The sequence below is a fragment of the Abrus precatorius genome, unplaced genomic scaffold (genome assembly GCF_003935025.1).
Source record: "Abrus precatorius isolate BTA unplaced genomic scaffold, Abrus_2018 Scaffold3, whole genome shotgun sequence".
In the NCBI taxonomy this organism is placed as follows: Eukaryota; Viridiplantae; Streptophyta; class Magnoliopsida; order Fabales; family Fabaceae; genus Abrus; species Abrus precatorius.
The window spans coordinates 29,380,284-29,524,462 of NW_020874373.1; the positions used below are offsets into that span (position 1 = coordinate 29,380,284).

The 144,179-nt window shown below is 29.5% G+C and overlaps 14 protein-coding genes and 3 pseudogenes across 19 annotated transcripts; 12 read left to right on the plus strand and 5 right to left on the minus strand.

The window, feature by feature from the left end:
• Positions 1 to 896: 896 nt before the first annotated feature.
• On the plus strand, positions 897 to 4,650 carry LOC113863035 (dnaJ protein ERDJ3A). 2 transcript variants are annotated; one of them, XM_027496410.1, is made up of 7 exons: positions 897 to 1,084; positions 1,622 to 1,677; positions 1,780 to 1,853; positions 2,430 to 2,947; positions 3,039 to 3,377; positions 3,508 to 3,861; positions 3,961 to 4,650. In XM_027496410.1, the coding sequence occupies exons 1-7, from the start codon at positions 983 to 985 to the stop codon at positions 4,249 to 4,251; spliced, it is 1,734 nt and encodes a 577-aa protein (XP_027352211.1). In that variant the 5' UTR covers positions 897 to 982; the 3' UTR covers positions 4,252 to 4,650. The 2 variants fall into 2 exon arrangements, with proteins under 2 accessions (XP_027352211.1, XP_027352212.1); XM_027496411.1 differs by having other exon boundaries at positions 1,066 to 1,182; positions 3,961 to 4,368.
• A 3,789-nt stretch (positions 4,651 to 8,439) lies between these two features.
• LOC113861002 (ataxin-10-like) lies at positions 8,440 to 12,336 on the plus strand. The gene is made up of 3 exons (XM_027493598.1): positions 8,440 to 9,299; positions 9,613 to 11,627; positions 11,891 to 12,336. The coding sequence occupies exons 1-2, from the start codon at positions 8,672 to 8,674 to the stop codon at positions 10,479 to 10,481; spliced, it is 1,497 nt and encodes a 498-aa protein (XP_027349399.1). The 5' UTR covers positions 8,440 to 8,671; the 3' UTR covers positions 10,482 to 11,627; positions 11,891 to 12,336.
• Positions 12,337 to 16,264: 3,928 nt separating this feature from the next.
• LOC113861001 (pyruvate decarboxylase 2) lies at positions 16,265 to 19,542 on the plus strand. Its single transcript, XM_027493597.1, has 6 exons — positions 16,265 to 17,309; positions 17,630 to 17,793; positions 17,886 to 18,536; positions 18,623 to 18,740; positions 18,882 to 19,070; positions 19,177 to 19,542. Exons 1-6 carry the CDS (start codon positions 16,785 to 16,787, stop codon positions 19,345 to 19,347), a joined length of 1,818 nt encoding a protein of 605 aa, XP_027349398.1. The 5' UTR covers positions 16,265 to 16,784; the 3' UTR covers positions 19,348 to 19,542.
• A 1,932-nt stretch (positions 19,543 to 21,474) lies between these two features.
• Positions 21,475 to 24,617, plus strand: LOC113862440 (annotated as a pseudogene).
• A 9,879-nt stretch (positions 24,618 to 34,496) lies between these two features.
• On the plus strand, positions 34,497 to 40,723 carry LOC113862441 (receptor-like protein 6). Its single transcript, XM_027495527.1, has 3 exons — positions 34,497 to 37,672; positions 40,325 to 40,469; positions 40,511 to 40,723. The coding sequence occupies exons 1-3, from the start codon at positions 34,497 to 34,499 to the stop codon at positions 40,721 to 40,723; spliced, it is 3,534 nt and encodes a 1,177-aa protein (XP_027351328.1).
• Positions 40,724 to 45,300: 4,577 nt separating this feature from the next.
• Positions 45,301 to 48,981, plus strand: LOC113863622 (receptor-like protein 32). The gene is made up of 3 exons (XM_027497266.1): positions 45,301 to 47,825; positions 47,916 to 48,053; positions 48,159 to 48,981. The coding sequence occupies exons 1-3, from the start codon at positions 45,482 to 45,484 to the stop codon at positions 48,896 to 48,898; spliced, it is 3,222 nt and encodes a 1,073-aa protein (XP_027353067.1). The 5' UTR covers positions 45,301 to 45,481; the 3' UTR covers positions 48,899 to 48,981.
• A 2,723-nt stretch (positions 48,982 to 51,704) lies between these two features.
• LOC113862442 (transcription factor LAX PANICLE 1) lies at positions 51,705 to 52,181 on the minus strand. Its single transcript, XM_027495529.1, has one exon. It carries the CDS (start codon positions 52,179 to 52,181, stop codon positions 51,705 to 51,707), a length of 477 nt encoding a protein of 158 aa, XP_027351330.1.
• Positions 52,182 to 57,131: 4,950 nt separating this feature from the next.
• On the plus strand, positions 57,132 to 58,469 carry LOC113862443 (annotated as a pseudogene).
• A 2,435-nt stretch (positions 58,470 to 60,904) lies between these two features.
• LOC113863647 (BAG family molecular chaperone regulator 4-like) lies at positions 60,905 to 65,900 on the plus strand. Its single transcript, XM_027497293.1, has 4 exons — positions 60,905 to 61,189; positions 62,124 to 62,380; positions 62,472 to 62,618; positions 65,591 to 65,900. The coding sequence occupies exons 1-4, from the start codon at positions 61,015 to 61,017 to the stop codon at positions 65,657 to 65,659; spliced, it is 648 nt and encodes a 215-aa protein (XP_027353094.1). The 5' UTR covers positions 60,905 to 61,014; the 3' UTR covers positions 65,660 to 65,900.
• Positions 65,901 to 66,935: 1,035 nt separating this feature from the next.
• On the plus strand, positions 66,936 to 72,448 carry LOC113862700 (BAG family molecular chaperone regulator 4-like). Of its 3 annotated transcripts, none has more exons than XM_027495830.1 (4): positions 66,936 to 67,226; positions 68,289 to 68,545; positions 68,617 to 68,763; positions 72,044 to 72,390. In XM_027495830.1, exons 1-4 carry the CDS (start codon positions 67,073 to 67,075, stop codon positions 72,239 to 72,241), a joined length of 756 nt encoding a protein of 251 aa, XP_027351631.1. In that variant the 5' UTR covers positions 66,936 to 67,072; the 3' UTR covers positions 72,242 to 72,390. The 3 variants fall into 3 exon arrangements, with proteins under 3 accessions (XP_027351631.1, XP_027351632.1, XP_027351630.1); XM_027495829.1 differs by having other exon boundaries at positions 66,988 to 67,226; positions 68,274 to 68,545; positions 72,044 to 72,361; XM_027495831.1 differs by having other exon boundaries at positions 66,936 to 68,545; positions 72,044 to 72,448.
• A 1,617-nt stretch (positions 72,449 to 74,065) lies between these two features.
• On the minus strand, positions 74,066 to 78,221 carry LOC113862745 (ammonium transporter 2-like). Its single transcript, XM_027495916.1, has 4 exons — positions 77,321 to 78,221; positions 76,567 to 76,852; positions 75,887 to 75,990; positions 74,066 to 74,712 (listed from the first exon to the last, which is right to left on the minus strand). Exons 1-4 carry the CDS (start codon positions 77,960 to 77,962, stop codon positions 74,284 to 74,286), a joined length of 1,461 nt encoding a protein of 486 aa, XP_027351717.1. The 5' UTR covers positions 77,963 to 78,221; the 3' UTR covers positions 74,066 to 74,283.
• Positions 78,222 to 82,134: 3,913 nt separating this feature from the next.
• On the minus strand, positions 82,135 to 84,120 carry LOC113863349. Its single transcript, XM_027496905.1, has 5 exons — positions 83,449 to 84,120; positions 83,205 to 83,281; positions 83,049 to 83,085; positions 82,842 to 82,950; positions 82,135 to 82,755 (listed from the first exon to the last, which is right to left on the minus strand). Exons 1-5 carry the CDS (start codon positions 83,714 to 83,716, stop codon positions 82,152 to 82,154), a joined length of 1,095 nt encoding a protein of 364 aa, XP_027352706.1. The 5' UTR covers positions 83,717 to 84,120; the 3' UTR covers positions 82,135 to 82,151.
• Positions 84,121 to 95,911: 11,791 nt separating this feature from the next.
• On the minus strand, positions 95,912 to 98,087 carry LOC113863642 (lectin-domain containing receptor kinase VI.3-like). Its single transcript, XM_027497287.1, has one exon. It carries the CDS (start codon positions 98,039 to 98,041, stop codon positions 95,978 to 95,980), a length of 2,064 nt encoding a protein of 687 aa, XP_027353088.1. The 5' UTR covers positions 98,042 to 98,087; the 3' UTR covers positions 95,912 to 95,977.
• A 20,175-nt stretch (positions 98,088 to 118,262) lies between these two features.
• LOC113862444 (nodulation-signaling pathway 2 protein-like) lies at positions 118,263 to 119,900 on the plus strand. The gene has a single exon (XM_027495530.1). It carries the CDS (start codon positions 118,263 to 118,265, stop codon positions 119,898 to 119,900), a length of 1,638 nt encoding a protein of 545 aa, XP_027351331.1.
• An 896-nt stretch (positions 119,901 to 120,796) lies between these two features.
• On the plus strand, positions 120,797 to 123,037 carry LOC113863609 (kinetochore protein SPC24 homolog). 2 transcript variants are annotated; one of them, XM_027497253.1, is made up of 5 exons: positions 120,797 to 121,073; positions 121,879 to 122,020; positions 122,104 to 122,205; positions 122,423 to 122,496; positions 122,629 to 123,037. In XM_027497253.1, exons 1-5 carry the CDS (start codon positions 120,896 to 120,898, stop codon positions 122,733 to 122,735), a joined length of 603 nt encoding a protein of 200 aa, XP_027353054.1. In that variant the 5' UTR covers positions 120,797 to 120,895; the 3' UTR covers positions 122,736 to 123,037. The 2 variants fall into 2 exon arrangements, with proteins under 2 accessions (XP_027353054.1, XP_027353053.1); XM_027497252.1 differs by having other exon boundaries at positions 120,818 to 121,073; positions 122,423 to 122,713.
• A 2,775-nt stretch (positions 123,038 to 125,812) lies between these two features.
• On the minus strand, positions 125,813 to 128,262 carry LOC113862445 (annotated as a pseudogene).
• A 7,644-nt stretch (positions 128,263 to 135,906) lies between these two features.
• On the plus strand, positions 135,907 to 138,719 carry LOC113861410 (40S ribosomal protein S4-3-like). Of its 2 annotated transcripts, none has more exons than XM_027494212.1 (5): positions 135,907 to 136,017; positions 136,887 to 136,964; positions 137,094 to 137,274; positions 137,494 to 137,591; positions 137,956 to 138,719. In XM_027494212.1, exons 1-5 carry the CDS (start codon positions 136,015 to 136,017, stop codon positions 138,388 to 138,390), a joined length of 795 nt encoding a protein of 264 aa, XP_027350013.1. In that variant the 5' UTR covers positions 135,907 to 136,014; the 3' UTR covers positions 138,391 to 138,719. The 2 variants fall into 2 exon arrangements, with proteins under 2 accessions (XP_027350013.1, XP_027350014.1); XM_027494213.1 differs by lacking the exon at positions 135,907 to 136,017 and adding an exon at positions 136,039 to 136,546 and having other exon boundaries at positions 137,956 to 138,647.
• The last annotated feature ends 5,460 nt before the right edge of the window (positions 138,720 to 144,179 follow it).

The window sequence follows — 144,179 nt, forward strand, 5'->3', positions numbered from 1 at the left end:
CTATATAATTAAAGTATTATTTTAAAATTATTTAATATTTATTATTTTAATGCATATTACTCAATTATAAAAAATTAAAATAATTTTTTAAGAAAATTATTATTTAAAATATTTTATTATATATAATTATTTAATATTTATTTTAAAAATACATATATCGCACAAACTGTTAAATTAATAAAATAATAAAATTTGAATGTAAATCAATAATGTTAAATCACATTAAAGTTTTTTTTATGTGAATACATCTAGTAGTAGAGAAATATTTCTTTTCCAACACTAATCTATTGCTTATTTCAGAGATAAAATAAAAAGAAAATAATTTATATCAAAAACAAAAATATTAAGCTAATAATACAATTTTTTATATAATATTTAAAAAAAATATATCAAAATATAATATTTTAAAAAATATAAATTTTTAAATCATTATCATTAATTTAAAAAAACAAAAAATCCTTCTTCTTTCTTTTTAACCTTTATATTCATTTTTTTTAACTTTTATATTCAACTATATTATTTTTTTTATACCAAACTTTTTTCTTTCTCTTTCCATTCTCTCTACTTTTTTCTTTCTCTCTCCAATCCTCTCTTCCCTTACACTTAAATTTTTAAGCGATTCTGCAAAATTTATTTAAGTTAAAAAATTCACTTAAATTAATTTTATATAAAAAAAAAATTTAAGTCCATTTTCACTTCAACAAAAATAAAATTAGATGTGAAATTTATGCAATATATCACATCCCATAAAAAGAGATGACATCATATGCCAGAAATTCTGAAATCTCGTTGGCTAACATTCGTGGTGACGCACCAAAATGCCACGTGTACCTAACGGCCTAAACCTCGAAGCATCTCGACTCTCCCGCAAACCTTATTTACATAACAAAATCGCTTTTCCGTGGTCACTGTTACCTCAGAAAAACCAACGCTTCCGATTTCCGATTTCAAACTATCTACGGCGACCTATTCGGATTCGGGTATGAGGACCCGTCCATCCATCACATGGGTCATCGTCGTGGCCATGTTCTATTTTCTCGCAAGCTTATCGCAATTGCAAGCCAAAACCATCGACCCTTACAAGGTTGGTTAGTCTCAGAGCAATACTTTTATGTTTCTTTTTTAGTGAGATTTGTCTGGGGTCTCAGAATTTGGGAAACTTGAGGTGGAAATTCTGGAAAGGTATTGATTTTAGTGGGTTATTTCGGGATTTCAAATGGGTGATTGGTGGGTTAACTGCATATCATTTTTAGGAATTTGGTACATTTGGCGTAATTGTTGATTGTTACATGGAATGCTCAATCTGGGTTCTTTTAAAAGTTGTCAAGTTTGAGTGTTCATTCTACTGCCTAATCTGATATTGACTTTTGTAAATCACATTACCACAGTTTGGTTTTTCCTTCTTGGTTTAGTTGTATCAATCGTACTCTGAGAATGTGCTTGTTTGTTTAAGTTGAAGAATATTCACTTGCAAGTTCTTAACTTAACTTGGGTCGTAAGTTTAAAACCTGAATGAGAAAAGGGCACTATTTTTTATGAAGAAAGAAAACGGAAATTTTTATGTATTTATTAGTTTATTCTTGTGAGCGTGAGCTGATTGTACATGCCTCAATTTTCTCAGGTTCTTGGGATAGATAAAAATGCAAGTCAGCGGGAAATTCAGAAGGCTTTCCACAAGTATGTCTACTTTGTATTATTGTTGTTTGTCACAAGTTATCATTTAAATCCAGTTTGATAACTGCTTTTCCTTATTAACCTGCCTCATATTTTGTTTTTTAGGCTCTCTCTGCAGTATCACCCTGACAAGAATAAAGCTAAGGGTGCTCAAGAGAAGTTTGCTCAGATCAATGATGGTAAGTTGCTTTCTCTCTCTCTCTCTCTCTCTCTCTCTTCATACATTATAATATATACGTGTGTACTTATCGCTCAGACATACACGTGCACCGTCCTTTCACAGAAACAAGCTCATACTTCCTGGAACAAAGAGTTGATACTAAAGTCAATTATTGAAAGTAGATTTTGGAATTAAACACCTAATTGAATAGATAATTACAGATTGAAGCTGTCCTAGAGTTTTAACAACTCCTACAGAGAATAACTCTGTTCAAAGAACTTGCGCATACATGCCAAAACTGTTTATTTTCCTACAGTGCATATCATATACGAAAATTACATATTTTTCCTACAAATCCTAATAACAGTCTACAATAAGACCGTTGATAAAATAACTGCTCCTACAGATCAGCCAACATGACAATTAATATTACACTTATGCTTAATAATACATGACTCCTAACAGTAATTATTAATTACTAATAGTAATTATCAATTCCCATCAATTATAGAAGTAGTGGCATGCTGTTTTGACTGCTTATTTTCTACCTTTATCTTGTTTGAAGAAGTTCATTTTGTGTATATTTTTTAAACAGCATATGAAATTTTATCGGATGAAGAAAAGAGGAAGAATTACGACATGTTTGGAGATGAGAAAGGAAATCCTGGATTTCACGCTGGCCATCCTGGAGGTCAGAGTGGATATACTTATGTTAGGACTGGTGGTCCTGCACAAAGCCATTTTACCTTCAAACCAGGGGAATGGCAGAATATGGGTGGGCAGGGAGGGTCTAAGCGATTTTCCTTTTCCTTTGGTAGTTCTGGAAATTCAGATCCTTTTGGATTTGATTTTAGTGATGTTTTTGACAATGTTTTTGCTGATGGAGGTGGTGGCAGATTTGGTAATGGTTTTGGCAGTTCAAAAAGTTCTCAATCTGGATCCAAGAGTTCTCCCAAAAGTTTTAGAGCCATAAATTCACACATCTACAAGCAAGAAATAGAAAATGAAGGGATGACTTGGCTTTTGTTATCTTATACACCCTCATTGAAAGGGACCCAGTACTTTGAATACACTGTAGAGGAGGTTGTCAGTTCATTGCAAGGAGCTTTGAAGGTCCTTATTTATTTTTAATCTTGTTCATTTTCATTGATTGTTTTGAAGTTGGAATGACTTATATATATATATGTGTGTGTGTGTGTGACAGGTTGGAAGCATTAACTGTGAAAAAGAAGTTTCATTCTGTAAGGAGCTTGGTGTATATCCGCACAAAGGTCCAAGGCTTTTTATTTTCTCTTACAAGGAGAATGAAAAGGGTTCTTTGGTGGAGTACAGTGGTGACTTGACTGTTAAGAATTTGAAGGCTTTCTGTGTAGAACACTGCCCAAGGTTCTCTAAACGGATCGACTTGAACCATCTTGATCAATTGAGCACTTCTGGAAAGTTGCCTAGGGTGTTGCTTCTCACCACCAAAAAGGACACTCCTGTAATTTGGCGTGTTCTTAGTGGCGTGTATCACAAACGCATTGCTTTCAGTGATGCAGAGGTATGAAAGTGCTGGTTGTGGTTGTAAATATAACTTTTTTCTCTCGTTAATTTCTTTCTTTAGACCTATAGGAAAAGTCTTAAACTTTGTTTGAAGGTAAGGTTTACTGTGTATCTTGAATCATTTGTAGGTTCATGATTTTTCTGATCCAATATTGAAAAGGCTAGGAGTTGATGCACTTCCAGCTATTGTAGGTTGGCTACCCAATGGAGAGAAGCGTATTCTGAAAACTGGGATTTCAGTAAAAGATTTAGAATCTCCAATTCTTGATCTTACTAACATACTTGACAATTTTGAAAAAGTAAGCAAAAAGGAAGGATCAGGTCAGGCCAAGAAGGCACAAACTGATTCAGATGAGCGACACATACAGTTGCTTTCTAAGTCAAACACTGATGTTCTTTGTGGTGAGAAAACTCCAGTCTGCATAATTGGTGCCTTTAGATCTTCTAAAGCTAGAGAAAAACTAGAATCAATCCTCTCTTTGGTAAGTGTACATTTCATTTACTCACGGGTTTGATGTGTATATTACTATATTATTATTATTTTCTTTAGCAATGTCTCAAAAGAAACACTATGATTTCAGGTCTCTCAAAAATCTTTGTCAAGGAGACCAAATCATGGAGCCAGCAGCTCTAAGGACTCCATTTCCTATGCTCTATTGGATGCTTCAAAGCAACAGTCATTTCTAACTGCATTTGACAAAAAAGGTTTTAAATCATCAGATAAGTTGTTGATTGCATACAAACCTAAGAGAGGGAAGTACAGTGTATTTATGAGTGAAATGACAATAGAAGAGGTAGAGAATTTTATCAGCTCCGTTCTCAGTGGAGATATACCCTTCAGGGAAACACGTGGGAAGCCTCTACTCAAGTAGAACATTGGGTCCTAAAACTGGGTTTTGCAGTGTTTTGGCTATAAGTTCATGTACATATTCAAAGATAGAGAGACTTTTGTTTTTTTAATACTAACAAGAATACATATTATCCGAGTAAGACAAAAGCAAAGTGGAAATGGATCCATCAAGGATGATTCCTCTAGCTTTCACTGTCATTGGCAATCGGCGTTGAGGAAAAAAATAATAGTAGATATATTTGTAAAATTGATCTATTGACTATGTTGGTTGAGTAAAAACACAATCTAATGTCGCCTCAGTCATACATAAATTCTTTTTCCTATAGATTTATATTTCCTCGTTACAATGTCTCATCAACTAAATAAAATTAAATTTATATATTTTTATTTTAAAAATTAAATTAAATTCAAATTTAATTATAGATAGTTTGATTTTGTGTATATTGTAATATTCTCCTAACTGTGACCTTGTATTTGCATGGTAGAATTGCTTTTTATTTTTAATAATTATAAGTAATATAGTTAACATTATTACTATTGTTATTCATGTATTATTATGGTAAGTAATGATATTTATTTTAATTATTAGAATACAGAATTATATTTGTTTATCAAGTTACATTTTTAAAAAAAATATTTATTCTATTTTTTTTATTAGAAAGGTGTCTTACAATTAATTTGGATGGATCTATCATTAAAATTCAGTGTTCAATTAGTTGCAGTAAAAATTAAATTGTTAATATTAATGTCTAAGATAATCTGAAAATTTGAAATTTAGGGGGATGTATTGGTTTTTAAGTAAAAAAATATGTTGGTATTTAATTAAGATTTTATGACACTTAAAAACAATCTAGTGGTATTTAATCTAGATTTTTAAGATTTTTTAAAGAGTCCATTATAGGATGTATCTACTATTTAGATGTGTTTTAAAAGTTATGTGCAATTCTTGGAAAAAAAAAAATACCTTTATAAGATACATAACATATTTGTATTGAAGAAATACTTGCATCATTCTTACAAATTGTTTTTGAAAATACTCGATATTGTATAATTTATAACACATTTGACCAATTACAATTTGTTATAATTGAAAATTTTCAGAAGATTTTGAAGGCTTTGAATTTGATGGTTAAATTAGGATCAACTGTGTCAGTTAAAATTAGAGAAAGCATAAGGTTCTTCCCTTTTTTTAAAGTGTGTACTAATTATCTTACAATAAAAATTATTATTAAATTTTACACTACTATATCTATATTTTACATACGATGAAGTGTTATATATGCTAAATTTTAGGATTGCATTGGAGCTATTGACGGAATACATATTCTAGCAATGGTGAGGGGACGAGATGTAATTGTCATGGAAAGATATTACAAAATGTATTAGCCGCTTGTAATTTTGATTTAGAGTTGGAAGGGTTCGGCTCATGATTCTGAGCTACTAAATGATGTTACAACAAGGAAGAATGGATTTAAAGTGTTTCAAGGTGAAAGTATTTATTTTTTAAATAATAATAATAATAATTTATAATTATATATATAATTAGATAAATATTTATTGGTGGATTGTGAATTTCCTAACCGAAGCCAAAATAACCTTGAAAATGAGAAAAAATTGTTTAATCTTCGTCATACGTCTTTAAAGAATGTGATCGAGAGAATATTTAGTATTTTTAAATCAATGTTTACAATTTTTAAGTCAGCACTTCCATTTTTATTTAAGACATAAGTAGAACTTGTGTTAGCATGTGCAACACTACATAACTTTCTTCGCAAATAATGTTCTTTTGATGAATTTCTAATTGAACCGATGGATGAACCTTCATCTTCAACATTACCAGTTAATAAATATCATAATTTTAAGCCTATTATTCAATCTCATAAGCAAGAGTGAGAAGACATTATTAATATTTGGAGGACTAGTATAACTATGAATATGTGTGTGAATGTCATTTAGAAGGATATGATATTACAGAGAATTATTATTATTATTATTATTTATCCATACATTATTATTTTTTATTATTTTTGTTTTTGACTCTTTTTAAATTTAAATATATGAAAAAAAATTTGAACTCTTTATGTCAAAAATCCATGAAATTCTGCAAAGTTCTGCAAAATTCATTAAAATCTTGACTTAAAAGTCTTGTAAAATCCATTAAAATCCTGATTTTAAAGTCTTGCAAAATTTTACAAAGTTTTAAAAATTATGAAAATTCTACAAAGTCTTTTAAGATTGGCATGACTTTTTTCAACTAAAAAAGTCCTTTAAAATCCTAATACAATACACTCTCATAAATTTTTTATTTAACTTACATATAACAGGCAATAACATAGGAGTTTTGTTGTCATTTTGATTGTTTCAAAAATATTTTTTTAATGTATTTTACAAGCGACTTGGATGTTTTTCTACAACTCATTGTACTTCAAATTTTTTTATTCATTATATTAAAAAATAATTGTTTATTTAGATTTTAGATCTACAATATTATTTGTTTCTACTTTATAATTATGCCAGAATTATACATGCTGAAAATGTAATTAAAAAAATTACTTTGACTAAAAGCATAAAGTTCTTGATATGCAATATGATCTTTGTTAGCGTAATACACGGTAAAGTTAATGCAATTATATACATTTAATATACTCATTACTGAAAATTTGAAATTTTTTTAAAAAAAATTTTCATAAATAAGTTATGTAATAAATTTTAATCAACTAAACAATCATTAAATCAAATTATTTAACCGATTAATTAAATTTAATATATTCATTTATTGATTATTATATGATATGCCAAAGTAATCAAAGTTATATAATTTTTATTATTTTCGAGTAAGGTACTCATACGATGCACCGGCTTTTTATAATACTTTTTTTAAAAATAATTTAATAAACGTACGAATGATATTTTTTAGTTAAACTAATGATTTTTGCATGTACCACGCGTACTATTAAATTAAATTTTAAAATATATTATATGACTATTTTGAAATTCTATAAATATTGGAATTATTAATAATAAATAATATATATTATTAAATGAATTTCATAAATAAACAATTTAAATTCAAAATAAAATCATAAAATATAAATTAATATTAAATTAAAAAATAACTATTTAATGTTAAAATATCATATAAAAAAGAAAACTATACTTCGAGACGATAATGCATTTCTTTGTTCATAATAAAAATATAAATAAAGATTCAAAATTTTAATAATCATTTTATCATATGATTATAATGTACACAAGTAGGGTTGATTTACCCAACATAATATATTTTTAAAACAAATTACATATCATCAAAATAGAAAAATTTTAGTAATTTTTAACAGTTTTGAAATGTCTCAAATAACTTCAGCCAGAAAATAATCTTAATCAGATGATATATTTTAATAATTTATTTTTAATAATATTATTTTAACCAAACTTCGGACAAGCAGGGTCAAACTAAAAAAAAAAACATTTAAAAAAAATTACAATAAAATATTTTATATAAAATGCATTTCATATGATTTAATGTACAGTGTCTGTTTAATAAAATTAGTTAATAAGTTAATTGAAAGTTACAGATTCAGTCAAGAAATAAAAATATTTAATAAAATTAATTGATGAAATTAACCAGTAAATAAAAAATAACATATAAAAATATTATTAATTTTTACTTTAGATTTTAAAATTTAATAATTATATAGTTTTAGATAAATATAATTTTTTATTTTTATCCGATAAAATAAAATAATACAAATTAATTTATATTATTATTTAGTAATTTAGGTATATTTTAATAAATTAATTTAAAATTTTTTAATTAAAAATAATTTTAATAAATTTAAAAAAATGAGCTATAAATAAAAAATCACTTTTATTCTAATAAAAAATTATATTTATAAAAATGTTAACATAGTATTTTAAAATTATATATGTCAAAAACAATGAAAATTTTAAAAAATATTACAGAAATATAAAAATTCAAAAATAGTTAATAATAATTGTTAAAAAATAAAATAAAAATACTAATAATATTTTTTAAGTTAAATTTATTAATTTATTGAAATTAAAAAAATATCAATTACAATTTTTGAATTAATTTATTATTTTAAAATATCACTATCTACAATAGTTTTATATTTCTATAATTTTCTTCATCATTTCACTAATATTTAGCGTTTCTTATATATTTCTTTCTCCGATTAAACCATTATTTGTGGTAAACAATTATTTTCAGTAAATAAAATAGGTTTTGCATGTTTAAGTTAAGGTAAGACAGCATCAAGGAACATATCCATTGGCTTCGCCGCCATTGTTTTCCGTCAATTTCTTCCATTTTTGCGTCTATTTCTATTACAATCTTACCCAATTAGATTGTGGGGGGTTCAAATTCTTCGTCAAAATTCAATTTTTATTTTGAGATTTCACATTTTTCTTTCAATCAAGCAATGGGTTGTGATGAACAATTTTTGGAGCACCTCATATCAGAAGATACCCTTCAGTTACTTTTTGAAGTTTCAAACTCTTCTAACTTGGAAGAATCCTTAGAGATTCTCATTCAGAATGCAAAATCTGATTCTGGGCGTTTGGACTTAGCTTCCAAAAGGGTTCTCCCTGCAGTGCTGAACATAGTTCACTCGCTCACTCATGCTTCACACAATCATCATCATCATAATAGTGTTCTTTCTCTGTGTTTCAAGCTCCTTAGAAACTTGTGTGCTGGTGAACCTGCAAACCAGGGTTCATTTCTTGAGCTTAATGGGGTGGTTCTTGTTTGCAGTGTTTTGAAGTCAGAGGTTGGTTCTTCTGGCCCTAATCATGGGTTGCTTCGTTGGGGTTTGCAGGTTCTAGCAAATGTTTCTTTGGCTGGGAAACAGCATCAGCATGCTATTTGGGAAGAGCTATATTCGGTTGGATTTGTGTCTCTTGCAAGACTTGGCTCTAAGGAGATTTGTGACCCTTTGTGTATGGTGATTTATACATGTTGTGATGGAAACCCTCACTGGTCTAGAAAGTTGTCTAGCGATGATGATGGCTGGCTTATTATTGCAGATATTGTGAGGACTGCCTCTCCTGGTCAGTTACAAGTTTTATGTATTTGCTTGTGCAGTGTACTTTGCTGTTTTTTCCTATTTGTTTGTGATTCTTTTATTTTGTTTAATGGCCTTTTTAATTATTTGGTTTTTGACAAAACACAATGACATTGGGTGATTCATTTGTTGAACGTCAACTAGTGGGATAATGCTTACTTGTGTTGTGGTTTTGCTGCTTATTGCTTGTATACTTGCTGTTTCTCTATGGTGTCATGATGAGTATTATATGGGATTATGATAGTTTTTAAGCTATAACACTGATTTTTTTTTTTCATTGGTTTCTTCTACTAAACCAGCTGGTTTTGACGAGGATTGGTTAAAGTTGCTTCTTTCAAGAATATGCCTGGAAGAATCTCAATTGCCTGTATTGTTTCCTAAATTACGGTTTGTGCATGTCCCTGAGGGTGAAGTTACTGAGTCAACAAATGATCAGTTTTCATCTGATCAAGCATGTCTTTTGCGAATCATATCAGAAATCTTGAATGAGCAGCTAAGAAATGTCACTGTTTCAAATGATGTTACACTGTTTGTTTTTGGAATATTCAAGAAGTCTATTGGAGTTCTTGAACATGCAACTAGAGGGAAGTCTGGTCTTCCTAGTGGCTCTGCTGAAGTTGATATTCTTGGCTACTCTCTTACCATATTGAGGGACATTTGTGCTCAAGATAGTGTGAGAGGTAATATGGTGGATGCAAAGGATGTTGTTGATTTGCTATTGCCATATGGCCTCATAGAGTTGCTTTTGTCTTTGCTTTGGGACCTTGAACCTCCAGCGATAATCAGGAAAGGAATCAAACAATATGAGAATCAAGACGGTACTAGTTGTTCCTCAAAACCATGCCCATACAAGGGTTTTAGGCGAGATGTAGTTGCACTTATTGGCAATTGTGTGTATAGAAGGAAGCTTGCACAGGATGAAATCCGGAAGAGGAATGGAATTTTATTGCTATTGCAACAGTGTGTTACTGATGAAGATAATCCTTTTCTGAGAGAATGGGGCATATGGTGTGTGAGGAATATGTTGGAGGGCAATGAGGAGAACCAAAAGGTAGTTGCTGAATTGGAGCTTCAGGGATCTGCTGATGTGCCTGAAATTGCTGCACTTGGTCTCCGGGTGGAAGTTGATCAGAGAACTAGACGTGCAAAGCTTGTAAACATCCCATGAAATATCATTATAACTCGGCTGTATCCATACATTTTTACTAGGTTTTTACCTGTATCGTGTCTTAAGAAAAGTGCAGACATTTCTTAGAAGGTTAACAACAAAGGCAATACACCTTGTATGGTTCATGCAATTTGAACATACTTGGTTAAGTTCTTGATCAGTTAAAAGCATTTAAGATCAATTGATTATATAAGTTTAGGTGGACAACCTTTTGCAGAGGAAACAACGATCCTGTTTAGGGACTGTAAATAAATTTACTACTGTCGGTTAAGTTTTGAATTTTGCTCTACCAAACGGATGCTTGGTTAGTTTTTAGGTTGAAATTTTTATTTTTTTTCTTTCAAACAAGGCTTGGGAATACTCCCTAAAGAGATTGACAACACATCAACCCCATCAGAAACGGCTTGGTCCATGGCAGCTAATACATCAGAATTAGCACAACCAGAAGGCCAGCATACTTTATAAGCTGCAATTCTTGAGGTATACCTCATTCCACTTGCTGAACCTCTAGCCACTCCAAAAAGGCTTGCATTTTTCACTATATCACCAGCTGCAGTTGAGACAGTGTGTTCCATGCCCTTGGGAATCTCTTGGGGAATGATAATCCACTGTTTCATTGATTTGTCCAACATATTTTCCATACTCCTTGAAATAGGCTCTTGCACCAATAAGCTTCTTGTTACAATTTGAGGCAGAGAACATGGTGCCTTGTTTCACAAACACTTATCCAATGATAAGGTACTGAGGACAAACCTTAGTCTTGGAAACTGATGTGTTCAGGCCATATACCTGAATCAAGGACACCAATAATTCATTAGGTATGGCAGAAAGGAAATCGTCCCCTTGATTCAAATATTTAGGTTGTCTCTTGGAAAGTTGGGCAGCAAAACCACACATGCTGTTTTTGTAGGCGTAAAGGAGCTGAGGAGCTAAAATCTCTTCTTCTTCCATTGAAGCTTCAGAAATGAAATCAATGATTGATTCAAACCAAGGCTTTGAGCTATCTTGAGAGTGAATTGAGGCTCTGATCTTGGTCTTGTCTATGTGTACAACGTATGTCTGTTGGTCCAAGAGAGCTATTGAATTTGTCACCATGAAGGCCAGGACTAGGTAATATGCTCTTGGCGGTACACCTGTTGATACTAGGTAATTTGTTTATGTCTTTTAAATTTTTTCTGCATGCAAATCATAGCATATGGTTAATTCATATATCTGATAAACAGTTTTTCAAATTGTTTGAAATTGTTGTGGAAGTATTCCTCAAGAAAAGTTCTTCTTGTGTTTCATTTTCTGTTTCCTCCACCCCCTTGAAAAGAAAAAGAAAAACAAATTGGGATGTGGGAATATGCCTATTTCAATGTTAATGCTCAAATGTTGTACTCTGCTCAAGCATTTTTGTTTTTTTGCAGTGAACTGGACCTTAAACCCCGGGGAAGGTTAAGAGTGAATGTATTGGAAGCGAATGATATAAAGAATATGGAAATGTTTGGGAAGTCTGATCCTTATGTGGTTGTGTATAGTCGACAACTGTTTAAGGTTAAAACGAAGGTTGTTGACAACTTGAATCCTGTTTGGAATGAGGTGTTTGACTTGATTCATAGAACAAGGAGACCAGTCGCTCATTCTCGAGGTATTTCACTGATGGAAGAAAATTGAGAACTTTATGAGTAGTTTATTTTTCGAATAAGGTCAATAAATGAGCATGAGGTGCCCAAAATTAGTCTGTTCAAGTGTGTTATTGATTTCGACGAGTTGAGATAAGATTTTCAAAACTACCATTCAAATATTAATATTATTATCATATTATCGTGGCTAGGGCGCGTGGCATGAAGTTAAATAAAATATTTTATTGACTTCAACGTTTTAGACTAAATTTAAACATATATAAATATAATTTTTTTTTAAAAATAAAATACTCTATAAGAGATATAAAAGTATAATAAATAATTTCAATAAAAATTAGTATTGTTAATAGGGATGAGCAAAATTGGGAACTAAGTATCCTCTGTAGTAATTGTACTTCGCAGTTGTAAAAATGATAAAATACAATAACTATAGGTTGCAGTTGTTACCAAAATTACAGAGCAAATCCAAGTCCTAAAATATGTAAACATGACCAAAACTCAGTTAAAAATGAGAAAAGGTAAAGCAGGTAAGCTTATGTCATACTTCAGTTAAGACAGACCATCAGTAACAATTCGACCGACTAACCTTCTCTCAGACTTTTCTGCTTTGCTATTTGCAAAACCAAAGTCAAGAAATAGAAAATCTAGTTTGCTCTCTGGTTTGTTCAAAACCAGAGGCACAAAACATAAATCTTGCTATAGTAAATGACAACTTCACCATTACACGTGCTGTTATTGCACAATTTGATGATAACGACTAAGGAGGATTGGAATGGCTCAACCTGCAACTAGCCACCCGAGTCATCTGACTAGCACGAAGCTTAAATCAGTTGAAAGTGGGCCAAAATTATTGCATTTGATTTTCACTAGATTCACTATTTTGGGCTCAAATTTATAGCTATCCTAAATTAACTTGGCCCACACATTTCTTTGTTTTTAAGAGAGTTGATACCTTATATAAAAAAAATTTAAAATGCTTAAATAACTGTGGGATTTTAGTCTCTACTTTTTATAAATTCTTATTTTTAATTTTTATTATTAATTTATTCCATTAAGATGTTATCAAGTATCCGTTTTTATTAAACAACATTAATTAAAAGAACTAAAATAGTAGTTCATGGAAAGATAGGGACTAACAAAAATCATTTGAATGAATTAAAACAAACAAAAAAATCGTTAAAATGTGAAGACAAAAAGTTATGTTTAGGCCTTTAAAAAATGTTCAACAAATTTTTTTGTGTAAAGTGTAGAATGGACAAGCTAAATTAAGGTAAAATATTCCGCCTTACTTTGATTTATATTCTCATTTTTAATGTAAAAGTTTTTTTTTTCTATGCTTTTCTATCCATATTTAGTTGTTGAATCAATTTTCTTAATATGTAAAGAAAAAAAGGTATAATTTTAAGAAATAAATACTTTATTTTAGCTTGAATAAATAACTTGGCCAGCACAAATTTTTTTTTTTCAAAATAAAGAATTTTCAAATACCTGCATCAAATTTTGCATAAAGTTAACATTTAAATTGTGCATGATAAATATTTTTATACAAAAATATTACATAAAACTACATCAATATTAAAATTATAAAAAAATATTAGAATAAATTACGGTTATATCTTCTAAATTTTAACAAAATCTTATTTGATTTCTTTTTTGCTAATTTATTTGATATTTTTTTGTATATTATTAAACATTCTTCAATATATATATATATATATTACATGGTAATAAAATTGTTACACATAAACATTAATATTGAAATTATAATTATATTAATTTAATACTACTTATAAGTCATATATAATTATCATCAATTACACGAGAATCCATGCCAGTATGATTTACATATGTTGGCATTATATTTAAAAGAAAATATATATATATATATATGTTATGTTATGCGTGATTTAGATTTTTTTAAAAATAAAACACCAGTCATTATAATTACAAAAATAATTCGAAACTTACATAAACGTGTAATTATGATACAAAATTACATTAATTACGTAAAAATGCGACGATTCTATGTCGGCATTGGAGAAACAACCCTCACGAGTGGATCGTGTTTCCATCTGACATGCCACTGTTGTTTCGGATGTTTGTCTACAACTCCTTGTACTTTAGAAAATCTTATTTTTATTTATTATAAAAAATATTATTTTATTTTTATTTGGATCATTTAAACAATTATTATTTTTATAAAAGAGTTATTTAAGATAAATAAAATTTTAGAGTTTATATTAAAAGTCATTAATTTTTATCCTAGCAATTAATTTTTTAAAATACAAAACAAACTATCGTATATAATTTTATAAATCCAAACATGATAAATTATTTTAAAATCGCTTTTCAACAACAACAAAAAGAACATACTGGTCACGAATAGATGTATTTATTAATTGAATGAACAATTTTACTTGTGTTCCTTTTTTGGACACTTGACACGTGATAGGGAGTGATGCTCATGAGAAAGCGACACGTGAGAGTCCCAACGAACGAAAATATATTGCAAATTGCTTCAAAACCTGTTTAGGTTTGGTTGGATTCGATTACCAGCGACTTCGCTGGTTCTTTATCTCATTGAACCAATGGATTATCAACACCCTTTCAATTTCACAATATAATATAAAAATACCTTTTATCTCGTTTTAAAATAAAAGAAGAAAAATATTATTACATATATCATACTAATGAAAAATATATTAAAATTTGCAGGTACTTTACCACATCTTCATTTGCGTTAATATTCATCACTCACGGGAATTTTGTGTTGATAGATTATACACAAAAAGATAATCTTAATATTTCAAACAAAGATAATGCATATTGTTAAACGTATTAGTAAGGTTACACCTTAATATGAGAATTGGATATATCATAAATCTTATTCTTACAAAATTATCTATTGTTATTTGTCATTAGTAAAGCTTAATTAGTATTTAGATAATTTCAATTTTTATGGTTTAATTAACAATAGAAAAATTTTATTTAACTATAAAAATTGAATACAAATTTATTAATAAAATTTTTTATTCAGTTGTGTTGCAATTACATTCTACTATTATTAATTTGGCATAGTTTTTAACTTATTTTTCAATAAAAATGTAAAATATAAAATATTGTGAATTTTAAAAACAATTTACAGAAATTGATTTGTTTTAAAATTTTTGCTAAAAATCGTGTATTGAATCTAAATTAAATTAAATCGTAAATTTATACATATGGCATAGGTTAAAGTTATTATTTTATTTTAGTTAAATGAAATAATAGAAAATAAAGTTTATTAAGTATAACAGTAAACAAGAACAATAACTCATTTTAAATTTATATTATATAACCACAACTTTCACTCAAATTTTAATATTATTTTATTTAACTCGATTAATAAGTTGTTCATTATAAATATTAAATTTATTTTTTAATATATAAAATTTAAAAATTTATAGAAATACAAAATTCTAAAATCCAATTGTGTAAATATTGGTGGAACAACAAAAAGTGTGAAAATTTCAAAATTGTTAATAATAAATTTTAAAAATATTAAAAAATTGTAAAAAAAATTTTTAATAATAATTTTTTAAAAATTAATAAAAATTTAAAGATAATAAATTGCCAACGGTGATTTTTAATAAAATAATAAAATTTTTAAAATACTAAAAAAATACTAGCATTTTTTGTCAAAAATTGAAAAGTTTCTATATTTTAATAATTTTTTTAAGACACCACATTTTAGTAATTTTTTATTTGTTTCATATAAAAAGTCTAAATATTACCTCACTTTAAAATTAATAAAAATAAACATATCTTAAATCTTGTTGAGTTCATACTTTAACTAAATACGGAAGGTTAATTAATATTAAGTCGTATTTAATATTTACAACTTTAGAAAAAAATATTAAAAATGATTACTAAAAAGTTATTATTAATACTTATGATTATTTATTTTCTACGCCATATTAAGAATTTATTTTGAATTATACTGATGAACTGATTAATTGAAAGGATAAAAAGGAACAAAATTAAACAAAAGAGAAAAACATTTTATTTCTTTGAAAACAATTGAAAGTAAAATAATTCATCCTTCATTTAATGCTAAGTAAATTAATAACAATGAGAGAGAAAATAGTATTAAAAAAAAAGTGGCTGCCTTGAATTGACGATTGACCTTGTCTGTGTTATTGGATACGATTTTGCCTTGGGTTTTGTCGTCCATTGCTTTACTTGGGACCAATCTATGGAACCAAGCTGGCTCAGAAGGGAAGCAGAGACCTGGTTCGTGTAGATTCCAGAACACCAACGGAAAAGAAAACAAAGAACACTACAAAGTTCATTAATTTTTCAGAAAAACCAAATCAGAATTAAGACAGCAAATAGAGAAACAGTATACCGCCCGTGGTATGAGCAAAACCAAAACAGAGTCTCCTTTTTCCTTTTCCAACTAACTCCCACAGTGTTTCCTTTACCACATCTCAAAGCCACACTCACTAACCAAAATTGTCTTATGCTATATAAGTACACAACATCTCTTCCTGTTTCTACGCTCATCTCTTCCTCAATACTACACTCTCTGTTCTGTTTTTGTCTCTCTCACTAATTCAAAATACTGTCACTTTCTATAACCTTAAAGTTCTCACTCAAACTAAACCCATTCCAACACCCCACATCACAACCTCTCACAATGGACACAAAGATAGGCTCGTTAGACGCCCCCAAGCCCCCCAGCAACGACATCGTGTCGTGCACCCCAAACAACACCGCCGCCATCCAACCTTGCGTTCCCTCAACGGCTGTCGCCTGCGGCGATTCCACCATGGGTCGCCACCTGGCACGCCGGCTTGTTCAAATTGGCGTCACCGACGTCTTCTCCGTTCCCGGCGACTTCAACCTCACTTTGCTCGACCATCTCATTGCCGAGCCGGCGCTCAACGTCATCGGCTGCTGCAACGAACTCAACACTGGCTACGCCGCCGACGGCTATGCCCGCGCGCGCGGCGTCGGCGCCTGCGTTGTTACCTTCAGCGTCGGCGGCCTCAGCGTGCTGAACGCTATCGCTGGAGCTTACAGTGAGAACTTGCCTCTCATTTGTATCGTTGGAGGGCCTAACAGCAACGACTATGGCACCAACCGGATCCTCCATCACACTATCGGGTTACCCGATTTCAGCCAAGAGCTGCGGTGCTTTCAAACCGTTACTTGTTTCCAGGTCCCAGTTCTCTCTCACTCTATTTTTTAATCCACGTTTGGAAGTGGTTATGTAAATGATTTATGATATTCCTGAATTATTTTTAGTTTATTTATGATTAAATTTATATCCCATGAAGAGAGCTTAGAGTTTAAGCAAGTATTTAGTGAAACTGATTATCCAAATACACTGGTCTTTCATTTTATCTTAGTGTTAATGTTTGTTGAATTTTGGTATGCTTGTGGATGTATTTGACTGTAGTGGATTTATGATTTATCTGTTTGTGTTGCGTGAAGTTGTTTTAAAGGTGAATGTGTTAATGTGATTTGGTTTGTTGATAGGCTGTGGTGAATAACTTGGAAGATGCTCATGAGCTGATTGACACAGCAATCTCAACCTCATTGAAAGAAAGCAAGCCTGTGTATATAAGCATTAGTTGTAACTTGCCTGGGATTCCTCACCCCACTTTCAGCCGTGATCCTGTTCCTTTTTCATTGTCTCCCAAGTAAGCCCTTTTTCTGGAAAAAAAGAGAGGTATTTTTTGTGTGTGCTTAGATTAGTTTATATTTATATTTGTTTATTTATTTTGTTTTGTAGATTGAGTAACCAGATGGGGTTGGAGGCAGCGGTGGAGGCAGTCGCAGAATTCCTTAACAAGGCAGTGAAACCAGTGCTAGTGGGTGGTCCTAAACTGAGGGTGGCAGCAGCATCTGATGCCTTTGTTGAACTTGCTGATGCATGTGGTTATGCACTTGCTGTGATGCCATCGGCTAAAGGGCTAGTTCCGGAGCACCATCCCCATTTCATTGGAACATATTGGGGTGCTGTGAGTACTGCATTTTGTGCTGAGATTGTGGAGTCTGCGGATGCATACTTGTTTGCTGGTCCTATTTTTAATGACTACAGCTCTGTGGGGTATTCACTTCTTCTCAAGAAAGAAAAGGCGATCATTGTGCAGCCTGATCGGGTTGTGGTTGCGAATGGACCTTCGTTTGGGTGTGTGCTGATGAAGGATTTCCTCAAGGCACTTGCAAAGCGTCTCAAGTACAATAGCACTTCATATGAGAATTACCACAGGATATTTGTCCCTGAAGGGCATCCTCCGAAGGCTGCACCTAAAGAACCTTTGAGGGTTAATGTTCTGTTCCAACATATACAAAAGATGCTGTCTGGTGAAAGTGCTGTAATTGCTGATACAGGGGACTCATGGTTTAACTGCCAAAAACTGAAATTGCCAAAGGGATGTGGGTAAGTATATAAGAGAATGTGATTTGTTGCAGTTCTCAACTTGTTTTCCATAATGTTTACAGTGTTGATAAAAATCTTGTTTACAGGTACGAGTTCCAAATGCAATATGGTTCAATTGGATGGTCTGTGGGTGCAACTCTTGGTTATGCACAAGCTGTACCTGAGAAACGAGTGATTGCCTGCATTGGTGATGGAAGCTTTCAGGTTTGTTTTGCATAACTTCTTAAAAGCATGATTTCAATTAGAATGTAATTTATTTTTCCTCAAGTTTTTCAAAATTTTCTCCCAATTCTTCACTCAGAAACAATTCTTGAACTGAATTGTGGTGTTTTTAATACTTTGCAGGTGAGTGCCCAGGAGGTAAGCTCAATGCTGAGATGCGGGCAAAATACCATCATATTCCTGATAAACAACGGTGGATACACAATTGAGGTTGAAATTCACGACGGACCATACAACGTGATTAAGAACTGGGACTACACTGGGTTGGTTGATGCAATCCACAATGGTGAAGGGAAATGCTGGACTACCAAGGTGAGATTGTTGTTGATATTGAACAATGCATTATCCTTCAAACATCATTAGCCTTAACATTGTGAGATGCTAATATTGTAATGATCCATGCATGCTTTCATTTCAGGTCTTCTGTGAAGAGGAGCTAGTTGAAGCAATTGCCACCGCTACAGGACCCAAGAAAAACTCCTTTTGCTTCATTGAGGTAATTGTTCACAAAGATGACACAAGCAAAGAGTTGCTTGAATGGGGCTCCAGGGTCTCTGCTGCCAATAGCCGTCCTCCCAATCCTCAGTAAACTAAACTTTACAATTAGCCTATTACTAAATTGTTGTAGTTGCTCTTCAGCTTCTACCAAATTGAGATTTCCTTGTACCGAATTTACTTTTGTTAATCACTTTGCAGTGTTTATGCATCTGGGTCCACTTGTTTGTGTAAATTCTGTCAATTGAGATAAAAAAAAAATAAAAATCCACCACCTTTGTTCATTGTGCAAAGCTTCGCTGTTTCATGATTCTTATTTAGATTAAACATCGTTTTTGACGATTCTTAGGTTGCAAATGGCATATAAATCTAATTGAGTTTTGCTGGGTTACACTATTTTACTATTATCAGTGCGAGCGCAAGTCACATATTTGGACACTAGCTAAACGACGAAACTTCTTTCCCATAAAATAAAATTTTATATTATTTGGTCATATAGAACATCCTCGTAGTAACTACATTTACAGGTAGCCGTTGGATTAAGATATACATACACACGTAAAACTGTGTCGTGTTGCATTTATGAGGTGCCACTGCCAGGTGTGAGGGTGCCACTTGAAAAGCATAAGCAGGTGCAAGAAGAATCCACATGCTAAGTACAGGGAGTGAATATTCGTAGCTAGTACACTTTTAGGATCCTGATGGATATTTAAAATATAATAAAAATACAAAAATTATATATACATCTGTGTATATATATATAAAATTTGTTTACATAGTTAAGTTTTCATTCATTTTTAAATTATTTTATATTTATAAAACCGAGTATTAATTATTTTTCGTAGTTTTACTTTTAAAGATACATTTTATTATTATTTTAATATTTTTGTATGCCTATTCACTTTATATTAATTTAAAGATAAATTTTGGGTGTATCATATTTTTTTATATAAACTTTATAACTTATGTAAAACATAAATTTTAATTAAAAATAGCGTAAAAGAGACAATTCAATCAAAACCGGTTTCAAGAAGACTGAATTGAATATAAAGTTTTATTTAGGTTAATTGAAATTGAACTACAATATATTTTTATAATATGATCAGATGAATATTTATGTGTGAATGGATCTATAGTCTATTTCAATGTACAAGCACACCTTAAGTGTGACGTTTGGTGAAATGGGAAGTTCGATGTATGTCATTCCATGTAAATGGTTCTTTGTTTAAATTTGTTATAGTTTTCTATGTAAAATAACAATACAAATTGAAAGTACAACCTTGAGGTAAAAATAATATTATATTTTTTAATAAAATAAGGTCTGTTTAATTTCATTTTTTTGAATATTCCATATAAATATTAACAATTATATTAATAAATTATGTATGATTTTACATTTTAAAAAAATTATAATATATATAATTGTTAAAAATTATTTAAGGAGGGGACGTCAGGCCCACCTTTGTCCCCCTTGGATCTATCATTGATTGCCTATTAGTATCCCCAGGTGTGGAGTGTTTAATCTGGCTATTTAAATTTATTAAAATATATTATTTAATAAAGCTTTTTATCATATTATAATAATATATATTTAATGATTGATATTTAATACAATAATAACGTCAATGCTAGAGGATCTCTTTCCATGTCTGATCACACTCGGAACAAATCTGTATTGTGTATTATTTGTATAAATTGCTCCCACAGTTTACTATATTACATTTAATATAACGTAATTAGTTCAGTGATTATTGACTATAATCGTACACATTACTTTTGTATGTTCATTTCTCCCAATTTTTCTGGTTTGTGATTATTGTTAGTTCCACATTTTTTTTTTATGTTTACATAGATGTTGGCAGTGGCATGGTCAAAAATAGTTTTGAGATACAATAATTGAACTGTAAAATACATTTCCCAGTTCACACTGATTTACAGTAATTGCTTGGAGTTTAACATTACGCGCGCCAAAAAGAACGGTTTCTTTTGACCAAATTAAAGTGCATAGTGCATTTGCCACTGCTTGAACTTTGAACCACGCGATTCAAAGATGATTTACGAGTCCACTCATGAAATGACCTTGAATAATTAGCAAAGAAACTATACCGTAACAACCATTAAGATTGATATTTACTATATATTAAAGATTAACTTAACGTGGTCCTGCAGGTGACAACAGAAAACATTTTCAATGAAAATCCAAACATTCATTTGCTTTTCAATGAAACCATTCTACTTTTTGTGCCTATTAGACCTTATTTTTGTGGTTTCTAGCCTTTGTTTGGAGGATCAACAATCTTTGCTGCTAAAACTTAAGAACAACCCCAAATTCCAGCCCCGAAATTCCAGCAAACTTGTGTCGTGGCATCATAGCATAGCTTGCTGTGAGTGGAGTGGTGTAACCTGTGACAAGGAGGGGCATGTTATTGGCCTTGATCTGAGTGGAGAATCAATCTGTGGTGCACTTGGCAATTCAACTAGTCTCTTCAGTCTCCAAAATCTTCAGGTTTTGAATATGGCTAACAATAATTTCAGATACCATCTGGATTCAGCAAATTGAAGAACTTGACTTATCTGAATTTGTCACATGCTGGCTTTGTGGGGCACATTCCACTAGACTTTTCTCACATGACAAAGTTGGTTACTCTTGATATCTCTTCTTTGTCCTATTTAACAGGTCAATCCTTGAAACTTGAGAGCTTATATTTACAAAATTTTTTCCTAAACTTCACCAAGATTAGGCAACTGTATATGGATGGTGTAAGCATAACAGCACAGGGACAGGAATGGGGCAATGCATTGCTGCCACTGCTTAGTCTTGAGGAACTGAGCATGTCAAACTGCAATCTCTCTGGACCCCTTGATTCTTCACTGACCAGACTTAAGAATCTGTCCGTCATTCGTCTTGATCATAACATTTTATCATCCACAGTGCCTGAAACCTTTGCTAATTTTCCAAATCTGACAACACTGAACCTTAGTTCTTGTGGGTTGACAGGAATATTTCCCAAAAGCATCTTTCAGGTAGCAACTTTGGTTGATGTAGACATATCATTCAATAATGATCTTTATGGTTCTTTGCCAGAATTTCCGATGAATGGACCTCTTCAGACCTTGATTGTGAGTCGCACAAGGTTCTCAGGAGCAATACCAGCTTCTGTAAGGAATCTGAGGCAGTTATCCATCTTGGATCTTTCGAATTGCCATTTTAATACAACTCTACCCAGTTCAATTTCAAGACTCAGTGAACTCACACATCTGCTCTTATCCCTTAACAACTTCACTGGTCCAATTCCACTCTTGAATATGTCCAAGAGTCTCGTATGTTTAGACCTCTCTCACAATCACTTAACAGGTTCAATTACTTCTGTTCACTTTGAAGGCCTAAGAAAACTGGTCCAAATCAATTTGCAGGACAACTTTCTTTGTGGAAGTATTCCTTCTTCTCTTTTTGCACTCCCAGTGCTTCGAAGTATTCAACTTTCCAACAACAGTTTTCAGAGTCTGCCGCATGAATTTTCAAATATATCTTTCTCCATGTTAGAGTTCCTTGATTTAAGCAGGAATAATTTACAAGGTCCCATTCCTCTATCTATTTTTCATCTTAGATCACTTAATGTCCTCCAACTGTCTTCAAACAAGTTAAGTGGCACATTAAAGCTTGATGTGATTCAGAGTCTTGCAAATCTAACTACCCTTGATCTTTCATACAATCACTTGTCAATAGACACAACTGTTACAAACGCAAGCCTATATTCCTTCCCAATGATGAGGAGTGTGAAGTTGGCTTCTTGCAACTTGATAGAATTCCCTAGTTTCTTGAGAAACCAATCCCAAATAGGAATTTTAGACCTCTCTAGCAACCATATTAAGGGATCTATACCAACATGGATTTGGAAACTTGACTCTCTTGTCCAATTAAATCTTTCTCGAAATTTGCTCATAAATTTAGAAGGACCTGTGTATAACACTAGTTCCACTTTGAAGGTCCTTGATCTCCACTCTAACCAACTCCAAGAGAAGCTTCCAATATTTCCACTACATGCCTCTTATTTGGACTATTCAAGCAATAATCTAAGTTCTACTATTCCATCAGATGTTTTCACTAACCTTTCTTCCATAGTTTTCTTGTCTCTTTCCAAAAATAGTTTATCCGGGAGCATTCCTCAATCCTTGTGCAATAACCCAAACTTGTTAGTTCTTGATGTTTCCACAAATTACTTAAATGGGACAATTCCAGAGTGCTTAACACAGAGCAAGACTCTTGTGGTATTAAATCTGAAAAACAACAAGCTCAATTTCAACATTCCAGATGCATTTCCAGCATCTTGTGCTCTAAGGACTCTTGATCTCAATGGGAATTCACTGGAGGGGCCAGTTCCCAACTCTCTCAGCAATTGCGCTTCATTAGAAGTGTTGGATCTCGGAAACAACCACCTCAATGATACATTTCCATGTTTCTTAAAGAAGTTATCAAGACTCAGTATCATGGTTCTGAGGGGAAACAAATTCCATGGTCCTATTGGATGTCCTCACATCAATGGTACTTGGCATATGCTTCAAATAATTGATCTAGCTCTCAACAATTTCAGTGGTTTACTCCCAGGAAAATGCTTTAAAACCATGGAAGCAATCATGCATGTTGATGGTCAAAATGTATCAAAGTCCAACCACATTGGAAACGCAATTAATGATATACATTATGAGGATTCAGTGACCCTTACATGTAAAGGTATACAGATGGAGTTTTTCAAAATCTTACCTGTGTACACATCTATTGACTTCTCATCCAACAAGTTTGAGGGGCCAATACCAGAAGAGCTTGTGAATTTTACAGGACTTCATGTTCTCAACTTGTCACATAATGCTTTCACAGGTCAAATCCCATCATCTATAGGGAAATTAAAACAACTTGAGTCATTGGACTTATCTAGCAATCATTTTGATGGAGAAATTCCTAAAGGGCTTGCTAGTTTAAGTTTCCTCTCATACCTGAATCTCTCCTGTAATTATTTGGTGGGGAAGATTCCCACAGGTACTCAACTTCAGTCATTTGATGCAAGGTTCTTTGAAGGCAATGATGGATTATATGGATCACCATTAGCTGAAAATCCGGGGGGTGGAGTGCATGGTGTGTCATTGTCACCACATGCAAAGGTGCATGCAGTTGATATTGTGAGTGCTGAATCGGGACTAGTTTTTGGTCTTGGTCTTGTTATTGGTCCTCTTTTGTTTTGTAAGCGATGGAGGCAATGGTATTGGAAGCATGTGGACTTCATTTTGTGTTGTGTTTTCCCTCAGTTGGATCTTGAATATGAAAGCCGTGGAGGACATAGCTATCAAGTGTTAAGGTGGAGGTATTAGTCATTAGGGTGGAAAAATGCTAATAGTAAATCAGCCAGGTAAGAGCACTCGCGAAGGTGTATTCTTCAACCTGCATTGCTCTTTGGGTTGATTTTATATTTTATATTTTATATTAGTTCAGCAAATAAAATAGTGTGTTCTGGTGTGGAAGTACAGATGTAAATAGGGATGATTGTGTTGTCAATTTCATTTCATAGTTCATACACATCTAAATAGGAATGAAATGGTGCTGAGAAAACATAGCCTTTTCAAATCTTCTTATTTGAGGAAATATTATTTGGAGCAACAAGATATATCTTACGGGTTTTGCCAACCAGGGATTTTAAGACAGTGATTAAAGAATTAAAAATGGTAAGTTTTTCTTGAAAATTGCGTTGGAACGTTGAAAATTACAAGAGAAAGTTTATTTACTAGGTTTTTTAACAATTTTTTTCTTAACCAGTGCCTTATTGGTCATCTTTTATTTAACCAAGTATTTATAAAGGCGTAAAAGAAGAATTAAATGAAGAATATAAGAGGAAAAAATGTGTATGAGGCAAGAGTGACTTACTTCATTGAATTATAACAATAAATTATGAAGTTAAAATCATAGATAATAACCTCAGATTGGACCCATCTATTTGGATTAGGATAGTTAACAAACTAGAAAGAGTCATTTTCACTCTACGTTTTTATTTATTACGGAACAAGTGCCTCAACAAGTTGTATATAAATGGGTGATTGAGTGGTGTCTTAAATTGCAATTGCAATTATGTTACGTTCCTTGATATTAGGAAAGATTCCAGATAAATGCAGCAACCATATTTAATTGTAGGCATGGTCAGGTTATTAAAATATTCATTTTCTATAATTAATTATTTTCTTTTAATTTTACTTTTAAGTAATTATTATTTAAAATTTCATAATATTTTTAATAAAAAATAATTAAATGTGTTTTTTAATTCTTGTACTGCATTAATTTTTAGAGACGAAAGAAATGAACATTTTTTATGTTGCAACTACTGTTACTGTTGGAGATAATCACAGTTTAAAATAGCAGGTGACTCATGATTATGATCATTAGGGAATAATCCGTATCAGCTTCGTAAGAGGGGCTTTTCACTGCCAGCCATTCATGTGCCTCACCATCATCGTCGCAAGTTGTTGGTGTATTTAATCTGTAAGCTAATTATGTATTGACCTTAATTATATATGTATCATGCTATTTATGTTAAAAGAATTACTAAATATATTTTTTAACATATCCATAGCTATTAATTAAAATTTATTAAAAATTATAAAAGTATGAAAGAGAATTATTAAATTAAGAATAAAAATGTTATATTAATTAGTGAGAGTCAAATTATTTTTTTTGATTTAAATGAATTTAAATTTAATAAGTAAAAATATGTTAAAAGGAATGCTTGGTAGATTTTTCTTATGTTAACACTTTATTATATTAATATTCTAATAATGAAACTAATATAATAAAGTTCTTAAAAGACATGGTCGTTGCTGTATGGCATTGAATATGACTTGGGTTAAACCCGATTAACAAGTTCAGAACCTTTTTCTTAAAGCATTCCTAGTCGAGTATTGCTGCAGACAACGATGGCAATATCACGTAAAGACTAGTTTATGTCCATATTGATGACAACATGTCAATGGTCATAGGTTATGTCATATTAAGTCTATCACATGAATCAAGATGCATTTGACTGGCTTGCCATTGTTATGTAAATGTTATAAGGAGTCTAACAATAATAATGGTGGGTAATCTTTCAACTTAATATTGTACTGTTCCAAACATGAGGAATTGTATATGCTTTGAGTCATGCTCAACTTAGCAATTGTAAAATTAGGCAATGGTGGACATGAATTGAAACGAAAATTAATCTTGTGTTGTTTTAGGAACATCTTATAATTTCTAACTTTACTAAAACAAAGATGGTTATTGAATACATTATAAATTCTGTGAAGAAATAGAAGTGACTAAGTGAAATTTGTCCCTCCTAAACCGTAAGAGGTATATTTTAGTATATTGATTGAGTTAGATTATGAAGTGTATAATAGTATTCGAATAATATTAATATAGAATTATATATTACTATTATTTTTGGACATTGAATCAACTAAAAGTTCAAGAAATTCAAATTAAACTATCTAAAGATGACATATTCCATACCTTATGTTCAATCTAGATGTTTGAACAAAGGGGCTAAACTAAAAAAATTTATCATTGACATTTTCATCAATTGGTTAGTAGCAATGCCTTGTTAGAGGCTCTTCATTACTTGTATTATTAAAATTATAATTTTAATTATTACCGATAGATAATAAACAATTGTAGTATCACACCCTAAAATGGATTAAGTTGACACTAAAACCATGCTTTTAATTAGACTTCTAAATATTAGAAAGCTTAATTGTATAATATGAACACTTAATTAGATTAAATGGGCCACCCACTAATTTTGGCTTGTACATTGATTTTGGTAGAACATCATTATGGTTAGTTATTCCTGACTAAGGGTTACTCATCACTATGTATAAGAGACAAAACGCATTAGATATATTAGAATTCTAAGAGTAAAAAATCCCAGTGAACAGGGAGATGACATAATTATTCATATCTGAGGATATTTGTTAAAAATTCATTAGGAGTAAAAATATATTGTTCTTTATCTTCTTATAAACGAAGCAAGCATACATTAAAATTATTTGTAGCTATTTTTATATATAAAATTATTAAAATATATTTATGTATAATTCAAGTAAACATGTTCTAAACTTTGTATTTTATGGTAATTTGGTTGTCCTGAAATTAATATCGTGTTATTGGTACTATAATAAAATATTACACTATTTTTATACTTCAATTAATTTAATTTTTAATTATATACATATAATTTAAAATTTTAAATATTTTTTACTTAATGCCTAATTGTGAAAGAGAATTCAAAGGGTATAAATACTGCTAATCGATGACAATATTTATTGAATGGAGCAAAGCCTGCATTGCACTCTATCATTCAGCATCTTTGCCAACACTTACTAAGGCTTGACCGAATGAGAGGTGAAATAAAACAAAAAAGAAATAAAAGAATTAAAAATAAAGTAAAAAATATTTGATCTTAGATGAGTAAAAATAAGACAAAAAAAATATGTTTACTTGTTAAATAAATAAAATTGTAAATGAAAACAAACAACAAAATTATGTTACAATACTTTTCTTAATAATTTTTATATTATGTAAATACTTTTTAATTATTTAATTATTAAAAAGGAAAGAAAAATCAAAATTTAACCCTTTCCCTTTCTCTCTCCCCCCAAAATGGAGGATAGAAAAAGGAAGGATGGAATTGTGGTTGGACCTTTTCATGTTATTCAAATAGAGGAATTAATATTTTTCTCTATTTTCTTTTCTTCCTATCTTCATTGCATCTAACTATAAGTGTGGATGTCTTTTCTCACATGTTTTAAATAAATTTTTCATTTATATTAAATATATACTAATTAATTGATTGAACTATTGCCTCGCCACTTGCTTGTTTTCTTGAGAAAACTGAATTTCACATATCTCAGTCACGTTAAAACTTGAGTTGTGCAGTTGCGACTGATTTTTAATGCAAAAAAACTTCGTTTCAAAAATATGAGCTAAACAATCTGTTCCTCACTAATTTAATACCTTAAATGAGTCAAATACCAATCTAAGTTGATTAGAATTGTATTAATAATGAATGATAATAGATTTTAAATGGTAAATCAAATACCGAATTCAAAATACCATTTATAAATGAATTCTTCACATTTCCAATTCCAACAAGCACACGACCTTCTGCAAACTATTGAATAATTTGACTATAGTTAGTTCTACATTGTTTCCTAAAGCATACATGAGGTGAAGTCAAGTAAGAAAATGCCAAGCATTATCCGAAACGATATTACTATATTACATTGACTTAATAGTCAACCAACTACCCAAAATTTGTAGGAAAAAAAAAACTGAAAACTTGTTATGAAAATAACTTCATCACGGCAATGTTTCTTTCAATTTTCTACACTATTTTCCAAATCATTAATAACACAGAAAGTTACATCAAATATTAAGACATAAATATTTGTTTCAATTTGATGGTAAAATGATAAAACCAATAAACACTGGTCACCGTTGTCATTTGATCTTAACTCACAGAGTCACAGTGAAATAAGTATTGTAACCTCACTCAGTGACCATTGGATTTACAACACACATACATACAGACGCAAACATCAATGACATTCAAAAGTCATTATCTGGCACAATTAATGGATGGATGGATAGTTAATCCAATTCTCGGAGACTTGTAGCAGGACATTATATGGATGTGTTGTTAGCATCAGAGTACCAGTATAATAACACACAACTAAAATAAAAATAAAAATAAAAAAGAGCCAATAAAGACAATATTAAATTATCACAGAAGAAAAAAAAAATTACACTATATAAGGATCGACATCATGTAAACTTATCATTGTTCACTGGCTTTGTCATTATGTCTGCTATGTTGTCTTTGGTGTGAATCTTTTGCATATCCACTCTACCTTCCTCTACTACTTCACGAATAAAGTGGTATTGTATACCTATGTGCTTTGTTCTGGAATGAAAGGCTGGATTCTTTGCAATATGCAAAGCACTTTGACTGTCACAATACACAGTAGTAGTCTGCTGTTTGTGCCAAGTTCCTCCAATAGCCTTTGAATCCAGATTGCTTCCTTGCATGCCTCAGTAGCTGCCATGTATTCAGCTTCTGTAGTAGACAAAGCCACAACAGTCTGCAACTTAGATAACCAACTTACTGCCCCTCCAACAAGTGTAAACACATAACCAGTAGTAGATTTCCTTTTATCCAGATCTCCTGCAAAATCTGAATTAACATAGCCTTTCACAATAAATTCTGATCCTTCAAAACATAATGCAACATTAGAGGTTCCTTTTATGTATCTAAGGATCCTCTTTGCAATATTCCAATGCTCTCTACCAGGATCTGCCATAAACCTACTGACTGCTCCCACTGCTTGTGCAATGTCTGGTCTAGTACAAATCATGGCATACATAAGACTTCCCACTGCTGATGCATACGGCACTCGAGACATTTCCATCCTCTCTGCTTCATTACTAGGCTTGATACTTGAGGATAATTTGCAATTGACAGGAAGTGGGGTAGAAATTGGCTTACATTCTTGCATGTTGAAGCGTCGCAAGACTTTCAGTAAATAATTCTTCTGAGAAAGCCAAATCTTCCTATCTTTTTTGTCTCGGTGAATTTGCATCCCTAAGATCTTGTTTGCTGATCCCAAGTCCTTCATATCAAACTCCCTAGCTAATTGTGCCTTCAATTCTTGGATTCGATCTTTGTTGGGGCCTACCACCAGCATGTCATCCACATACAACAACAAAATGATGAAATCATTATCACCAAACCTCTTGTAATACGTACAATGGTCTGAACTCAGTCTGTTGTATCTGAGGCTAATAATGAAGGAATCAAATCTCTTGTACCAACACCTTGGCGCCTGTTTTAAACCGTACAGAGATTTGGTCAACCTGCAAACCAAGTCTTCCTTTCCTTGTTCTTCAAAACCTTCTGGTTGGAGCATATATATTTCTTCTTCAAGTTCATCAAGAAGAAAAGCAGTCTTTACATCTAATTGTTCAAGATGTAAATCAAACGCTGCACACATAGTCAACACTATTCTGATAGTGGTAAGTCTAATCACTGGAGAAAATATTTCATTAAAATCAATGCCTTCTTTCTGAGCAAATCCTTTAATCACCAGTCTTGCACGATATCGCTCCACTTGATCATTGACATCACGTTTGATCTTGTAAACCCATTTGTTTCCAATGGCTTTTCGACCTTCTGAAAGTGTTACAAGTTTCCATGTCTTATTTCTATGTAAGGCTTCCATTTCTTCTTGTATTGCTACCATCCACAGAGAAGCATCTAAACTGCTCACAGCCTCTTGAAAGGTTGATGGTTCTCCTTCATCTGTTAGAAGACAATATGCATCGTGGCTTGCCATCACATAGTCTGAGTGCCAAGATGGTCTCCTTATCTCACGTCTTATTTGTTGAGCTTCTCCATCATTGGCATCATTTGGTTCTTGTTCCCTGTGCTCTTGTTCTGCTTCAGAGGTGTCATCTTCTTTAGCCTTCCTTTCTATCACTACTGAAGTAGTGTCTTTGGTAGTACTGTCATCTTTCTGCTCCTTTTGCAGTTCATTTTCTGCAAAGACTACATCTCTACTAACAACAACCTTGCGGGCAATGGGATCCCATAAGTGATACCCCTTAGCATTGTCAGCATAACCAAAGAATATACACTTCCTGGATTTTGGATCCAGTTTTGTTCTTTCTTAGGAATTGTACATCACGTACACAGGACATTCAAACACATGTAATGAAGAATAATTAGGTGGCTTTCCATTCCATATCTTCATTGGTGTCTTCTATTAGGACCAGAGTACCAGTATAATAACACACAACTAAAATAAAGATTAAAAAAAAATTACACTACTCCTCACTCTAAAATTTACTCCTCAAAATAAGAGACTATTACTACCGAGTACAAGATCTCAGTGTAATACAAAAGGTGAGAGGGAGAGAAGATTTTTTTGGGATGATGTTAAGGGAGGACCACAAGCCTTTTTATAAGCAAAGGAGGGGTCCTAACCCCTTTACTCCCACCGATGTGGGACTTACAATTCTCCCACTTGAAGATTATGATTAAGTTAATCATATCTTCACACATTCCTAATATATTACAATTATATGTTGCTTATATTCCTAATATTTTCAAACCAATTGTTGTTGATGGTGATCGGTTTATTACATAACAGGCAGTTTTCACTGCTTCTGCCCAGAAAGATTTAGCCACTCCTGCTGTTCTTAGCATAGCTCTTGTTCTTTCTAGAAGAGTTTTGTTCATCCGCTCTGCTACACCATTCTGCTGAGGTGTATAAGGCACTGTGAATTGCCTTGAAATACCCTCTTGCTTGCAAAATGCCAGGAAATCACCATCTACATATTCTCCTCCATTGTCTGTCCTTAAGCACTTAATTCTTTTTCCAGTTTCAAGTTCTACTAGTGCTTTGAATTCCTTGAACACTGGAAACACATCTGACTTCTTCTTGATTGGGTACATCCATAATCTCCTTGAGTGATCATTAATGAATGATACAAAATATTTTTCTCCTCCATTAGATACTTCCGATGATCCCCATACATCAGAATAAATCAAGTCTAATATGTGTCTGCTTCTTGTAGTTACTTTGACAAACTTCAATCTATGCTGCTTACTTGTCACACAGTGCTCACAAAATGGTAAAGTTACCATTTTGAGCCCTGGTAAGAGATTACGTTCTGCTAGAATTTTCAGGCCTCGTTCTGACATATGACCAAGTCTACGGTGTCACATCATTGTTTCTTCTTCTTAACTAATTGCAACTGATGCATCTGCTTCTTGCAACGTATCTCCCAAAAGCATGTATAAATTGGTTGTGATCTTTTCTGCTTTCATCACCACCAAATTGCCTTTAACTACCTTCAAGATTCCATCTTCAATGTGGATCTTACAATTGAGGTCATCCAATTGCCCAATGGACAATAAATTCTTTTTCAAGCCCTTCACATGTCGTACCCCTTGAATTGTACGAACAGTACTATCATGCATTTTCAATTTAACAGTACCAATTCCAGCAATTTCTAGGGCATGATCATTTCCCATGAACACGGATCCTCCCGAGATAGTTTCATAATTGTAAAACCAATCTCGACATGGAGTCATGTGCCAGGTTGCACCTGAATCCAATATCCAACATTCATGAAGTTGTCTTTCATCTCTAGAATTTACTGCTTCACTATATAAGATTTCACCATCATTTGAGGTACTTGCAACACAACCTTGAGAGGTTGATGCTTCAATATTCTTCCCTCCTCCACTCTTCTTGTTCCAACAATCTTTCTTCACGTGCCCTCTCTTGCCACAGTTGTAGCATTTGAGGTTCTTCCTTCTCTGAGATTCTGATCTACCATGATTCTGCCTCTCACTGGAACCACGTTCCATTGATCTTCCTCTCATCATCGTCAATGATTTTGCCTGTTTAGAATTTTCCAGTCTATCTTCCTTATTCTTTCGCCTGGATTCTTCTTCAAGAACTGCTCCAACAACATCATCAAAGGATAGACGACCGATAATGTTGTTGTTTGTTATATTGATGATGAGTTGATCATATGAATCTGGTAAACTCTAGAGTAGAAGCTCCGCACGTTCATTTTCTACTATGTTGAAATCTGCGGCTATAAGCTGATCAAACAGCGTATTCAGATTGTTGATGTGGTCCGTTACTGATTTGGACTCACTCATTCGAAGAGTGTAGAGTTTTCTCTTCAAGAATATTCTAGTGTGAAGTGACTTGACCTCGTACAACTTGATCATTGTGTCCCAAATCTCCTTTGCAGTCTTCTTCTCTGCAACACTGGATAACACTAAATCTGCCAATGCCAAGTGCAAATTGGTAACAACATTGTTATCCATTTCTCTCCATTTTTCTTCTGAAATATCTGCGAGTCTGCCTTCAATTGTATCAAGACAATTGTCTTTCTTCAAAATTGCTCCTATCTTCAATTTCCACAAGGAGAAATTACTCCCATGAAATTTCTCTATCTCATTTTACTGCCATAATTTCTCTCTTAATTATACTGACTTATGTAACTTTCACTGTGAATAATACTACCTACTGGAACAATAATAATGGTAGACTATGAATAAGTACACACTATATATGCACTTTTACACTACCAAAAATTGTATACCCAGTAACAAGAATAATTCTTTTCTAATGTGGTAGATCAGACAATACTGCAACCATAGAGCATACTAAGAATTTCCTCTAGCACTATACCAATGTACACTACAGTAGAATAATATAAACAACCTAGAAGCTCTGATACCACTGTTAGGACCAGAGTACCAGTATAATAACACATAACTAAAATAAAGATAAAAAAAAATTATACTACTCCTCACTCTAAAATTTACTCCTCAAAATATGAGACTATTATTACCGAGTACAAGATCTCAGTGTAATACAAAAGGTGAGAGGGAGAGAAGATTTTTTTGGGATGATGTTAAGGGAGAACCACAAGCCTTTTTATAAGCAAAGGAGGGGTCCTAACTCCTTTACTCCCCCCGATGTGGGACTTACAATTCTCCCACTTGAAAATATGATTAACTTAATCATAATCTTCAAGTGGGAGAATTGTAAGTCCCACATCGATGGGAGTAAACGGGTTAGGACCATTCCTTTGCTTATAAAAAGGCTTGTGGTCCCCTCTTAATATCATCCCAAAAAAATTTTCTCTCCCTCTCACCTTTTGTATTACATTGAGATCTTGTACTCAGTAGTAATAGTCTCCTATTTTGAGAAAAAAATTTTAGAGTGAAGAGTAGTGTAATTTTTTTTGGGATGATGTTAAGGGAGGACCACAAGCCTTTTTATAAGCAAAGGAGGGGTCCTAACCCCTTTACTGCCACCGATGTGGGACTTACATATGTGACATGATGATTGATGAAGATTTATAGGAAACTAATATTTCTTCAATAATTAAAGTGACATTTTAAAAAATAGTATTCGGTTGCCAAAATTTAATTGTATGCTAGTGAACCTTGCCATCTAGACCTGACTCCAGAGTCCACTCATGTCATGAAATTGACTTTCAGTGTTGTGCAAAGATTACCACAAACCAGTTTTATGAAACTATACACTTCTTCCTCTGGTAACCATAAATTAGGATTGTTCTCATAAGTTAAGTTGCACCTGCACATGTCAAAGCTCATAAGAAAAAAATCAGCTAAGATGAAAATTCAAACATTATGGTGGCTTTCAGTGATAATACTTTATTGGTTGTGCCTCTGCAACAATGTCTCGGTGGTTTCTACCTATTGGCACGAGGATCAACGATATTTGCTGCTCAAACTGAAGAGTGAACTCAAATTTAAGTTGGAAAATTCTGCCAAGCTTGTGTCCTGGCATCAAGGCACTGGTTACTGCGAGTGGAATGGTGTAACCTGTGATAAGGAGGGACACGTTACTGGTCTTGACCTGAGTGGAGAATCAATCTATGGTGGATTTGACAATTCAAGCAGTATTTTAAGTTTGCAAAATCTTCAGAGTTTGAATTTGGCTGCTAATAACATCAATTCGACAATTCCATCTGGATTCAACAAGTTGAAGAACTTAACTTATCTGAATTTGTCATATGCTGGCTTTGTGGGACAGATTCCAATTGAGATTTCTCACTTGACAAGGTTGGTTACTCTTGATATCTCTTCTCTTTCATATTTATATGGGCAACCACTGAAACTTGAGAATCTAGATCTAGGAAAGCTTGTCCAGAACCTCACCAGGATTAGGCAACTCTATCTGGATGGTGTGAGTGTAACAGCTCAGGGACATGACTGGTGCAATGCTTTATTACCACTACATAGCCTGATGGAACTGAGCATGTCAAACTGCAAACTCTCCGGACCCCTTGATCCTTCCTTGATAAAACTTAAGAATCTTTCAGTCATTCGTCTTGATCAGAACAAATTGTCATCACCAGTGCCAGAAACCTTTGCTCAATTTCCTAATCTGACAACCCTTTATCTTAGTTCTTGTGGATTGACTGGAGTATTTCCGGAGAAGATCTTTAAGGTAGCAACATTGTCTGATATAGACATATCATTCAATTATGATCTTGATGGTTCTTTTCCCAAATTCCCATTGCATGGATCTCTTCGGTCATTGGTTGTAAGTTCCACATATTTCTCGGGAGCAATACCAGCTTCTATAAGTAATCTGAAGCAGTTATCCATCTTAGATCTTTCTAATTGCCTGTTTAATGGAACACTTCCCGGTTCAATGTCAAGACTCTCGGAGCTTACTTATGTGGACTTGTCATCTAACTACTTCACTGGTCCAATTCCATCCTTGAATATGTCCAAGAATCTCTTCCATTTAGCCCTCTCACACAATGATTTAACGGGTTCAATTGCATCTCTTGGATTGGAAGGCCTAAGAAAACTGGTCCAAATTGATTTACAGTACAATTTACTCAATGGAAGCATTCCTTCCTATCTTTTTACACTTCCATTGCTAAGAAGTATTCGGCTTTCAACCAACAATTTTGGAGGCCATCTGGATGAATATTCAAATATCTCTTCCTCCATGTTAGGGATCCTTGATTTAAGCAGCAACAATTTAGAAGGGACCATTCCTAAATCTATTTTTCATCTCAGGTCGCTTATTGTTCTCCAATTGTCTTCAAACAAGTTAAATGGCACTGTCAAGCTAGATGAGATTCAGAGTCTAGAGAATCTAACTACAATAGATCTTTCGTACAATAACCTGTCAATAGATACAAAAGTTACTGAGGCAAGCCTATATTTATATTCTTTCCCTACGATGAGCACTGTGAAGTTAGCTTCTTGCAACTTGATAAAATTTCCCGGTTTCTTGAAAAACCAATCGAAGCTAACCAATTTAGACCTCTCAAACAACCTTATTCCAGGATTTATACCGACATGGGTTTGGCAACTTGACTCTCTTGTTCAATTAAATCTCTCTCAAAATTGGCTTACCCATTTAGATGGACCTGTACAGAACACTAGCTCTACTTTGAAGGTGCTTGATCTTCACTTCAACCAACTCCAAGGGAAGCTTCCAGTTTTTCCAGGGCAAGTCGCTTATTTGGACTATTCAAGAAATAACTTCAGCTTCACTCTTCCATCAGATTCTGGTACTAATCTCTCTTCCATAATATTCCTGTCTCTTTCCAGAAACTATTTAACTGGGAGTATTCCTCAATCCCTGTGCAATCGTTCAAATATGCTAGTTCTGGACGTTTCCTATAATCACTTTGAAGGGAAAATTCCAGAGTGCTTAACACAGAGTGAGACGCTTATGGTATTAAATCTACAACATAACAATTTCAGTGGCAGCATTCCAGATACATTTCCTGTATCTTGCGGTTTAAGGACTCTGGATCTCAATAGTAATCTATTGAGAGGCACAATTCCCAACTCTCTTGCAAATTGCACATTATTAGAAGTGTTAGATCTTGGAAACAATCAGGTGGATGACAGATTTCCGTGCTTCTTACAGAAGTTACACACATTCCGTGTCATGGTTTTGAGGGGCAACAAATTTCACGGTACAATTGGATGTCTTCGTACTAATAGTACTTGGCATATGCTTCAAATTGTTGATTTGGCTTTGAACAATTTCAGTGGTTCACTTCCAGGAAAATGCTTCAGGACATGGGAGGCAATGGTGCTTCATGAGGGTGATGATGTAACAAATTTCAATCGCATTGGATCTCCGGTCCTTAAATTTGGCAGAGGCATATATTATCAGGATTCAGTGACACTTACCAGCAAAGGTATTCAGATGGAGTTTGTTAAAATCCTAATTATCTTCACATCTGTTGACTTCTCATCCAACAATTTTGAAGGGCCGATACCAGAAGAGCTTCTTAATTTTACCGGACTTTATGCTCTCAACTTGTCACACAATGCTTTGAAAGGCCCAATCTCATCATCTATAGGGAATTTAAAACAGCTTGAGTCATTGGACCTGTCAAGCAACCATTTTGATGGAAAAATTCCCACACAGCTTGCAAGTTTAGGCTTCCTTGCCTACCTGAACCTTTCATTTAATCGTCTGGAGGGAGAAATCCCTTTAGGTACTCAACTTCAGACATTTGAAGCTGCTTCCTTTGCTGGTAATGTAGAATTATGTGGAGCTCCTTTGACTAAAAATTGTAGTCATGCAGTGCACAGCCTGTCAATGTCACCATACACCTGGCGGCATGCAATTGATTGGAAAATGTTGAGCGCTGAATTGGGATTTATTTTGGGTCTTGGGGTTTTTATTGGTCCCCTTCTGTTTTGGAAAAGATGGAGGCAATGGTACTGGAAGCGTGTGGACTTGATTCTGTGCCGTGTCTTCCCCCAGCTGAGTCTTGAATACGAAAGGCATGGAAGGCGAAGGTATAAAGTTTTAAGGTGGAGACCTTAGTCACTGGCGAGTGTACTAATAACAAATCAGTGCCACAACATCAATGGCAGCCATGCCTTCTTCAACCTGCATTCCACAGTTGCATTGCTTTTTGGGTTGATCTTTATTTTTTAGAATAAATTACACGAATTTGTCTTTTATTTTACACTTTTACATAAAACTTGTACTAGTTTTAAAATATTCACAAAACTATTTGTATGTGTTACAGGTGTTTTTGACAAAAGTAGTTGATTATCAAGCCTGAAATTTTAAAATCAAATTGAAAGCGCTTGAAAGTGTTGACTAAAACTTATTAAACTAGTTTGATAAATACATAATTAATTATTGAATCATTCACAACTTGAAATTTGGTAATTATTATATTTTTAAATACTTCAATTTTTATATTTCTATTTAAATTTATTTATCATTAAAAAATAAAGATAATAAATTTTATAATTTTACATATTTATAAATATATTTCTATTAAATGAAATAAGATAATGCGAATGCATTTATATTATAAAGAACTGAATATATTAGCAATAAATGTAATGAATATAGCCACATTTATTTATTATTTGTTATTTGTGACACCTTTCTTTCCTTTTCAACAAAAAAAAATATTAAAATTAATTAAATAAATTTTTATTTGTTTAAAAATAAGAATATTTATTTTACTTTTTGTATAAATAAAATTTTAAATAACATTTTAAGGAATAAAAGAGAATATTTTTTTTCTTTATACTCTTTGTATAAATAAAGAGAAAATATTAAAGGTTTAGAGTAAAATGGTGGAGGAGAATTATGAAAAATGTAAGTGACAAAAGTAAAAGTGCTTTTAACTGTGAGCTGAAAATTTGAGACACTGCTTAAATAATGTTTTAAAGATGCTAGTTATTATTAATTTAAACTACTTTTACTTTATCAAATAAGATTATTAAGAGAGAGATGACTTTATTGCCCATAATTGTCTCTTGGAAGAATATAGGCAGTCTAGAAAAAAAAAGAGATTATTTTGGTTAAACAAGCAATTTAGCTAACAAAATAGGGTTTAGGTTGGTTAAAAAACTTCATCAAACACACTTAAAGCTTAAACTAAAATCCTTTATTTTGTGTAAAACTAATTAGCTTAATCAAAATAATCTTTAATGATAATAATAATAATAATAATAATAAATACCAAAGAAAACTTTGATTGTTTAATTTGTAATTTTATTCTTTATGAATTAAGAATAAAACTTGATTATTTGAAATTTGTTTAAAATTCATTTGCTAAAATGATACATGTTTAAATGAAATTGACAATTAAACTTACATTAGTTTGCGAGTATTATGAATTAACTTTTAGAAGTACATTCTCACAAATAAACGCATCTAATTAATAATGCGTGCAATTCATAAGTAAAATTATGTATATAGGTTAGGTTATTATTTAAAAAGTATAATTTTGATGTACCGTGATTATTAAAAAAAATGATATTATTAATTAATAAAAATACATATTAAATATGACTTTTAAATCAAGTATTATAAAAATATTAGTTTTTACTAATATGATAATTTATTATTAAATTAATAATTAAATGACTGTAAATTTTTTTTTTACACTATTAGCTTAGCTAATTAAATTTAAATTTTTAAAAAAATAATTGAACTACAATGATAATGTAAACGCCTTTTGCATTACCATTAAATATAAGATGTCATGTCATTAAAAATGATTAATTTTTATAATATTCCCTTTAAAATCATGTTTATAGATTTCTTTAATTAATTGATAGTGTAAAATTCTTTAAAAGTCAATGACTGACTAGGATAAAGATATATCCTTAATTCTAAAGCATATCGTCATCTTTTTTCTTCACTCATATAATTAGTTAGTGATTGATCCTATCCGATCAAGTCATATATTAGGCCAGACATTAATAATCGGCAACCTCAACTCACCAAATTATATATATTTGGTGTCTTGCCTTAAGTGACAAACTCAACCCACCAAGTTATAGGGTCAGGCCTTAATTGGCATGCTCAAGATAGGTAAATTTTATAAGAATCAACTCATCTTAAGATAAATAAATTTCAAATTATAGCATTAAAATTGAAAACCTTACCAAATTAGTCCTCTGTTATGCGTCAAAGTTTGCTATATTCTTCTCACAATTAGAAATTATAATACAACATATCTGATAAATGGAAATGAACTAGTGCCTTTAGACTCAACAAAACACTTCTATCATAATCCAATCTAAGATAGCAAATTAGAGATTATTAATGCATTGCTAGAAAGAAACTAACTGAACCATCTTTAGCTATTATTAGAAATACATAATAAACTGCTCCTAGCACTCAATCTTCCCTCAGCATAACTACCAAATTATAAAAACATCTCAAACATCAGGGAAAAAAAAAATATAGAACGGTGTTTGCAAAATCAAGCTTGCAATAATAGGCAAAAGTAAATGCTCTACCTTAGAATTTCTTCAACCTAAAGTAACAAGCATTGCGGCATGCTCGAAACCAAAACTGGTATAGATGTCAATCATCGTTATTGCCTGCAACTGCACATCTTTAATATGATTATGTTATTAAATTAGTAAAAGATATTTTAGTGTGAAAACCTCATTTTCTGCCTCTTGCTAAAGATATTTAAGAGTCCTCACTCAAGAATGTTGTTTCTGTAATTATTTGGTGGGGAAGATTCCCACAGGTACTCAACTTCAGTCATCTGATGCAAGGTTCTTTGAAGGCAATGATGGATTATATGGATCACCATTAGCTGAAAATCCGGTGGTGGAGTGCATGGTGTGTCATTGTCACCACATGCAAAGGTGCATGCAGTTGCTTGGAATATTGTGAGTGCTGAATTGGGACTAGTTTTTGGTCTTGGTCTTGTTATTGGTCCTCTTTTGTTTTGTAAGCGATGGAGGCAATGGTATTGGAAGCATGTGGACTTCATTTTGTGTTGTGTTTTCCCTCAGTTGGATCTTGAATATGAAAGCCGTGGAGGACATAGCTATCAAGTTTTAAGGTGGAGGTATTAGTCATTAGGGTGGAAAAATGCTAATAGTAAATCAGCCAGGTGAGAGCACTCGTGAAGGTGTACTCTTCAACCTGCATTGCTCTTTGGGTTGATTTTATATTTTATATTAGTTCAGCAAATAAAATAGTGTGTGTTCTGGTGTGGAAGTACAGATGTAAATAGGGATGATTGTGTTTTCAATTTCATTTCATAGTTCATACACATCTAAATAGGAATGAAATGGTGCTGAGAAAACATAGCCTTTTCAAATCTTCTTATTTGAGGAAATATTATTTGGAGCAACAAGATACATCTTATGGGTTTTGCCAATCAGTGATTTTAAGACAGTGATTAAGGAATTAAAAATGGTAAGTTTTTCTTGAAAATTGCGTTGGAATGTTGAAAATTACAAGAGAAAGTATATTTACTACGTTTTTTAACAATTTTTGTCTTAACCAGTGCCTTATTTGTCATCTTTTATTTAACCGAGTATTTACAAAGACGTAAAAGAAGAATCAAACGAAGAATATAAGAGAAAAAAATGTGTATGAGGCAAGAGTGACTTACTTCATTGAATTATAACAATACATTATGAAGTTAAAATCATAGATAATAACCTCAGATTGGACACATCTATTTGGATTAGGATTGTTAACAAACTAGAAAGAGTCATTTTCACTCTACGTTTTTATTTATTACAGAACAAGTGCCTCAACAAGTTGTATATAAATGAGGGATTGAGTGGTGTCTTAAATTGCAATTGCAATTATGTGACGTTCCTTGATATTACGAAAGATTCCAGGCAAATGCAGCAACCATATTTAATTGTAGTCATGGTCAGGTTATTAAAATATTCATTTTCTATAATTAATTTTGGAGATAATCAATGCGAGCAATTTTGGAGATAAGCACCGCCCTCATCAGAGCTATCTGCATTTAAAAATTGACAGGAATTAGAAGGAGTAAATATGTACAGCTTATTAAAATTCACAAGCATAGTCAATAAAAATAAAATAAAATGCTAAAAGCCTTCAATATGCAAGCAGGGGTGAAGAACAACTATCATTCGCCATGAAGTCCAACCATTACCGTGACAAACTAACTAAATCAGAAATTGATAAGGCTCATTACAATGAAAAGAGAACAAAAAAGTACAATGCAAACTTCCTCGCCAGGGCCACGTAGGCGGTGATCGGCGCTCATTGAATTCGCGAGCAGGGAGTACATCGCCGCCACGTCGGAGGCTGAAACCGCCATCGGCGAGGATGGTCGGTGTAAGGGAGGGTTGAGAGCATTGGGCAGAGAAGGAAAAGAGAGCGTAGACTTCAGATTCAGACCCAGCAAGCATCGCTGCGCCACTCCCCTCCAACTCAGATTGCTTACTCTTTCTTTCTTCTTCTTTTCTGTTTTCTCCACAACAGTGATGGCCTCGAGATGGACTGTGGAGGTGTCAGGTTTGAGCTTCTTTTATTTGCGGGTCATCTTGTTCCTTTCTCTCGATGCCTCATTCTTTTAGTTTTTGTTAAGTGTTATTATTAACTTGTGACAAAGGTGATGAATTAAATAATGACAATGTGTATATTAAGTAATTTTATGCGTGTGCATACATTAGGAAGGATTTGTTCACTAAGCAATCGATATCCCCGTGTAAAATAAAATAAAAATTGTATTTGAGATTACAATCAAAGTTGTTAAAAGAGAAAAAGAAAAGAAAAGAGAAAATAATAAAAATAATAAAAGTATATGTTTGCTTTTAATTATGAGTTTTAATATATATTTTAATAATTAAAAAAATTAGTCAATAACTGATATTTTAAATAAATAAACTTTTTTTCTTTTTCATTACTAATTTAACCATATTTTATTAGGAGTTAATTTTGAAATAATGAATAAAATTATAAAAAAAATTAATTAGAATAAAATTAAAATTAAAAATTTTTATTTAAAAGTAAAATTTAAAGATATGTTTAAGATGAATTTAAAAATATTAATAGTATAAATTATTTATTATTAATAATTACATAATTTATTCTTTCTTAAATTTATAAAATTTTAAAATAGTCATATAATATATCTAGATTTTTAATTTTAATTTATTAGTACTCGTGCAACATGCAAAATCATTAGTTTAACAAAAAAATATATCATTTGCATGTTTATTAAATTATTTTTTAAAAGAATTATTATAAGAAACCGTGGAAACAAATGTATATCAATTGGTTTTAGCAAGAAATATATGAAAAACATTGTTATTGCAATTTGATATGCAATAGTCGTCTAGGGAGTGTAGAGCCTAATGCAATGAATATAGCCACATTAATTTATTTGTTATTTGTGACACGTTTCTTTCCTTTTCAACAAAAATATATTTAAATTAATTAAATATTTGTTATTTATTTAAAAAATAAGAATATTTATTTTAATTTTTGTATAAACAAAATTTATAACATTTTAAGAGAAAAATCTAACTGTTTTTCTTTATAGTTTAAAATTGTTATAAATAAAGACAAAATATTAAAGGTTTAGAGTAAAAAGGTGGGGGAGAATTATGAAAAATGTCAGGTACAAAAGTAAAAGTACATTTAACTCAGAGCTGAAAATTTGAGACACTGCTTGAAAAATGTTTTAAATATGATATTTATTATTGATTTCAACTAATTTTACTTTATCGAATAAGATTATTAAGAGAAAGAGAGGACTAATTGCCCATAATTGTCTCTTGGAAGAATATAGACAGTGTAGAAAGAAAAAAAAAAGATTTAGGTTAAACAAGCAATTTAGCTAAAAAAATAGGGTTTCGGTTGGTTAACACTTTAAGGTTAAACTAAAATCCTTGATTTTGTATAAAACTAATTAGCTTAAAGAAAAACATTTTCTGTTGATCTTTTGTATTGGGATAAAACAATTACTATGTATTTTATGCAAAATCAAAATGAAACTAAAGAGACGTAGGGAAGAGTTTGTGAAATAGTTTAATAACGATTAATGAAGATACCAACAGAAGCAGAGTGAAAAATGAAGTGCCATCAACATAAGAGGAACGCAAAGCATTGCATGATTAATCAATAGCAGGAAAAGACGGCAATTGCTGATCCATTCACATTGGTTAAAATTGTAGGTCCAACCTGCACAACTTCAAGAGATGTAAACGTCAAAGCCGAAACTATGGTGAAGAGCATAGATGGAAAATTCAATTGATAACAAATGAAAGCAACGACAGAAAATAGTACACACCATAAGGTTCTCTTCGTGTTCCTTTCCAACTCTATTTGTGATGAATGCTAACTCGATTGGGATTAGGTTTCTTCTTTCTCCATAAACTGTTTTGGACAAATCAGCGAGTTTGAAGGTTAACTGAAAACGTCAAAATAAAATGTTTTGAAAAATGTAAAAAGTTGTTTGGGATTAGAGCAAGATTTTTTGACAATTTTATATCAAATTAAATTTATTTATAATTTAAGTTTAAATTAATGTGATGAATTATAATTTTATATTAAATTAAAAACTTTATTAATTTTTTTAAAAATAATTTTTAATATAAAATATTATTTTAAACTAAATTATTTTTTTATAAAATCTAAGTCTATCTAAACTCAATTTTACAAAAAATTAACCCAAACATATACTTTAATTGGAGTGCACCAAGAGGGGATAAACGATTTCAATCAATTATTAAAATATGCAGTTAAAAAGATACTAAATTTTTATACTCATATTTTTTTAATATTTATTTTACATTTTTCTATCACATCATTTGTTATAAGATATTTATTTATTTATTCTTCCATTAAACATTTATCGTTTTAGGCATATCACAAGTAATCTTCATCCACTCATTAAAACAGAAGGGAATGTACAATACTTTTGTGCATTAATCTGTTAATGGAATAATATTAAAAGCTTTTTATAATATTATAGAGAGACAGAAACTTTTAATCGAAAAAATATAATTTAAGTTAGATATAATCCAAAAGTATTTTCATAAATTAATGAAATTTATTAAAATGCTAATTTTGATGGACAAGAGAGGGATTTCAACTTTCAGGACAAACTCGAACCACATCCATGGCTCTTGGATTCAAATTCAGAGATTGAGGGCTCAGATGATTGTCCAATTAATAAAACGGATGAAATATGTAGCTAAAAATATTTTATCACAAAAAATAAACTAATAAAAGAAATTTTTACTTTTACATATTTATTGACTTTTGAATGGAAAAAAAATGACAATTGTAATTTTTTTTATCTAATTCAACAATTTTCAATAATTTCATCGGAATTTTATTAAAATCATAAATATTTTTTTTAACCATGGAATGCTAAAATTGTTTCATGTTACCTATTTATCTAACATTGCCAATAGGCGAGTCACATTTTAGAAGGTAAGCTACGAAAAAAGCGTTGAGATTAACTGACATGGAAAATGAACGCAATAATGACAACATTGTTTTTCTTTATTTTCTGGCGAGGATGGTTAATTACGAAGAAAAAGAGGAAACAAAATAAAACTAGCACCTTAGGACACGGTTTAATTTGACTTCACCTTTGACTCTGACTCTGTGACCATCTTACACTCTCTCTGCGGCTAAGCCAACTTCTATGCCACTCATCTTTTCCTCAGCATATTTTGCTACACTTTTGGTAACATTTCCAAGCCAAATTCATGTGACTTTTGGCAACATAGTCACTGGAAAACAAAGGGTCTGTAACCCATCATTAGTTTGTTTACTTCTGCCTTTGTTTTGGTTCATTTGGGTGGTGTCTCTCTCAATAGATTCCAATGAGAATTCCACATGTTCAATGGCTTTCCATCATATTCTGCTACTGCTTTTGGAGATACCAGAGTGTTGACTTCTTTGTGGTCTCTGCCCAAATAGTTGAGGACCAACAACAATCACTGCTCAAACTGAAGAGCGAGCTCAAATTCAAGCATGAAAATTCCAGCAAACTTGTATCCTGGAATCTAAGCATTGGTTGCAGTCAGTGGATAGGTGTGAAGTGCAACAAGGAGGGGCAAGTTATTGGCCTTGACCTGAGTGGAGAATCAATCTATGGTGGATTTGACAATTCAAGTAGTATTTTCAGTCTGCAAAATCTTCAGAGTTTGAATTTGGCTACTAATAACTTCAGTTCCGTCATTCCATCTGGACTCAACAAGTTGAAGAACTTAACTTATCTGAATTTGTCATATGCTGGCTTTAGGGGACAGATTCCAATTGAGATTTCTCACTTGACAAGGTTGGTTACTCTTGATATCTCTTCTCTTTCATATTTATATGGGCAACCACTGAAACTTGAGGATCTAGATCTAGGAAAGCTTGTCCAAAACCTCACCTGGATTAGGAAACTGTATATGGATGGTGTAAGTGTAACAGCTCAGGGACAGGAATGGTGCAAAGCACTGCTGCCACTGCTTAGCCTTGAAGAACTGAGCATGTCAAACTGCAATCTCTCTGGACCCCTTGATCATTCCTTGATAACACTTAAGAATCTTTCAGTCATTCGTCTTGATCAGAACAATTTATCATCACAAGTGCCAGAAACGTTTGCTCAATTTCCTAATCTGACAACCCTTTATCTTAGTTCTTGTGGATTGACTGGAGTATTTCCGGAGAAGATCTTTGAGGTAGCAACATTGTCTGATATAGACATATCATTCAATTATGATCTTGATGGTTCTTTTCCCAAATTCCCATTGCATGGATCTCTTCGGTCATTGGTTGTAAGATCCACATATTTCTCAGGAGCAATACCAGCTTCTATAAGTAATCTGAAGCAGTTATCCATCTTAGATCTTTCTAATTGCCTGTTTAATGGAACACTTCCCGGTTCAATGTCAAGACTCTCGGAGCTTACTTATGTGGACTTGTCATCTAACTACTTCACTGGTCCAATTCCATCCTTGAATATGTCCAAGAATCTCTTCCATTTAGCCCTCTCACACAATGATTTAACGGGTTCAATTGCATCTCTTGGATTGGAAGGCCTAAGAAAACTGGTCCAAATTGATTTACAGTACAATTTACTCAATGGAAGCATTCCTTCCTATCTTTTTACACTTCCATTGCTAAGAAGTATTCGGCTTTCAACCAACAATTTTGGAGGCCATCTGGATGAATATTCAAATATCTCTTCCTCCATGTTAGGGATCCTTGATTTAAGCAGCAACAATTTAGAAGGGACCATTCCTAAATCTATTTTTCATCTCAGGTCGCTTATTGTTCTCCAATTGTCTTCAAACAAGTTAAATGGCACTGTCAAGCTAGATGAGATTCAGAGTCTAGAGAATCTAACTACAATAGATCTTTCGTACAATAACCTGTCAATAGATACAAAAGTTACTGAGGCAAGCCTATATTTATATTCTTTCCCTACGATGAGCACTGTGAAGTTAGCTTCTTGCAACTTGATAAAATTTCCCGGTTTCTTGAAAAACCAATCGAAGCTAACCAATTTAGACCTCTCAAACAACCTTATTCCAGGATTTATACCGACATGGGTTTGGCAACTTGACTCTCTTGTTCAATTAAATCTCTCTCAAAATTTTCTTACCTATTTGGATGGATCTGTACAGAACACTAGCTCTACTTTGAAGGTGCTTGATCTTCACTTCAACCAACTCCAAGGGAAGCTCCCAGTTTTTCCAGGGCAAGTCGCTTATTTGGACTATTCAGGAAATAACTTCAGCTTCAGTATTCCATCAGATTTTGGTACTAATCTCTCTTCCATAATATTCCTGTCTCTTTCCAGAAACTATTTAACTGGGAGTATACCTAAATCCTTGTGCAATCGTTCAAATATGCTAGTTCTGGACGTTTCCTATAATCACTTTGAAGGGAAAATTCCAGAGTGCTTAACACAGAGTGAGACGCTTATGGTATTAAATCTACAACATAACAATTTCAGTGGCAGCATTCCAGATACATTTCCTGTATCTTGCGGTTTAAGGACTCTGGATCTCAATAGTAATCTATTGAGAGGCACAATTCCCAACTCTCTTGCAAATTGCACATTATTAGAAGTGTTAGATCTTGGAAACAATCAGGTGGATGACAGATTTCCGTGCTTCTTACAGAAGTTACACACATTCCGTGTCATGGTTTTGAGGGGCAACAAATTTCACGGTACAATTGGATGTCTTCGTACTAATAGTACTTGGCATATGCTTCAAATTGTTGATTTGGCTTTGAACAATTTCAGTGGTTCACTTCCAGGAAAATGCTTCAGGACATGGGAGGCAATGATGCTTCATGAGGGTGATGATGTAACAAATTTCAATCGCATTGGATCTCCGGTCCTTAAATTTGGCAGAGGCATATATTATCAGGATTCAGTGACACTTACCAGTAAAGGTATTCAGATGGAGTTTGTTAAAATCCTAATTATCTTCACATCTGTTGACTTCTCATCCAACAATTTTGAAGGGCCGATACCAGAAGAGCTTCTTAATTTTACAGGACTTTATGCTCTCAACTTGTCACACAATGATTTGACCGGCCCAATCCCATCATCCATAGGGAATTTAAAGCAGCTTGAGTCATTGGACCTGTCAAGCAATCATTTTGATGGAAAAATTCCCACACAGCTTGCAAGTTTAAGCTTCCTTGCATACCTGAACCTTTCCTTTAATCGTCTGGTGGGAAAAATCCCTTTAGGTACTCAACTTCAGACATTTGAAGCAGCTTCCTTTGCTGGTAATGTAGAATTATGTGGAGCTCCTTTGACTAAAAAGTGTTCTGAATCGAGCAATTCGAAAGATGTACATACAGATTTAGGAGTTAAATTTGACTGGTCTTTTATATCAATTGGAGTGGGTTTTGGGGTTGGAGCAGGATTTGTTGTTGCTCCATTATTGTTTTGGGAGAGAGCGAAAAATTGGAGCAACCATAAGATTGATAAAATTCTCCTAGTCATTCTTCCAATGGTTGGTTTGTCGTATACACTCATTGATGATGATGAAGCAGATGAGGATACTAAAGAAAACAGCCCAGATATGGAAGAGGAGAGTGATTATGACAATGAAGAAGACAATTTGGGCTATCAAAGGTTTCAAGGGAGGTATTGTGTTTTATGTTCCAAGCTTAATATGAGAAAGAAGAAGGCCATTCATGACCCAAGGTGTACCTGTTACACCAAACCAACAATTTCAGCATCAACTTATCCAGAGTCATATTCTTCTCAGTCACATATAGGATGAAAACATACTCATCTATTTCTGTTTTGTTTCCCCTTCATTCTTTGTTGATATTACATATATGATATATGTATATTTTTATATGCACCTACACACACAAAATCAACCCAAGGGTGGAAAAATACAATGAGAGAAAGCAATCATGTCCCTCTGATTTTTGAGTTGGTTTTGTATGTATTCTGTTATCAGGAAACTAGTTGAATAATGGAATGCCAATGCCCAATGCTCTCATTCAGGATTTTCATCAAACATTGGAGATTCAATGTTCCCCGCGCATTAGTGGGAGTTCCATGTGCATGTCAATAATTGCATGCTCTTGTACCAGCATTTTCCTTTGGTGGGAAAAAATAGGTATCAAATTGAAGAACACAAAAATACATGTATCAAAGTATAGTTGGAGCCAAAAGCATAGTTACATTTCGAGATTGTAGAGGCTTTAGAGGGATCAAGTGTGTGGTGAGGCGAGTTAAACATATGGATGGTGGTAAGCCAAAAATTTAACTAAAACTAGAACACGAAATCAGAATCTCACCATCTTCCCTTCAATACATGATATGTTGGAGATATTCATATCAAATATTTCACACCGCTTGATAATCGATTCAGGGTGTAAAAAGCTTTTCTCAGGGTATAAATTTACCCTTGACCAAAGTTTTCTCTTTAATTACAAGCACTTCTTTGTTTCTACTGTTTAAAAAAATTGTATAATTGCATAATTGACTCTTACCATGAAAGTCGTTTTACATTTTCATATTTTACACTATTTTGATATCTTTGATTTGAGATGAATAGACTATTTGAAAAAACTATTAAAAACCTTACTGTTAGGAAAAATAAACTTACAATGCTACCATAGAATAAAATATAAAAGTTTGATAAAAATCTGATAGAAAAAGAATAAGATAACTTTTAATTTATTTTACACTTAATACATACTAAAATAGAAAATTAAATATATTATATTATCATAATCTCCCATCATTTTTAATAAACCAAATCCTTATCGTGGTATAAGATCTATGTAATTAAAACAACACATTTAAGGTGGCTTATGTATTATTAATTTTAATATTTAGGTGCTTTTAAATTAAGACTTTAATTAAATGCCTATTCAATAAACTTTTATTAAATGAAAATTTGTGACACAAATTTGATAAAAAATTTATTAAAATAAAATTTAGTTTTTTATAAAAATTGTGAATTATTTCTGTGCACTCTTTCAAATGTATACTTACAAAGGTAATAAATTTAACACGACTTTCGAATTATTTCTTGGGTCAAGTATGTGTTATTTTTTGAATGCTTTAGGAGTTGTGTGGGAAGAAGAATTTTAGAAGAGAATAAAGAAGACAAATTTTTTATTTTAAATAAATATATTTAAAATTAATAATTTTTATAATAAAATATATAAATTAATATATTTATATAAATTTAATATATTAATTATATATTATCATTATAAATGAAATATGATTTTTTAATTTAAAACTAAAAATTATATCCCCTCCTCCCTTTCCCGCAATATTAAATATATAAATAGACCTTGTTAAAAGTGTCTTGTATTTTTTTTTTTCTTCTACATAACCAAAAGTGCCTTGCATTGGACTAAGCATTTTTGCAAATATGTAGCATAGGTCTATTAAATAACAAAGCTCATCCTTTCCTTTTTAATGTATTTACTTCTGGTACTAAATATTCGTTTTGTTTTTACCTTGAGATAGCTAGTTGCAAATTCACTAGGTACTAAGTTGCAATCTTGGAATGGTGCATATAAATATGAAGTACTTCAATGGATGGCTTATTTATTGATATAATATTTTGATCACGGTCCAACTTAAGAAAATATGATCAAAACCTATTGATTTAATATTAATACAAACCAACATATCCTAATCCTTATTTTCAAATTTGCAACCAATCTTAGCTCAGTTAGCTGGCCTTCAAGCACCTCTCTTACACGTATTTGAACAGGTTGATCAACATATTAGAAAAAAATTACGTGAGCCTTTTCTCCTAAACATAGGCAAACTAAAAATATAATCAAGGTCGATATTATTAATTTTTTTATATTAGTTCAGATATACATCTTTTCAGTTTGACTATGTAATCAAAACTAGGACAAACACCTCTTAAAGAAAAGAAATCATTGGACAAGATTACTGCTGAGAAATTAGTCTTGAAAAGGAGCATTAAGAATTGACGAACGTCAAATTGACTTTGAAAGATGGAAAAATCAGCCATAACTGAACCACGAAACATACGTTAACTTAAATACAACTGTATAAGTAAAACATTGTGGTGGAATTTGACGAGTTTAAGAATTCCCGTAAGCACCAGTTCCACTTTTACTAGGTTCAAAGATTCTCATATTTTTAAATTCACTATATGTATATGACATGTAAGACATAATAGTAGTCCAAAAATAATGAAGAAGACAAATAAAGAACGTGGTCCTGGCTTGCTACTTTCGCAATATTGACCTTATACGAACGCTCTAATCAAATGTGCTACAAGAACAAAAAACAAGAAGAATTTAACTTGTCTCTTTCAAAAGCTTCCCACAACGCAAATAACCAAGACCACGTTGCATAAAGGCACTAAGAATAAAGGGTGCTTGTAATGATAAAGAAAGACATTAGTATGCAACAAGTACATCACATGCATGATTGATCTACACATTAAATACTACTCACTGAGACTCAGAGAAGAATATATATAGCAGTTTAACCATTACAAGTTCACGCCTAATATATATTATCATTATATCACTACAAAGGGAACTGAAGCATATACGTAAATTAACAAGACACTAAGCAGGCCAGTATGTCATATTGGCATCGAAAGTGTTATACTCTTCACCTTGGAAGCAACACTGAGGTGGCAGTGGTAAACTATGCTGAGAATATACTGAAACTGATGGGTTTTGCTGAAGGGAAATGGATTGTTCATCAGAAAAATTATACACTGAAGGGAGGAACAAGGAAGGGTCATCAATATCTACATGGTTTATCATGGTTTGGTGAAGCCAAATCTGGGTCTTGAGGAACTTCACGTAGTGAATGGCCTCTTCCAACATAGAAACTGTGTCCATCTTACTACCACCAGGAACCATGCTCTGAAGGATCTTGAACCTGTCACTGATTCTGTGCCTTCTTTCTCTTGCTGCCACGCTTTGTGGGTCAGTGGAAAGCTTCACTCCCTTGCTTTTCTTCACAGTCCTTTTCTCTCTGCTCTTGTTGGACTTTGAAGATGATCCTGCAGAAGGGGTAGGGTTAACGCACTCCATGTGCTAACTTAGAAAAAATTGAACTAGTACTATTGTAAAAGAGGCTAATGAAAGGTGTCACTAGCTTTGAATTTAGTAGGGGACGTAGTTCCTTTTATGTTGTAACACATTTATATAGCATGAAGGATATGTGAGTGACATTGGTTCAATGATTTTGAATGAAGGGATGAGAAGTGGTGTCGTCATGTGAATCAGCCATCTTTGGCGCAGGATACGGCAGTTTTAGGTAGGGACCCGGGGTTAAGATCCAGCATGAGCTCATTTTCTTTTCCTTTTCTCTTTGTGCTCTTTTGATTGTGTTGGCTCTGTTCACTAACTGGCTTCTATGATTTCTTAACATTGAATTATGTCATAAACATAGTTAAGAAGTAATTATATTATAATACTTTGGGAACTTTTTTTGTGGTGAAAATAACTTATAAAATTTTTTAATTAGGGTACTTTTGAATTTTGATTTTTAATTTTAAACTTCAACTATACTATACATGCATTTATATTATTTAATAATATTACAGACGATAGAATTAATAAAACTTCATACTTATAAAAGTTATTAGACGTTTTATATAAATAAGAGGTCGTTTAGAAAATTTTATAAGTAGTTTATAAAATTAAAACTTTGGTAATTTTTTTTAAATTTATTTTAGTACTCTTTTATAGGATAGAAAATATAATGCAAGTACTTAAACTAGGTACTAAACACACCTTCATTTGTGTGAGGATATATATGCACTCTCATTTTCACCCTAACTAATGTTTAACTTAATGGTTCTTTGACTACTTAATTTCGAACCTTAAATCAACAACTAAGTTCATACTTAATTTCAATTAAAGTAAAAGTTGGACAGATAAAATCTGCTGTGACATTATGACCCACCACAGAAAGAGGGCTAAAACACTAGCATCTTCACCCATTGGTAAGTGACAGAGATTAGGCCCTCCATTTGTCTTTTGATTACAATGGTCAGAGAAGTGATCAGAGAGAGAAAGTAAGGAAGTGTAGGGGGGTCCTTCCCCTGAAATCGAAGCAAATGTTTTACAGTTGCAGGGGGTGTCTAAATCCAAGGACGAAATAGACCATTAGTTGCCTGGCTTTATTATGTACGGTTTGTGCTTTTCATCCTAAGGTTATACACTGTTTATTGAAAGAGAGAATAACTATGCATGTTTTTTTTATTATGTGGGGTTTTATTTTTTTATTTTTTACTTTTTTTCATTTCACTTGGTTGTTGTTGCTTTCAAAGGAGGAAAGAAAAGAGCTTAAAGTTCAATCAACCATTTAGCTCTTCTTTTCAAGAAAAAATGTTACACCAAAGATTACTTGAAGCACTAGCTTGTATTAAAGTTTTGTTTTCATAGAAAAGATATTAATCAAATATTACTTTACCTGTTAAAAGGCTTTGTTAACTATTGAATTTTTACAGAAATTTACATGTAAAATCCAAAAACCCCACAAAAACACAAAAATCAAAGTTTTAAAATTTTCTTGCCCAGTGTCTTTGTTGAGGGTATCTTACTATCTTAATCAAGAAAGCATTGCTTTTTATGCCACAAGTTTAATTTTCTTGAAACCCTTTTGCAATCTCAAAGGGACCCCATGCATGGTGGTGGATTTGGACAAAGTGACAACATCTAAAATTGCTCTTTTTTTCAAATTGATTGAAACCCTCTATCTGTTGGGTCACACGGGCATACTCAGAATCTGTATAGTAGCTTACTGTAAAGTGGTTTAGTAGTTCCATCCTTGGTATGTGACACTACAATGCTGCAGGATCAGTATTTTTTCTGATTCAAAAAGAATGATTGATGACATAAAAATATCATCGAAATATAAAAAGCAAGTTAAAAGCTGAAAAATAGTCCTAGTAATTTACAGAAAAATGAGAAATTTTTTGTAGTCAGAGACAAAGAGACATAGGGAGAGCACATACACATGTGGCTCCGGCTTTCGCGATGTGAGGGTGGGTGGGTAGAACCCTAATTATTCTTACTTGTGCATATGAAAATCCCCAGCTTTACTTGTCCACTCAGCTTTGTTGCTCATCTCATCAAACACACATCAATCTCTGTACCAAAATCATTTTTTAATATCTATTAAAGATTTGTATAAAGGAATAAAGTGAAAGGCCAATTACCCTACCATTTCTCATTGAGATGGACTAATTTGGGTGAATTGGTTGTTGAAAAAATATATAGTTGCACAAGGTATGTTAATACATTCATAATATGAAGTTTTTTAAAAATTCAAAATTCAATTACTTGCATTGTAATATGAAAGGAAGAGTGTAAACATGTGAAAGCATGATTGCACTCTTGGTGGGAGAAATTAATGGAAATAGAAAGAACAAAATAACATGAAGAGAAAAATTGTATATAATAGAAAATAAATATTAATTTCTTTTATTTGATAACAAAATCAGTGAGAGTAAATACAATATATCATTAAACTAAATAAATTTTACATTTTCAATTAATATTGATTAGTTGGATGAATATCTTACAATTTTTGTTTTTAGAAACAAAAAATAATATAATCCCTCATGTTCTGTTCATTGATTTATTTTTTTCCACTTTCCACCCATGCAAATGATACAAATGAATGTGAATCTATGAGCTGGGATTAGCTGGTGACTAGACTTGATAAAAAAAATCCAGATAAGAAAAAGGGTAAACGAAGTAGGTGAGCCTTTGGAATAGTCATTGGATTTAGACCCCTCATGTGAAGGGTGGTGAAAAACTTTGGTTGGTGTTTGGTTATATAATGGTGAAACATGGCTCTAACAAGGTCTGATTAGTTCTGAGGAGGGGGGGGGGGGGGGGGGGGGGAGAGTTCCTGTTTTGGGACAGACAAGGATTGTTATCAACTATTTATGGTGAGTGTAGAAGCTGCTTAGTAGTTGTGACAGTCTTTTGAGTAACAGAAACGTTACCAAAAGGACCTTAGAGCGTTTTACACTCCTAATGGACAAGATGTGTGTCTTGTAGAGAAAACAGGCACACGCACTTCCCTTAAGGGTATTAACCCTTTTCACATTGCTTTGGTGAAAAAAACAAGGAGAAAAATAATTATTTAAACATGAATATTTCTATTGATTTGTGTTAAATTTTATTGTTCATATATTTCGTATATTGATGAAATAAATTTTTTTTTTCTCTTTTAGTATCTTTGGATATTTTTAACTTTTAAAACTAAATATATTTTAGTTTTATATTTATTTTTTATTTATATTTTTTATATTACTAAATTTATTTTCATTTTACTTATATTTGTAGGTCTTTTATAAAAAACAAGTGCAATTAATTTTTACATTTATTTCAATGGTAGAATATTTGATAGAGTAGAAGGGTTTCATGTTTGAAAGTTATAAGAAATTAATTCAAGTTAAAGGAGATATTAGCTTAGATGAACTGAAACCAAACATGTAATCGAAGTTTGTAACATGTATGGTTATTATTATGAAATAAGTTAACATGTATGTTTATACCAATAGAAGAAGAGTAAAGCGTGTTTTGAAAATTTTCTCTACATTATGGTTATATTAATTATAATCACTCACTTTAAGAAATGAATTTTTTAATTTTAGATTTACCTCAATAGAAAGTTAGAGATTAATTATATGTCAATGTTTCTCTACATTATGGTTTCGAAGGTTTCTAATTAAATAATGTTATATCTTATTAATATATTTTCTCATCAATATTTTTCATAATTTATAAATAAATATTAAACAAAATGAAGTGTATTTAATATATTAGATTAATAAAAATTGATCAGTCGTTAATTTTATTATATTTGCAGGTTTAAGTTTGATAGCATAAGTAGAGCACATTTTTAAATATTTTCATATTAGAATGTTTCGAATTTTCGTCCCAACAACTGAAGTGATGATTAGTAATTTTTAATTTGAAAACTATATGAAAAATCTACAAACTGTTGAAATCCTGGTTGGATTGATTCAAGTAGTTAATTAAAAAATGTTGGCCTATATAAAAATTGACTCAGCATAAATTAACCAATTTTTTAAGTTGACCTAATAATGTAGGTGGATCCTGTGAGACTGAATATGGGTCAACCATGAAAGGATTTTTTATAACATAATAATATCAGCTATCAATATTAAATTTTTTATTTCTAATTTTTTTAGTATCCTATAAAAATAAACACCTATCATTTTAAACATTTCATTTATTATGGAGCGAATGAAATTTTCATATGATTGGTATTACAAATTTTAATAATAGATATTGATATTTTAATAATAAGCTGAGAAACTAAGATAGATCATAGAAGATGAAAAATAACAAAATCAATTTAAAGATTTTTTCATATATAGACATTCAAATCCGTACAGGACATGGTGTGTATAAAAATGTAATTGATCATACTATTAACGTAGATTTGAGTTTGAAAGCGCATATGTTAAACATTTACATATAAGAATGTTGGCTTATATAAAACTTGGCTTAACCTAACTTCACAATTTTTTAAGTTGACGTTTGATTTATTTTAAAGTTGACGTAATAATGTAGGTTGATCCCAAAACTCAATATCGTAAATGATGTAAGAAGTTTCTGCAACAAAATAATATCATATATTCTTTCTAAATTTTTTAGTATCGTATTAAAACAAAGCAACTATCGTATCATTCAAGATGGACCGATGAAGTTTTAATACGATAGGTATTAAAAATTTTAATAATAAGGTGAGAAACTAAGAATAAAAACAAAAATAAAATAAAATCAATTTAATCATTTTTACATATATATATATATATATATATATATATATATATATATATATATATATATATATATATATATATATATATAAGATGGAAACAAGTCTAGAACATGGTGTGTTAAGAGGTATACAGAATATGATTCATCCATGCTTTATAAGAGACCCCCCAAAGTTGACGATATTCAGAATCATATTGACAAAATTTCGCAATGGCTACTACTTCTAATGTGATCTTCCTATTTCTTTCTCTCAGTGCTGCTTCTTCACTCTTTTCTTCATTAGTGGCATTGAAGCCCCATAAACCCCATGCATTTGTCCTTCTCATAGAGAAAGACCCAATAACCCTTCAACACTCTACTACTATCAAAATGGGAACCCCTTTGGTGATGTTAGAATTATCCATTGATATTGGGGGACCTTTCCTATGGTTTGAATGTGGCAAGGCATATAATTCCACAACCTACAAACCTATTCACTGTGGCACAAGGACATGCAAAAAAGCCAAAAGCACAGGATGCATTACTTGCACCAGTCACCCTCTCAAAACAGGATGCACAAACAACACGTGTGGTGTTGACCCATATAACCCCTTTGGTGGGGTCTCCATAAGTGGAGACTTGGGTGAGGATATTTTTTCAGTGTATTCCACGGATGGTGCAAGAGCACTTTCCAATGTAATTGTGCCACATTTTCTTTCTTCTTGTGTATACCCAGCTAAATTTGGGGTTGAGCACCATCTTGATGGCATTGCCAAGGGTAAGAAAGGGTTACTAGGCCTTGCAAGGTCTCCTATTTCATTACCAACACAACTTGCAATGAAATATAAGGTTGACAATAAGTTTGCCCTTTGTTTACCTTCAAAAAGAAAGGTTTTGGGAGTCTCTTTGTAGGTGGGGGACCTTATTATTTGCCTCATCATGATGCTTCCAAGTTTCTTTTCTACACACCACTAATAGTAAACCCCCAAAGCTCACGTCCAGACTTTGACAATGATCATTCCTCGGAGTACTTCATTGATGTGAATTCAAGAAGGGTTGACGGCACAAATACCAACATTAATACCTCTATGTTGGCTATTAACAAAGCGGGAGATGGAGTTACCAAACTTAGTACCTTAATTCCTTACACCAAATTACACACTTTAATATACAAGCCATTTGTGAATGATTTTGTGAAGAAAGCATTGATTAGAAAAATAAAAAGGGTGGCTTCAGTGGCACCATTTGGGCATGCTTTGATTCAAGGACCATTGGCAAGACCACTGGACCCGATGTGCCAACAATTGATTTGGTCCTAAAGGGTGGAGTACATGGAGAATCTATGGTTCCAATTCAATGGTCAAGGTTGCTAAAAATGTGTTATGCCTTGCATTTGTGAATGGAGGTTTTGAGCCTACAGGATTTACCTTGGCAGCAACATCAATTGTGATTGGTGGGCATCAATTAGAGGACAATCTTTTGGAGTTTGATCTAGTTTCCTCAAGACTTGGTTTTACGTCATCTCTTCTTCTCCACAATGCTAGTTGTTCCCACTTTGGAGTCTCTTAAGCACTTTTATCTAATAAATCTGTCCTTACCTCAGCCACGTTTCATTTAATTCCACTTTATTTATCACTCATGTATTAATTATTTTGTAATTTCATGCAAAAGTATGTGTATTAATTCAATGGAATTAATGTTTTTGTTCTTTCTCGTGCAAAATCCACGGGTTCTACTTAATTATCAAGCGCTGTGCGCACTTAACACTCAGAATGGTGTGCAGTAAACCCAAATAAATAAACTCTCTATTTCACTATAAATGGTAGTATAAACTTTTTAATTTCTTTTCTTCTTAAATATTTTAGTCTGGATCCTATCTCGTTTTCCTGAAGTGTCTAAAATTCAGCTAATATAGGACGATCATCATTAAATATTGATTTAGGTAACAGTGATTTGTCACGTATATTTTATTTACGAGATCTCTCGACAACATAAATGGGCATCATAATGTTGAACCTACTTTCTCATTAAGCAATAACAAATGGAAATTACATGCAGAATATTCTAAATTAAAATAACCTTCTTGTTGTCATCACATTCTCTGGGTTACGAAAACAAATTGTTAGAGTTGATTATGAATTCTGATGCGTATCAAGGGTGGTAGGAGCCCCGACACATAGTGATTCCAGATGATAAATGAAGTGGTCCATGGAGGTCTCAGCTCAAAAATGGTTCAGTGAAAATTTGATCGAAGTAAGTGTCTAGGATGGTAAAAATATAAATACCTGAGTCAATGAAATTCTTCCCTTATATGGACATTGATAAGTTCGTCCATTAGTGCATCTGACTTTGTAACTATCAGATGCAGAATTGCGTTTCACAGTAAACCATGACACGTCTAAAAATATTGCTATTTGTCAAGAGAGTCAGATCATAATCTGCATGTAAGATAGTTATCCAATCTAAAAACAATTGGTTCAATTTAAATAGGATTCGAGTAATTTAAAATTCGTTTAGCTTATATCTTGTTCTTCTTATCACATGATCATTTCAAGTATTGATTTGGACAATAGTAATTTGTCATGTATATGTATTTTAGTTATCAGACCTCTGTCAACATGGATGGGCATCATAACGTGGAACCTTCTTTCTCGTTAAACAATAACATGCAAATTATATGCGGAATGTCACATAACCTACCTTGTTTTGTTTTGTTTTTTTTATCAAATTATGTATTCTAGCACAGTTTACTTCAAACAGTGTCCATGAGAGCTTTACATTACTTTAGTTACTAATTCATGCTTCTATAGTTTGCTTTTAGTTAAATATCTGCTAGTCAAGTGAAATTATAAATCTAATAATTTCTTCTGATATATGCTTTAGAAACCCACAACTAAGCAATTGTTTTAAAAAAAAACATTTCATTTGTATATAACTAATTTCATTTAGCTAAATAAGTTGAATTCCTCAACTAGATGGGATAAATTCTTTTGGCATAGTTCAAGAAGGTATACATGTTTTTACATATATATTTTCTCACCTAAGTGTAATAACTAATGCCAACAGCATCCAACCAAATTAAGAAGAGGAAAACACACTTGTGGGGGAGAGTCTAGGATGCTTGTCCTACACCATGGCTATGTTCAATGTTGGCCAACCAATCTGCTACCATGTTAGCCTCTCTGCAAGTGTGACAATATTAGTTTCCACCTTTTGATTTTGAAATTAAAGATAGATTGAAGAATTGGAGCACAAGAATGAGAGGGTGGAGTTCCGTATTTTATTTCTTGAATCGCCAATTGTGAGTTAATCTCTACATGAATGTGAGGTAACCCCCATGTCCCATGCAATGAAGAGGATTGAGAAGATACTCCATGATTCTGTCATCAACACAAAAGATGAGTTTACAAATAATTTATAAAATTAAAATACACATTTTATTTACTTGTTAAATTCTTATTCAATTACGATAGATGCAATGTAATTGTAAATTAGTGTCTTTACCGATTTATTAATTAATTTATTTTTAAAAATATTATAAATTTAAACTAACCTTTTAATTCTAAATACTTTTTTCTAATGATTTAAAATTTAATTTTTAAATTTGTTTAGAAAAGTTTATAAATATTTATAAAATATTGTTTATGACTCATAAAATATTTTTATTTTTTCATTAATTTTTTAAGTACAATTTGTTAATATAACCTTATAGTCTCTCTTAATAAATTCCATTATTTAATTTGTGTCATAAATTATCATTTAAAAAATTTATTAAGTAAAGTGTATATTTAAATACATTTTTAATTAATAATTTCTTTTAAAAAAATATGTTATCACTTAACTAACGAATGTCTTCAAGCCAATAATTCCATATTTAATTTAAATAAAATCGTAAAAAATAATTACTTTTTTAATTAATAAAAAAAAAACTAAAAGAGAGAGAGTAAGGGGAAAGTTAGAAGAGAAGCGAGATCATTTATGAGGAGCAAGCGTTCTGTATAAGCAGAGATGTGGTGAAAAGAAGGGCCACACATAACAGTAACTGATTCTATATATCCGTTACAACTCTTTCTTTGATCAAAGACATAACGTTATTGCATTGGTAGCAACTTTAATGGAGAATGCGGCGGCGCCGGCGAGCGACGAGGTGAACTGCGAGACGAGCATGTTCGTGCAGAGAGGCGAAGTGGGTGTGGATGAAGGAGAGGGAGAGGAACCCATCATCATGATCACTGTCTCCCATGGTTCTTCCCAACACCACCTCTATCTCCTTCCTCATTTCACTTTCTGTCAGTCATTTCTCACTCTTTCTTCCCATTTCCAATCATGGGTTTTGCTTTTTATTCCCTGTATTTTCTCCCAATTTGATAAAGTTTTGAAATTTAGCTTGCTGTTGTTATGTGAGTTACTGTTGATTTAGGGTTTTGAAGGGTTGTATGTTTGCATTTAACCACCTTGCTCAATTTTGTTGAATATAGTGAATTTTGCTGCACATTGACATATTAGATATAATGTAATTTTTAGGTATGAACTGGTTTTCTAAAGTGAAAATGGAACTTTCCATTGTGACAATTGTGTTTGAAATTTTTAACTTTTGCCCGAACGAGCTAAGTCGTTTAGTTTGATGTTAGCTAACACAAATTATTGACTGCTTATAATCAGTTTTTCTTTCTTACCAAAGAAAGATGATGTTGGAGAGATATGTAGAAATTTGACATTGAATTGATGAAAACACTTCTTGATGAACTAGCATTTTAACAAGATTACATGTTCCTTATTCTGGAGAAGATGATTTTATGAAAACCAAACCTGCTGTGAGAAGAAGGGAAGAAATCAAAGCAAAATCATAAGACTCATGCATTATAAGTTTTGAGAATGTATATGCACAAGCACAATTTACTTTTGTTTACTTTTTTAGGTTCTTATACACAGTTGATTCAGAGTGAGTAAACTGTATGATATGAGAAAATAAGAGGATTATGTTGATAAACTTGAAAGTTCAGGGATCTGAAGTCAATTGCATGATTTTTTTTTCATACTATGCTTGATAATAGATCGATATTTTGTCCTGGATCATGGCATTGATCATGGCATTGATTGTATGTCATCTGGAATATGTTTCAGGAACTAATGCTTGTCTTAGAAGTAAAAGTGGGATATACTTTAGATGGCATTCATTATAAATGGTATTTGATTTTTTCTTAACTCTATCTTTAATAACAGGGGACGTTAAGAAACTGCTTGCGACCAAAATTGGTTTACTGCCTGAAGAGCAACGACTCTTCTTCAGAGGGAAAGAGAAGTACAATGAAGAGCATTTGAATATGGAAGGTGTGAAGGACAAGTCAAAGCTGTTGCTTTTGGAAGATGCTGCTAGCAAAGAAAGGAAACTTGAGAAAATTAGGGTACACAATGAAATGTTAAAAGCTTTTGAAGCTATTGCTGCAGTCAGAGCAGAGGTGGATGAGCTCTGTGAGATGGTGAGCCAGTGTGTCCCATTGTTATTGTTTGTTATAGAAACATAATAACTGCTACCTGAGGGTGAAGATATAGCTGATTTTAATTTTGCAGGTGTCTGCCTTGGAGGTAGCTGTTGATGGAGGGACCAAGGTTTCAGACAAAGAGTTTGTTGTGTCCACAGAGTTGCTTATGAGGAACTTGTTGAAACTGGATGGTATTGTAGCTGAAGGTGAAACAAAGTTGCAGAGAAAAGCCGAGGTAATGTATATGGTGTTATAGTTGCTTACTTGAAATTTTAACTGTTTGTCTATTAATTGTTGTGTTATCGTATTCTTAATATCCCTTCTGCTGGTAAATTATGGATAATGACTTCTCACATTCTATTGTATAAATTACAAAGCATCACTTAGGATTACATGCTATGATATTTGTGTAGTCGTTTGCATTGTGATGCTTTGTTCCTCAATGTTTTTCAATAGATAACTTCTCATCAATGTAATATGGCTCAATATTGTTGTGCACTTGTGCTAGCATGTGGATTAAAGTTTTGTTTTTTAACCTAATAGTATCTATGTATTTGAGATTTTGTTTTCTGATTTTTAACCTAATAGTATGTATGCATTTGTGATTTTGTTTACTGGCTATTGTTATGTTGGATGTGAATGAGACTATATCTAGAATTATTTACAGCTTAGATGTCAGACAAAGGTTCATCTTCAAGAACTCCTATTGCATGTATTTCTTTCAAAAGTGTTGTCTTGTTGTTTGTTTTTTTTTATAAGATGACGTGTTCTAAACTTGACACTTTTTCTATCCATTGCTGTATTATTAATGGTTGAAAGCTAAAACTTTGTCATAAAAATAGGGCGAATGGCATTGCAAATTATGGTGACTATAAAAAAATAATTAATATTAAAAAAGTATGGTAAAAACTGCCAAAATATAATATATAAAAAAAAACATATATGAAGAAACAATAAACTGGAAACCTTAAAATTCATCAAAAGTATCCCAATTCCCTAATTTGTTGGATAGTATCACAAGTCTCACAGCATAAGTTCATAGAAAGATCAAAATTTATGAAAAACAATTTATTTGTCCCAAAATTTATTGGTAAATAAAAAAAGTAGAATTTATGAAAATAAAATAGTGCAAAAGAGTATGATTAGAACAGAAAAAAGAACAAGAGACTAGAGATTATGTCTTAAAATGTTTTTATTAAACAAACAGAGAAGGAAAATAGATAGCTAGAGTAGTAGTAAACAGAACAGGATTTAAAAAGCAAGGATTGTGGCTTTAAAATTTAGGAAAATGCTGGAAAGGAAAGGAGGAAGAGAATGGGTTGATCACTAGAGATGTTGAAGCTGCTGAGCAGGTGAGAGATGGGCGGATCTATGCTAGGGTTTGATGAGTCATTAGTGCATTATGACTTTTCTGGATAATTATGGGCTTGATGGGTCGTCAGGGTTTAAGACTGGTCATTGATCGTTTTCTTTAACCACCATCAGATGTTGTTTTGTCAAAAAATCTGCCACGCCATATGACCATGGGACCGCTTTGAGAACATTTACCCCTTTCCTTGTGAGCAAAATTTCTTAGCTAGCTTTTCTTAAGGCTTTGCTGCACTTTTGGTGGCTAACGAGTGATTTTAGTCCTCCAATAAGTTTTTACTCAAACTTAATTCCCCGGTTCTTTTAATATCTACAATCAAGTCTTTTCATCAGTTTTACTCTTTATGATTTCGGGATACTTAGTATGACACTCATACAATACGGATATGCAGATATGGCAATTTTTTGAAATTAAGGATACAATACGTTTTGGATATTTTAATAAAAAATTATATATATATATATATATATTCAAAATATTAATTAATGAAAGACCCATTGATCATTTCTCATTAATTCATAACTATGATCACAATTTACAAAAATGATATTAAGTGATCACAACAACAAAACGTGTAATGACTCTATAAAAAAGCCAAATGTTCAAAAGCATCATCACTACTAATTACTTTCTAATGCTAACTCTTTCATTCTCTTCTCCTCCATTACCATCATCCAAGAAAAATATAACTTCTAAGTCTAGTTCATCAAGAGACAAAACTGTCAATTCAAGAAGTCCAGCATCATCATCAAGTGGGTCATGTACATCTCCACTAATGTCCCACAATCTTGTCTCTCCTTTGTTATACCTTTCATCTTTCCTTGACAAAAGTCAAAGGTTACTCCAACATTCTCATTTTCTATTCAAATAATTGGGGATTTAAGACAGATTTGGGCTAGGAAATGATTTAAAAGGTTCAGAATTTGATACTTTTGTGAAAAGTTGATGAAATTTGAACATTTTTGAGGAAGTGACATTAGGGTTTTGAAGGGAGATAATTTGGGATTTTTTTTTATCTCAGGCGAATTATTGTATTTTGATTGACGGGTAAGGATGTGTTCAAGAATAGTACTAAATTAAGTGCTTATTTAATAAGCTTTTTCTAGCGATAAAATATGCCATAAATTTAGCGATAAAACTTATTGAGATAAGCTAAAACAACTTATTTTAATAAACTACACCAAGTAGGTTTCTGAAATAAGTTGAGAACAATTTATAAGAGTCATAAAACAATTTATGAGAGTCATAAGTTATTTTCTATAAGCTGTTCACAAGCTCTTCCAAATAAACTTTTAATGGTTTTATCAATATGCCTTTTGCGGAGATTTTAAGTAGAAAATGAGGACTTAAACTAATGGAAAGACTTGATTGTAACCAGTAAAACAATTTTGGGATTAAATTTGAATTAAAATTATTCAGGGATCAGAATTGTGCATTGTTATAGTAGACAGGCTGAAGGTGCAATTGAGTCTCGTTTAAATAAAAAACTCAGTAGAAAACTGTTAGTTTGATATGGTTTTGTTCTTGTTGTTTGAAAACACCAATGGTTGTCGCTGGTCAAGTAGTGAGACTTTAGTTGTCAAGTATAAATGCATTTGAAGTGGCTTAGGGAAGAACATAATATTAGTGATTTTCGCGGGTTGTTTTTGCGGTTCTTTCAAGTTCTGGTCAGTATAGTTTCTTTATCGTATACTTTCTCATCAATTTTTTAAAAATTTTCCCTTTTTATTTAACATAGAGAAAATGGATGTGTTTTTGTTCTAATTAAATACTGTGCATTTGTAAAGACTTGCTTTATCTTTGAAGGCCTGAACTTGAGCTTCTTGTACCCTCAACAGGTGCGTCGTGTGCAGAACTTTGTGGATAAGTTAGATTCTCTAAAGGCAATAAACTCCAGAAATTTGTAGATTCTCTGAAGGCAAGAAACGCCAACCATTATAGCAACATTGCTAAAACTTTCTCTGTAACAACTTAATGGGAGACCTTTGGAATCAACCAAAACTTCATCTTCTACAAATGTAACTCAAGATTGGGAGCAGTTTGCTTATGTATTACAGTAAATTACAAAAGCATGTACAACATCCTATTTTTGGATCTTAACTCTGAAAATATTCATTAACCTTACATGTACATCAAAGACTCATTCACCTAATTTAGTTTTTATTTTTTGCGTGAAGTGAAAAATCTAAGGTCAGAAACCCAATCTTATCGATTGAAAATTATAGATTGAATATGAGTAATTAGAATAAATGCGATCCAAGTGAAATTAGCTAATGTCACGTTATAACTTTTGTTTTTATTTCACTTTCGTTAATAATTGAATGGGATGTATGGCCAGGGAGTTAATTTTATCCATTGAAAAATTCTGGAAATTAAATTTGCTTTACAAGAACTACAAGAAGCAAAATTGCACACAATAGGAAAATATATGAATTAAAAGTGTAATGAAATTAAAAGTTATTATGATGCAATTTTTATCGTTTAAAGATAAAAACAAAAAAAAAATTATGAATGCACTCCTGTTAAAAAAATCGACTTTGTAACTTCGGAAAGAATTTTGCATATTTATTTATTGCTTTTAATTGAAAAGTTAATCTCACGAGTTTATGTAAATTAAAAGAAAGGTATTTTCACAAAAGTTCAAAAGCTTTTGATGCACTTGCGTTTCTGCGTGAAGTAATTGATAGCATTTATATTAGTTTTAATCTGTTTTTCTACTGTATATGGCAAATTACATGTAATAAAAAGTTATGGATAACAATTTTTTATAAAAATTATAAAATAATATAGAATGTAATATGTTGATAATATTAAATATTATAGTTTTCGATAATTTTTTATTTATTAACTTTTTTAACTCTGAACTACATGTTAAAAAAAATAAAAAATATTTTAATAAAATTTAAGATTAAACTAACGAAAAAAAAAAGGCGTCTGTTCTAATAAATTTTATATGATATATGTTGTTAATAAGCGTCTTGTTAATCAGTATTTTTAGAATGTTAATTAAAAAATTAAAAGTGAAAAGCTATTATTAGAAATTACGTTAGACTGTATAGAAATTTTCAGAAAAAACTATTATATTATCTAAAAGAAATTCTATTTTTAGTTAGTTAATCAATTTACATAGAGGAGTGATTAACATTTATTTTAATAAATAGTTGAATCCTTTTTAGATTCAACGGTGGGTTGAAGCGATGAAAGTTGAAAAGAGAGAGAAGAGAAAGGTAAGAGAAAGTGGATGACAGTTGTGAATGAGAAGCAGAGATTTGGAAAACTAGAAACAGTGTCAGTGAGTTGCTTCCATTATTGATTGGGCGATGGAGAAGGTGGAGTGGGAGATGAGGCCCGGCGGCATGTTCGTGCAGAGACGCCAAGTGGGCCTTGATGAGGGGCCCATCATCAACATCACTGTATCTCACTCTTCTTCCCAACACCCTCTCCCTCTCTACCTCCCTTCTCACTCCACCTTCTGTCAGTTTCCTCTCTTCCCATTTCTATCTTTCTCTATGCATTTTTTGTTTCCTCAATCATATTCATTCCTTTTTCTCCATGGATCAACATTTCCATTGTCATTCACTATTTCTATGTATATTAGGAATGAAGATTAAGCTGTCATTTCTACCATCCTTATTTTGGACTAGTTAATTTTGAGAATCGTTTGGAAAAGCTTATGGTCGATAACTTACAGAAATAGTTTACGATTCTTATTATAACTTTTGTTTACCTCATTTCAATTTATTTGTTTTTAATATAATTTATCGAAAGTTGTTTTTAATATAGCTATATTTATGAATAATTTATCGTTTTAAAAGAATTTATTGAATAATTGCTGGATTAAACTGTTTATTCAATTGCACCTTACATCTAAATTTGCTGTTAGAAGTATGGAAGAAAGCACAATCTTGAGATTCGAGCATTATAAATTCTGAGAATATAGATACACCGATAGAATTTGCTTCTGTTTATTGTCTGTGTTTTTGGTTATTGTTTGAGAGCAAATAAGAGGAATATGTTAATAAACTTGAAAGCTCTCGCGTGTGAAGCAAATTCTATGGTTTCTTTTCATATAATGCTCCTAACATGTTAAAGTTCTGTCCTGCATCGTGGCGTTGATTGTTCCTTTGTCTGGATTTTGTTTGAGGGAAATAGTGCTTGTCTTAGAAGTTACAATGTACAAGTAGCATATATTTTAAAAGATGTGTTTGGATAAACGACTTAATTAAATTTTTATTTGATTAGTTTATGACTTATATCATTTATTAAATTGTGAAGGTTATTGAAAGAAGGTAGAAGTAATGTGTATTTTATAAAATGGTTTTGATAAACCCAAGTAAGTTCCGTGTGAGAATTTTCAAATGCCCCGGGATATTCTGTTGTCATTTCTATGCATCTTTGTCTTAACTTATGGCATGTTTGGATTGATATTGAATTCATTCAAACGTGGATCCATTCTAATGCTGCAAGTTATAACTTTCATATTAAAATTTGATTATCAAGGATTTCCAAACACACTCTTAGTCTTTATAATGACAGGGGATGTTAAGAAACTGCTTGCACATAAAACTGGTTTAAAGCCTGAAGAGCAGCGACTCTTCTTTGAAGGAAAAGAAAAGGAGAATGAAGAGCATTTGCACGTGGAAGGTGTGAAGGACAAATCAAAGCTTTTGCTTTTGGAGGATGCTGCTAGCAAAGAGAGGAAACTTGAGGAAATTAGAAAGCATGATGAAATGTTAAAAGCTTCTGAAGCTGTTGCTGGAGTCAGAGCAGAGGTGGACAAGCTCTCTGAGAGGGTGAGCTTGTGTTTCCCATTTTATTGTTTGTTATAGAAACGTTGAAGATGTGACTGATTTAAATTTTGTAGGTGTCTGCCTTGGAAGTGGCTGTGGATGGAGGGACCAGGGTTTCTGACAAAGAGTTTGTGATGTCGACGGAGTTGCTTATGAGGCAATTGTTGAAACTGGATGGTATTGAGGCTGAAGGTGAAGCAAAGCTGCAGAGAAAACACGAGGTAGTATTCATGATTTTAGAATTGCTAACTTGAAATTTAATTATTTGTGCAGTAATTATTGTGCTTGTTTTCCCTATTAACAAAATCCCTTGTATTGGTGAGTGTTGGTCTATTAATGGCTTGTATATTGGATCGCACAAGTAATAAAAGATAATAGAAATATCATTTCACAAGAATTGACAAAACCAAGTATTAATTTTATTATAGTAATTTGATTCTCAGGTCACAAATAATATTAAAGGAAGTCTATTAAAATTGAAAGAAAATGAGTAATCTAGAAGATGGGAAACAAGTAATCGACCACCAACATTTTAAGGATGTAAAAATGGATAAGAGGATTAGGATATTGACTTCCCTTAATCTTTACTTTTATTTTAAACAGTGAAATGGTTTTAATTCACTATCTTGATATTGGTCTCTTTGGTCTTTATTTAAAAAAAAAATTTTACCTGTTTAGAGTGGTTTTTGTCATATATTTTTTTTTAAAATAAAAAACTAAGAAAATTTTGCAATGTCAGGGAAGAAACATAAAAAAAATTAAAAAATAAATGAATTTTGTATTTGTAACGGATGAAACTTTCTCTTGTTGACATGCAGTGCGCATGTAGAGAGTTTCACTTAAGCAAAGAGTTTTTGCTGTTTGAATATTTTTAAAATAAAAAATAGGCAAGTTTCACAATGGCAAGGGTGAAACATTAAGACTCTATTAAGAAAAAGTTTGTATATTAAATTCTCTTATGCGGACACGTGATGTGTATGCAAAGAGTTTCAACTAAGCAAGGGGTGAAACATGATTATTGAAAAAAATATATATTCCAAGCCACTCGGAATTCAGGGTGGGGTTTTGTCCCAAGAGTTAGTGAAACTTAATGGATGAGCAAAAGAAGTTTCGTTCATTGTATAGGCGAAACTTCTTTTGCATGTGACACATGGCAAAACAGGGGTTTACCCAACAGCCTTATTCCCTCCCCTCTCTTTTATCCCCCTTCTCTCTATTTTCACCTTACACTCCTTTTAAACTCACCTACACTTTCTTACTCTTACTTTATTACTTTTCCTTTCAAAATTTTTTTTTTTCACTATTTCTCTTCCGATTTAATTATATTACTAAAAGAAAGATGGTTTTGGGAGAGAAATGACGACTTAAACTGAAAGAGAAATAGTGAAAGAAAAAATTGAAAAGAGGTGTAAGAGAGGGTACTTGTGAGTTGGGGGGAGTTGAGGGTATACATAGGGGGAAGAGTGTGTTAAAAGAGGGGTGGGGGGAGTGGGGAATGCAGTTGTCTGGAAACCTCTGTTTGCCATGTGTCTTATGCAGAGAAAATTTTGTCCTTGCAATGAATGAAACTTGCTTTGCTCATTGCAGGGGTGAAACTCTTTTACTTGTGACACAAGCCTTTTATTAATTTTGGTGTTTTTTTGGCTAATTTCGTCAACTGGTAAGATGGAATTCTGTTATGCATTTCACATAGCGTGGTTGGGAATAATATTTTTTCCCTTTCGTTTTGGAAAATCACATTTCATCCCTTTGGCAAAACTCTACATGTGTGCCACATGTCTGTATGTGAGACTTTTGTCCATCACAAATGTGAAACTTTTTTATACTGTTTTAATGTTTTGTCCATGTCAACTTGTCTATTTTTTCATCTAAAGAAAATCCAAAATCATCCCAGACATGCAAATTATTATTTTTCTACACTTTTGATAAATAGTTGCTAATTTTTTTTTTCTTTCAGAAAGCGTATCTTTCTAACCTTTGTGATTAAAATTTCTTAGCGAGGTTTTTAAAATCAGAACTTCCATAGAAAACTTGTTGGTTTGATAGTCTTAGTTCCTTTTGGTGTCATGCGAAATTTATCATGAAAATGCTAATGGTTGTTGCTATTCATGTAAGGAGACTTATGACAAAAGCATTTGAAAATGCCAACAATTTTGATGAGACTCTTAGGCCTAAAATTTCAAAGAATGAAGAAGTGTTACATGGGAAAGGAGTTAAAAGTATATTCTAAGATAGAAACAAGGGGGATACGTGGCCAAGGATATGGAGGAAAGTTATATTGAATGGGCAGGGTGCCGGAGGCCCATGATAGGGTTTGGAAAAGGGGAGTTTAGTTATTAGGAGAGAGAGAAGTTTGGGAGGGAGAAAAGCTCGTGAGTAATTTGGCCTTGGGCTGGGCAAGGAAACTGTGGTTCCTTCAGTTCTATTTTCTTTTCTTCAGTATAATTGATACTCTCTTCATTTCTTTTGATTGTTGTCTTTATCAAATTTTCTATACCTTTATCATGTTGGATCCAGAATCTAATGCAGTGCCTCAATCAAAAGTGGATCATTAATGCAGAGAATGGTAATATTCTGGTTTTTTGGAGGATTCAGAATTTCATTTTTCTTGTTTGGTTTCAATAATAAATTGATATACATTGCCAAAGTTAAGGCAAACGGTGTTGGAGTGGCATGTTGTTGTCATGATATTCTTTGTACCATGTGGTGACAATTGTCTTGGAAGACATGGCCTTGGCAAAAGGAATCAGGAAACTGTGCGTATATAACATGACTTTTTGCTTGTCTTTGCTTTGTTCTGCTGGTTTTCTTTTTTATCTTTCTTTTTTTATCACACTTTTTTTGGTTCTGGATATTGTACTTTGTTTGGCTGGGTTGGAGTACCCCTTGTCTTATTTAATTTCATTACTTTGCTTACCCAAAAAAAAAAAGGGATTGTTTTAGGAAATAGTGTACGTTCTGGTGCCTTCCTGCTTTCAACCTTTTAGGTTAAGTTTTATAACCCAAATTTTGATGTTGGTAGAAACAGAGTTGCTTGGTTCAACTTTCTCTACTTTTCCCTTCAGCTTCTCTCAAGGGTTCTGTGATTTTCTATTGCATGAGAAATATTTGAGTATCCATTTGTGAATTCTTACCATATCTTTATAATTTACTGATTTTTATCCATGTTCAAGTGTTTAAATCACCTAACCATGTTTTAGTCTTTACATTTCCCACCATTGTTTTTCTGTAAACTCTACTACATCATCAGTATCACCATAACTTATGTCTAGTTAGCTGTTTTGATGTGTGTTTGTAGTTGAAACTAGAAATGCATTTTTTGTCACTGTCAGTATCTCAATCAAATACTATCTAAACACCACCCCCGCCCCCCTCCTTATGATTGAGTGAAAGATTGTATTCTTGTGCTTGGTGGTGAGGTGGCGGACTTCGATTTTGATAATCATTCATAATTGCATTATCTTTGAAGGACTGAAAATCAGCTCTTGCACCCATCAACAGGTGCGTCGTGTGCAGAACTTTGTAGATACGTTAGATTCTCTAAAGGCAAGAAACTCCAACCCTTTTAGCAACATTGGTAAAGCTGTCTCTGTAACAACTCAATGGGAGACCTTTCACTCTGGAATGGGAAGCTTGAATGCCCCAACCAAAACTTCTTCTTCAACAAATGTAACTCAACATTGGGAGCAATTTGATTAGCTCAGAAATTGCAATGTAACATTAAATTTTTATGCATGTACAACGTCATTTTGGAACTTGAGTCTTAAGATTGTATTTTTTATAGTTTGCTTAAGACAAAATATCTGTAAACTATTTGAATGGGCATCCTTTGAAGTTAGAGTTAAGGCCAAACAAGAAAATGAGCATAATCTGTCTACAGCTCATAAATTTATCCATGAAATTATTTGAAAGTGCTTCCACTGTTTGACAAACTTTGTCTCATTCGAACTTAGAAATGCGAAACTTTGTCTTGGGAGAATGTAGAATGATAAGGTTGGTCAAGAATTTTCAACTTCCAATTAAAACCAAGAGAGAGGAAACCAAATCCTATAACAAATTGAATCGAGTGGTGTTACTCATTCCAGATAATTTCTTTAATAAATCGGAGCGACATTTAAAAATGGTTTGAATAAAAAAATATAGAAGTGAGAATACCATAATTATAAACTTTTATGTTTGATATAAGAGACATCAAATAGCATGTAAGATATTAAATACCGGCTTAAATATGTTTTTAGATTCAATAAATATAAATAAACTTGGTTTTAATCTTTTAAAAGATATTTTGTTGACTTTCATTTTTATAAATTTTAAATGCATGTCATGACAAGTATTTTAGATATAATGTTATATTGATAAATTAAAAAAAATTGTGATCACTTAACAGTAACAAAAAATGTATCTAATAACATTATTTTAGTAATTATTTTGAAGTGATTTGTAACATGATGTCTAAATTCAAGCATGCTGTTAGTAAGTGGTGAATAGGGATTTTTTAAAAAAATTATAAAAATTTTTATGATCAAAATTAATAAAACATTGAAGCATTAAAATAAATAAATAAATATATTTATGAGAATTAAAAATACATTTATTTTAAAATATTTAATTACAAATAAAAATTACCAAATACATAGATCAAATTGTTTCATCTTAACTTTAAAATTTTTTAGTTTTAAGTCATTATCCTCAATGAAAGATATTTGTGACAGAAAAATAAAATAATATATATATATATATATATATATATATATATAAAATATGTTTTTAGTCTTTGATGAGAAATTAAAATTATACGAACTTTGATTAAATATAGGGATTAAAATAAAAAAATTCTAATATATATTTTTAGATTTTAAATATATTTAAATCTAATTGATATATAAATAAATAGACCTGTAACCTTCAGGTCCAAAGAGACTGCCATGGCTAATGACTTTTCAAAAGAGAGAAAAGGGCAAACTAGAAGACTATTATTGTAAAAGAAAAAAAAAGTAATTATTAATAAGTGATAGACAGATGAATATGTTAATTTGTCGTTCGATAGGTGTGGACAAGTGTTGCCCCACAACTGATATTGTATTCTCATTCAATTTCCATATAAAACAAACCACTTAACGTGTGTTTACAGTAAACCCTATCTTATGATTTTTTTTAGTAAGAGTTAATTTTTAACTGGGTTAAGGACGTGTGTGATTCACGTAATGATGTTGTTATTGTTATCTTCTGATTTTTCTGACCCACAAAAATATCACTTTTCCACATTAATTCAAATTTACATTAAAAGGTTCACTACAAGTACTAATTTTTGTACAACACTATTTTTTATGTCAAAAATAAAATCTTTATCTCATTCTAAAACCACAAAAATATCATTGAAGTGTCTCCATTTTAGAGTCAATGGCCTTGGACAGAAGTACATTTCTAGTACTCTGACGTTGGAACTTTTGTGCTCAGTTTATGAGAAAGTTTTTCATTTGCCGTGGAATAATTTCTAGATTTTCTTTTTGAATATTCTTTTTCATTTGAGGTGAATAAAAAATAAATGTGTTTGAAAAGAACTATACAATTAATGGAGTACTAGAGGAACAAAAAGCATTACTTGAAATTTTCTTTCATGAAAATCAAAATTCTACTTACACCACTCATGAATCCGGATTGTTCACAATTGCTAATCATAACATACATATATTAAATTTATACATAATGGGGAGCAAAACAAGGGCTTAATACTTGTTGACTCATAAGTTTATAGTCACACCTCTTGCACCATTAACATAAGGTGATACGGCAGAGTGGCCAGTGTGTAAGGAACCATGCCTAGTTGGGTCAAATCTTTCTCCATCGCCCCAAAGGGCATAAGCTTCCTCGCCGTGGACGGCGTCATCGCCGATCTCTAGCTGCTCTTCCGGCATCCTCAAGGGTATGAAAAGTCGTATGAGAAGGAGAATGATGGTTGTGGACACCAAGTTCCATCCAATTACAAATGTGGCTGCCACTAACTGCTTGAGGAATTGAACACCACCACCTCCTCCATAGAATGCACCCCTTGAATTGGTCACTGGCAATACTAATCTACAAAGGGCTGGTTCTGCTAAGAGACCTGTGAGGAGGCCACCCAAAAGCCCAGCCACAGCATGTGTGTGAAATACACCAAGGGTGTCATCTACCTGAACAAAATCACATTTTAAGCAAATATGTTTTTAATTATTGGTTCAAATTTATTAAAAATAACAAATTATGTAAATCTTATTTTTAATTTAATGAGTCTTACTTTTATTTTACGGTTTAATAACTCAGTGAATTAAAAAAAAACTCTACTAAAAGAATGTATTTTTAAGCTTCTAAATTTATTATGTACAAAACAGAAAGTAAATATATTTTTAAATTTCTAATTAAAACTATAATTTTATCTCAATACATTATTAATATTAAATGTTGATTTTATATGATGGGAATTATGTGTCAAAAATTAAATACTAATTATGATTTAAAACATAAAAGAAATTGCTTAAAAATTACACTTAATGAACAATTCAATATGCTTATTTTGTTTGACTTCTTATTATACCTAAGTTATATATTGATATGAAGGAGATACTTAATATGAGAAAGTCAAATCCTGTAATAAAATAGAATGGAGTTTATATAATCAAAATTAGATTAAATAGACAAATGGAAGGTGACCTAAACTAGCACGATATTGATTGAATGCTTTTCTTGGAGCAAAATATATATGAGATTCCACAATATTATCAATGTGCAGTTGAAAATTAGTTGGGATGATTGTGACCTTAGAGCACTAATTAGGCAAACCTAGATATCTTGCCTAGATGAAATTGAAATAATCATCTTTATGAAGGACCTTATGTCTAGACACACATAAATGATATAATTAACCATTCTTTTAACAAACACAACCACAATCCAAGTCTACTTTTCAAACAGAAATATCCAAGAAAGGGAAATTAAATATGTATAATTTAATTGGAAAATTAGATTTTTAATAAAAATTAATTATATAAAAACGACATGAGATGACATTGGGCACTCTTCTCCCCAAAAAAACTGAGGATGACTTCATCTTTGGTATCATAGCTATCTATTTTAATATAAAAATTGAAGAACACATAAGTGGCCAAAAGAAACAAAAGTAGTTGGTTGACTTGGGCTTTTGATCAGGTTTTTTTTTCTCCAATATTAAATAAGAATTTAAAAACACGTGCACATGGAAAATTAAGTTAACCCTAAACATTGTTTTCCAAAAAAGAAAAAGAAATATATAAACTTTATGCGTAAGGAACAGTGGAAAAATTCCTATGTAGAAAGAAAAGAAACCCTGACCTTTTGCAGCAAGCTTGACTTTTTATGCAGAATCATCATAGTGACCCATGGAAAGCTCCCAGATAGTATTCCCATCACTATAGCCGCCCACGATTGCACAAGCCCTGCAAGTTGTAGCCACACCCCTCATTTTAATTAATAGTCAACAAAAACTGCATCTATTCTATGGTCATTTTTCTTTTCTGGGCTGTGTTATTGTATCTTTATGCTTCTTTTAAATATTAGTAATGAATTTTTTATGTTGATAGTATCAAACATTGTTTTTTTATACTTTTTGAATAAAATTAAAGTTAATTGGTGAGTTTCGAATAAAAGTTTAAATTTGACAATATCATGCTTAACATATATATCAGCTTATTACAGAACACAAATTCACAAACCAGAAAATTCCTCTAATTAATTTGCGTGAATACTTGTGAAGATCGATTTTAAAAAAAACAATTAAAATTATAATATACTACATTGGAGTTAATGCATACGTTTTCTTTTCAGTAAAATTTATTTATAATACATAAGTTAAAGAGTTGGGAAAATGCTTTTTGAAAATTACAGTGGAATAACAAAAAGTTGATTCTTTTGATTTTGAAATATGTATCTAGCTATAAGACTCTATAAAATGTGATTATGAACTAAAAACAATAATCTTTTATTGAATATTTTTTTTTCACAATTATATATACCTGCTCCTGGGGTGATGCATACAAGTCCAGTCATCATGCCTTGTACAGCTCCAATAACCGATGGTTTTCCAAAGAAGATGACATCAAGAGTCGTCCACACTAGGAGACTGGTGGCTGCACAAACGTTTGTGTTCAACACAGCAATTGAAGATGCAAGGTTAGCTGCATATGGTGCTCCACCATTGAAACCTGACCAACCCATCCACAACAACCCAGCACCTGCAAGCATAAGCAGCACATTGTTTGGTGGAAACCTCTCCCTATCACTCTTCAGCCTTGGTCCAACCTGCACGTTCATATTTATTGCATTTACAATCAAAAACCAACCATGAGTGAATGAGCATGGGAATTACAATATTGGTATCCAAGATCAATCATCCAAAAGCATTAATTGTTTTATGGTTAGACTAACATGTAAATAAGTTCTTTTAATATAATAATTACCTAAAAAGAAATTTCTCATTAAAAAAAATCTTTATTTTAATTAAATTAAATCAAACTCACAACAATTAAATTTAAGTACAATATAATAATGACAATTTATATGCAGAAATATCTTCAGTACAACCTTTGTTTCCTTTATAACTTTTAGTATATTTTTAAGATAGATAAAGATAATTATATACATGATAATATTTAGAAATATTTTTTATAGATGCCATGGCAACCAAAAGGGAGGGTACCTTAATTTTTAGACTTTAATTTGAAGCAAAATATGATAAAGGGTTGTAAAGAAAAATGAAAGCATAAGTACCCAGTAAGCAGCAGTTAACCCAGCAATTCCAGAGGAAAGGTGGATGACATAGCCACCAGAGTAATCGATGACACCCCATTGGTGGAGAAAGCCACCACCCCAGAGGCTGAAGGCACCAACAGTGTAAGAAAAGATGAGCCAAAGAGGCACAAAAGCCATCCAAGCCCTGATGTTCATTCGGCCAAGGACAGAACCAGCCAGCAAAATAAGTGTAATAGCAGCAAAAGTGAATTGGAAATAGACAAGTGAAGCCATGGGATAAAAGGGTGTTTCAGCATGGGTTTCAACAGTACCGTTGTTGTAATAGTGAGTACTTTCAGGAACTCTAGCTTGTCTTATGAGAAACTTTTGGCCTAAAGCTGGTGCACCCTTACCCCAAAAGGGTAAAAGTTTCTCTCCAAAGGCCATGCGGTAACCCACAAGAACCCAACAAATGAGAACAGCTGCAAAGGCATAGAGAGCCATGAAAGCTGAATTCACTGCCCATTTTTTCTTCACTATGCTGGCATAAAGGATCACAAGACCTGGCATGCTTTGAAGACCAACAAGTGTAGCTGCTGTCATTTGCCATGCGTTGTCCCCTTTGTTCAGCCAATAGGGTGATGCTGGAAGGTGCTCTTGGTATGCTGTTGGAGTGGCCATGCTTTTGCTTCAATTCTTGATCAAGTTTTTGACCCTTCACAATTATAATCTCTTTTCTCTCTTTCTCATATATGTATGAAATCAATTAGGGATACATATGAATGGTTTGTTACTTTGTTCATGATTAGTTTGTGCTTTTGCAGGATGGTATGCATATAAGGATGGATTCACGGGGATTTCAAACGTGGGATACTGGGTTTGAATCTTCGGATTTGGAAGCTTCGTGTGAATTGTCGTTGTGTTTTTCACAAGTGGCACCTTTTTACTGAAGTTAAAGGCAAGTTTCTGTTGGAAACTTTGACTTTTAGTTGAAAATGATGGGTACGCTTTAGAAAACAAGAGGACTGGAGAATGTTATCCCATGAAAATAATAATAATCTTAACCAAAGGACCAAAAATTTGGAAATTGAAACTAATTATAAGAAAATAATTTCTTATTACTGAATGCAATATTACACATTTTTAATCATTTAAAGATAAATAAAATTATTGCTTACATCTTGATTCTTCTTATTAAAAAATATTAATATTTTTTTATTTTAATTATAAAGAATAAATATATATCTTTAAATAAATAAATTATTAATTTTTATACTTTTATTAATAGTAAAATCTATTATAACAGTGCACTCACAGGTTATTCATATAAACACAATAACTATTTAATATTGTGTTTTTATAATACAATTTAAATTTATAATATTTATTTTATTTTTTTTATTTTGATACAAATAATGTGATGATGTGTTATGAGCATTTATTGGTCGGTGAGGATAAAATTGGAAGTGTAACAGCCTGGAGGAGAGGGGGCCAAATGCGTCATAGTTAGGTCCCATAAATGCAGTTAAGAGCTTATCAACTTGGTACGGAATCTTCCCAACTAGTCAAAGCATCAAATTAGAGTGACGATAGCATTTTAATTCTAATTTCTCCAAATAATAAAAATTATAAAAATGGAATTGAACATGTTTTTCCATTCAAAATCTTTTTTTAAGCATTATTGTTTTATGATAAACAGTGCAAGAAAAACAAAACAAACAAAAGTAGGTCCTCTCCTCAGAAAAGAAATAAAGCTGTTTAATATTTTACCTTCATTAAATTATAGAGAATAAATAAAGTAAATGAAGAAAGTAAATTAAATCAAAATTTTCACATATTTTAAAATCAATTTGATATACTTTAATTTTCTTAAAAGCTCCTTAATTTATAAAAAGTCTTAGTACTATGTGTTACGATTGGAAAAACTCCCATGAGTAAGAAACTAACCGAAACCGAGCCTTTGTTTTATTGATTTTTCATTTACTGATAGATTTTATATCATGAAATTTTGAAACAAAGGTTCACTTTTCAAATGAGTAAATCAACTTTTGTCAACTTGTCAATGTATAAAAAAAAATCTGCTTAAAGGGTTCTTTTTCAATAAACTAAAAGGTATTTTTATTTTGTTTTACTTTGTCGTACATCTTAATTTTCTTGATTATATTAGTATCTTGTTAAATGAATAAGAATTACAAAATAATCACCTTAAAAAAACAATATGGGAGATGTCTTTCTATTTAAGGCCTACGTTGTAAAAGTTATGACCCAAATATTAATATGGGCCTTGCATTTTGCATGACGCGTGATACGGCCCATATATGACCCATACCTCTTAAAGTCTTGACAAAAAACAAACGGTACTTGATACAGTCAATTAGCAAATATATAGTGAGTGATATATTATTTTATTTTATTTTTTTATTAATTTCATCAAATTTATTTAATGACATTTTTAGTGTGAAAAGTTAAACACTAACGCTGTACATACTTAACTATCCATTTTATTAAACGACACTACTTTAGTTTTAGAGGAGAAAATGAAAAGAATACAATTCAAAAAGAAGAAATATACATATAAACTCAACAGTTGTAATCCTATAATTTGGAAAAATATTCTTAAAATAAATTATAAAATTACCTTGCATGTCATATATATTAAAATAATGAATAACAAGAGAACATCAATCTTGCATGCAAATGAATTTTGAAATGAAATTGAAGTGAAAGGGTCATAATCTTTCTCTATGGTTATTTTGTTTTCTTTTTTTCTTCATAAAATTAGACTACGTTATTTAACAAAATAAATATTATTATGCAGACACTACATTGACACCAAACTTATCACATATAACGAGTTGTTAGCTAAATTTGATAATGATTAATGAAAAAGATATTAAGATGACTAATGTTTAACATTTTTTTTAAATTTAAAATATCTTTTTATAATTTCAAGAATTAAATTAATATGTTTATAGTATTTTAGACTAAAAAGATAGATTTTTAATTATTTTAGATTTTTTTTCATAATCCTTAAAATTTAAGTTAACTTTTAAGTTCATCAACCCCTTTGATACACTTGGATTTATACCATTATTCTTTAATTTTAAATTTTAAAGTGTTACTAATTAGATGTGTCTTAAAAGTATAATTTATTAGAATAGTAAATATGAGTACATTATTTTTATATTGGATAATATATATATATATATATATATATATATATATATATATATATATATATAATATGATGATTTTAGGTTATATGTGATGTCAAATTATTTATTTATTTCACACGTTGCTTATTGATGGAGAAGTCCCTAGTTGTTTAACTCCCTCATATTTTCTTAACAAAGTGGGATCTCAGCTGATTATGTGATCAGGTTACCTGTTAAAATAAGTATTGAAGTATAAAATATGGATTCGTGTGAGAATCGTTATATTAAAAGTCTTCTTACATTAATTAAATAAAAACGAATAAATTGAGCATATGATAAAGATTCATATACCTAATTCTTTAAGTTTTTAGTTACATTTAGTGTAAGTTTCCTTGGAATTTATTAAAACTACATTCACAATATATTATTAACATTTTTTAAATAAAAAATATTTTTAACTTTTTAACCAACATTCTTAAAATAGTTATCAACATCTGTCAAATTTTAAACAATTATTTATTTAATATTCCATCAAGTGTGATGATTTAGAATATTGCAATTATAATAAGGACAAATCTTTTTCTTAATATTATTATTATGAACCTTTTAAATTTATTATTATTATTACTATTATTATTATTATTATTATTATTATTACGACAACATTTGGGCATGAATTTGAATTTAAGAAAAGTGGAGATAAAAAATTAAGCATGTTTATTTTCCTTTTTAAAAATAAATTTTTTTAAAAATAAAATATAATGCAAATTGAAAACAAACATACTTTATAACTTTTTATCCCCCATCAAAATTAGAAAAACATAAAAAAAAAAATACTCACTTCTTTTAAAAGTTAGATTTACTTATATATTTCAAACAAATTATATATCAACTATATTTTAAAAATATTAAGAACAAAAACTTAAAACTTAAATTGTATTTAAGTAAAATATATTGTTTTAAATATTATTATAATTTAAAATATAAAGTTATTGTGTTAATTCATCTATATTTTTAATAAATATAAAAAATAAGAGTGTGTAATTTTTATTACAAAATGGATTTAAGTTTAGAAACAGATAGTTATATTTCCAAATTTACAACCGCTTTTTTAAAAAAATAAAAATAAAAGAATAAAATCAAATCCGCTCCCCCAATAGAGTCTTTTATTGCCATGTTTTACATTTCACTAGGCATACACCCAGAATTCAGTTCCATTAAAATGAAAATCGCTTCCATTGACGAAGGTTGCAACATGTTTCCAATTATGGCTTTAAGGATCGTTTAGGACATAGTTTTTTTTTTTTAATATTTTTAATTTTTAAATTAAGAGAATTATATATTATTTATAATGATAATTAAATTATTAATATATTATATCTTTTATTCTAAAAATATTAAATTAAATTAAAAAAAAATACCTTTCCTCTCTTCTCTTCTAAAACCTCATTTCCCAGATAACTCTCTGATCATTTGACTTTCTCTTTTAGCATTTTTTCGACATGAGAAGAGTAGAACTAACAGATATTGAGATCACGATTCTTAGCACCTAGCTTCCAGTATTTGAAAAGACAAGTTAGCGTTGTTATTCACTGTCCCATATGTAGAAAGAGACAAGAAGAAAATATATTTGTGTCAGATAAATGTAATAATTTGGTTACAATATGCATAATATCTGACAGGCACCTCAAGATCTCACTTAAAATTTGTCTCATTCATATAGTCAGATCCAAAGCACTTGCTTTTTCCCCTTGCCTCTTGGAACAATATTGGGCTACTTTCAACCTGTTGCTAAGGTTAGAGGAAGAGGATTGAAAACACAGAGAGAGTGATAGATTGCTGTCAACTTCATGGTCCTCCATGCTTTCTAATTGGTTCTCAGCACTGATATTCCTTGAATTTAATTTAAGTGACAGATCCAAATCAAGATTAATATCTGAAGACTTCCTTTTCAAGGACTTATGTTCCACTGGGTTTGTGGCAAATTTGTTATATGGCATGAGCTCTTGTGCACTTGGATGCACTTTGGTTGATGGATGAAGATCAACTTGGCTCATTTTGATTTGTGTGCATATTGATTCATGGCCACCAATTGAGAGGAATTTATCTTTTGGTTCATGGACTTTACTTGTTGATAGTTCACCAAAATTGGAAGAATCAACTTGGAACATATGAGTCCAATTGATGTTACTATTGGTCCCATGGATTCTCTCAGTTATTCTGCTACCACCAAATTCATCTACTGAACTCCCACCCATGAATGGCCCATGCATCATCATATTTTCATAGATAGCAAGAGATGCATCTCCATATCCATATCTGTGAAAAGAAGCAAACCCTTATTCAGATGTGGAATTCTATATGTTTGAGAGAATTTGAAGTGAAGTTGGTAGTGGTATTTGTGCCTGTATGCTGAACTTTGGGTTGGATTATAGCCTTGAAGCATGGGAATTTGGCTTAGATTATAAACATTTCTGTCTCCATTGTCTACAAGAACCCTTTGATCAGCCAATACTGTCATATATATAATTAAAAACATTCATTAGGGACTTGTAAGCACAAACCCTAATAACTTCTTAGCAATATATAAAAGAAAGATAAGCTTATTGTACCTTGATTTGGGTCAACTACTTTCTTGCTCCTGTACATCTGGGCAAAGGAGAGACATATGGTCAAAAAGGACATAAACAAATTGGTAAACAAATTAAAAAAAAAAAGGGTTATATGCAAATAGAAAAAGCTCTAGGTTGCAATGATCTATGATTTACCTGTAAATGACTCTTGACATGAGCAATACTTAAACCTTTGATATTCATCAACTGAAGAACTAACTTTGGGGTTGCTCCTAGACCCAAGAAACAATATATGTTAAGAAAATTTATAAATATAAGAAAACTCAAGTTATTTGAATTAATTAACTAGGAAGGATTAGTGATAATCAATATCACTTAAGAATATTGAAATATTAAAAAGGTACAACGCAAACAATTAAGCTATATGTGTTGAACTCACTCTCTTGTCCACCAAGTCTTTGAACAGCATGAACAAAGCGAAGATGAAGATCAGGAGTCCAACGTAGCCTTGGCAACTTGGATCTAACATAAGGCCTCACAGTTGTCTTCTTCTCGTTCTCTTCCACAGTGCTATTGCTTGAGCTTCCTCCATTGTTGTTTTGCTTATTCTCATCTTCATTGCCCTCATTTTCACAACCTTCTTCGTTAGAAGGGCTTGTCTTGGAACATTCCGAGTCATTTCTTTCTTCTTCCATCATCATATTCATCTAATAAGTTTTCTTCAACTTCGAGAGCTTCCTACACTTGCCTTGGAAATTGGATTTTAAGATCACAATTTGAAGCAAGACAAAAGAAACAGTTGCTTGTATGTCGCTATATGTTAATTATTGGTTGAATTAAACCACTAATTCATGAAATGGAATAGTTTGGAGTTGAATACTATACTTTTTGGCAACTCCTATTGTTCATCCTCCTCTATGCTTGGACATTGAAAATGAAAATCCTCGATCTTAGCAACACCAACGTAGCTATATATTGCTACATAAATCGATGACAACCCATATACACACACCTATATGATACCCAGAAAGTGAAATAGTCAAAACCGTAGAACAGGATTTAGAACAGCATCTCTCTCTCTGTCTCTCTCTCTCTCTCTCTCTCTACCCCCTTTTCAATGTGCCTCTTAGAGATGAGTAAACGAATAATTTGGTTTTCATATCGTAAGCATGTTGGTGTGTATATATTTTTTTTATATGCATGGACATCAAGAAATGGAAAGAATATACTTGACTATTTCACGTGAGTCCAATTTTATAGTTCACATGAATAAATTATAGTCAGTGATCCATAATAATTGTTTGAGGTTGTTCATTTGAAATATTAAAATTTATTATACATGATATAATATAAAATGTATATATAAAAAGTATTAATAATTTTTATATATACATTCTAAAAGAACACATTACGAAAAAAAAAAGACTCATAAAAACAACTCTTTTATGGTACAAACAATATATTTTTTTAATTGTTTAGTATTACGTTAGTAGAGCCGTACATATCAAAAAATAAACAATAGACAAAAAATAAAATAAAATAATTGTTTTCCGATAAATTCGAAGCATGAGTTTGATTCTTCTCATGATAAGCATACTTTATATAATTATAGCGATTTCAAATATAAATAAACAACAACAATAAAAAGTTGGTCTCACTCCCAAACATCCGAGGCTACTACATATGATGTTAAACCACGGTCTTCTCCATATCCATTTAGTGGTCCTCCATTTATGGACATTTCATTTTGTAAATTCACATATCTTTTTAGTTGCTAAATTTCAGATTAGAGGAAATTTAAAATATCAAATTGAAATTGTTACTAAATGAAGAATTCAGAGTTTTCAATCGAACATATATAAAATAAAATTAATAATGAATATATATTCAATTGTTTGTAAAAATTCTTATTAATGTCCGCTTATGCTTTACAATATATATTCACTAAAAAACTTAAAATACTGTGATGTGAAAAAAGAAATGGCTTCTTCAAAATATAAAGAATGGATGTCTTAATTGCATTTCAATAATATCATAGTAGGACGAGACAGTAAGAACGTATAGCATATACCAGCATGACTATAATGATTGAGGTGAGTTAAACTCGAGAAACAGGCTATGAAAAATAATGAAATATGCATATACATGTATAACTTCTAAATAAAGTTGACTTATATAAAATGGTAGGGAAAGTGCTGTCATTCTTCAATTTTTTTTATCATGTCCCACTAAAAATATCTTAATTAATAGTTAAATACTAAATTCTTTTGAAGCAGAAAAATCATTGTAACTAAATATATTCTTTCAATAAAATATTTTTTTATACATATGAGTAATGATTACATCATGTCTATTATATTCAGAAAACTTAATTATTTTATTAATTGTGTCGACTTGTTAGTATGCCATTCTCCTTTATATTTGCAAAAATTAAAGAGTTTTCAGTTTGATATGATTATTTTAGGCCCAGACTCCATGAGAATGAAAATAAAATTTACGAAGAGGATGAATTATTTATTTTTGCTCATTCAAAATGATTGTTTTATCTTATTTTTATGTATTTCACGTATACCTCTCTCCAAAAATAAATTGATTATCATTTTATTATATTCTAATCAATTCATAATTTATAAAAATTTACTGCATACGTCAAACACCTGCTTACATGTCTACGAAAACAAAATACAAATTATACATTAGATAATAAATCACGTTATACTTATACTCGTGTACCGTATTGGACATTTTTTGTATTGCTTAATAATGACTCAATCTCATGATTCCTATTTCACTTAAATTTATTACAAGGACTATATATAATTAACAACGAATCATTATTATTTTCCCTTAAATTCTCTTGACATAGGTTCATGAGAATATAGAATGATACAAATATTGAAGTGGGCACCACACAATATTATTGTAAATATCAATTACAAGCTATATATGAATGACAGTAAGAAATTTGTGAATTGACAGTAGTGAGAAACAAAAGGTGGGTTTTCAATATTTCATGGAAGGATGTGTGTGAGACTGAAATGTGATGCTGTGCTGGCTCTGATGCAGACCCAAACCTCTCAAAAAGATAATATGAAATATATGCTCTCTCGTCGAGAATCACGGGGCTTGCAACTCTTACGCATTATTTACTAAGCTCTGTTTTCTTTCGATATTTTAATTTCGTTTTTCATATTGTTTCAGTTTTGTTTTGTTTTGATTTTTCAATGGAAGGAGACGCAGAGATACCATTGTTCATTATTTGGCATAAAATAATTGATCCATTGTCGGATTTTATATACATGTAAATGTTGGAAATCAATCTCAAATTCAGCTTCAACATGTTTACAATATACCCGACTTCTTTTTTATTTAATTTTTAAGAATTTAATTAGAATTTATATTTTCAGATAATTAAAAATTATTAACTTTTGTAATACTTATTTTAAAAGTTATACTTAAAATAATTTTAATTGTCAGAAAAAATATATGCTAACAATGAATTAAAATTAAGCTTTATTTTTAAAGTCTATAAGATCAATGTTTTTAAATTATTCATCTCAACATGATGTGCAGGTGGCGTTTATCTTTATATTTTTGTTTAGTAAGGTTGTGAATGAAAAAATGTTGATAATTATAAGAAAAAACATGTATATAAGCTTCATATATGTGTACTTGTTCTCTGCCCCCATGAATACTCCCCATAATTTCTTCCCCTCTCTCTGCGGCAATATACCATTTTCCCATTCCTCTTTGGTTCAAAGAGGGAATGCATTTTAGTTGGAAACTAAAGGAACCTTTTCCATTCCTCACTCGTGCGTAAACGTGTGGGCATCTTTGCATGCATGGATATTGCATGACTCAGATCAACAAAGGCATGGGAAAGGAAATCTTTTCTATTTATTTTCTCAGTCACGAGGTTCTTGATAATGGTAGGTTCTGCAACTCCAACATATGTCAACTTTATTATCGTGCATTGCAGCACGGAAGTCTACTCATTAATTCTCACTGCCAACTACTCACAAATGAAGGAATATATGAATATATATATATAATTTTATGAAGAATATTTAGCCAATTTTATCAGTAAATAATCATAAAACTTGGAGGTTATTATGAGTGCTAAATAATGAAAACATAATATGCAAGGCCAACTTAAATCTTGCATCGTTACTTAATGCTTAGCATCATTTTTCTATATAAAAAAACTGATGGACCCATTTTTTCTGTTATATATATAATTTATTCCTTGTATAAGGACATATCTGTGTGTATATTACCTTTTTTGATGTATTGAGCTAAGTAACTCAATAACCCTGTGATAAACTTGCTCGCAAAGAATTGAAGTATATTACTAATTGGAGATAGAAGAGAGAAAAACTTGAAATATTGAACTAAAAAAATAAATATATTATTGATTGTTATTATTACGAAAAGCTCATTTATAAAACAAGAAAAATAACAAAATGTTGAATACAAATTAATAACAGAATATAAAGTAATAATAGAATGTTGATATCATCTAAATATTAAATTACTTATTCAAACAATATTCTTTCTATTCCAAAATCTATTTTATAATTTTTATTTTATTTCTAAGCACGTATAAGTCTAGATCTATTGATATAAAATTTTAAATTTAAACATCTATATCACCTAATAACATTTTATAATATGTAAAATTGATCAATTTAATAGTTGATTTAAAGTTTCTTATCAACTACATCAATTTTATAAAACTTTATAAAAAAAATTTAATAATTAAATATTTTATTACGATACTTTATTTTAATTGATATTATATTTTAAAATATAAATAAATGTTTTATTTATATAAAACTTGATATAACATAGTTATAAAAAATAGTATAAGATAATTTAATAATTAAACCTATTGTATCATTATAAAAATTATTTTAAAAAATATAAGTATTTAATCAATCACCTTTTTTTCTTCTCTCTATACATAACATAATTTTATTATAAACATATATTGATTAATCACAGATAATAGAAATTTTGAATTCCCTATAGCTACAAAAATAGTACTAGCTTTGAAAGTAATTATATATATATATATATATATATATATATATATATATAATGTAATTTTAATGTATATAAAATGAGTTTTACTGCTTAACAGATGTCACGAACAGAAAACGCATCATCACAAAATATAAAAATAATAAAAATTACTCTGCCTCTCATTATATGCACAGGTCTGATTTCTTTAATTTGATAACGAAGCTTTTGAAATTCACATGCTTAGTCCAAGTTTCAAGCTTGAACATTTCAATATATATCATAAGCCACATGTAAGGCATTTTAAGGGTTTGTTTAGTTTTAAGTTGAATATAATTAATTTAATAATTTTAAATTATTAAATATTTTCAATACACATATTAATTATATATTTTTTATTAAAATATATATTTCACATTTAAAATATAAAAATTGATTCACTAAATATATAACAAACAAGTTTTAACATCTTGATGTTCCTTTGCAAGACTTAAATGATGCTCCTACTTTTACAGTTACAATATTTGAAAATATATAAAAAAAACTATACCATATATAATATTATATTTTATTTTTATGATTTTTTTTTATATATAAACACATTAAAAAATATACCTCAATAAAAGTTTTAAGTCTTGGTCCTGTATGTGATTTCTTCTACACACAGATTAATTTAAAGCATATTTATTTTAAAATTAAATAAAAATAATTTTAAATTGTTAAATATTATTGAGATATATTTAATTAAAAGTATTTTAATTTATTCATCATTACAAAAAATAATTTTTAAATGATATACTAAACAGACTTTAAGAGTCAGAATATTATGAAGGGTGCTAAAATATATATGGTAGGAGAATAATACCTCCGATGCATACATAGGTATTTAAGATTGAAAAAATAACAAATGCATCAAGTAAAAATTTGATTATATGTCTACGTCAATAAAAGAAAATAAATTAAGGTTGTTATAAACAACATTAGAATATATATGATTAAAAAACAACAACAACTCTCATCTTGCACCCTAAATAAGTCAAAATAATTTATTTTTTCATTCTCATGCCTAAAATGATTCTCTAATAAAAGTATTTAGTGTAATAATTAATACGATTTGACATGTTTTTTTAATGATATATACGACATTAGTGTCTTCATAAATTCTTTCCAGAATTATAAGGTAGACCCTCACTCTACCTAGGACGGTCTAATTCCGAAATTCATCATCCACCATATTGAAGTTAAGAAATATAGGTGTCAACTTCAATCAATACACACTTCTCATAATTACTAATTAAATAAAATTATTTGGAGGTATCGTTGACTCACACACCTATGCATCCAATGAGCTTACCAAAATATGCAACATTTTTTCGCCTATCTTGAATAATTGACAGGTTATAATTAAAATGGGACCACTCAAATGTCTTTGGTTAGTAAAATTAAAAATAAAAATGGCTGATTACTTCACTATAAATAGTTGACAGTTGACTCAATTTTGGAGTAGAACCAAAGCAATTCTATGACGCAAATGGTGTAAAATTTAATATTATTTGTTAGTTTAATCTAAATAATGCTCGGATTATATTAATCAGCCATTTATGACTAACTCTATGACGATCCCACGAACATAGGTCCACCTTTGTGACTCATAATAAGTGGATTTTTAATTTCCCTTTTTCCATGTGAACCAAAAGTTAATAAATTTCATGCAAAAACCAAATTTAAGGCAACAATAAAAATAAGCAACATAGTAAAAATCACTTCAAAACAAAATGATAAAGAAAATAACACATTGAGGTAGAATAAGATGTTTAATATGATAAAGTCTTGAAATTTTTTATTCATTGGACTAGCTTTTTGAGTTGGATTCTCTTTGTGTTTAAGTTATATCAGTTAGTGCTTTTGCTGAAAATTGACCTATACAAATACTGATAAGTGGGTGGAGCCGCTAAAGGGAAAAAAAACTACTATCAAATCAATGTCGATAAAGGAGGTACAGTATTATTATGAGTCTCGTGTTTAGCAGAATAGAATATTCAATGAACTTTGAAACATTAGTCTTTTGGGTTACACTCTCTTTATATGCTCAAGTCATAAACATTGTTACATTACTTATTTTTAGTAAATTTTATATTAATTTTTATTATAAACTCTTAAATTAAAAAAAAAAATTCACTAAATAAATACTTAAACTACTACTCCAATCACTTTTGCAGTCTCCATTAAAACACAGCATGCACTGATCGCAGATAAGTGTGATACGAAGCCCAGCCCAATTAGCCACCCAAATATCTGCAATCTTAACTGCCTTTGAAGCCCAATCTTATTCCAAACCTAAGATGGGTTGACTCCATGGTAACCCATATATCACTAAACAACATGAAGCATCCTCGGTAGCATCTTGGAAGCTTTCAGGTTGATAAGAAAAATCTGAATTATATTTTTAGTTTTTCTAACTTAGTTTATGTGTAATTTTAGTCTGCCAAATTTTCTTTGAGCTAGTTTTATCCTTCTACTTTTAAAATTATACAAATTTGATCCTTTTATTAATTTAGTTCTATTTAAAACCTCAAATTATTACTTTTTGTCCAAATATTTGAAAGATTTATGATGAATTTACTATTTGAAATAATTTAGATAATTTAAAATAAAAAAATATTAAAATTATGATAAGATACTAGTATAAAAATGGAATTTTACAACAGAATTTTATATTTTTATAAAAAAATTAATATTAAAAAATGTAATTATATTTTTAAAATTTACACAAACTTTATTATATTAAAAAATACTTATAAAAAAAAGCCGTAACAATGTTTAAATTTATGTGGTATATTTTTTTCATTATTAACATTAGCTTCTATAGCAACTAATGTAGAAAGTTGTTTTCCTAAAGTTTTACAATCATAAGATTTCTATTCTGACGCAGTAGTTTATATAAGTAATCAAAGATTTATTGTTCTCTCTTGTGCATGATCTAGAATGTGTTTTTTTCTTTGTGACAATGTAATTTCACCTTCCTTGATTTGGTTTTCTTAATTGCGATAAATCTTTCTTTTTTCCTAGTATTTTTGTTATATTTTGTTTTTAGTTTAGCAAGATGCTAATGTGTGATTTGACACTAAAAGTGGTTTACGTTGCTATTTTTTTATTTTTTTTCATATTATAGTTTATGTTAAGTGAAATCAAAATATGAAATTGAAGTTTAAAGAAGATAAAAGTGTATAATTTATGAATACTATTTTTTTATTTAACTATTATTTTTATTTAAAAAAGAGTGGTATTAATTTATCTTATTTTACTAAAAAAATTGTGACAAATTACTTTTAATAAAATATAAGTTAATCTTTGTAAATTTGGAATAAAATAAATTTGACTTCAAACGAAGAAATTAACTTTCTTTAAGATTGGAAATAATTTTCTAACTTAAATATATTTTGATAATTTATATATAGTTTTCTATTTCTATATATATTGATAGTTTTATTCTATTTCTAATGTTTGATTCAATTTTAATCGATAGCATCTTTATTTAAGATCTAAGGATAAGCTTGAAAGTAAATTTTAGTTACAAATTAAGTGAAATTTATTTATTATATTGTGATACTAAAAATATATCTTAATATATTAATTACCCTTTGACAACTTATTTTTAATGTTAGAAGATGCGTTGAAAAATTAATAAATTTTTATTTTAAGAATATTTTTAGAAACTTATACGTGAAAAATCGTTATAAGAAAAAATATGTATGCATCAATTTTTGTAGGAGAAATTTTTCTATATTAAGTCATAATACAAAAAAAGATTATTAATAAAGTTCAATATCAATTTTTAATTATTGCATTTTAACATTCCTCTTCTTATATCTTGTTCATGCTCATGAACTTTAATTTTATAAGATTTAACTCATGAAAAATATTTACAATTATCAATATTTATTGTTAAGTGTATGGTTAAGATAATAGTTATTACATTAATATTTATCAATATATGTAGAATACAACAACTTAATTTATCACTTATTATACACTTATTTGATACGCTTGTCAAAAGATCCAATAAAGGGGATCAAATAAAAATGGAATGGATCAAATTAAAATTAGATGAAAAAGAAAGAAAAAGAAAATAAAAAAAAATATGAGAGAAGAAGCACAAAGAAAGGAGAAGTAGAAATTAGGAGAGGAAGAATAGAAAATAAAACTTTTAGAGAGTAAATCAAGGGTGGAATTGAGAGAAAAAATAAAATAAGAACAAGACTAAAAGGAGAGTTCTGAAGCACATAGGTATGACCTCCTTCTCCTGTATCTCTTAGTTGCTACTTCAAAGTTGAATTCACATTTGATTTACAACTTAACTTGTTTAACTTAACTTGTTTAAATGAAGTTTCTCCAAATTTGTGAACTGCTTGATTGATAAAACTAATCGATGAATGGTAATATTTTGATTGACTTTGGCTGATTTGATTGTAGTCTGCATCGTTGAGTTTCACGTGCTCCTTTTCATTTTATTTCTTCTATTGCGTGCAAATATACATATATATGGCTTTTGTCTTGATTTTATATTGCTGTAGTAAAATAAAAATATATTAAACTATACTTTTTAACTTGTTTGAATATTTATATTTTTAATTATTTAATTTAATAATATTAATTAAAAAAATCATAATAATTATAAATAGACAAAACATCATTTATTTATTAATATTTTTTTTATTTTTTCTAGTAAATTTTATAATAGTAATTATATTAAAAATGACGATGAAGATATGACATAAAAGGTAAATAAGCTCTCTAAATTAAAGTCTTATGTTAAAAATTTTCTTTTATTTTTTTTTATTATTATTATTATACATTTGAAGAAATTAAATAATATGTTTACTTTATGTATATTAGAATTTATTTAGTTTTTAGTTTTAATATTTAGTTCTTTAAGTTAAATTAATTTTTTTAAATTTTTTATGTCTTTCTAAATAATAATAATAATGGTAACGATGATGTGAGTAAAAGAAACATTAAAAAAAATAATCATCTCTCTTATCATATTCATGTTAATTTATTGTCATTTTATTTATTTATTTATTAATATTAATATTTTTATTATTTTTATTATTGTATAAGATTAATATAATTTAATTTAAATTAATATTTTATTATTTTTTATTTTATTTTATGATTGATTAATTTTTTTATTGTAAAATTATCTAATAAATTAATCTATGTGTACCTAAACTATCTTAAGTCTTAAAAGATATATAATTATTATTAAAAATAATTATATTTTATTTTTAAAATACTAAATACTTACTTCTTTTTTTTTTGGCTAAAAGAAGGAGCTAAACGCTTGTAGAACAGGCACAACTGTGTCCTACTAGTCCAAATACTGGAGGCATCAAGACAAAGGAACAAGAACAAAGATTAAAGAGGATTGTCCAAACAAATAATGGAGCACATCTCTTATACCCCAAGTTTTGCAAGCCAATCAATATATTGATTGGATTCTCTATAAATATGACTAAACCTAACAAGTTTGATTTGACTTAGTAAAGATCTAATGTTAGATAAAAGACAGGCCAAGGAATGAGAATATGGTTGAACATTTAGAATAAGATCCAAAGCTTGCTTAGAGTCCCTTTCAATCCATATGCACTGAATATGCTTAAGGAGAACCAACTTGAGACTCCAAAATAGAGCCCATAACTCAGCTACCCAGAGGAGTAAAAGGAGGGATGCTACCATGGAATCCAACAATAAAGTTTCCCTTATCATCTCTAATGAGGCCTCCATATCCAATAGAGTTCATATGCAAGGGGGTTGATCTATCTACATTATTGAGTTTGAGGTGACCAAAGCTTGGAGGAATCTATTTCACACAAAACCAGAAACATAATTAGCCTTTTTTTTAAAAATAAAGTAATTAAAGTCCCAAATTATTTTTTGAACTAGCTAAAGGGTAGAATAGAGGAGTTCTGAAATATGAAAATATTTCTATCTTTCCAAAGATACCAAATCACAAAGCCAAACAACCTGTTCCAATCAGGAAATTTATTAGGGTATTTGTTGGAGAGATTGTTATTAATCCAATTATGGAGCTTGTTGATTTCATCATATACTGACATAGGGAGGAGCAAGCTTGGTGATTTCATCATATACTGACATAGGGAGGAGCAAGGATTGCATTGTGTATGAAAGGACACTCGAGACAAGATTGGGTTAGAGAAACCTTACCAACCATGGATAAAGACTTTATTTTTCAAGAGGCTAATTTCTTTCTAATTTTGTCAATAATATAAAAAAAATCTTATCTTTTGGATTTATGATAGCTAACAGGAATATCAAGGTAAGTTTATTCCCTTATATATTTCTTCTTTAAATTATCAAACAATTAATTTATTAAGTCATCAATTAAGTTAAAATTATTTTTTATCTAAATAAACAATTATTTCATTTATTTATCAAAACATATTTTCAGAAATAGTTCTTTTTTTTAATTATAAAAATAATTTATTTATTAATAAAATTAAAATTACTTCACTTAATTACTGTAATAATTTACGATACTAATATATAGTTATTTTACTTTTATATATTATAAATCATCAAATTTAATATGTATCAACATTATCTTACGTGTAATGATATTTTTTTTTTATATATAAGGGAATTAAATTATAGTTGCTCTACCTTTTTCTTGTATCAATATATATATTTTTTATCAACATTATATATTATAGTTGCTCTACCTTTATATATTACCTTAGGTTTTAAAGAAGAAATATATAAGGAAATTTCAACCATAATGATATTTTTTTTGTGATATATGAACTACTTTTAGTATTTTATTAACTATAGTTATAACTTATTTATTTATTTATCTATTAACTAAATTAATAAATTGTATATATACCAAAATGTACGATTTTAGATGATAAATAATTATTTTAATTAAAATATATGAGTTTCTAGTCTTTTAATAATTCACGATTAATATATATAATCTATGTTCTTATTGAACTTTTTGTTTCCAATAATTTTGGATCTTTTTTTTATATTAATTTTGGATCTTTTGTTATCTACATAATGTATATTTTAAATTTTCTTAAAATTAAAGTTAAACTATATGTTTAGTTATTATAATTGTTACACGTTTATGAATTAATTCATACACTTAAAAGTTTTACATTTTAATTTATATACTAATATTTTTATTACATTTTAATCACTACTGCTACAGTATTATTAAACACTAAAGACCAAAATGACTAGGACTAAAGCATGACAAAAATATTCATAAAGATTGTTAAAGCTTGCAAGAGGGCTTAAACACTTTCCCAATGCATCGTGGGCCAGAGTGAGTTTTAAGTATGTCAATTAATCTAGACTTTCGACATTAAAGAGATCTCCATCATAGATCACAAGCAACGATGCAAACATACTTGGGCATCATATCAAATTCAAAAACTTTAAGAATATTGAATTGAGTCTTTATCACTGTAGGTTGCCTAATTTCTTCATTTCCATCTAAAAGGGAGACTTTCCATCATACTTGATTTATTCATATTTTCTTTTTTTCATCTCATCCAATCACACGTGACGAAAAGCTCTTCTTGCATTTGAATATTTGAGATCAACTAATATAAGAACAACGACAATTTACAATTAATCGCACTCGTAATATAATGGAATTGATGACAATTGATTTAACTCGGTGGTTCCTCCTGCATAATGTTTTCTTATCCGTTTAAGATAAAAACCTGAGCTGGTTTATTTCTACCGCTAATAATATAATTCGTTAAAGAATACATCTTATTTCCCGAAACCAAATCTTGTATCAAAAGAAAACGCTGGTTATTGTTAACAAATAAAAGAATTAGGCAAGAACTATGCATAATATATATTTAGAGAGATACATGGACGTAGAAAATGGAATATAATTTGATTATTTGCTATCTACCAGAATCAATGGACTTTGTACTCATGCTAATGGAGGATAAATACTCTGATGTTGCAACATTTATCATAGACGTGGCTTCTAAGAAACCTAAGCTCTCGCTGCTTCTATCAGAAACAGTGTGTCTCCAATCAGCAATGTCAGGAAGAAGGTCATCAAAGTTAAGGTACCTTGTAACTTGTTTCATGGTAGGCCTATAATCTGCTCTATGATGGGTACATAGGAGACCCAACTTCAGAACCAATTCAGCTTCTTCCTCATCATAAACTGAATTCAGCCTAGGATCAACTACCTCTAGAATTTGACCCAGATGGTAATTTTCAATAACCCAATCCAGCAAGAAAAATTGATCTGATTCAATAGGTCTCTTACCTGTGGCCACTTCAAGGAGCACAACCCCATATGCATACACATCAGTTCTTGTAGATGCCTTTCCTGTGCGTGTTAACTCTGGTGCAATATACCCAACAGTGCCAACCACTTTGGTTGTGTGTGATACTTGACCATGATTATAAAGCCTTGCAAGTCCAAAGTCACCTAAACGAGCATTCATGTGTCCATCTATTAGAATATTACTAGTTTTCACATCCCTGTGGATCACCACTTGCTCCCACTCTTCATGCAGATACAATAGCCCAGCACTGATTCCTTTGAGAATGTTGAATCTTTGGTCCCAATTCAAAGCAAAATTGGCATTAGGATTGTATAAGACTGAATCAAGACTCCCATTTGGAATGAAATCATAAACTAGGAGTAGATCATTCTTTTTCTTGCACCACCCTTGAAGGTTCACCAAATTCTTGTGCCTCAACTTTCCTAAGCTTTCAATCTCAGCAGAAAATTCCCTCATACCATGAAAAGGGCTACGCACAATCCTCTTAATAGCAACCTCAACTTTTGTGGTAGGTAAGACACCTTTATACACAGCACCAAAGCCTCCAACTCCAATCAGCTGGCTCTCTATGAACCCCTTTGCTGCTATGTGAAGATCTTTGTATCTAAACCTGTGAGGACAATCCATCTCCCAGTCCTCAAGAGCCTCAAAATTCACGTGTCTCCTATAATATGTTTGCAAAAATAGAAGACACAACAAGGTCAAGGTCAAAACAGACAAGATTCCAATTGCAAGCTTGAACCAAGGAAATGAGGATGGATCTTTCTCCTTTGGTGGTGGCTTTGGAAGGTTAGAAATATTTAGTGAAGGGGCAATTCCATTCACTACAAAGCTCCATCCCAAGAGATAATGAGAGCTTATTTCCTTGCCCGTTGATGCTGAGAAACCAACATACATGTTTTCCTCCATAACAGTGTCAAGTTCAATGTGATGATTGTGTATAAGTGGTTTGCTTGGTCTTGGTAACGGTAAAGGAGCTACTGTTACATTCAGAGCTCTCTTTTTACCGTCATATTCTATCCAAGCTTGGACAGCATCAACCTTGGCCATTCTAAAATCATCCTTTACATTATCTGTTCCTTCTTCAATATATGCAGCTGGTTCAGTAATTTTTGAGTTCATGCCGTTTACATTTACACCAATATGGTTTCCTTCAGAGTCAGAATCACCTTTATAACCATTTACTGTGTCAAATTCAACTGCAAAGATGTGATTTGAGGCATTGCCATCATTGGTGGAGTTAACAAGACCAAGAAAATGGCTAGCCTCAGCTCTAGGAAATTTTGTTGAGGGTGCTATGGTGAAGGCAAGGCCAAAGCCACCAGAGCCAGAAATAGGCGACACAATTGAGAAAACAAAAGAGGTACTAAAGGAATGGGCATTTGGTTGGAGTGAATGATTTGTTTTATCAAGCATTTGGAAGGGTATGGAATAGAATGCATGGCCTATAATATTGGTTGAGCTGTTGGTGAGCTTGAGTAAACGACTGGTTTTAATGATGGAAGATCCTTCAAGAATGAGTTCATTGTTATCACTGAATCCTTCAAATACCAAAGCCTTGGAGGGAACTTGGTGTAGGAGAGTGAGAAATAGGAGGAAGCCAACAAAAGTTGCTGAAGCCATAATAGACTGGAAGAATAAAGCAATGCTAAGAGATACAGGCATTGGTTGATTGCAAGTGAATCAATTGTGGGGGCCTTTTAAGTACTGAAGGGTCAAAGCCATGAACATGCAAGGGAAGTCTGTTATATAATGCCAAACTAAAGGGTGTATGTGGGAGTGGAAAGCAATGCAAATAAACAAATAATGATTAAATCATCATTTTGGTTTCTAAGATAATAAATAATAAATGTAAGATAGTTTAGTTTTTAAAAATTTAAAAATATTATGTTAATTCTTAATTTTTATCTTTATATATTATTTTAGTTCTTAGAGTTATTTATTGTAAAAAACACGTTAATTGAATGTCGAAGATATATAATTAATTATAGGATAAAAATAACTTTCATTCTAATTTCTGACATTGTCCTTGACTTATATTTTAATTCTTAAAATTATCATTCATAAGGTATTTTAATATCTAATATTTAAAATTTTATCTTTATTATCCTTCTTCTTTATTTTTATCATTGTTGGACCGTTATTGACAGTCACTTTTGATATTTACATTCTCTATTAGTATTTTTTTAAGCTTCTTCTAAAATAATATAGTTACCGATTAAGATTAAGTATGTCAATTTTAAACTCTAATAAAATAGAAAAGTTGAGTTTAAACAATCTCTAAGTCTAAGTAAAAAAGTGAAGGAAACGAAGTTGAAAGTATTAAAAGAAAGATAAGGTGATGTTTTTAAAATTTTAAAGATTAAAGTAACTTACTCTTATGGTTAAGTAGTGCATTTTCTTTGAAACTCTAGCAGCCAATCAAGTAGTAGCAAAGAATAGAGACCCTTTACGATAATAAATGTCCCGGCGTGACACACCACAAAAGATAAGAACCACAAGCATCTGGAGCAAAGAAAGTCTACAGAAAGTTGATATGTATTCCAAGGACTCTTCCATTTTCACAACTTCACATTAATTGGCCTCGTTAGAAAAAGATAAGACCCAAAAGAGAACCCCACATGCACCCATATTTCACGATTATGGCAATTCACACAATCACTTGAATTGACAACTCTAAATTCCAAGAAAATGAAGACAATATTACAAAACTAAGAAGACCGCAACCGTGTTTGATGTTTATCAAGATGACACAATAAATAATCTACGTTTTTTCATTTAATATTTTAGATAAAAAAAATTAATATTCAATAAGATAAAATCATATTTAAGTAATAAAATCATTTTTGTTACATTTAATATAATTTTTAAAAATATATTCTTATTTAACTTGTTGACATTTTAATAAAATATATATAATAACAATAAAAATATTTTTATTTATATATAATGTTAAATTATGATTATTTTATTTAAATTTTCTTAAAATATTTTTTATTAAAATAATGTACATATAATATTTTTTATAAAAGGTATTAAAAATATATTTTTAAATAATTCCTTTTAAAAATTCATAAAATATGAGTAAAAATAATAATAAAAACAAGAAATTCAAGATTTATTGGCATTCAATGTAAAATTTAGACACTTATACTACTTAATAATTTTATAAAATGTAAAATTAACTGATTTAATTAGTTTAAATATTTCTATTAAGCAAAACAATTTTATATGAAAATTAAATTAATAAATATTTTATCATAATACTTTATTTTGAATATATGATATATTTTTTAAATGTAGATAAATATTAAATTTTGATTAATATAGTAAATATTGTAAAATTTAATAGAATTAATCATCAAAATATTATAAAATGAATAAAGGGTTTCATGGATTAATTAATATATTATTAAAAATAAAGCGATTGACTTATATTATTGTGAAACTTTGTATTTTTCTCCTGTCAATGTCTGTGAAAACTCCTCCTCGAAAACCATAATTTTGGAACGATATCATAAAAAAATAAGGTACATTGAATAAACCTATAAAATACATTTATCGGATCATGTTAATTAATAAATGTTAAAAATAAAATACGATAAGAAAATTTCTCTAATTATATTCTTTTATTATGAATAATAAGATTAAAATTTTAAAATTATATAAATATTTTAAAAGATTGTGTAAAATTTCTAACTAGTTAGGCAACATTACATGACTTTAATTTTTGTAATTTATATATAATTATATAGTCAAAATTTATTCGTTGCAGCCTCATATAACAATAACCTTTTCCCTAAATGCATTCCCTTTATTAGTATTAGATTAATTAGTATGAAAATAATGACAATCTATACAGTAATATAATACATCTTACTAATACTAATAGATAACTTTATTACTACAGACAATTAATGTATGATGTCAATATAATAAATATTATAATGATTGTCAACATTAACGCTAAAATATTTATACTAATTTTCTTTTGTCGGTTACTAAACACCATTCTTAAGTGAATCATGGTATTACCATTTAATCATATATTGCTTAATTGTTTTTTAAAGCCAGAGACCACACAGTGTTCTTAGGTTTAAAAATTCTTAAAACTAATCAATTTTTATGATTTGTGATTGTCGCTGACGTGAGAGAACTTTGTATATGATTATAATTTAAATATTTTTTTTATTAAATAAATCTATTACACGAATGTGAATGCATTTAAAGCCTTTATATATTGCTTAATTTTATTTTTTAAAGTAGACTTACAATTATTATTTAGAAAACTTAACTTTTGCAATGATGCAGTGCTACACAGCACAAATAGTTATACACGAATTGACTAAGAATTCATTATATTAGTAGAATAGTTAATTTAAAAATAAGGTAGACAAAAAATTGGCTAAGATTAACGATATTATTAATTGTAACTATTTGTCTCGTATTATTTTTTATAATTAAATAATAATAATATAATAACAATTAATCACGTTAAAGTATATTGAAATTCTTTATATTTATAAGCATATGTAGTGTAAAAATATCACTACATATATTCTATTAAATATTTTAAATTTTCTATTACACATTTGCAATTCGTCATAGACAGTCCTAACTAAATTTTACTGCACATTCCATATGATCTATTTTATTCATTCTAATTACTTCTTGATCGCTTCAATGATTCAACCAGTTAATGAAAGGCAAATAAACATTAACGCAACGTAATAAATTTTTATAAAAAAATAATTCAATATATTTATGAAATCATCTTATATATTTTTTGTAATTATTTATATTAAATTATATATAATTTAAATTTTTATAAATAAATAATTTAAAATTAAATATATATTTAATATTTTTAAAATATATTATGTTTTAATAAAATAATGAGAAAGTAGTTTTTAATTTTATTTTTTAATAAAATTTTATAGAATTTATCTATTTAATAACAATATTTGTTCCAAAAATCAATTTAAATCGGTTGATTTAGTCGGTCATATAACCCGTCTAAGCCGCATGCTAGGTCAAAAGTGATAAAAACTTAATATAAATAGGGTAGAGTAGGTGATTTTTTACTAGAACTAGCAAACCTACAATTTAAAACTAGATCTTTCAAAAAAAAAATTCATTTATGTTTTAACCCATTGATTTTTTACTAGGACTAGCAAACCTACAAATTGATGCAAAATCAATGGGTTAAAACATAAATGAATTTTTTTTTTTTTTAAAAATCTAGTTTTAAATGGGAGAAAAAGTAAAAACCCATGAAATAAAAATCATTGTGACGTAGGCTATTAAGTACTAGCTTCAACACAGACACTAAACACGATATGACATAAACATTGAGATATAGTTGATGTCCAAAATATAGGACATCAATATATATATATATATAAGATTTGTTTGTTCATCTTCTTAAGACAAAGTTATTAGACTTTACAATTTTCATATGATATCCTAATAAAAAAAAAATACTAAGAGACATTATTTCATAATGTAAAAACTTTGACTCTTTACAAAAAAAAGTTTCAAATAAAAAAATGAATCAAATCTCTTACGGACTTGACCTCTTTAATCATCATCATTAAAAAACATAGTCACTAGCTCCGGTTCATTAGTAGTGTTTGGTTCTATTGTGAATATAGATAAAAATTTTAAATATTATGATAGGTGGATGAAGTATATTTCTCTGACCTTAAGAGGTTCAATTGATGATAACTGATTAATTTGAGATATTATGAAATATAATTGATTGTATTACTCGATTTGGGTTGAGTCCATAGGTATTCGATCTTTAGCAAAGTTGTTTAGTTGGTAGAGGAATTATATGTGCAAATTGTATGATGGTATGGTTGTAAATTTGATTGGAAGTCGAGTATATGTCCTGTTGTGAAAATATTTGAATGGAATTGAATTTAAAAAATATGAAATTTTGATGAGATGTGTGTTCACAATGCAAGAATTGTGGCTAATAAATTGATATGACTGTAATACAGGTATTGTGATATATCGACGGGTGTGTTCACAATATATGTATCGTAATACATTGAATTATATGGTTATAGGACGTGTATTATAACATGCTGATCTATGAATAATATATGAAGTGATAAGAAAGGAATTAGTGTGAATAGTCACAACAATACATTAGGAGTATAGAATAGGGAGTCGACTATGGAAGTTTGGGGAAAACGTAGGTGATGGATGACATTCGCTAAATGTGCACGATTTATAAAGTTGCGAATGCATCAAATGGCCACACACGCATTTCTTGTCTGACACTTCTGACTGTACTTTTTCTAAGGGGCTCTATAAGTGTATACGTTGTATCCGTATGCATGGATTAACCGACAACTATTCACCTATTGTGTAAGACCTCATGAAATGTTGAAGGCAACTATGGAATGTGATCACATTGTATAAGAAATTTTTGAGTTGAAACTGAAAGGAATTGAACATGTTATTGATATGTATAAGAGTGATGAGATAATTGGATCATAATTAATGATGTGGAGTTTTATTCAAGTTGATATAAGCATTATCATAGAATGTGATGCACTTGAACTATAAGTGATGACTGGATATTTTATTAAATTTTATGTGAATATGATATGGAAGTTTATCGAGATTAATGTATTTATTTTGCATATGGATTGAAGAATACATTTTCTAATACAAAAATTATACTTGTTGTTATGTTTTAATGATAAGAAAGGAACTCATTCTTACAAAATGTTTTAGGTATCAGGAATGACGGTTAGGAACAAACTTTCAGTGTTTGGGCATGGATTGGAACTGCTCTTAGAAAATGTTGTTCATGATGATTTTGTAATTAAGTATTTTACATTGTATATATATAGTTTGGTTAATAGTTGTAAAGAGAATGTTTTCATATATAAATATATAATTTAAATTCAGTATCTATACACTTTGTGTTATTTTAATTTGGTAATATTATCCAATTATAGTTAGATTTTGATCCATTTACTGCTTAAATTAATCGTAAATATGTTTGGAAGAGAAAATTTTGGATTTCTCACATTTGAGAATATCCAATTTGGACAAGAATGAATTTATTCTTTTGATTTGAAGTTGAAAAAGATTTAAATTATTAGTTTTAATTAATAAATCAACAAAATAAGTTGATTTGTTATAAATTATTATTTATTTTTCAAAATTTAAAAAGTAAGATGTTACATGTACAACACAAGGAGTCTAATAAATAGAAGGAAAATCAACTTCAATTATTAAACTTGTTGCCTTATATACAAGTGCATTATTAATCATAATTTGCATAACATTTTAGGGTCCAACCTCCACAATAACATCTCTTATTTGTTTGGCTATAAAATCTTTGTCTTTAATCTCATCCAAATTAATGAGACATTCTTTGGGGATTACTCCATCCATCACTAGCACAATGCTAACACCTTTTTGACTCTGTGTTTTTTTTTAATTGGCTCCAATAGTCTCTCGACATGTCTTCTTCCATTTTGAAACAAACTTATTCTTAACTTATTATAGTCTCGAGGTTGATATCCACTTATATAATTGTTGGCAGCAAAAGAAAAAGTTCTCCTATAATAAGAATTTTTTGCTAAATGAAAAACTAATCCCAATAAGTAAAAACATCCTAGCAATTTCATAGTTTAATGCCTCTCTAGCTTGCACGTTTAAAGAATTTTCTAGTGATTCTAATGTTTTTCTTTTTTTGAGATCAACACCATCGTTGTTGTCCATGGGTGATTCATTAGAAACTAAAGATAAAAGGACAAATTTTAGTTTTAGTTATCTATCCTCAATGTAGCCTCGTTGTTTATCTTTTTTACTTCAACAAGCTTTGAGGGTGTGACCTTTCAACAACCTCTAACCCTTTTTCCTATAATCTTCAATAAATGTGTCCTTACTCTGGTCTAAGATACATTAAAAGTTAGGTCACAAAAATTGAATTTGACTTCATAATTTTTACCACTTTTACCTGCACTTTTTACCTTTGTAACATAATTTCATAGAGGTTTGGTGTCATCATCTTATAAGGATTGACTAGAAATGCTCATTTCTACAAGAATTGCATACAACTAGTTTAGTTCCTATTTATTTCAAAATGAAACAGAGCTATTAAAACAAAAACAAAAATAGAAATGAACATAAGACAAAAACAAAAAATAGTGAAACAAATGAAGGAAGAAAATAAACTAGAATCGTAACTTTGTAGAGTTGAAATGTAAATGTGTAGAGGAAGGAAGGAAAGGGAAGAAGTTTTAGAGATGAAACATAAATGTACAGTGAAAACGCTCTTTAACAGTGAAACAAAGATGAAACAAAAAAAAATGATAACAAAAAATAGAGATAAATAAAGCACATAAACAAAAATAGTGAAACAGAGATGGACAGAGTACAGAAACAAAAAAATAGAGATTAGCAGAACATATAACCAAACCAGTATAAATGATAGAGAATAGAGATAAACGTTGATTGGAGAACGATGAGTGGTGATTGGAGAATAGTGAATGGTAAGCAAAGGAAATGTGTAGAGGAAACACAACAGTGCGAAGAAGAAATGAAAACATGCAAAGGAAGGAAGGAAAGAAAGAACGAAAGGAGACAATTTTTGTGCAAATGAAACATTTTTTAACCTTTTAAGTTTTAACCATTTTTTTAAAATATATTTTTTGGTGTCAAAGTTGTGTCTTGTCATGTCAAGCAGTGTCAAAGTCGCAAAAAAATGTTTTAAAATTTAGACACGTGCAAAGCAACGTTTGACAAGTGTTTAGGCCGTGTCGCATCAGCATTAGTGTTAGAGTTGTGTCCAAAATATAGACACTCTACCAAACATAGGTGTCAGTGCTTCAGAGGTTGTAGGGAAGAGCTTTTTCCTTCCTCTTATTGTTTCAAATTTTTCTTCCTCTTATTGTTTCAATTTTTCCTTCCTTATTCTTGATTTGCTCTATACAAGAGAGAAAGTATGTTGTGTAAATCTTAAGATTGACCATTGCGATTGCAACTCACAACCTTTATTCAAATTTAGGACTAACATCTGTAACATGAAGTTCACACAACTCCACCATAAGCAACGCACCCTACAAACAATAGACAACTCCTCTCTCTGCAACGCGAAAATGACAATTTGACATAACTTTGTCATAACTCTGTCACTACGAACACGATGCTGACACTTTACAAGGTTGCAATGCAACGCTGATGCTTGACAAAGATGCAATGCAATATAGACACTCTAATATTTTGTTTTGGATAAAACTTTTTACTACTAAGCAAGCTTTATATTGTTTAATAGAAACATCTAAGTTATATTTTCTTGTAAAAATCTATTTAGAACCAATAGGTTTTGATCCTCGAAAGTAAATTTACTAAAGCTACAAGTATTACATTTCAAAAAAAGAATCAATTTCATTTTTAACTTCTTTTTTTCAATATTTAGCATAAGAAGAAGAAATAGCTTTATAAAAGGTTAAAGAATCATTGTTGGTAAGATACACATAAAAATTATTTTCAAAATAAGTTTCTTTTCTTTATCTTTTACTTCTTAAATATTCATTTGAGTTTTTAAAAATATCAGACACAATATTTTCATAATCATTAGTCAAAGTTTCTTTTGAAAAGTAATCTATTTTAAGAGAAAAAATGTGTTCTAAAATTTTTGCATTTTTAGTCTCAATAATAAAATTACAATTAAGTACATCATTTTTTACAACGAGAAATCTAAATGCAACACTATGTTTAGCATACTCAATAAATATATAATTAGAAGTTTTAGAACTTTTTTTTTTTTTCTCTTTTTAGGGTCAAAGAACATAACTTTAGTTAAACACCCCCACACTTTTAGATAACTTAAGTTAGACTTATAACATTTTCATAAGGTGTTTTACTTGAATTGTTTATAAGGAATCATGTTTTATATATGTCTAACAAATTCACCTCAGAGATTATATGGAGCAGAAGACCTAATTAGCATAACATTCATAATTTCTTTTAGGATTTTATTTTGCTTTCTACTATCCATTAGATTTTGGTGAGTAAAGAAGAGTTATTTCATGTATTATACCTTTTTTTTCACTAAACTCATAAAAAAATATAGTTATTATCATTATCTCATCTAACTCTTTTAATTTTTTTATTTAATTAATTATCTACTTTAGCTTTATATTTTAAGAACATCTCAAAAGCCTCATCTTTACTTTTAATTAAATATAATTTGATATATTTAGAAAAATCATGTATAAAGATTACATAATATTTTTTTACGACCTCTAGTTATTGTCTTTTTCAAATCTTCATGTAAAACGATAATAATCATCAAGTAAAGTAAAAAAAAAATATTTTTCAATAATAAGTGATATGATAATAGGGTCCCCGTATGTCACAGTGTATAAGATCAAATGCATGTGAAGGAAAATGATTGTTTGAGACAAAAGATAACCTCTTTTGTTTAGATAAAGTACAAATGTTACATGAATATGAAAAATATGAGTTAGAAATAGAAAAATAAAATTTTGAATTCAAAAATTTTAGACATGTTAGAGAGAAGTGTCCTAGTTTATGATGTCAAGTTTCTGGCTGAACTTTATTTATTCAATAACATACCCCATTTATTGAATTATTATCAATTATGCAAGATGTAACAATCTCGAAAACATATAACTCATTAACTAAGTCACCTTTCATAATCATTTTCAAATGTTTATGGTCCTATACAAAAAAGAAAGAGCAATGTTAACAACACACTCTTTGTAACACATTTCATATTATTGGCTAAAATTTATTGAAAACTACAAAAATCATGTATATTTTTTAGTTTTTAATAAATTTTAGTCAACAGTGAGGAGTGTGCTAGAGAGAATGATTGTTAGCATTCCTAAAAAAGTGAATTGTTAGAAAAAAATAAAAGATATATCATGATTAGTGAGTAAGGCACCGACAAAAATGGTGTTAAGATGAAAAGTTGTAATATAAAAAATATTTTGAAGGTGAAAATTGTGACTAAGTTTAATAGTGCCAATAGCTAAAATAGAAATTTTAAACTTGTTGAGTAAGGTGATAAAAGAATTTGATAAGTTTGAATAATGACTAAAAAGGGATAAACTGCAACAAATGTGACAAGTGAAACCTGAATCCATAATTTAAGATTGAGAAAGAAAAACTAAACTTGAATGAGAAAAAGTTGAAAATAAACCCTTGATTGTTTACATTAATGACTGTGTTATCATTAGATGTAATGGTCTATGACATGTATGAGATAGTAGAGACATCAATAACTTGCATTAATGTAAAAATAGAACAAGATGAATCTTAGATTGTTGTGATGAGACATCAATGTGATGAATAATAGCTAGACTAATCTAATTATTGGATTTATTCTTAAGGTATCCAAAAAAATAACCATAAATTTTGTAACATGTATAAATGGTATAACAAATAAGTCCAAAATAGGTGCATTAGAGTTGATATTTCTTGAAGTTCTTCTACTTTTGATTATTGTATTGTTTAGAGTTGACATCAATAAAAATAAGAAGAGTATTAGTTGTAGATAGATTGTACCAACCTCTTAATTTTTTTTTCATTTTTTAAGATCAAAGAAAACACTCAATAAATAAGTGACAAATGATCTTGCATTAAAATTTGACTTCAAATTTAATTGTGTTAAGACATATGGGAATACCATCACATATTCTTAATTTGCATATTGAATTAAGAGTTGTGCACCTCCATAAGTGTAAGAACAGAATGGGCAAAAATCAATTAATTCTTCCCAAAATGGCCTTTAGTTTGGTGAGCTATTGTTTTACAATCAAAATACCTTGAGTAAGATGCACTAATTCTTTACAATACCCTGAGTAAGATGCACTAATTCTTTACAAAGTTGATATGATCTTGATCTTGAATGCTGTTGAAAATGTTCCTATAAGTCATCCCAAATTGAAGTTGTAGATTCAACAAAAATCACACTTGCCACTAATTCTTAGAAATGTAGCTAAGAATCCAAGAACTAATTATATTATTGTTTCTTTCTCAAGTAAATAAATGGTTGAGAAAGTAAGTCATATACAAAGTCAATTTTATTTTTGACATTAAAAGTAATCCTCATAGAATGACTCTATGTGTTATAGTTATTACCTACAAGTGGCTGAGATACTAAAACTAAAGCAGAATGATCTGAAAGATGTAAAAAAAAAAAAAAAAAAAGCTCAAAGAATTATTTATACAATTGATATTATCTTAGGTTACACACTCCATCTGAAAAAAAAAAAAAAGAAGTAATGCATCAAATATTTTTCAAAAACTTCAATCAAACATCTCATTACAGAGAAAGAAAATTGAATGCTAACTAAATTAACTTATTTTAACTACATAAAAGTATGTCTTCATATTGATCATTTCTCTTAAAATGTAAATGGATACTACATGATACTTTGGGAAATAAACTTCACAAAACTCAACGATCAAATTTATTGTTTTATAGCATAGAACTGTAATGGTAAAAAAAATTTGTTTGTAATCAATTCGGTTCAGATTAAAAATTATGCCAAGGAGCTTGGAGCTAGATTCTCGTTCTTCAAGAAAACACTCGGTAAAATTGGTGTATCTTTTTCCTTCAAAATGAATCTAATAATTTAGATGCTTAAAAGGACTTTTTCAAGTTGTTTTGGCACAAATTAAATTTTTTTTTTTAATAAGTTGATTAGTTTTGCATGAAAACTCCAGCTTAACAGGTTACAAAAAAGGTTAAGAAAGAGAGGGATTCAATGTTCAAATGATAATTTGCTTCATGTTTTTTTGCTATTCTAATGTTGAAGAGTCGTCTTCTCACCTTATATATTCATATAATCGATCTTATGTTTGGACCAAGTGTAATATATAATTGGCTTGGTTTCACTACTATATTACCTTTGGACTGGAAATTTCAATTTATTCACTGGCTAATTGGTTTGCTTTTATGGTCTTTATAATTGCATTGTAATGATGCCATTTGTAATAATGTTGATTTTTTATTCTGATAAGATTTTCCCGTTGCTTGCAAGTTAAAGCTTTGGTTATGGATTTGATAATTAGTTATCAAACCCTTCGCGATATATTAAAAAGTGCTGTTAGACATATATTTCGAATGTGAGGGTTGGGATACTCCTTATCCTCCAATTAGTAATTTCTTTTGTTGATAAAAAAAAAATTGTGTTTTTCTCATTTTTGCGAAAGGATGAATGAGATTTCTAAAGCATATTGTACTTCCTCTTATCATATTTATATAAAAAAATAATAATATAATTAAAAATAGGCTTATTTCTTAATTTTTTTTTAAAAAAAATACTCTTATAAATAAAATTGAAAGAAATATCTCTATTTTTTTCTTTGGCTTTTTGCAGAGGAGTTAATAACTCGAATTAATTTACCTTTGGTCAAAACGAGTATATTGAAAAGGATTTCTCACAGTCGTTAATTAATTAACATTTTTAAAAGAGAAAAAAGAAGAAGTAAACACCAAGAGAGTCCAACTCCTTTATCATGCAAATATCTTATGTTAAGACTTGATAATGTTAACGTTACGTAAACACGTTGATTCATATTTTGGATGTTCTCCATTTCTACGTGCTTATCTTTTAGATAGGAATATGCAATAAAATTAATGCTTCTCCAATTTGTCAAGATCGCGTATGGTTTGATACGTAGGAAGCAGTGAAGCACAGCATATTCCAATTTTTATAATATGCATAAAATTATAAATGAGAGATGCTGCTTTAAAACTTGTACTTCCAAAGTCAATATAATGTAATTAATTAAATATACTTTGCTAAACAAAATAAAAATATACACGACGCAGCTTCTAACTTTTCCTGTTGAATGTAGGTCTTGACTCTTTGAATATAATGAGTTTATTAAGAAGGTAGCGATTATGCTATAAACTTTTAATTATTGATTGTTTATTTAATAAGTTTTTTGAGTTTGATTAAACCCTTAAATAATTATTTATGTTATAAATTGAACAATAAAATTTATTAAAATAAATTAAAAACAAAGTTCTTTAAATAATTTATAAAAAAATGTTTATACTGTAATTTTTACCACAAAGTTTATTAATATAAAATTTTTTAAAAAATTAATAACTAACTAAATAATCTTATTGAAATAAGTTTTCAAATGTTATAAAAATAAAAAATTATTTGTATAAACACTATAAATTCTTTGAAATACACCCTTTTTATACATTAAATAAGAAAATGATTTCATATAAGACAGAGAGAGTGAGAGAGTTACTTTTCCTACTTCTCTTTCCCCTTCCATCGTAAGACATCTAAATTAATAACTTCTTCGTCACTTTGACATTCTCTTCCTCTTCTCATTTAAAAATAGGATCTTAGGTTGATGCAACGACAGAATGTCGTCGCAAGGATTGGAAATAAGAAAAACATTAATTGATACAAATATATATATATATATATATATATATATATATATATATATATATATATATATATATATAAAACACAGGAATACATAGGTGATAGGCAACAGTTTTGTTGAAAGAAATTTAATATTTTAAACTGCATCCTAATTAATAAGCATGCGTCTCTCAATAATCTATTTGATGGGAATTCGTCACTTTTCTCGTGGAATCCCCAGAAATAAGAAAAACAATCCATCGTTCAGAATTTAAATTTTTTATTTGTACACTAAAAAGAATTTAATCAAGCATGATTTGTTTTAATTTTTCATGCACACATATTTCAAAAATATATCTTAAAATTAACGAATTAAAATTTTTTTATCTCATTTTGATGTCCAAAAAATATTTTTCTCTAAAATATTTAAAGAACAAGTAGTTATACGTGATAAAATTTGGTCAAATGCAGATAATTTTCTTAACTCTTCAAAATAAGTTAAGAGGAGTTTGAAATGGTTACAATATTATATTCCAACAAAATTTTAATATTACTCGTCTTTAAGATATATTTTAATATCTCAAAATTTAACTCTATATGTAGATATTATATATATAAAGAGATGAGATAAGTTAATCTCAAGAGTTTTTTTTTTTTTTTCTCTCTTAATCATTCTTTATGAATATTTAATTTTATTATTTTAATAAATTGAAAATTCTTCTTGAATAGATAAAGTATATAAAAACTTATACAAATGAAAAATTAATTAATAGTTTTTTAAACAATTGTAATGTATAAAATAATTTTTAAAATATAAATAAATATTAACAATAACATTACATATCTAAAACTTTATGCATTACCAACGTGTTAGTATCTTACATTATTCAACAATTAAATTAATAAAATTTAATGTTTTATAAAGATTTATTAAGTAAAATAACTTTGTCAAAATTTATTATTGAAGTAAATTAATTTTAGCACTTTCACACGTACATGTATATACAAGTCAATATTTATCAACAATAAGTGTTAAACTTAAACACGTATATTTAATAATATAAATATAATTTATTTATATAAATATTAGTTTCATTTTGTTCTTAATATTTTATTTTATTTTAAATAATAGTATTTAATTTATAATTTAAAGTTTAGTTAGAAAACAAATCTTAAAATTAGATTGAATAGAACTCATTTAATACATTATGATATTAAGAATAAATTTTAATATATCAATTATTTTTTAATACTAGAGAGTATTCATTGAATAATAAATTTATTAAATAGTTGAAGAATCATTATTCAATAAATATTCTTAAGAATATTGTATTTAAAAAATTGATATAAAAAAATATTAAAAAAGTGTATCTATGTCTATAGATCAATTTTTAAATATTTATTTATTAAAATATAAAAAAAGATAAATGATGAAATCAAATATCAACTCTAACTTCAATATTTTTCTATCTGCATTAAATTCATTTTTCAAATTATTGATACTCTCAACTCTTAAACATTTTTTGTAAATATCATTATTTATTATTAAAAAATTTAATTAAAAAAATAAAAATTATAAATATTTTTACTAATCTTTGTGAATATAATAATTTTTATTTTTTTTACTGAAATAAAAATTTAGTATGTTTATCAAAATTTCAACAATATTATTTTATATTTTTTTATAAAATATAAAATTAATTAATTTAACAATTGCATCATCTTATATTATCTTCTTAATTATGTATATTAAATTTTAAATAAACAATTGTATAATTAATTGTATATTTTCAAAAAGTTAATAAATAATACAAGTATCCATAAAATGTTAACGGCATATTTTCTTTAGTTGTCTTACATAAAATAAGAAAGTTTGAGATTAAGAAAATACATCTCTACGGAAAACGAAAGCAAACGAATATAAGTACATTATGTCTTCTTCCGATTAAATTAACACAAGATTTAGAAGCAAGTTATTGACTAATTCTTTGGCACTTAATTTAAATACGTTTCAACCTTATCATATAATAACCCTTCTTCTCATATCTGATCCAAATAGTTGTAAGCATTAATTAATAACATATTATTTTACAGAAATACGCACACTGCCTAAAGAAGTCCTCTAGTGTCCATGCAAATATCTTAAAATGGTTTATAAATTCACGTAGGTTTATTGCATTGACGCTTTGGCTGTTTGAACTAGTAATTATCTTCAAAATTAAATGTTGTGAGTTCGTATTAATCAGCTTCTTCATCACTTTAACTCCCTTCTTATACTCCTCTCCTCACTTAAAAATAATTTAAATAGGATTTAGGTTAATGCAACAATAGAATGTTGCCGCAAGGATTGGAAAATGAAAAACACTAATTAATACGAAAAGTATACACATGAAATCATACGAATGCATATATAGGTGATAATTAATTTTGTGGAAAGCAATTTTATATAAGGACTGAATGGTACCTGGGGTTTGTGGGATCGAAGGAAAGAAGAAAAACAATTCATCATTCCTAATTCAATTTTTTATTTGAACACTAAAAATAATTAATATTATATATGATAATATATAATTGTTTTTATGTTTTTATATACACATATTTCAAAAGCATATTTTAAAACTAATGAATTTAAAAGTTTTTCTGTTTTAGTTATCTCATTTTGATGTCAAATTTTTTTCCCTTTAAAGTATTCGAAGAACAAGTAGTCATACATGATAAAACTTGGGCAAAAGAAGATATAATTCTTAACTTTTTCAAAGCAAGTCTTGGGAGAGTTTGAAATGACTCAATGACTGACATCTCTATTATACTTCAACAAAATTTTAATATTACTCATAACTAGGATATATTTTAATGTCTCAAAATATATCCCGATTATATAGCAAGATTATTTATATTAATTTTGAGGATAACATAGTATAATAAGTTAGCATCATACTATCTTTGGTTGTTTACCATAAAATAAGAAAGTTTGAGATATAGAAAATACAAATTTAAGGAAAACGAAAGGAAACAAATATTAGGACATTGTGTCTTCTTTCGGTTAAATTAACACAAAATTTACAAGCAAGTTCTAGACTGATTCTTATTTGGCACTTAATTAAAATACGTTTCAGGCTTGTCTCATAATAACTCTTCTCATGTTTGATCCAAATAGTTGGAAACATCGATTAATAGCATATATTATTTTACATAAATACGCACACTACAAAAGAATTCCTCTTCTATTCATGCAAATATCTTAAGGTGGTTTATAATCTTCGCGAAGGCTTGTTTTTTTGACGTTTTCGTTGTTAGAACTAATAATAATCTTTAAAGTTAAAAATTAACAAAATCATTAAATGTTGTAATTTCTAACAAAATTTATAATTTATTAATTGTTTATTGTGTGTTCAAGGATACCCGGTAAAATTTTATATAATAAAAACATTAAAAAATTACTATTTTTTAAATGATTCAGAATATTTTAATATAATATTTAAATTATATAAGAGAGATGCATTGTTATGAGTATCGAAAGAATTGTTATGTCGCAGACAAAATCACTGCCTGAAAGCAATATTTTGACGATCTCATATGCCCTCTAAGATTAACGGCCACAAACAAGATTTTTAATAGCATGTTTTTAACATCTAATGAATTTCAAATTTTAATAGTTATAAATAATTTTTTAAAGCAATTTTTTTCTTATATCACACTCATGTCCCACCCTAGCGGCGTGTGTGAATGTTTAATTATGGTTTTAAAAATTAAAACAATTAATGTACAAATAAAAAAAATGATAAGATTTCGAATTACTCATAACCTAGTCTAGAATTCAAGAGCTTCTATAAAATGACAATAATGTTATGATTCTGAGGTATGCATGCCGGATCAGAGTTCTATAAAATGATGTAATTTGGTTGAAACATTGTTTTATTTGTTGACCCATTTTACTACTTCACATTATTAATTGGAGATTGTTCAGTTTCGAACTTTGAAAAGGTAAGCAGATTTGATCCCATTTAATGGAGACCGCCACAAGAAAATCCCATGATTAGTGATCTAATCAAATAACAACTTACTTTCGAAAATTCCAGCCAATGAGACAATCTAGGTTTTTTTGTTATTATTAATTAGACTAGAGATATTAATACTCCCCTTATGTGATGTAATAAAAAATATTTATTCTAAAATGTTTGTCATATTAAATGATTAAATAAATTATTTGCATAAAAAATAGGTGAATGTTTAGTTAACATAAATTTGTAATAAATAAATTAAGGTTATAAAAAAATTATCAACCAATACATTTAAAATTAAGCTTTTGTTTCTTATAATTAAAATTAAAAAATTTTGATAGTTGTTTCTTATAAATATGATTAGAAGTAGTATTATTTTTAATGTAAATTATTTTTTATTAAAAATAAGAAAAGAAAATCATAAATTTGCATGTCAAAACAATACTGAAGATTATTGCAAAAAATACTTTTCAAACCCTCTGGGAATTATTATTGTCTTTAAGGAAAAACAAGATATACTAATCTCGTGCCTTCTAAGGATTCAGCTCGATTCCCCTTATCCCAATTTTCGTCCAAGTGGAGAGAAAAATAAAATAAATTAAAATCATATGGCTTGATATGCCTAAATTGATGATGATCTGAACTCATTTTAAATAAAATTGATAAGAAAATTACAAAATTAAAATAAATTTTAAAATAAAAATTATAGAATTATTTTCTAAATTTAAAATTATATGAATTTTAAAATGTAAGTATTTTAATTATTAATAATGAATATATTACTCTATTAACCACACACTTGAGATAAAAATAAACATTAAAATTGAACAAAATTAATAATAAAAATAAAATATAATAATAAACAAAATTAAAGGATCAAATACCTAATTGTAGAAACTATTTATCTCATATAAATTAAGAGATATTGTTTTATATTTTGTTACTTCCCAAAAATTGAGTTGATCACTATGTTTATTGTATCTTTAATTAAAAGTTTATTCTCTTGGAGAAATTATTTTAAAGTTGTCAAAATGTGTTACAATCCATGAATTAATTTGACTTGTAAGAGGATTGACATATAATTTATTCATATTTTTCTGCTATTCGACTCTTATCCACCAATTCTATTGATTAACCCGTGATAAGCCAAGTCAATTCATAAGTTATTATTATTATTATATTATAAATGACTAAACCCAATAACCCTAAAAACTCATTTGATTAATATGGTATGATATAAAATAATAGGATATGGGAGTTAGATAAAAGTTGAGTCATTCAAATCAAACTAATCTATGTTAGTATTTTAATTTTTTAATCTGTATTTTAATATTTGGGTTCTTATTTATTTTTTTTATAATTTTATCATATTTTTAATTTGAGGAGCTAAGCTCCTGAGTTGATGACTTAAATCAAGTTAACATTTTTTTTAATTCACTCTAAACGTGAGACAGGTTAAGTTGACATATAATTAAATTAAATTTGTAACTCGAGCAAGCTAAATTGACCTATTTTATCAACTTTAATACTCTCTGATTCATTTTATAAGAAAGAAAATGAAGTATTTTTTTTATTATAAAAAATAAATAATAGATTCAAGATGTATTAATTAATAATTTTTTATATCTTTTTTTTATTAGTATCATTAAATATATAAATTATTAATTATATCATTTTTAAAATAAAATTTATATTTATAAAAAATATAACATATTTAATTTTTTTTTTAGTCCTGATGATTTAATATTTTATTTTTTATAAACAGGATTAGAGGAATTATTTTAAATGAAAGTAAAAATTATTTCACATTTTTTTATGACTGTATTTTAATGGAGAAGAATAAAACTAAAAAAAATTAATAAATATGTTAGTTGATATAAAAAAGAATGATAAAAATATAAATATGTGTAATTAGATATATAATTTAGTTAAATATTTATCAAACAAATTTTTATATCATAATTTATATTATAAATTTATTAAAATAAATTAAGCATAACTTATTATAATAAAATATATTTAAAATATTAAAATTAATTATAATTTTTTTATAAATAATCTAACAGCTTTGTTTGTATGTATTGAAATGGGAGTGAAATAAAATAGAAAGGTAATAAAAGATTTCAATAGTTTGGTTGAGTTGAAATAAATATGTGAATGTTCAGTGAGACAAACATTTTTATATTTCATTTTTAGGCGTTCAAAAAATTCATTTTGTCTGATGCAACTGTTTTTTTTTTAATTTTGTGATTTATTAAATAAATTTAATATAATTATAAAAATTAAAATATTTTTTTAAAAAAAAAATTTGGATTAAAATTAATTTCTTATTTTAACTTATTTAAATAATACATTTTTTAATTTTATTTCCATTATATTTATGTTTTGCTAATATTTTTACTGTATTTTTTATCTTATTTTTTTTTCTCTCTATTTTATCTCTTATTTCACTGTAATTAAAAATAAATTATAAAAGTTACTATCATACTCTAACTTTGTCTTGCTTTTAAAAATACTCTCACGTTTATAAAAAATAAAAGATTAAATTATCAGAAAAATAATTAAATCACTTATATTTTTTATAAATATAAAATTTATTTTAAAAATATATATGATATTAAATGATGTAATTAGTAATTTATATATGTAATTATATTAATAAAAAATAGTATAAAAAGAATTTAATTATTAATGTATTTTAAAATTATTATTTATTTTTATAATAAAAAAATATTTTATTTCTTAAAAAAAAATAGAAGAGAGTACGTTGTGATTATGATTAAGAAAGGATAAGACGTGTCACTCTGTTTAGGAGTTTTTCACGCGAAGACATTGTACACTTACGCTATACGTACACGGTTATGCAGAAGAACAGAGAAACTACATCATCGTTGAACTAGTATTTCTCATGAATTGATTCGTAATTACGTTGAAAAGACATGAACTATTAACTATTCAATCATTTCATTAACCGGTAATTTGGGGCTCCCACAATATTCCCTATTCCATCGAAGCTGCCAAAAGAAGAAGAAGACTTTACTTGGTAACAACCTTGTTGGAATAATACTTTTAATTTGGGTGAAAGTGATTGGTGGGTTTCCCATGCCTATCATGATATGATAATGATCCACAAACAATTTTCTTATTTTATTTTTTACCATAATGCGATTAGAATACATTATATTAGTTTATTTTAGAGAATGTCCAAGGCATGGTGTGCCAGTAATATCAGCTCAAAATAAAATAAAAAATGATAGATTAAGATATAAAATAAATGTGTTTGGAACAAGTAAATGGTTTAATTCAAAAGTAATCACTTATATAATTTTTATTAATTCAACATATTAGAATACCCTTGGATCATATTTGTCTTCACATTGTTCACCAATATTTGTTTCTACTATAAATAGTCAAACAGGATCACTCCTCAAATCAACTTTAGAACAAGACTCTCCTCCTCTGTAGTGTAAAAAGTCCGTAGTTAAGATGATGCAACCAGAGATTCTTCAGTCCCCATGGTTGTTCTATGAAGACATGAGCTCAACTTTTGATCAAGTTGTTGAGTCCTATGGTCTCACCATGGATGACCATGTTGGTGATTGTGGATCCTATGGCTTCACTGGGGACGACCATGTTGATGACTGTGGTCTATTATTAAGTACTCTATTGAGCACACAAGAGGATACTGCTTCTGAAGTCTGCTCCATCCCCTTTCCTTCCTCCCCTATATTCCCTAATGATCATGTCCAATACCCAATTGATGAAGAAACCTTGCAACTTCCATCATTGATGGAGTTGGATGATTTTGATTCCATTTTAAGTACACAAATTAATGGTATTCAAGGGCATGAATACCTAGGAGAAAGTGAAGGAAGTTTCCCTTTACAAAATTTGTCAAGTGAGGTACCACATGATGCATGGAGTCCTACCCCATCAGTGATGTCAGAGTTGTCCACAATTCAAACATCACTAACCTTGCCACAAGAAAACATGGAAATTGACAACCATGTTAGCCTTCCACACTTGATGGAAGCTTGTGGAGAAGCCTTGGAGCAAGGACAAAAAGCACTAGTTGAAGTGATCTTGAGGTGCATGAGCAAAAAAGCTAGCCCACTTGGTGAATCTCTAGAGCGCCTTGCATTCTACTTGTCTCAAGACACATCAAATCATGGAGAGTATCTCAAAGGGGAGGCCTTCAAGAACTTTGAGGCCGCTTTGAGAGCATTCTATCAAGGGCTCCCAATTGGAAAAATTGCTCACTTTGCATCTATTTCAACAATTCTAGAAGCTATACCTGAAGATTGTGATGCCATACACATAGTAGATTTTTGTATTGGACATGGTGTTCAGTGGCCTCCAATGATTGAGGCTATTGCACACAAGCACAAAACATTGAAATTGACATCAATCAAATGGGGTGATGAAAGCTCTGAATGTGTTTCTACTCCATGCAATTTTGAGGAAACTAGAAGACAGCTCTATGAGAATGCCAAATCTTGTGGTTTGAAGTTGATAGTAGAGGAGAAAGGAGTGGAGGAACTAGTTATTGAGATTAAAAAAATTAACAAAAAGGGTGGGAGAAAAGTGTTTTTGGCCTTCAATTGCATGATGGGTCTTCCACATATGGGAAAGGTAATGAGCATAAGACATGCCTTGGAGTTTCTACGGGTAGCTAAGGATTTGATCAACAACTCTGGCAACAGGGGGATTATCACTTTTGGAGATGGTGGAGCTTTTGAGAAAGTGAAAAATAGTTTGAATTTCAGATCATTCTTTGATGGACATTTGGTGCATTACCAAGCCTTGTTAGAATCAATGGAATCACATTTCCCAACTTGTTTCTCAGAAGCAAGAATTGCCATGGAGCAGTTGTTTTTGCAACCTTGTATCTCTTTTCTTGATTGGTTACAAACATGGGAGGAGATGAAAAGGGATTGCCACCTTGAGGCAGAGATTAGCTTAGAGGGTTGCAAATTGAGCAAAAATATTTTAATGGAAGTCAGAGAAGTGTTAAGAGGAAGTGATGGTTCGTACCAGGCCAAGATTGAAGGACAAAATTTTAATGAACTAGTTTTGGAATGGAAAGGAACTCAACTATTAAGATTTTCATCTTGGAAAAACTAAAGGCTAAGGTCTGAGGAGTACACAATACTTCTTTTTTTGAGTGTACGAATCAAAATTACACATTTTGATGATAGTTAGCCGTAATTATTATTTTATTTGTATAGATTCATGCTTGTAGGTATCCTAAAATTATATAAGAAAGTTTATTCTTTGTATATCTTTTCATTATATATAACATATCTAGTTTCCAAATACCTCACTTTAGATGTTGCACTTGCGCCTTAATTAAAATAAGTGAATGGAAATAAAAGTAAAGGAAATTTTTAAAGGCTCTGTTTTTTGTTTTTTTAAAACTTGTTTTAAATTTATTTTTTAAATTTGTTTAACATCAGTTTCTGAATAACAAAATGAATGAAACGATTATTTTACATGATAACTTTTTAAGTTTTAGAAATTAGTGAGCTTTCTTTTTTGGTCCATCAATTAGGTCTCCAGTTCATTGACGTGCAAATTGTGAGATTTTGTTACTTTATTACAAAATTTCCATCTGTGAACGCACTTATTCATAGTTATGTTACCATTTCTTTTTCTGAAAACATAAGAAAAAATAGTTTTTAAAGGTTTCTGTTTTATAAATTTCAAAACTAGTGTTTTAAGGACATTTTTTAAACGTATAGTAAGAAAAAATAATCAGTTTTCACTTGAAAAACCATATTTTAACTTCTTCTTTTTTATATTCTATTTTTTATGGCGGGGTTTGTTCTACAGTATAAAGAGAAAAAGTTTATAACTTTGGCAAATTATTTAATAATTTTTAAATTAAACTAACTTAAGTAAAATTTTTTGGGGGGCAAAGTAACTACTTACTCGAAAAATTAGGTCCCATGATTATAGTTGCTTTAATCCAATCCAATGATGGTAATTATAAAAGGAAACCATTTCCCTCCTTGAAAAGGGAAAAACAAATTCAAAGTTGAATCCCCATTCTGAGAAGAGTTGAGAAACCCTTGCCACTATTCAATTTGTGAAGAGAAGGGAAAAGGTTTTGCCCAGAGATGGCGGAACCATCTAGAAACTTCGACGTGGAGAAGCTAATCTCGTACAGCGACGACCTCGTTAAGGTATTGCAGGACCCTCGTGACCTCAACAACCTTACCCACTGTCTCCACCACACCCTCTCCCTCTCTTCCACCTGCGACTCCGATCTCAACGACGTTCGCTCCTCTCTCCAAGGTCAATTCCCCTTTTCTCTTCCTCGCTTTTCACTCTTCTCTCCCTGAATTCCTCGCTATGCTCTTCCAATTTGCAACTGATATATTAAAATAAAATGTGGGTGTTCGATGTTTTGTGTTCAAGTTTTCGTTTTTGGAATGAAGTTTGAACTTTGCAAGCCTTGATAATGAAAGAAAAAGTGAATTTTTTCTGTTATTACTTGGGGTTGTAGTGCCAGTGTTTGTGGCAATAAGGTTTGATTTCATTTGGAATTATTTGATCCTTTTCATTAGTTTTCTGTCTGAGGTGTTCAAGTTTGGTGTATAGGTTTTGATCTCCAACTTTTTATTACAAGCTACGTTACATTTTGAAAACTTGAACAGTATTGTAAATCACTATGAATGGAGTGGAAGTGTTTCGATGTTTGTATTTGCGCCCCTTTCGATCTTTGTACATTATAAACTCTCACATAATAAGACTATTGTAAATCACTACTCTTATTATGTGAGAGTTTATAACATACATTTAATCATGAAACTTATTGGAGTAACGTTAAAGAGCTTATGGGAGTCGTAAGCTATTCCAAATGCGTTATCTTTAATTTAAATAATGGTAGTGGATAAAAAAAATGTTCTTGGATTTGATAGAATGATTTTTGTGATTTAAGTGGAAGTAGATTGTGTGTAGCATACTAACTACCATTACAATATAATTGTGTTGCTAGAAATTTTACTTTATCTCAAGCAACACATATTGTTTGCTTCTATGAGTAGATTTCCTTGATTGTCTTATGCTGTTTTCCTGTGCTTGTGCTTATCTGAATCAGATTATCAGAGAAAAATAGACGCATGCAAGCAGAAAATCGAGGAAGCTAGATCTGAAACTGCTGCTGCTGCAGACCTAGACCTTCTGCAGAGAGAACTTGAGGACGAGCTTGAAAAAGAACGCATGTTGACAGAGGAGTTTAGATAAGTATTGTTGCTGTTTTCATTTTTTCAATTGCATGCTCTTTTTGGTGACTGATTTCCTGCTTAACATGTCTCGTCTACACAGCCCTCAGCAATGAGTTTAATGATCTAGAACAGCAATGTATTTCTGTCCAAGAGCAAAAGAAGACTTCACAACAAATTGAGAAAAATAAGCTGAGGACACAGTAAGTAAATTAGAAAACTTGAATCTAAGATTGGAAAGCTGTGATATGCATGTGATTTGTTTGTTATTCATTATTTCTTGCATATTATAGTCTCAATCATGTGAGTATGCCTTCTCAAATAACAAGAGCAGAGTCAATAAATCATTCTAAATTGATGAGAGTTTTTAACATTTTCTTTGTAAAGTGGAACATAATGCATTTTTCTCTTCTGTTTCAGGATGATACTTTCAATGTATGCTTCTGTCACAAATATTGTGCCAAACTTGGATGAACAGTCCAAAATTTCAGGGTGTATCCTTTTGTTGAATTTAGTACTCTTTTTCCCCTCATTTGTTTTTTCTTCTGTTCTTCTGTATATGATATTATCTGTTGATCCTGTTCTTCAAAGACAAACATTGCTTGTTCCTTAAACCTCAATCGCAGATATTGTTGAAAAAGATAAAAACGCTGTTGAGACGTTTGAGTATGACACCACAAAGATGACTACCCTTGATATATGTAATGATATTTGGAAAACAATAAGTGCGTGATACATGTGAAACATACTAGATGATCCTTGTAACAATATATTATTTCTCAACTTTGAGTGTCATCTTAGCTATCCAGCAATTCACTCGTTTGATGGTGTAAAAATTCACTGTTAATTGATTATGAATGGCAATCCTGCACTATTGATGCTGACTACTGAGAGGGGGTTGTGATACACAGTTTCATTGGTTGTTTTTTCATCTATAATCGGATACTTGTTTTAATCTTTACGTAGTTGGCCACTTTGCCTATTAAGTATGCAGTACATTTAAACATATACGTAAGTTCAGTTGCTTCAGTTTTCACTTTAAATTAGCTCAATTTGAGGGTTAGTTTAAACTTTATTATTATTCTTTTATTGTCATATACTGTACACATTTGGAGGGATAAGGGTTAGCTCAATAAGGGTATTGAACAAACTATAAAGGATAAGGGTTCTAAAATGATTTGATTTCGCTTGAGAAAAGTGTTTTAGGTTATTAATCAAGCAAATAATCCTCGATTTAAAGCCTGCCCATGGATCTGCTCGACATCGGTATTGTGCAGCAAAAAAGATAACATTTCCCTTGATGAACATGTTAATGCTAGTAAGGGCAACCCTTGACAATTAGCATGCATTTGCAACAGCTACAAACAGCACAGTTTTCCAGGTTTACGAACTTCATCCACTGATTAGTTCCATTGTCGTGTTCTACGTGAACAAAGGTTTACAGCTTTCTCAAACTGCTGAACATATATAGATAAAATATACACAATTCTAATTAGTTAATCAATTTTTTCTTTTACTAAATTTCTCTGATTTTTTAAACTTCACTAAATCATCAAATACTTATATAAATCAAATATACACTATATCGTATGAGGTATATAATAGGTGCAACTTTTGTTGATCCAAAATTTACAAAAATTTTAATAGACTTTTACTTGTTTTTCAACTTATCCAAATTATCAAATATACATCAACATTTTAAATTGTTCAATGTTCAAGTGCATTTTACAAGATGATAAATGTATAATAAAGTTGGGAGTTAAATTGATCAAAAGCAAAATCATTTGATAATATTAAGATTAAACTGATTAATAATTTACAAAATTAAAAGTATTTTTATTTCATAATATTAAAGTCATTCACTATAATAATTTAATTTGTACACTATCTAAATTCCAATTAATATTTCCTCCTCAATTTTCCCGTCAAGATGCCCTTTTTCCATCTGACTAGGCACTTCCTGCAGGTAAGCCCCAATCTATACTACCTCAATTCAAAAATGAGAATGCTATAAGTAACCTACCCTTGTTTTCTTTTGTCAAGAGTAACTTACCCTTGTGAATGCTAAATAGTGACACTACTATGTCTTTTTGGCTAAACTTGAAGAACTCAGTTATCCATACAACACCATTCTTATTCCTTTATAATAAACCTCATCCTCAAACGTCACAAGAAGCCTTTGGATAAATAACAAATAGGCATCTAATAACAAAAGACAAGGTGAAAAGTTTTAGGCAAAAAAATAATTGACTAGTAAATTTTGAATTTTAACACTCATCTCCATTTAAATTTTAAGGAAGTAAACCGACTAGTAACTTATGCAAAAAAATGATATATTTCAGGAAATAAAAAAAAAAGGTTTAAGTTGCTGACTATCTTTCAACAACATATATCTTAAAAGAACCAGTACCAAAACTAACAAACCAAACACTTAGGAGATAAAAATAAATAAAAAGAAGGCACCCTTTTAGTTTGCATAGATTAACTTTGATATTAGATGGAAAGGAAAATTACAATAATTATAATAAATTAGGGGGTATTGTGCTTAATTTATAGGCTAGGGTGGGAAGTGTAATCAGACAAATAAATTAGGGGGGTAAAGTGTTTTTTACCCCCCAAAAAGAAATCAGTCTTCCATTCCTCCAAAGTTGGCATGGACGTGAAATTAATCCTATAATTTAATTTGCATCACCTTTTCTAGGGAAAGAGCTAAATATAGTTATTTTTCACATGAACATAATGGTGGAAAATCAATGTCATCTTGTAGTATGATTATCAATGTTCAGTATTAAGCATATGCAGGTTTCATTGTCAGGCAGGCCTGAGGTACTCAATAATTAACTATCTGGCATGTAATTTAATATGCTCAAGTTGGGTGCAGAGAGGGACCCAAAGATGGTTATTATGCATAACATATGCATACAGGCATAGCAGCATTTTCAGGCATTTTTTGTTTCCTAAGAAAGTAAAGTGAAGAGATAGAAAAGTGTGAAAAAAAATTATAATGTTTGGAAGTTTCGTTAATGAAAAGAAAAACTTTGGTATGGGATTCATTAATTAATGTTCTCACCTAAAGTGCTGAGATTTTCTCATATCCAACCGTGGTTTTTTTTTTCTTCAATATTTTATTAAAAATATGAAAATGTAAAATAACAGTAAAAATACAAGTATTAAGAAAAAAATAATGTTAAATATTTTTAATCATTTTATTAAATTAAATTTTTTATTGTTATAAAAACGTTTGTAAAGTAAATTATCTAATTTTTTATTCTCGTTTTCATCCATCCAAACAAGTAAAAAAATATTATTTTTTTTCTTCTATTTTTATCCACTCAAATAACACATATTTTCTACCTTATTTCTCATCTATCTCGTTGTATTGTTTTCTTTTTTTTCCTTTTTCATCCCAACAAAGGCTTAATGTAAGATTGAGTCAATGCGTATAAATTTAAATTTGAACAAACTTAATTTTATAGATTAACATTAATTACAAATAAATTTAAAGTAATGCAATTTATATTTTAAAAAACCACTTAAAAATTAAATATGAAATAAAATTCGATATAAATTTTTGAAATGATTACAAAAGATATACATCTAATGTTGAGTATAGGAATTTTCAGCATGCACTTAAATATTTGGGTATATGCATCTATTGTTTCCTTTTGAAAATCTAGTTAGTACATATAAGGTGGCTTATCCCTGCCTTGTTGACTACCGTAAATGTAAATTGTTGTGAAATGCTTTATCTGAAGAGCTTTCAGCAAAATGTTCCTCTCATGTTTGTAAAGCCATGTTTGGCTCACAGCGTTATAGCTTCTCAAGACCGTGTCCATTCCTAGCGAGGGTTACATGCTGCTGGAACGGGAACCCCTTTATAAGCCTCGCAAACATAGCGTGTAAAATTTTCATATTCCTGAATCAACAAAAATAAAATAAAAATGCAATAATTCTTACTCTTTACTGCATCATGAGAAGAACATGGAAATTGTGCAAATGAGAAAGAGAAAAATGGCAGAGATAGGACAAACCTTTCCAATAGATTGATTATTTACCATCACCCATGGCAGAAATTCGTGGGGTGTGTAAACAAGTGCAGTTTCATTAATATATTTTAGTCCAAGCTGTGTAACAATTCAAATTTTATATTAAAGATCATAAAGTAGAATACCAATTACTAATATTTATAAGGTTAATATAACATCTATAATTTTGCATAATGCTGTCGTCATTATCAGGTGCAACTATGATTAACCATGAGTTTTTATATTAACTTCACTAACAAAATAGTGGGGAAAAAAATCCTATTTTCCTCTGCTATATTTAGTGAAGAATTTAATTAAGATACATTAAAAATGTAAAACTTTCTTGCTATATCATCTAAATCATGAATTGACATGTCATTTAAAATTGTTAACTTTTCTAACAACTATTTTAAGAGTAATATTTATAATGATGCCTAATTAGTTAATAAAAACTTTTATACTAACTACACATGAAAAGTAAACTTAGTTAATTAGAAAAACCTCTGTTCCATTTCCTCTGTTGTAGCAACTCAGAATAGGTTCCTCGTCCAACCCCAATTGGTTGAAACATCCCTGCCAGTTCTTGTAAGATCCATCAATTGCCTTGAACTCAAAGCAGTGAATCAAACCAAATTGTTTGCTCTGCAACATTAATTGGTGGTAGATATCTAACATCCAGCAGAAAACATGCTTTGTAGGAAAAATTTAAAGTTTATCTATCCCCTGAGGTAAGGTTGTGGAGCTTTTTAAGAATATGTTTGGAAGTAGAGTTATAGACAAAACTTAAAAGAGGGAGAAGACTTTTTTTTTCATTTTTAGTAAACGTCTTTTTAATTCTTAATTTTTAAAATAAAAGAAATAAAACAATAGATTAGTATACAGTTAACATATTAATATTTTATTTACTTTTATAAATATCATAGAACTCAGTTAAAAATAAAATATTTGTCGTTTATTCTTTTTTGAAAAAACAAAAACCAGGGAAGGCACTACGTACCACCATATTATTCCAAACGTTGAGGACACAGGACTCCAACGAATTTAGCTCGCATTCATCAGGGCCATTCTGCAAATTTTTGTTTAAATTTAATTGGGAGATCATCAGATATTCATATTTCTTATAGTTCTTGTCCAAATAAAAAGAATACTCGATACTATACTAAAAGAATATAAGCATTAGAAACTATAAAAAAATTATAGAGAATGAAGAGGAAACAATATTATAATCATGGGAAGTTTTTCAAATATTCTTTACTACTATGGTTAGTCCATGCAGGACACAAGTCATCAGCAGGGAGTACAATGGTCAATGACCAGATCAATTAGCAAATAGAAATTGAAAGACACAGTTACTTTTAAAGCTCTTTTTTTCCCAACTGAGTTATTGAAATGAAAAAGAAAATCATAGGAAAAGACCCATGTAAAAGCAATTGAACAGATCCCACAAATAGAATAATTTAAAGCAAATGAACATTATTAGAATGTACAACTAGACCAAAGTCCTGGCTGCTAAGACTGGACTTTTTTTTTTTTAATGATTTTTTTAATGTTTGATCATTGTTTATTTCCCAGAAATGCATGATTCTATATTTTTTTTTATCACTAGAACTGAAGCAATAATCTCCACTACCCTCAATTTTATATCATGCTATCACCCTCTAAAGCAATCGAATTGATATCAGAATTAGTTTCATCAATGACAGAAAATTCAATGTTGTTAATTATTGAAAGTTTTTAATACATTGCATGCCATCAAATCAATAAACATTATATCCTAGTCCTATTATGGCACCAATTAACATAATCAAACTACTAATTCCTTCAAGCATAAGAAAGATAATAAGGATAGAATAAAACCTGACATATTATGGAATTGTTAGTCTTATTGACATAAGAATTGGCCCAAGGAACAAGCTGCAGATTGACAATGTTGATGAGATCGCTGTAGAAGATGTCCTCCAGATTCTTAACAATGAAAGTTGCACAAGGTAGGGATAGGCTTTCATAGTACACTGATAGATTAACTTTCTGAGAAGGAATCTCATCACTGTTAGCATGTAAACCAAAAGGGTAAGAAGCACCTTCAGATTCATTGATAAAAAAGAAAGGGATCAATGCTAGTGCTGTGATGATTGATAGTTTAGGAGAAGCCATTCTTTTTTTCAGGGCCTGCAAAACAACGAGAACTTTTATGTTGTGCTTCTCTGTGTAATGAATATTAGACTGACTCTAATAAATAAGCCATTCATGTTTCATAAAGAGAAAAATAAATAAAGAAAAAAAGGTAAAAAATATGAGAGAGAGAGAGAGAGAGAGAGAGAGAGAGAGAGAGAGTGTGTGTGTAGAAAGGGCAGCTAGTATTGACTTATGGTACCCATTAGTCCATTGAGCTTCTCTGTACGTATAGGGCTTTATGGTAAACCTTGATGTAACCATAAGATATTTATTGCCATATATTGAAAAATGAATTTCCAAATATGTTTTTGGTAAGACCAAATATTAAATATAATCTTCATCAATTTTTATTTCCTTAGGGTAAACAAGGGTAATGAATTCCAGAAATACACTAGATCAATTAAGGGTTGAAATTACAACCATATTAGCCATGACCACCTATTCACACTAAGCTTCCTTTTATATTGTATAAAATATGCTTTTTATAGCACCACATAAATAAAATAAAAGTTTGAAGGTATTTTGAAATTGGCATTCTTGCGTGTTTGTACTTGACTAGTTGTCTATTGTTTCCCATTGCCTACCTCTATCCCTTTTCCCCCCTAACTCTGTCTTATCCTACCAACTACAACCAGTACAAAACTCACTGTTAGACTTTCATTTGTGTTCCTTTTGTCCTTAATCAGTTTTCAGTTTCTTTCGTTCTTTTTCTTGGACTTCAGTTCTTGTATATATGTAGAATAAAATAAATGATTTAAACTATAAAAAATATTGCTATGATTCTTCAGAATTTTGCCTATAAAATTCAATTTTTAGAATTATTAGCTCAAAAATAAATTTATTCCTTTAAAATATAATTTATAGAAGCACAGGCTTTTCAGTCAAAATAAAAAAAGGGTGCATATTTCAAATGATTCAAAAAATGCTAGCAACTTATTTCTTAACACCGCTTTATTATGAAGTATAATTTAGGTATGACCTCTTAATTAAGAAGTGAGAGCCATTAAACTTAAAATAGAACACATTGTTCAATGAGTTATGTAAAGAAAATAATTTTTAATAATAAAAAATTGAACTATATCCTAAAGAATAACATATTCTAATGAAATTATTTTAGAATTTTAATTAAATTTACAAATAAGACATCTAAATTTTGGATAATTAGTACTTACAACTTAATTATTAGCACTGCCTACTAAACGATAATGATAAATTGTAGTAGATTTTATTTATGATGTTTATAATTTATTGTTGTTTTTGTTCATTAAGTCAATTTACTAATTTAGTGGGGTTGAATTGGATTATCTTTCCTAGACACCCATTTTGTTTGGTTGGAAGGAGGGAAGCATGAAGGAATGGATTAGAATTTTCTGCAATAACGGTAGACTGCAGTTAATATATTTTTGTTTATACAAAAATATTTTACTTTAAAAAATGAAAAAATATATTAATTGTCGATTTTATTTTGTGCCAAAACTACATAAAATTATTTTTCAAAAAAAGAGGAGTTGAGAGTTGTTTAGTTAGACAATTCTCAAATTGGAGGAAATAAGAGGAGAAAGAACTTGATTTTTTTTTAATTTTATGTTTTTAATTAAATTATTAAATAATATTCATATAACATAAAAGATTAAAATGTGTTTTTAATAAAACATATGATAATAAAATTTTAAAAAATTATTTTTAAATTTATATAATTATATATATATATATATATATAAATATAGTTTATTGCAAATGCTATTAACTAATTATTTATCTAAAATTTTTAAATGATAATATTTTTAAAATTATTATAAATTAAATATTAATTTATAAACAAATATTAAATTTTTAGTATATATTAACAAATGCGGACCAGTTAAAAATTAAAAATAATATTTATTAAAAAGTGTTATTATTAATACACTTTTACCATCATATTAATATACTTTAAACATAATTGTTAATAATTTTTTTAATTTGTAACTATAGGCCACTAATTAGTATAAGCTATATACAATTAAATTTTTTTATACTCGTACAAAAATAGAGACAGAGTATATTTGTTTCTTTTTTCTAAAAAAATAATTTTTTATTTTTAAAAATAAAATATAATATAAATTTATATTATATTTATTATTAAATAATTTATATTATATTATAATTTTTTATTATTTTAATATAAATAATTTATATTTTATTTTTAAAAATAAAAAATATTTTTTAAAAAAGAAATAAATATACTCTTGGTTTTACTTTTCAATGCTAAGTGAAATAAGTTTGGAATATCTAGGCTTTTTTATGCCACATTATCCGTGTAATATTTATTATTATTTAAAAAAAAACAAGTATTACTTTTTGCCAGATTGTTATTTGTTCAGAGCATATATTTATTAAAAATATATATAAATTTTGTCAGTATCTTATTTATTCTTTAGCACTTCATTTTTCCAATCTCTAATTCTATATTTGTCAGAAATAAAAATCAAATTATTTGTTCTCTTTTATCTTTCTAATAAAAATGACACTTTTTATTTTAATTTTTTATTAAAATGAATATTTTATTATTATTTATTTTATCTCTTAAGATGTTATTTTTTAATTAGAGGGACTACGAAGAAATCAAAGAGAACAACTGTTTTGATCATATTAACCTATCATTTAAATAAGAAAAATATTATTGATATATTCTTAATATTTTGTTAACACACTTCTTTATTAAATAGAATTTATATATTTTCTCAACAGTTTAAATTTCACCTCTGTTTAATTAGTCTTGTTTTCTAATATAACTTCTATATAATATTTTAAAAATCTGTTAACCTTGATTAAATTTAAGTAGAGGCAGTAAAATGAGTTATCTAGTCGATATTAGAGTGGTCTGCTTTTAACTTTATACTTTGTCAGGCCAAGTTAAAGATACCTGATTTTTATAAATTAAAATAAATGTTCAAGATTAGCTTAAATTCACATTTTATATATAAATAGGTCAAGTCGACCTCAATTAGATAAAAGAGTTTAAATGAGTCAAAAAAAATTATACTTAAAATTTAAAATTTAAACTCGATCATTTAAAAAATGATAAAAATAATAAATTTAAAAATTATTTAAAAATGTGTGTCCAAATTTTATCTTTAAATAATAATCACATATTTAAGAAAGTCTTGCATTGGATAATTTCAACCAAAAAACAATTACTGCTGTAGATGAGTGAAACATGGGAGGAGTGAGTCACGCATTTGTATTTTCTTCTATCCTTGTCCTTGACGTGAAATGTAACGTAAAATGGGTTTCATTACTTTTTTGCTATTATTTTGTTGGTTTGAAAAATAAAAATATATTTTTTACAAAATGAAATTTTCTAAAATAAATTAAATAATTTTATATTATGAAAAATTAATATAATAAAAGATTGTCAAAACCTAAATTAGATTTTAAAATAATAATAAAACTATTTCTGTATAATTTATTTATTTATTTTCAGTTTTTTACTTATTCAAATAAGTAAAATAATTTTTTTATTTCAACTCTTCTAAACAATATATTATTTTTAATCTATTTCACTTTTATTTACATTATTTATATTTTTCACTCTGTATCCAATCAATGCCTTAAAACTTATACTCACAGTATCTAATTTTCAATAAATTTATTCAATAATTAAGAGTGTTATAAAATAAAAGTGTGTCAGAGAACATGAATAAGCCCTATCCAGGGTTAACAATTTAGAGCATTAAATCGAGTGCTGAGAATAAGGAAAAAAGATGAGGGTGGCTAAAAAATCCAAGGACTGATTTATCCCACCGACTTCATGTTCAACCCTCACAAATGGTGCACCACTTGTCTTACCTTAATTGGCTTCAGCGGTTCAACGACACAATACCTGTGAAGTACGTGTAATTCGATTCCACCCTGTTTTTCGATAAACATTATATTAAACATGTTTTAAGACTCATTCTCTCCTATAAATATATTCATGCTTATCTAAATGGTAAGACTTACAGGGAACATTGTTCACAGACCACAATCTTATACTATGGCAGACAGTGTCACAGATGTTCAGGGCTTGCTTCCTCAGAATCTCAATTCACAAGATTGTGAACAGAAGGAAGAGGGGTTAGTCTCCTCAGAGAAAGTTGAGAAGATGGAAGAGAAGGGTCTTAAAGAAGACACACAAAAACATTGTGTAGCTGAAGACAGTGATGGCGGTGGAGGCCTTTTTAACAACTTGATTTCCACCCTTATCACACCCTTGAGTCCAAGACATGGGAAAGACACTGAGCATGAAAGTGAGGGAAAAGGAGGTGATGTTGCTGCTGCTGCTGCTGATGATGATGATGATGGAGGTGATCATGGAGAAAAAGGAGGGGTGGACAATGGTGGAGAAGGAGGACTCATCAGCAACCTGGTTTCTAATTTCTTTCATCAGAGTGAAGGTGATGATGGTGTTGTGAAAACTGTGGAGGACAAAGAAGAGGAAGAAATCTTGGTTGATGAAAAGATCAAACGGTTGAAGACTGAGAATGGGGGTGATGGTGATAGTGGAGGCATCATTCATAACATTGTTTCTCATTTACCTTCTTCAATCCCAGGTAAAGTGCAAAAATTATGTCATTCTAGCATTGTTCTAGGTGAATTCAGAAATTTAGACATTTTACCAACTTTTAACTTATTTTTTATTTTAATTCACTTGAGATGATGTTATTTATTTAATGGAGTAATTTAAAAGAACCTTTTTTTTCTTTTCAAAATTACCAAATTTAAAGAATAGGAGACTATTCTTAATGGAGTAATTCACTTGACATTTTTCCTTGGGCTAAGTTTGAATTCTTTTGTAATATCCTTAATTTCTTAATTCACTCTGCACTGAATATGCTTAGCAGCTCAGGCTAATATGATAGTTAATAGAGAATATAATGGAGCTTAATCAGGAACTTGATGATGATTATTATAATTTTTATTATTTATTTTATATTTATTATTCACTGCCTTGTTTTGACCAGATGATGCGGTTCCTACTGCAGACGAAGCTGCTTTTTTGATTAACACTCTTGTCCGTGACTAAGCAGAGCATTCCTTCAACTCAGTGCACCAAATGCACCATGAAATATGTATTTATTGTCTTTCATTTCTTAATTTTAGATTTTTTGGGTTCATTTATGGTAACACTTGTTGTAGTTCTTCCTGATTAAATTGTAATGTCTGTTAGAATGAGACAAAATATTATCGATTCATGTCAGGAGTTTATTTAATTTTTTTTAAATAATTTGCCGATTAAATTGTTTGTTTAATTCTTTAGCATATATTTAAATTGTTTGATAATTTTTAATTGATTTTGCGTATTTTAGAAAAATGAACTTAGGAATCAATAATATTTGAATTAAATATTTTTACAGCAATGTTTTTATTCAACTTTGATAGAACTTCAATCCAAAAACTTAACTAAAATAATATATAACTTTAAAATTTTATTTATGAACTTTTAAATATATCAATTTATTTAAAAACTACAAGTCCTTCGCCTAATGCTTGATAATTTTTTTATTGATCTCACTAAAATTATTAGGATTAAATGAGTTATTGATATTTGAAAATATTTATTTTTATTTTTAGTTTTTAAAGAAGTTTCGTTAACCTTTTTATAGCGGGTCCCTGTTGATAAATAGGCAACTTTAGAACTATTCGTATTAACTTTTGAACCTAAAGCATTCCAAGACTCTAGACTGAGTTCCCTAATTGAATATTTGGTTTCAGAGTTAAACATCTAGACATGACAAGATCAACAAAAAATAAATAAGAAATAATGAAGTCGTCTTCAGCAATATGTATTAATAATTAATTACCAAAAAAATATGCATTAATAATCAAACTCTTCCTTCTACGCAAATGATAAAAGATAAATAAAAAAATATTTCTATATCTTCAATCTACTCCATTAAGGATTGAGAGTTGTTAAATTTTGAATCATTCTTAAGAATGATCATATTTGATTATTTAACACAGCATATAATTAGTTTTGTAGTAATATTTGGAATATCACAAATATTTTTGTGATCACTTTGTTAGCAACATTACAAAGATCAACAAAGCAAAAGTTCTTTAAATATGTAGGGTGATCCAATTAGGGAATCAAAACAATAAGTGTCTCCTTAGAGTAAAAGTATCCTGAACAAGAAACTAGAGAACATCACCACTTTCCGAAAGTACATAAATTTTTTTTATAAGTAATTGTGTTGATACAAAATTATATTATATGAGTAAAAACTGACGTCATATTTGAGGGGTAGGTTGAGGGAGAGCAAATCTTTATATTTGGATCCGAATCTTAGCAAATTTTGTTCTGCTTAAATAAATTTAATAAAAAATAATTTTTATTTTAAACAAAATTCGCTTAAACAAATTTGATAAAAAAATTACTTTTCGTTTGAACCAAAAATTCGTTTACATCAAAATTATAAATTATTTTAAAATTTTATTTTTTTTAAACTATAAAAAATTTGAAAATTTTTTACTTTTCATCGATAATTACATAATTATTAAAATCCTTACATATATTATTTTACTAATATTTTAAATATATTGTCGAGTATGTTATTTGTACTAAGTATTAGTGAGATAAAACTATTTATAATTAAGTTAAATTGTTAAAAATAATGATAAAAACTTTAAAAATGATGACTTTAAAATATTAGTTGAAAAATAATTACAGTATTACATATTTTAAAACTCTAAAGTTTTTGTTATATGATTATAAAGTGTGATTACATTATCTTACATAAAGATTTTTTTAAATTTCTATAGTTTAGAAATAAAAATATAAAGTTTTAAATTTTTTTACATTTTTTTCTTAAGCAAATTGTTTGGCTTAAGTGAAAATTATTTTTTCACCAATTAGCTTAAGTAATTTTTTTAACTTAAATGAAAATTATTTCTTTGTTGGATTCATTTGAACAAATTTTTTTTCTTAACCAATTTAGATTACAAACTGAACTTTTTGCTTAAACTGTAGAGAATTTGGATTCAAAAAATTCTATAATAATAAATTAATATCTAAACAATGGCTAAATAAATATATAAATATACTAGCATAATGTGAGAATAATTAAAAGATGTGAATAAAAATATAGTAATATTAAAACCACACAAATAAAGATTCACATTGAATGAAAATTAAGTATTTATAAAAAATATATATATAATTCAGTTCTAATTAATTTAATTGTTATTTTTTTTAATCTTATCAAAACTAGATAGAACCACTTTGAGCAACAAAAATTTTACAGCTATATTTGCTAGAACTCAAATTTAAGATATTAAATTAAGCTGGAACAGCTTTTTACTAATTTATTATAAAAATTATATTAAAAATAAAACATTATTTAATATTTTCTTCTTAATAGAGTAATTTCTGATTATTTAGTAAAGTCATTGTTCAATTCTACACAGTAGTTAGTGAAGTGTTTTAAAGAAAGTGTCACAAAAATATTTTATTATTATTTATTTCTTTTTGTCAAATGTTAATATATATATATGTCAAAATGTTTTTTTGCCTAAAATTATTTATTTCTCAACTGTATACTAGTATGAGAAGATACTAATGGTTTATACGAAATGACAAACAAAAGAATTCTCATGGATTTGGGCCCAGAAGTGCAATACCCGGCCCATAATTTAATATCCTTCACAGATAAAGGCATTGGCTGATTTTTTTAAAACGCAACTAAGGTAGGATTTAGGTTTTTTCACCGATTCACATCCTCTTTGTGCAGTGACAACCACATAGAACACACACACACACACACACACGTTGTTATCGTACAGGACACCAAAATGGTTAGTGTTCAAACTCATACCACATTTTCACTTGTTTTTTGGTTCCTGTTATCACACTTTTTTTTTTAATGTTTTGCATTATATTATTTTCTTGTTTGTGGCACTTGTTTCTCAATAAACTCAACATGTTTTTTTTTTTTATTTATGAACTTATCATCTATTGGATTTCGTTAAGGTATAGCTGTTTATGCTTAAATTTTGTTATCTGTGCTAATACCGTGCAATTGTTTGTGCGGTTTTATTGGCTTCAGTAAGAGCCCAAAAGGGGACTATTATTTTAGAGGAGAGGGTGGAAAAAACTGTAGATAAATTCTATTTATACAATAATTTCATACATTATTTTTTACAAATATGAGAGATAGGACGGGAAGAACAAGAACTGTGAGAAAAGATGGGTGACAATCTAAGAAGTTGAGAGTTCAATTTCTGTTTGAGCATACAGTTGTAGTTTGAACCTGTTATTACTCATACTTGAGGCTGATACTCCAGCAGGAGTCCTGCCCATGGAATTATTTGTAGACTTAGTTGGGTAATTTTCTTGTTGTCCATTTTCTGATTCATTCTGATCTCTCAATTCAATTGTTTAGTTCTCAGTTAGAGTTAAGTTAATCATGCCTCAATCTCCTCACCAGCTCAACCTAGGTTTGATGAATTGAGAGTTGTTAGTCTTGCTAATGATCTCATTTAATCATTTATATTTTCTCCCCCCTTTTTTGATTCTGTGTTATACAATAAATTTCTGAATATGTCTATTTCTCGTTGTTTTGCTTACAAAGTTTTATTACAAAGTTTCTGAATGTCTCACCACACATATAAAGCTTGTTGAATTTTTCCTCGTCTAAACTTTTAGCCTTTTTCATGTATTTCAGGCCAGAGGGTTGAAGAAACACTTGAAGCGGCTCAATGCCCCAAAACATTGGATGCTTGACAAGCTTGGTGGTGCCTTTGTATGAACTAGCTTTTACTTGTTTCATTTGTATTTACCTAGTGGGAAGGCTATTGTGTTGTTTGTGTTTTCATTTGTATTTTCCATTTGACCTCATGTAATCAATTTGTCTGGTACTCTGGTTGTACAGGCACCAAAGCCATCATCGGGACCCCACAAATCAAGGGAGTGCCTGCCTTTGATCCTTATCGTGCGAAATAGACTAAAGTATGCTCTCACATATAGAGAAGTGATTGCTATCTTGATGCAGCGCCATGTTCTTGTTGATGGCAAGGTTAGGACAGACAAGACATATCCTACTGGTTTTATGGGTACGTGTGTCTAGACTTGAATGACACATGGCATTGCTTAAAATTTGATTTCAGATCTATTGCCTTGATTAAACAGACAATTTTGGCAATTATCTATCCTTGTCAGTATAGAAATATAATGAGTAACTGAGTATTTAGACAATGCAATTAAGCAGCTTTATGGTTCTAAAGTTTAATTAGTGATAGTCTTATTCTAATCTTTCTATTACCACTTTGCAGATGTTGTATCTATTCCCAAGACAAATGAAAATTTCCGTCTTCTCTATGACACAAAGGGTCGTTTCCGTCTTCACTCTCTAAGGGATGATGAGGCAAAGGTCAGTCTAGTCCCTTCATAATGTCTGTATTTTCAGCCTTTAATATAAAATTGCTTGGTTTTTTATATTGTATCTTTGTTCTTTTTCTGCTACATAATGTAGGCCAACTGATCAGTGCTCATTGTTATCACTAAAAGAAGTTGCTGTAGTTGGATGAACAAATTTTGGACTTCGTAGTATATTAAAAGCTTGTTTGAATATTTATGTTTGATGTGTAGACTTTCTCAAAGCACGAACAGGGAAGTCTAACAGGAAATGAATATTTATACCTAAATCTCCTTAGTACTGTATACCCTTGTAATTTAGTTGTTTTCTTTATAGTAATTTTTTTAAAATAATCCATCCTCCCTCCAACATTTTGCAGTTTAAGCTTTGCAAGGTTCGATCTGTTCAGTTTGGGCAGAAGGGGATCCCCTATTTGAACACCTATGATGGCCGCACCATCCGATATCCTGATCCGCTAATCAAGGCTAATGACACTATCAAACTAGACTTAGAACTTAACAAAATCACTGATTTCATCAAATTTGATGTTGGAAATGTTGTTATGGTGACTGGGGGAAGGAACAGAGGTCGTGTCGGTGTCATCAAGAACAGGGAGAAACACAAAGGAAGTTTTGAGACCATCCATGTCCAGGATGCCACTGGTCATGAGTTTGCAACTCGCATGGGTAATGTCTTCATGATAGGCAAAGGAACAAAACCTTGGGTGTCTCTTCCCAAAGGCCGAGGTATCAAATTGTCTATCATTGAGGAGGCTAGAAAGAGGCTTGCTGCTCAACATGAGGCAACTGCTTAAATTTGATTACATAATATTTTTGGACAATTTAGCTGTTTTAGATTTTGTCTTTGGAGGCTGGTTTAAGTTTAGTGTGAGAAAAGTTTCAGTTTTAGCATCACAAATTGAGTTCAATTGCTCACTTTATTCATATGTTTGGTGAGATGATTTTGATTCATTTTTGTCTTAAAATTGTATTTACAATCTACTGGTTGTGATACTGATCTATGATTGATTTCACTCACACAAGAGCGAGCTTAATCTGCTTAGCTTTTTATTCAAATGACTCTTTTGAAGCATATGTCTCACCACTTATCTCGAGCAAAGAGAACGCAATCTAAGAGAGACGAGAAAAAAATTGAAAGCACTTGGATGGGATTTTTTAGTTACTTTTAGTATTGTCTTTTTTAAAATTAGATAATTTTGACAAGTATTATTAAAATTATTTTTTAATAAAATTTAGAAGTATATTATGAGTATTTTTATACTTAAGAAATTGAGTTTAAAAAGGAGTAGTTTTATTAATAAATATTTTATTATACTAAATGGGATTAAATTAAAGAGATAAATTTTGAAAAAGAAGAATAAAATAAAAAAAGTGAAATATTGTATGCAATAAAAGTTGCATGGCATAATGAGAAAGAAAATCATTTTAATAATCTCATTTAAGATAATTTTTATAAACAGTAAGCATAGGCACTCACATTTATATAGTAGCAAATTAGAATTTCAACTAGGTAACTCAGTTATCAAAATAGTAATAAAATTTTAGCTTTAAATAAAAGAGAATGTTAACTTCAGTCTTTAGAATTGATTTTAACCAGCTAAAATTAATAAGTTTTTATTAAAAAAAAAACATCTATTGCATTAAGAATAGAAAAATAAAATAAATATATTTTTTCATAAAAAATGATTACTTTATGAATTTAAAATCAGTCTTAAAGGTTGGGAAAAATGAACTCATCAAAAAGATAACATTAAAATATATAAAATAATTTACCAAAGTAAGTAATAAGAGATGGTAACTCATTATTGGAAGAAACTTTGTGCATAGTTGTATTACTAATAATGGTGAGTCTGCAGTTTCTTATGGCACAGACATTCTAAATAATTCATTATTATGGTTCTTCATTATCTATATATAGTCTTTTTTTTTCCCTCTCAAGCATCCATTTATATGGGTTTTTAATTTAATACTTCTTCAGTAAATCTAGTTATTAGCAAGAACTTATTGAATCTATTATTAAACTCATAATAAATTAAAAGTTATTATTTCTACACAACTTAGAGCCTTGAGCATTGTTTAAATACATGCTATAAGAGTAACTTATTGCCTTCTAAGTAGAATTGGCATAACAAAGGCATTCTTCTTAACCAGAATTATTAGAGTAGAATAATAACTAAAAGAATTTAAAAATCATTATAACATTAAGATTTTTAATATTTGATTTAAGATGCCATTACTCATTATATTTGATTTAGTATTGTTATTATACATGATTTGAGAGTCATGATGAAATTAGTAAGAAATGTTTTAAAATGACTATTTTTTTTTCTTAACGCAAAATTTTGATAATGTTATTATTTTGAATGCTAACATGATTCAATAATATTGACAATTGAGTCAATCTAATTTACAAATAATATATAAATTTTAATATTACTAATAGTTAAAACATAAATATCATAGTATTATAATATATATTTTAAATGAATATTATCAAAAATATAAATATGAAATTATGATATGTAAAATATTTTTTTTATCAAATTTTAAATGCTTTTAACTAATATTAAATTATTTAAAAAAAAAAAAACTTTAAAAAAAAACACAATAGACTAAGTTACAACATTCAAATTATATAACTTAAATCTATCCTTAAAATATATTGGCTCTAATTTTAAAAATTTAAACCCATTAAAATTAACAGTGAGCCAAAATATATTAGTAAGACATGTCACGATTTGTGCTTTTTTACTATGTTTTTTTGTTGGTTTGTATGGAGTAGCTTTTTTTTATTGTTTCTTATTTGACTCTTTAAAACTATGATATAAAATAATTTATGCTTAGCATGTACATTTATTAGTATTATTTAGAATCGAAATATAAAAATAATTATATTCAAACTCAAAGAACGGCACGTTAGTTGATTTAAATATTTTTAATCATTATTATTATTATTAAATTGACTATCTAGATCCATTATTATATACACTCTACACAAAGATAATAAATGTACAAATTTTTAGTTAAACTGAGAGCTTTTTTAATCAAAAGTTTCAAATTATTCCTTAAAAATGATATATTATGAGAGTCTAATATTTAAAATTATAATTTTTTAGTTTTTCTTTACTTTCTTTTATTAAAAAATCGACTAATTAGATAGAACTAACCTATACCGCTATACGTGACCAATTTGGTTTTGATGGAACGAGGAAAAAGAAATAAAAAACGAAACAAACCTAAACTCTATGACATTTGAATCTCTATTGGAGTTTTCATATTTGAAAAAAAATAAAAATAAAAATTCTTCCACCGTTGACTATGGTCACATATCATTATGTACTTCCAAGTCCAATAATATATTTTAGAAAATAAATCATTTTCCCGCCAAATATTGGATGACAGACTATATCCCCAGCGCATAAAAAATATATTTATTATTAAATATTAAATTATTTTTTAAATTTTGATTTAAGTTTATTTTTTTCAATTTTTATTTATTTAATTCTTCAAATTTATTTTATGTTTTAATTTAGTCTTTTATTTTTTATTCATTTTAATATTTTAAATTCATTTTCATACCAAAAGTATTATGAGAGAGTTTTAGACCATGGTTTGATTAGTGAAGTTCCAAGGAATGTAAAGTAAAAACTTTTTTAACATCTCATTTAATTATCAGATGTAACTAGTTTCAAATGATTAATAAAGTATCAAATACAAAAAATTTATAGCCTTTTATGTTTAATATATACTAAATCAGTCATATTTTAATTTTATAATATATTGATACTATAACTTATTTAACAAATATTTTAAGCTCCTTTAAGATTTTAACTCAAGTTTTAGATAATTTTAAATTTAATTTATCATTTTCTCTTTGTGGAATCATTATATAAATTTTTTATTACGTATCCATGTTGCAGATATAAAAATGATTAAATATAACGTTAGAAAGTCGTTTATCTTTCATTTCTTATAAAAGAATCCTACGCATGCATGTATAATGAAATGTCTATTTATTTTATTCTATAATTTTTATGAACACAGAAGTAACAAATACTTAATAATTTCTTAAATTATTTAATTATGAAATACAAAATAGATAAAAAAAAAACTGAGAAGATAATGAAATAAATTGATGGTGAAATAATTGTATGTATATCATAATATCATAATTGCTTTTATTAAAATTCATGTATTTATATAACATTAAAAGGTAATTTTAAAATACTATAAAATTTTAATGTCAAATAAAAAAATTAAAGGACTTTTTTTAGATAAAATTTAAAAATTCTTATATTATATTTAATTTTTATATTTATTATTCATAAATTTTCTCATGCTTAACTATTACTTTAAGTATTTATTATTATTATTTTTATAATTTATAGAATTTTAATAATTTTCCAAAACTACCTAAATTTCTTTTAAAAAAAATATTTGCTACGAATTACTAGAAAGTGATAATAACATTATTACCTGTTAAACTTAATAAAACAATGCATCTACTAATATTTTATTAAAATAAAATTTATCATTCCATAGTTAATTTTTATAGTATCATCATAACTATCATGTATATAAAATTTTATAAAATTTAAATATTCATATATATATATATATATATATAATATAGCTATTTATTTATATTTTAAACGATATATCGTCTAATAAAATATTAATTATCTTTTAAAATATGTAAAATTTTGTTTTAATTTATTTATAAATTTTTTAAATAATTAATTAAATTAATAAAGCTTTATAACAAAAAAATATTAAAATATCATTGAAATAGTACGTGGTTTAAATATAATTTTAGTTGAAATCATAACCCACAATTACTAAACCCACTAAATCCTTGAAATTTGCACTCATTCTAACTTTGTCAACATTTTGATGAAATGGGACGTGAAAAATGTTGCACCCCTCGAGTTGACTAATGAGTCCATCTTGTGATTCTGGACCTCCCCCACCCACTCCTATCACTCTCTTTAGTTCTTTTAATAAAAATATTTATAATTTATAAATTTTGAATAAGAAAAATAAAATTAAAATTAATATTTTTCTCATTTGAATAGTGCTAAAGTATGATCCATTGCATTTGAAAAGTCCTCGTCGTCGAGAAACAAGTGATTGTGAGTACGACGATGTGTAAATTCGAGTTGACAATATCTTTAATAAGTTCATAGATAACAACATTCAGATTAAAAAATTTACGTGAGAGTGAGGAAAATAAATAGAAGATGTAGACATTGGAGACTTAATATTGAGTCAAACGTGTTTTCTTATGTACCGTCAATTTGGACTTCCATGTAAAGAAAAAATGAATGTTCATCCATTCATTTATTTAAATGAGCAAGATTCAAGTGCTTAATATATTCTTTAACTTGTTTGTAAGTTCAATTTTTTATAAGTTTTAAATAATTTTTCAAATCAATTTAGCATTTAATAAATATTCTTATGTTCAAAATAAAGTAAAATCGTAACAAAATATACTTTTATCTACATAAAAACAACGGAAGGTTAATTAAGATTAAAAAATTTATTATGAATTTTTTTTTTAAATTATGATCACTTATTCGAAATACAACTCTTAAAAATTAAAATTAAATAAATAATACATGCACATAATAAATAAATAAATAAATTTTAAATAAATAAAATAAATAAAATTGCAATTATATAAGATGCATATACATGTAAACTATTTACGAATTATTAATTAAATAAATAAACCTAGCTAACATTTAATAAACTAATCTCGAATAATTCACAATTAATTTGCTCATTTTCATTCCTACTTAGCACCATATCATTTATATAATATTTAATGTAACTAATGCTAGATTGACACACAAATTATGCTACTACCTTATTCTTTGTTTTTTTTTTTTTAAGAATAGATTTTATTTCAAAGTTAAATGTTTAAAAATTACTCTAAAAGTAGGGATGACCCGATAGACACCTGCAAAATTTATCCACAATGAATAGGATATTTACCTGCTATATGGGTACGGGTATGGGTGTGGGAAAAAACCTGTAAATTTTAATGAGGATGTGTGCGGGTATGGGTATCTAAGTACCTACCCCTCCCCATACCCGTATATATATATATATATATATATATATATATATATATATATATATATATATACTTGAATTTTATTCTACAATTATGCGTTGAAATTTTGTATTATTATATTACTTATGTGAAATTATATAAGATTAATATAAAAATATATTTAATAATAAAGTAAACTAAAAAAATTATTTTAGTTTATATTTTTAATAGAAAAATTTATTTACTATTTTATATCATTTAATTGGGCTAATACAATTTAATTATTACATAGTTAATATGAGGTTGACTTTTTTTTAAATATTATTTATATATGACACATAAAATATTTTTCAGACAAATTTTTTTTTTAATAAAATCATATTGATGTTTAAATCATAAAGTGAACGATAAATAATAAATATATTATAAATATTTTATAAATTTTACAATCACCTACTATTACCGTAAACTTATTATTTATTAATAATATTTAAATTTTATTTTTTTATATTTTAATTTAAAATA

What these genes read in the sequence shown, in the direction of transcription:
- LOC113863622 (XM_027497266.1), top strand. Translation starts at nt 45,482, where the DNA reads ATGAGAATTCCACATGTTCAATGGCTTTCCATCATATTCTGCTACTGC. An exon ending in GAGGGGCAACAAATTTCACG is followed by an intron (nt 47,826 to 47,915) that starts GTACAATTGGAT and finishes GTTCACTTCCAG; the next exon opens with GAAAATGCTTCAGGACATGG. An exon ending in AGTGACACTTACCAGTAAAG is followed by an intron (nt 48,054 to 48,158) that starts GTATTCAGATGG and finishes TTAATTTTACAG; the next exon opens with GACTTTATGCTCTCAACTTG.
- LOC113861002 (XM_027493598.1), top strand. Translation starts at nt 8,672, where the DNA reads ATGGGTTGTGATGAACAATTTTTGGAGCACCTCATATCAGAAGATACC. An exon ending in TGTGAGGACTGCCTCTCCTG is followed by an intron (nt 9,300 to 9,612) that starts GTCAGTTACAAG and finishes CTACTAAACCAG; the next exon opens with CTGGTTTTGACGAGGATTGG.
- LOC113862444 (XM_027495530.1), top strand. Translation starts at nt 118,263, where the DNA reads ATGATGCAACCAGAGATTCTTCAGTCCCCATGGTTGTTCTATGAAGAC.
- LOC113862442 (XM_027495529.1), bottom strand. Translation starts at nt 52,181, where the DNA reads ATGGAGTGCGTTAACCCTACCCCTTCTGCAGGATCATCTTCAAAGTCC.
- LOC113861410 (XM_027494212.1), top strand. An exon ending in ACAAGCTTGGTGGTGCCTTT is followed by an intron (nt 136,965 to 137,093) that starts GTATGAACTAGC and finishes CTGGTTGTACAG; the next exon opens with GCACCAAAGCCATCATCGGG. An exon ending in ATATCCTACTGGTTTTATGG is followed by an intron (nt 137,275 to 137,493) that starts GTACGTGTGTCT and finishes ACCACTTTGCAG; the next exon opens with ATGTTGTATCTATTCCCAAG.
- LOC113863642 (XM_027497287.1), bottom strand. Translation starts at nt 98,041, where the DNA reads ATGCCTGTATCTCTTAGCATTGCTTTATTCTTCCAGTCTATTATGGCT.
- LOC113863647 (XM_027497293.1), top strand. Translation starts at nt 61,015, where the DNA reads ATGGAGAATGCGGCGGCGCCGGCGAGCGACGAGGTGAACTGCGAGACG. An exon ending in TGGATGAGCTCTGTGAGATG is followed by an intron (nt 62,381 to 62,471) that starts GTGAGCCAGTGT and finishes TTAATTTTGCAG; the next exon opens with GTGTCTGCCTTGGAGGTAGC. An exon ending in AGTTGCAGAGAAAAGCCGAG is followed by an intron (nt 62,619 to 65,590) that starts GTAATGTATATG and finishes TACCCTCAACAG; the next exon opens with GTGCGTCGTGTGCAGAACTT.
- LOC113863609 (XM_027497252.1), top strand. Translation starts at nt 120,896, where the DNA reads ATGGCGGAACCATCTAGAAACTTCGACGTGGAGAAGCTAATCTCGTAC. An exon ending in CGTTCGCTCCTCTCTCCAAG is followed by an intron (nt 121,074 to 121,878) that starts GTCAATTCCCCT and finishes TATCTGAATCAG; the next exon opens with ATTATCAGAGAAAAATAGAC. An exon ending in ATGTTGACAGAGGAGTTTAG is followed by an intron (nt 122,021 to 122,103) that starts ATAAGTATTGTT and finishes TCTCGTCTACAC; the next exon opens with AGCCCTCAGCAATGAGTTTA.
- LOC113862441 (XM_027495527.1), top strand. Translation starts at nt 34,497, where the DNA reads ATGAAAATTCAAACATTATGGTGGCTTTCAGTGATAATACTTTATTGG. An exon ending in GAAAGGCATGGAAGGCGAAG is followed by an intron (nt 37,673 to 40,324) that starts GTATAAAGTTTT and finishes CTCTTGCTAAAG; the next exon opens with ATATTTAAGAGTCCTCACTC. An exon ending in CACCATTAGCTGAAAATCCG is followed by an intron (nt 40,470 to 40,510) that starts GTGGTGGAGTGC and finishes CCACATGCAAAG; the next exon opens with GTGCATGCAGTTGCTTGGAA.
- LOC113862700 (XM_027495831.1), top strand. Translation starts at nt 68,111, where the DNA reads ATGCCCCGGGATATTCTGTTGTCATTTCTATGCATCTTTGTCTTAACT. An exon ending in TGGACAAGCTCTCTGAGAGG is followed by an intron (nt 68,546 to 68,616) that starts GTGAGCTTGTGT and finishes TAAATTTTGTAG; the next exon opens with GTGTCTGCCTTGGAAGTGGC. An exon ending in AGCTGCAGAGAAAACACGAG is followed by an intron (nt 68,764 to 72,043) that starts GTAGTATTCATG and finishes ACCCATCAACAG; the next exon opens with GTGCGTCGTGTGCAGAACTT.
- LOC113862745 (XM_027495916.1), bottom strand. Translation starts at nt 77,962, where the DNA reads ATGGCCACTCCAACAGCATACCAAGAGCACCTTCCAGCATCACCCTAT. An exon ending in GGTTAACTGCTGCTTACTGG is followed by an intron (nt 76,853 to 77,320) that starts GTACTTATGCTT and finishes ATGAACGTGCAG; the next exon opens with GTTGGACCAAGGCTGAAGAG. An exon ending in ATGCATCACCCCAGGAGCAG is followed by an intron (nt 75,991 to 76,566) that starts GTATATATAATT and finishes TACAACTTGCAG; the next exon opens with GGCTTGTGCAATCGTGGGCG.
- LOC113861001 (XM_027493597.1), top strand. Translation starts at nt 16,785, where the DNA reads ATGGACACAAAGATAGGCTCGTTAGACGCCCCCAAGCCCCCCAGCAAC. An exon ending in CCTTTTTCATTGTCTCCCAA is followed by an intron (nt 17,794 to 17,885) that starts GTAAGCCCTTTT and finishes TTTGTTTTGTAG; the next exon opens with ATTGAGTAACCAGATGGGGT. An exon ending in AAATTGCCAAAGGGATGTGG is followed by an intron (nt 18,537 to 18,622) that starts GTAAGTATATAA and finishes TCTTGTTTACAG; the next exon opens with GTACGAGTTCCAAATGCAAT.
- LOC113863349 (XM_027496905.1), bottom strand. Translation starts at nt 83,716, where the DNA reads ATGAATATGATGATGGAAGAAGAAAGAAATGACTCGGAATGTTCCAAG. An exon ending in ATGTCAAGAGTCATTTACAG is followed by an intron (nt 83,086 to 83,204) that starts GTAAATCATAGA and finishes TCCTTTGCCCAG; the next exon opens with ATGTACAGGAGCAAGAAAGT. An exon ending in AGTAGTTGACCCAAATCAAG is followed by an intron (nt 82,951 to 83,048) that starts GTACAATAAGCT and finishes TATATATGACAG; the next exon opens with TATTGGCTGATCAAAGGGTT.
- LOC113863035 (XM_027496410.1), top strand. Translation starts at nt 983, where the DNA reads ATGAGGACCCGTCCATCCATCACATGGGTCATCGTCGTGGCCATGTTC. An exon ending in AAACCATCGACCCTTACAAG is followed by an intron (nt 1,085 to 1,621) that starts GTTGGTTAGTCT and finishes CAATTTTCTCAG; the next exon opens with GTTCTTGGGATAGATAAAAA. An exon ending in TAGAATCAATCCTCTCTTTG is followed by an intron (nt 3,862 to 3,960) that starts GTAAGTGTACAT and finishes CTATGATTTCAG; the next exon opens with GTCTCTCAAAAATCTTTGTC.